The sequence below is a fragment of the Triturus cristatus genome, chromosome 11 (genome assembly GCF_964204655.1).
Source record: "Triturus cristatus chromosome 11, aTriCri1.1, whole genome shotgun sequence".
NCBI lineage: Eukaryota > Metazoa > Chordata > Amphibia > Caudata > Salamandridae > Triturus > Triturus cristatus.
Window position 1 is genome coordinate 1119773580 of NC_140594.1, and position 144179 is coordinate 1119917758.

The 144179-nt window shown below is 45.4% G+C and overlaps 1 protein-coding gene across 1 annotated transcript; it reads right to left on the reverse strand.

Annotated features, from left to right (window-relative positions):
• Nucleotides 1-24469: 24469 nt before the first annotated feature.
• LOC146786150 (cytochrome P450 2J2-like) lies at nucleotides 24470-114558 on the reverse strand. The gene is made up of 8 exons (XM_085633167.1): nucleotides 114450-114558; nucleotides 113900-114049; nucleotides 113044-113057; nucleotides 103082-103258; nucleotides 61673-61814; nucleotides 39246-39433; nucleotides 37129-37270; nucleotides 24470-24663 (listed from the first exon to the last, which is right to left on the reverse strand). Exons 1-8 carry the CDS (start codon nucleotides 114556-114558, stop codon nucleotides 24470-24472), a joined length of 1116 nt encoding a protein of 371 aa, XP_085489293.1.
• Nucleotides 114559-144179: the final 29621 nt, after the last annotated feature.

A 144179-nucleotide genomic window follows, 5' to 3' on the forward strand; every position in this document is an offset into this window, starting at 1 on the left:
ATGGCTGCCAACACTTCTTGGATGAAGTGCTGACAGCCAATCAGATCTCACGATGAGATGTGTGGTTAGGCTCCGCCCAGATATATATGTGATTTTACTTTTGATTTTCTCAGGAACTACTGAACGGATTTGCACCATTTAAGCAAAAGGCACATGCCTGACCTGAGGACTACCTCTTTGCCAAATTTCAAGTAATTCTGTTCAGCCGTACGGGCTGTACCTTCAACTAAAGGTCCTATAGGAAAATGCATGGGGAAAACGTGTTTTGGGACCCCCCTTTTTTCTCAGCCCCCGCTTGATGAATCACCCCGAGACTGTCGGGGTAGGAGCTGAGCAGAGCGCCCCATTAGTTTTCAAAATTTCACGAAGATAAGTGAACCGGCGCCAAAGTTATTCAAAATAGAATTTTCAGATTTCCTATGGGAACTCGGTCCTAACTATAACTATCTACTGGAGACCGCCAGTAGATAATATATATATATATATATATATATAACTGTGTGTGAATGATACTAATATATTATATTCATGTAAAAGCTGAGATCTGACAATATAGCTGTGTCATATAAATAACACAAAGCTGGTGATATCGCTCTTCTGGGACATTGTACTGCGTGATTCTTCACATGTTGGCACTGTTGATGTTTTCCACTTTGGTAGGATGCAGACTTTGGCTGTGGTCAAAGACATTGAAATCTTACTTTTCTTTGGATGGGAATGGTGAAAAGTCATCTAGGAATAAACTAGCAGCAGACCCTCAAAAGAGAGAGGAAGACAGAGGAATAGGCTGGTTGTGTAGAACAAATGTGCTGAATCTGTTCAATCAGGATAATGCTAAGTAGTTGTTTATGAATGGCTCAACAATACCTGTAAAAACACAATACCTGTACCAGATGGGTTCTAGAAGCAGTAGAAGGGTGATGGGGCGGATTTTTGTCTGGGTATGGCTCTCTATACTCCTCTTTCCACCTAACCTCTGATGTGGTTTGCAGCAGGATTACCAATACTGAAGCACTGAGCAGTGGCACTGTCCAATCCAAGACACATCTCTAATGAGACATCCTGATCTGCCCAGTTCTAAGTAAAAAGTATAGCTGGCTTGCTGAGACGTGCGGGTTGTACCCTATTAAAAATATTGCAACCTGCTATGGAGTGCTGCTAATGTCTCAGCGGTAGTATGAAAGCTCTTCTAAAAGGCCTTTGGATTTTTGAACCTGAGGAGCAGCAGGTGTGATAAGGGCAAATATACTGAATAATTCCAGGGGGGGAAGGGACATCTTTCCCCTTGGAGGAGCTTTTGGCTGTTAATGCTTGTAGTGTTTTCCTTACAGCAATGAATGAAGCACCAGGTTACTGCATAACAAATAATGAACACGTTGTTGAAGGTGCAAGGTGCCCTTCCTATTGTAAAGGGCATGTTCAATGACCACGTTCCTTCCCCTGCACCCACTTGAAATATCAAGGATGTTCTTGATCTACAGCCCTCTGTCCAACATAGGGACCATGCTTTACAGTCATCCCAAAATCACTGCAACCTGTGCAGTCCCTAATTGAGTGGTTGCACTGCAGGGGGGAGAGGCAGACTCCCCTTAGACACTGCTTCCAGAACACTCCTCCTCCTGCCTCTGGGTGACCTAGTTTGGGCTTGAAGGGCACACTGTAGCTATCAAAACATAAGCCTGAAGACAGCCTGCTGGAGCTTATATAGGCTTTATATCTTCTTTTATTCCAGAAAATAAGTTATGGCCCAGTTATATGTTCTTCTTAGACACTGCTAGGCCTGATGTGCACCGTGTGTGTGCACGTCTGACCGCGTCAGAGGATAAACTTGTTTTTTTCCTAACAACCAACCACAAGTGACATTAATTCCTGAACGAAGTAGCCTCCTTTGAATTGTTCTTGATCACTATGCCACACAATAAATTAATTGGTACAAAAGGAGACAAGGTGGGAGATTATTATGCTGCATTGAGGAGTGCTCCTAAAGCAATGTGGAGCTACGGTAGTATGGTGCGAGTAACCAACTGTGGAAGAGTTCTGTGAAATGAATGATAAAATGTAATCAGTAAGAAAAGTGCCCCATTGATAGGTCATCCTGCATCGGCTCTCTACAGAACCTTCATCCTAGTTCAAGTTTGCATCACAGCATTTGTACAGAAAGATTCCACACTTTTGCTATAGCAGAAATGCACGCAACTCTGTTTGCAGAAAAGGTCGTAACACCCCGTGTACCTTCTTACCGGCAAAGGGAACTATAACCTACCTAGTGGTCAGTATTCCAACAAGGACTAGGAAATATCAAGGGCTACAACATTGGTTCAGCAGATTTCCCTGTACCTAGATATCTTAGAATAATCATTGTACAGAATCCTTTGCTGGGTGTCTAGACCTTTGGTTGTCGACTGGAAGCATATGAAAGGTGACCGCAGTGGTGGCCGGCTCAGGTAAGCGCGGTGTAGCTGGGCATGGCGCAGCAGGGGGGGAGCCAACAAATTACGGAATAGGTATTATTTATTAATTTAAATATAACTATTCCATTGTCCATCGACTTTCCCCCCCCACCCTGTCCCGCACCGCCCCATCCTACCCTGTTGTGCCAGCCGCCGCTGGGTGATAGCCTCAGCAATACATTTCAATTACAGTGAAACCAATGTAGCTCCACAAAAAGACAGAGGATGGTGTCCCCACCATAAAGGTTTTAGTAACAAAATTTGTCAAGTTATAAATCAATCAATTAATAAGCAAATTAATCCCAAAAACATGTATATCTACGTAGGTTATGAAAATCGAATGTGGGTATTATAAAGAAGAGCAAAATGTCACAATATAGAGAGCACAGAACAAGAAATAAATCAGTTCTCTAAAGGAATTTCCTTAGTCAAAATAAGGCATTGAAATGGCAAAGGGGAAGCTTAAAAGGAGTTTAAAAGACTACGGTGTCAGCATCAGAAGAGAGAAATTACGTTTCAAGGGCAAGACACAGGTGCTCAGCTTGAAGAACTGGGGAAATCAGCAGTTTGAGGAAGGTCTTCTCTCAGGGAACTCAGGGCAGAATTTGCATCATATCTCCAAGTCCCTCTAGACGGTCCAATCTGGAGACTTTGTTCTCTGGGAGCAGGTCGATTCCTCAGGTTTCCTGGGTCAGACAAAGAAACCTTCATCTTCATGGCTTGAAGTTAGCAGCACTCCGGTCTGCGTGGTAGGGCTCTCTCCATCTCCACCCACTGCATGTCCATGGCCAGGTTTAATTAGACTGGATAATCTAACAATTCCTATTAATAAACAAAAGCCTTATTCTAATTTATCAGCACTCCTCGATACTGTAACTGCAGAGGAGAATAAGAACATGAAACCTACAATTCATTTTTATAAAGAATTATTTCAACTGGCTTGGGCCTAGGCTCAAGTCAAGTCAACGTTAAGAGAAAATGGCAGTCGAATGAGCACCGTTAACATAAACTAATATAGTTATTATAGTTTTATTATATAAATGTGGCTCTCATCACAGTTCAATGCAGCCAACTACTATTATTTTGATTATTACAATATACATAGGTTAATATTATTATCACACAATAAGTATATTTGGCGTATAAATATATGGAGCACTAAATGATACTGCTCCAACAGTAACCTGGAAATAAAGGTACAAGTAATTCAAGATTAGTAGTTTGGAAGTAAAGTCTGCTTAGCCATTCTGCCTGGAATAAGCAAATGGATGAAATAGGTGCTCTGCTGCTCAATGCTGCCAGGTATATTGTGCTTAGTGTGGGAAAGTGCTTAGAGAAACTATATAAATACATAAACACCTTTGTTTTGAACCATGATCATAATATTCATTTAAAAGGGATACATTATTTTATAATTTGACATTCCTCTTCCAAGCCATGTTTCCATGCCAGCATCCCCTCATGGCCAAATGATGTGATCCTGGGCATCTCACAATGCTTCTTCCTGCATCCCTGGTCCTTTATCTCACACAATTGAGAACACTTAGACAAAATGCTGGTTCAGTTAATTGGAATTGGCACACCATTTGGACCCCACCACCCAACCATCACACAATCATGCTGGACATTAAAAAATAGAGGTTAACACTACTAACTGCCTGCTTAACGCCCACGTGCATGTCTTGCAGTAGTTAAAGTGTTGGTCGTTAAAGTGTTGGTCGGTGAATGTGCTGACCTACATAAAATCCTAAGAGAAATCTAGTGGTGGAGGAGATGCAAATCTTAGGGGTGTGACCACTCAACGTATAAACAGTGGACAAACCATCAAAAAGAGTGGGGCTCCTCAAATGCCCATCTTGAACAGGAGTTCCCAAAAGGCCCATCTTGATCAGGAGTCCCTAGATATTTTTTAAGAACCCCTCGCCCAGGTACCAGTGGCATGCTTCATTATCAAGTGTGACTGAGTGGGCTGACGTTCCATGGGAAGGGAGCACTTCTAAATGAACTCGAATTCAAGTAGCACACTTTGCATTTGGTATTCTGAGTAACTCAGTGAAGCACATTTCCTATGCAAGTTACAGTTTCCAATGGAAATGATGTACATTTAGAAATTCAGAGGTTAGGTACAAGACTAGATTACCGCAAGAAAGGAGTAACTTGTTGAAATCCTGCTTTGGGAGTTTGTTTTCTCTGAATAAAAAAGTTTGCGAAATGGTACGGTTGTATGGCATTACAACGCATGCCATTACAACGCATACCTTTACCCCGACTTGCTGTACGGGGTGCGCTGGAAGTTGGAATAGTATAATTTGCTATTCTTGCTCCAGTGTGTGCAACAGTAGGGAAGGTGTTGGAGTTAACTCCAACACCCTCTACCCCCTGCAACAAGCCTTTTGCATTGTAACGACATGCATTGTAACGCTTCCGTTGTAAAGGCTGTTTCCCAGATGTACACACTCTGAAAATCTTCAGCACTGTAAAGAGTTGTCGATTCAGAGAATCCCATTACAGTACAGACCGACCAGGCTTGTGGGGATAAGTAGGGTGGATGGACTTCTACCAGGGGAGGTGCCCTACATATTTCAGACATTTAGGCTGTTGAATTGTTGCAGGAAAACTGGCATCAGGTTTTACTTAGGGCTTGGTTGAGAAGTTGGAGGGGAGAATACTCCGCCAGACACGTAAGGGACATCTCATACACCATATTACGACCCCCATAGGATAGAATGAGATCGTAACATGGCGGACGGGATATCCGTCACGTTTGTGATGGAGTGTTCCCCTCCGTCAATTTCTAAATAGGGCCCTGAGTCATCCTAAGGAACCTCTTCTTCTGATGCATTTTGTGGATATCCATCAAGCTGTAGCACATAGAATATAGTTTTAAGATTTGCATCCAATTAGTTGTTGAAGGAAGAATGATGTCATCCAAACTTTAGGAAAAACTAAGGGGCATATTAGCAAGGACATGCGGTATTTTCCGCAAAACGCGCTTAGCGCGTATTTTTCTATCGCCGCCAATCGCCGGATATTATCTCAGAGATAACACGCTATTAGCAATGTTTATCTCTGATGCGATAAAATATCCATCGATAGCGGCTAAATGCGGGAATATCGCTGGAAATCCAGCGATATTCACGCATTAACGCCAATGAGGACCTAACCTAACAATCCACCTCCCGTTGATTACACAGGTAAGTAATGTTTTGAGCAGGTGTTAGATTCTGGCGATAATCGTGCGTAGCGCAACTTTTTTTATCGCACAGCCTGTGATGCTAATAGGCGATAGCTGTGTTAGCGACTGCTTTCAGTTTGGGTACGCCCACTTTGCATGTCATTAGCGATAAATATCGCTGACATGCAAAGCGGGCCCCAAACCGGTCGCTATCGCCTGAAAGCTGTCACTAACTGCTGTTAGCGACACCTTGCTAATAGGACGATTAAAAAATTGCCGCTTTACCAGCAAAAAGTGCCGCTAAAGCGGCGATGAGGCCCTTGCTAATATGCCCCTAAATCTATTCCAGAGATCAGTTTGTGGTCCTGGATGCTCAAAATAAGGGACATAAATTTGAAAACTTGCTTAATATATCATAGAGAGATGACATTTATTCATTTTGAAGTAATTCCAGTTTTCTGAAAGCCTGAATAGTTCCCACACTCATGTTGAGGGAGTTACCATTAAATACACTCAGAGAACTCTGCTGGGGCTGTACATGCAGTCCATAAATGACACACAACATGAAAACGTTTCGGGCATTTCAATTGAATACACAAAAGAAGAAATCCAATAACTCATTTCAAAAAACCTGCAGCCCTCCCCAGAAGGAATATATAATCTCCTTTAATGGAGGGATGTCATGCATATGTTTACACATTATCACAAACTATATGTGTTTCATACAATAGATAGCAAGTAACATTATGACAACGTTGTTGGCTTAAAATAAACTATGTTCATTATTTATTGAAATGTATGTACCAGTTTAATATATTACCCTACTGAATTGTATTTAAACTATGTTTTGTGTAAAGCTAAGTCTGGATGTCTCAAGTAGGGGCCTTGCTATTGCAATGTAGGATACTGTGATACAGTCGCATTTGTTTTTGTCACCCAGGATGTGGCCAACGACTAAAGCTGGAATGTCAGTCCAAGCTTTCCCTTCACCCTGGGGGTGCTAGGTATGGCAGGGGGGGGCGCTTGTTTTTGCAGCTGTGAGTGCTGTTGTTACATGAATGTCCTACATGCAGTGATTACAAGAGTGACTGAGTACTTGGCAGGTCAAACATGTATAATTGGCCCTTGCATGCACTATGGGCGCAATTGCTTCACTTTTAATCCCCTACCACCACAGTACCCAAGAGCAAAAGCAGAATAGAACAAGCATTGGAAAATGCATTATGTTTCGCCTGAGTGATTAACAATTGTTTTGCTGTTATAAGTTTCAGCTTGGTAAGCAGGTGTGCAGTATAAATTACAACAACTTCATAAAAGTGTTACAACTTGCTTATTGCAAAAGTCAATACATTCTGCAGTAACTGGTGGTGATGTAATGCAGGAGATTAGGTAATTACTTTTTGATGAAATCCTTTGGGCCAATGCCACTGAGCTGGAAACTTGCCAGTTTAGCGTGAGGGCACTTGAAGCACACACCTCGAGGGTGAGGGTGCTTGTACACTGACCTTCGAAGTATGGTGGTGTGTGGAGAACCTGGGGCTAGGGGGGCACGGGGAGGTCATGGAGTTTAGGGCCCGCGAAGAGCTCCCACTGTTTAGGACAGAGGGCGTGGGCATAGTGACACTTTTTTTGTTTTTGTGTGTGCATCTTTTATATGGCGCAAACTCGACACGAAAGTATTGGAGCGCTTTACATGAGCACCGTATTTACAATACACATTCAGGCACGGGGAGATTAAGTGATTTCATTTGCCCAGAATCACAGGATGTGGACGCGACCTCGAGGCTCGAACTCTGGTTTCCAGCACCAAGGTCAGCAGTTTAGCAGTGAGACCACATCTTCTCCCCGAATCCGACATTACCCCGGGGGTGGGGGGAGGAGGGATTCTCAATTCAGAAGGCCCCGAGGACGGAGCTGCTGTCGGGGTATATGGGTCCTGTACCTCGCAGATGAACCTGTCTCACTGAATATCCGGTAAGAGAGGCCCGGGAGAGAGCACTCTGAGGATGGGCGTGGCGCCCCTCACCTGCTTGAAGGAGGGAGGCCCGGGAGAGAGCACTCTGAGGGTGGGCACGGCTCCCCTCACCTGCTTGAAGGAGTGAGGCCCGGGAGAGAGCACTCTGAGGATGGGCACGGCTCCCCTCACCTGCTTGAAGGAGTGAGGCCCGGGAGAGAGCACTTGGAGGATGGGCGTGGCTCCCCTCACCTGCTTGAAGGAGTGAGGCCCGGGAGAGAGCCCTCTGAGGATGGGCACGGCTCCCCTCACCTGCTTGAAGGAGTGAGGCCCGGGAGAGAGCACTCTGAGGATGGGCACGGCTCCCCTCACCTGCTTGAAGGAGGGAGGCCTGGGAGAGAGCACTCTGAGGATGGGCGTGGCTCCCCTCACCTGCTTGAAGGAGTGAGGCCCGGGAGAGAGCACTCTGAGGGTGGGCGTGGCTCCCCTCACCTGCTTGAAGGAGTGAGGCCCGGGAGAGAGCACTTTGAGGGTGGGCGTGGCTCCCCTCACCTGCTTGAAGGAGGGAGGCCCGGGAGAGAGCACTCTGAGGATGGGCATGGCTCCCCTCACCTGCTTGAAGGAGTGAGGCCCAGGAGAGAGCACTCTGAGGGTGGGCGTGGCTCCCCTCACCTGCTTGAAGGAGTGAGGCCTGGGAGAGAGCACTTTGAGGGTGGGCGTGGCTCCCCTCACCTGCTTGAAGGAGGGAGGCCCAGGAGAGAGCACTCTGAGGATGGGCGTGGCTCCCCTCACCTGCTTGAAGGAGTGAGGCCCGGGAGAGAGCCCTCTGAGGATGGGCGTGGCTCCCCTCACCTGCTTGAAGGAGGGAGGCCCAGGAGAGAGCACTCTGAGGGTGGGTGTGGCTCCCCTCACCTGCTTGAAGGAGTGAGGCAGGTATCCCAGGAGGCCCCGGCCTGTCCCGTCAGTGGCCATACACAGGCTGGCAGAGAGCCTAGGTTACCTGGGACCCCGTAGCAGCCTATAGGACCACAATTACCGAAGTGAATCCGGCCCATAGAGAAGTGACGCTAAGTGAAGCAGCCCATAGACAGGAGACGCTCCTGCAATAGGCAATGAAGTCCCACTTCCGGCCTAAACTTTGTAGCACATGACAAAAGTATGCATCAGTTCGTCTGCCTATAGAGTAGACATTTCTGCAATTGGCTGGTATCTTTCTTCCTGCCTGCAGCCTAAAGCTTCCGTTACATGACAGATGTGTGGCCATAAGCGAAAAGGCGCTTCTGCAGGGACACAGGAATATTTGGCTGGCTGCCTGTCTGCTTGTGCCCTGGGGGCCTGAAGAGTGCACCTGATGAGGAACGCACTCAAATGGGTCCTTGGTTGTGCTCTGTGGGCAGCCGCGGTCCGTGCAGGTGACAGCGGTGGGGCCGGTGAGGGGTGATGCAGAGGGAAAATTAATTATGTATTTAATTTCCCCTCTGCATCGTCCCTCGAAATCCTCCCTCACCCGGCCCCACCGCTGCTACCTGCACGGACCGCGGCTGCCTGCGGGCATTACGTAGTGGATGCTGTCTCCGGAGCACAGAGAAGAAATTAAAGGCAGGTTGGAGTTTCACCACCACAGAGATAATAACAGACGCTGTGCCCATGGCACTCGGACAGTGCTGTAACTTAAAAACAAGGGTGCAGCTCTTGTTAGGTTTTATTATGTATTCACAGTTGCTTGAGATGCTGAAAAGAAGTTCCACAAAAGCGGATTAACACAGTACTTTGCAGATGGGAAAATAGAAAGAAAAGCACACAGGGAAGGACAGGAAATAGGAGCAACCAACCAACAGAAACAAGGGAAAAGTAAAGTGACAAGCAGACGGACCAATAAAAAGTCCTTTTTAAAATATATTTAATGCAATATCAACAAGTCCTCATGCACTTAAGTGATTGCCATAAGTAGATAAGCATTTGAGAAACCGTTAGGGTACATTTAAACCATCAAAAGGTTTAAACATACAATGCCAACTTTTGAACAAAGTACTGAACTTAGAAGTTAGTTGTTTAGGTTAAATATTTGCTCGCTGGACCTTTATGCAGCCTGCAAGTTATTTTGAATCATAGCCAGCATCCAGAGCTAGAAACATGCTGTTTGGTATATTTGCAGCAGTATGACAAACTATATACATTCAAAAACACATGGGCTCCACACTGTGTGGAGGAGGGAACAAGAGGCACGGGGTTTTAGGAGCTAGCAGCCTCCAACTATGAATGTTCTAAAGCTGCCTCCGCCATTTGTCCTTCCACCCGTGGCGTCCCCCAGGGCTCAATTCTTAGCCCTTTATTATTTAATATTTATGTTAAACCCTTGGCAACCATAGTCGAACAAGCTGGGCTAACCCTGTTTTCCTACGCAGATGACACCCAGATTGTCTTCTCCTTGTCAGGGAGAGACGTAAACAACATCTCCGCACTCAAGTCGGGCCTCACTCTTGTGGCCGACTGGATGCGGAGAAATTGTCTCAAGCTGAATGGGGAGAAGACCGAGGTGGTCATTCTGGGACAGAACAAACATCTTTGGGGTCCTCGCCATTGGCCCATCGAACTGGGAAATGCGCCTACACCATCTACGGCAGTTCGCAACCTGGGCGTCATTACTGACGACAGGCTAACTATGAGACAACAGGCTACTAAGGTCTCAGCCATCTGCTTTTCAACCTTGCGATGGCTTCACAAGATTTTGTGGATGCTCCCCCTCTCCTCTCGCAGAACTGTAGTCCAGGCACTTGTAACATCACGCCTGGACTATGGCAACATTCTCTATTTGGGCGCAGATAAAGCTACTATACATGTGCTGCAGGTGGTGCAAAATGCGGCCGCGCGCCTGCTAAAGAATGTCCCCAGACGCACCTCAGCCACTGCCGCTTTGCGTGACCTCCATTGGTTGAGCATCCCAGAACGCGTTAAATTCAAGGCACTCTGCTATATGTTCAAGGCTAAGCAGGGTAGCGCCCCAGTATATGTTCAGGGGCTGGTAAAACCCTATAGACCCCTGCGCTCATTAAGGTCATCGGACATTGGCAATTTCACAGTACCAAGATGGAAGCTGGCAAAAATGGGAGGCCGCTCCTTTTCCACTCTTGGTCCTAAATACTGGAACTCCCTCCCATTGGCATTAAAATCTGAGACCAACTTACTCCGCTTCCGTAAGGCTTTGAAGACCCTGCTCTTTACTAAGCGTGACCAATAGTCGGCAGAGGCCTTAAGTCAAGGTGACATTCTCTTTTCTTCTACAGTCTATCCCTGGCGCCGGGAAACCCATTGTGGGTAGCTGTGCGCGGTACAAGCTTAAATAAATAAAAATAAATAAAAAGAGCTGCTCCTAAAGTGATAACCACTATAAGGTTTGAGTTATATTGTGAGTGGGGACATCTCACAAAAAGTAACGGACTAGTCTCACACACCACCTGGTGTCATGCTTCATCATTGACCAGTCCTCGCCCTCTAAAACCTTGGTTTGATAGAGGGCGGGCATACACCTGACGACAGGGATGCACTTCTAAACTAAGTGGGGGCCCGTGTATGAGTGAGTGAGATTAAAAATCATTATAGTTATCCTCATTGTGTTTTTTAATGTGAAAGGTAACTATACGATGTTTAAAAGCAGGTGACGGTATGTGGGGGAATTAGTGTCCTCTAACCGTTGTGTTTAGAGGTCGACATGTTTCTGCCGTCTTGGCCCAGGAGGGTCCAGGGCATTCATCAGGACCTAAATATGTAAATGGTGGCTCTGTTCTTACCAAAAGTGGCAAGAGTGTACCACTGTGTGGGCGTGATCACTGTCACACTCCACATTTGGATGGCTCCTAGATTCAAGTCCTAAAAACCAAAGCTACTGGCCCCATGGGAGGAGAGGAGGTGAAACCCCTGTTTGTCAGAACTGCCTCAAGGAAAGTTTCCTGCGTGGATCCTAGGCGACTGCTCTCGTTCCTCCCCGGTCCCCGGAAAGAAGAAAAACTTGAAAAAAATACAATGTAGTACATTATATTAGTGAAATATAATGTAGTACCGTGTATTTATAATTTTTTTCCAAATTATGTATTTTTTATTTTTAAGTAGTGTGGTAATTTGTAGGTCCTACTGTAGTACTCCATGGACTTTTTTCTGCAAAATATCTCGCATGGCATTCGGCCTAATCATTTGTCTAACTTGCCTTAGCGGCCTGAAAGTCTTGGGCACCTCACTTTTGCCACCCAAAGGATGTTGTGACACAGCCATGGGATCATAATAAAAAACATTGTGACAGCGACTTTCATGCTTTGCAGAGGCCAGTTCGATTAACATCTTGCACCTAGCAAGTCCGACACTGACAAGTACACACAGCATCACTAGAGATGGCAGAGGCAGTCACCAGTGACCACTAACTGTAGCAGCAAGGACACTGACATCCAGCTATGCTCTCAGAGAGCCATGTATCCAGGTGGTCTCAGACTCACAGTTAACTGAATCATGCACGGACTTTATAGAAAAGACAAGAACTAAGGTTTTCTTAGTGCACCCAGCTGGGGCCCTGTCCCTGACTCGTGAAATGTTGAAATACACCATAGTGTTCAACACTAGGGTTTCTTGCCACCCATGTTTACCAGAAGAAATAGCGGCATTTGTATTAAGTTTTACCATTCTGCATCCACACAACACACAATTCCAAAAACATATACATCTAACTAAACTCCACACACCCATAAACTACCAAACACACATCTCAACTGATGCTCATTAAAGCACATTGTGCTGCCTACCAAGCACCAGACATTGCAGACCTTATCACAAGCCACAATTTCAATGCATTCTTTATCATGGAAACCTGGCCCCATTCTCACACTTCCTAGGCATCTTCTTACTCAGAGGCTAAAATATTCAACATGCCGATCATTCACACTACACAGGAGGAGGCCTTGTGGACATCAACAAATGCTGCCTGGCCTTGCATCCTTGGTAACAAAATTAAATACTTAATACTCTTAGCACATCACTTCCCACTTTATACTACCAATCCAGCACCTTCTATCTTGCCTACAGATCTTCCAGATAGAGCAAAGAACCTGACCTTCTCACTACCTCATCCAATCAACACACCATGCCATCCTCTTCAAAGACTTCAAACTCCCAGACAACTAAATCACATAGAAATCATTTGACACCCTCTTGAACCCCTTTGGAAAATTCATCGTTATTCAGTTTTGCCCTGAACAAAGCCATTCCAAAGGCCACATCCTGAACACAAACCAACTTATACCACTCAACTGGAACAATAATTTCCCCATCTTTATCAGCTTGCTCCACATTAAATGGACATATCGACATCGGCCCTAATGAGAACAGCTAACCTTCAGATCTTTCCAGGACACTTCCATTGATAATCTACAGCTTGAGCATATCACCTGCTCTATTAACCCCAACATATCCCCGAGCTCTCTGAAGGTGGTATTCTTCTTGACAACATCAATACATTCCTGAAAATACATGCAACCACCCATACACCAACGAAAACATGTGAGATTAGAGCTTTATGTAGGATGAAAATGGTGGAGCGTGTATAGATGGGGCCTGGCCAAAGAGAGCTAACTAGCAATCCTTTGCAAGAGTTGTAGCCTATGTAATCAATGATGGTATGTAAAACATGTGAACTAGAATCTTGCCTCTCTCTCCTCTCCGAAAGATCTCTTCAAGATTGTTGATACACTCATCTCATTGAAGACGCCTGATCCTGTGGTTAGTTCACAGCAGCTTTGCAATGATGTTGCACAATTCTTTAATTCTAAGATTGTGGACATACATTCTGCATTAGAGCACCAAAAGTTAACTCTATCCACCCCCCTGTGTACCTCTGTTACTTCGGTAACATTACCGGAGGAAGTATCTTTAGGGGGCCTGTTTAGTTTTCCACCCCTTTCCTTACAGGAACTTGAAGTTCTTTTGACTAAGATCAGGTCGGGGTCCCCATTAGACCCTTGCCCTTTGAAACGTCTCAAACAATGTAAGGAGTGTTTCCTCCCCCCCTTACTAGATATCATGAATAGGGCAATGAGGGATGGGATTTTCCCCCCTCAATGGAAGAAAGCGGTAGTAAAACCTCTGTTAAAGAATGCTACGCTAGACCCAGGGGTTCTTAAAAACTTCCGCCCTATTTCGCTGCTCCCAGCTCCTGCAAAGATGTTGGAAATTCATCTCAACCATCACCTTGCAGCATTTCTGGAAACCTCTGGTAGGCTAGATCACTCGCAGCACGGATTTAGGAGAGAACATAGTACGGAGTCTGCCCTGACTATTGTGCTTGATAACATCCACACCAGAGTAGACAAGGGTCAGACTACTCTCCTTATGCTGCTGGATCTTTCGGCTGCGTTTGACACCCTGTCTCCCTCAGTCTTAACATCCAGGCTGAGAGAGATAGGGGTCGAGGGGCCCGCACTTAGTTTGCTGGCCTCTTTCCTTAACCAGAGGGAGCAGAGAGTAAAGTTGGGGGAGTTTTTGTCTCCATCCCATCCTGTGATTTGTGGGGTTCCTCAGGGGTCGGCATTAAGTCCGACCCTTTTTAACATCTATATGACCCCACTTGCCAGGCTTATTAGATCGTATGGGATGGAGGTAATCTCCTATGCCGACGACACACAGATTCTTCTGTCTTTCGCCCAACCTGACAGTCTTGTGGCTTCCAAACTTAGAAATTGCATGGAAGCCATTGCTCAATGGATGACCTGTAATTCCCTGAAGCTCAATGGCGAAAAGACAGAGATTCTTGTGTTTGGAGGAAAGGAGAACTTTTGGTCGGCGGAGTGGTGGCCTATCTCGTTGGGGATGTGCCCGACTCCTACGACCCTGGCTAGAAATTTAGGAGTCATGATTGACCCTACTTTGGGGATGGACCAACAAGTTAAGAGAACTATTTCCACTTGCTGGGGCCTAATAAATATCCTACGGAGGATTAGACATTATCTATCTCCTCAAGCCAGAAAACAGATCGTCTTGGCAATGATAGGCTCCAGATTGGATTATTGTAATGCCCTCTACTTAGGCATTAACAAGGGCTTGCTAACACGATTACAAATGGTGCAGAATGCTGCGGCCAAGTTTGTATTGGACTTGCCCAAACGGGGTTCTGCTCAGGCTGCCAGAAGGTCCTTGCATTGGCTCCCAATTGAGGCCAGGATCTCTTTTAAGTCCCTGAGTCTGACATATGGGGCTCTGGCCACAAATATGTCTGGAGGCTTAAGGGATTTGTTGGCCCCTTATACACCTTCTAGAAATCTTCGTTCGGCCAACAAATTTCTGCTATCAGTTCCCCGAGTTCGTAAAGCCAAATGGGGTGGCAGAGCTTTTTCATCTTTAGCCCCCAGGCTGTGGAACATGCTGCCAGTGGAAATTAAATCTCTTCCCTCCACGCAAGCCTTTAGGAAGGCCCTTAAGACGTGGCTATTTGCCAGGGCCTACCGTTAGTTGTGATCAGTCTTCTTATGAACTCTTTTGGTTAGGCGCCTTGATGCCTTCGGGCTTAGTAGCGCGTTTACAAATTCTTTTTCATTCATTCATTCATTGTGCTTCATATAGCAGGCAATCTAATCTTTATTTTGGGCCTCTGTTAGTTTTTGGTCATTGCATCCAGACATATCACACAACAGCAAACATATGCCTAACACAAACCAGACCTATTTGCTTTTCCAAGGAATGTTAACAGTATCAAAAAAATAATTAACAAAAATTCTTTTGGGGTTAAATATTAAAATTGAAAATATTTCTATTCTGTAAATATGAGACAGTGAATTAAACTGAACATTAGTGAGAGTGATTGAAAATGTAGTGGTCTTCAGAGTGTCTCATTCACTCCTGTTACCTCTGCACACCACTTTCCTCTATAGTCTTTTCCTTGCCACATCTTTCTGAAATCATCCATCTGCATATTTTACACGTATGTCCTTCCACTTTTATTTACTCTTTTAATTCTGTCCTTCTGCATGTACTTTCTTGTGTCACCTTTCCTTTACTATACCCTCTCTCTCACACACACACACAATCTCTCTTCCTTCTTACCTAAAAACATAACATTTTATTCTCCTTTGGTACTGCCAATATTTCAACAGGAGTGTACCTTCTATGCATATTTTCATTCAAACTGGTAATTACACTTTCCACATAAGTAACCATCAATCTGTGAGTTGTGCAGGGAGGCCAAGGATCGGACGAGCATGTATTCTGAACCATTTATGACTTAGTGACATGTAATGTGAGAAATTCTCACTGCCTTCATCCTCAACTCCACAGCTCTCAATCATAACCTGTGATGAGCTGCAGCCCTCAACCAGTATTCGCCCAGACACATAAAGGCAACTATGTTCATAGTTTGCACTAGGCAAGAGTTCTATGTTGCAAGAAAATAACCTATAAAAACACAATATCTAGGACAAGAAAATACTGTTAGGGAATGTACACGTGAATTGTAAACAGGGACTGCATCGCTGACATTGATTACCTTTCGGGTTTTAAAGTCATTGCTGGAAAACCAATCAGTGTTATTTTCCTGGAAAATTAAGGACATGAATATAGGGCCTGGTAGGTGCCCATTTCAATGTCTGTTTTTAATAATGATTTATTTCTGGATGTGAGACTTTGTAGAACCTACCCCACCAAAAGCCATTTACACTATATTACCAAACCACTGACACCCTGGTATGGTGTAGACCTTGATGACATCAATCGCTCCCTTCTTCAATAAGAAATACCATGGAAGGAAAGCAAATCCACTGATGACTTCATACTTCTAAAACCCATGCGTGCAACACAAACACCACCAATGAGGTAGCTCAACGAAAGTGGAATGCTATTCAAAACAAATCAAGACTGACTAACCCCACACTCAGCATGCAAGTGCAACACCATCATCAACGCTTTACTGCAACACAAACAACACCAATGAGGTAGCTCAACAAAAGTGGAATGCTATTCAAAACAAATCAAGACTGACTAACCCCACACTCAGCATGCAAGTGCAACACCATCATCAATTCCTTACTGTAACATTACAAACGACCTGACCGCTGATAGACAGCACTGCATCGCACTACCCTTAGAAAGTCCCCTTCCCTTCTCTGAACCCAGATGTTCACCCTATAACCTCTGATTATATTCTTTCCCTTTGGCCTCGTACTTCCCAGCGTTGCCACTGGCTAGCTGTGTGATATATAAAAATACACATATACAGTTCTGATGTTATTAAAAATCGTATCTCAGCACATCTGGTTTCTTTTTGCGTTCTAGTGTTTTTACTTCTGCATTTGTAACTGGAAAAGCACAGCTACAGTTTGCAGAATACAAATAATAAAACCATAATTTGAGAGACTACTTAGAGGTGTGTGCACTGCAGCTTCTCTGATACCCTTGGTTGGAAGTGAACCTCTCACCAACTTCAGCATGGACACTGTTTTTATAACAAAATGGAAAGCTTAACACACCACTGTGCCAAAGGTGCAGAACAACCTCTTTAATTAGTCCGAGGTGAAATAAGATGCAGATTGAAGTGGATGGGATCCAGGAGCAATCCACACAACTTGAAAAAATCGTAATCCTTCTACCTAATTCAAATCTGCATTAAAATATAGTGAAATATTTTGATCACCACACTTAAATGCCAAAAAGAATTGGGAAGCAGGCTTCATTTTTATCTACACTCTAAAAGACTGTATTTATAATGTTGATTATATGAGAGTCCATAGTGTGAACTTCTTGGAAGCCTGATTCTTAAGCGTGGAACAATTGTCCTTATATATTGGTTAACATTTTGGGCTCCACATTTCACAAAAGAATTGGATATAAAAAGGAGGTAGAGGCCTTCTCAGACTGGGTCTCACAGTACCTTTTTTCAGACATGTGTTTATATCTCTTTGCTCAATATCATTCGACTGTTGTTTTAAACTTTTGTTTGTTAACACCCTACCCTATATCCCTCTAAAACATTTGGGCCATATCCATGCCATATAAGCCGGCATAGTTGAATAAATAAAAGACTCACTTGGGTACAAGGAATTAGCACGAGAACTTTTCGAAACTTGAAAGTACAGGATCCAAAAGAGCGTTTGGGTTTACAGGAATGAATAATTAATTGTATTAAATCAAGGATGGGGGCGTATAAAGGAGGTCCAGGTATTTATTGGCAGTTTGGGATTGAAATTGCTGCCATCAGAGAGTGGTAACAGAGTGGTAGTCATATTTTTTCCTATTATGTCATGTATTTTGTCACTTTCCATGTTTTGTACTTTCATTTGATAGTGATGGATTGTTGAGACTGATGGGTGTTTTTAAAACAGTTTTATTTTTCTGTCAATGGCTGATTTATTTTGATCCTCTTATTTTAAGTTCTTAAACAGGGATGCTTTCTTCAATTATGCTCCAGGTAATATATGGTTAGCCGCTTTGAGGATAATTCTTTATCTCTTTCTCCTTAAATTAATTTCTCTTCTGGGAAGCAAGGTCATCCATATTTGCAAGATTGAGGAGTGTAGAGACCAATTCATTAAGGTATACATGCATGTTCAGTGATAGCAAGTATTGACGCTCTAACTATCATGTTCAAGGAGTGATGATTTGGGAGTTCCTAACTTGAGCATATTTTGGTTTACATTGAATTTGGGTAAAATGTTGAGGTGAGGATGGAAAATTGAATTTGAAGGTGATCAGACCTGTCTGTTGAGATGGGTTTTGTGAGATGATACAGTTAGGTGCAGAACTAACATGCTTATACTCCTTTTAATTGGTTCAGATTGATTTCTATGCAGGAAGAGGCTAGGGTACAATTTTGATTAAATTGTCAGTCATGTTGTTCGAATGAAGTATTAAGCCTCTTATTACTAGGGTCCAGTTTGATGTCAACAATTGTTTATTCATGTATTCAAGCAAATACTCAGCAAATACTTTATTGTTTGAGATTGGTGGAGATGGTGGTAAACATCTGTACATTAATGTGGAAGGGTGTACCATTCCTTTACTATTGTTATTTTTTTCCATTGTTATAAAATGAAGTTTATATTACTTGGAATTAGATAACTTGAAGCTTTCTGCTTTGTTGTAGTTTTATATCATTTGGACCTTGAAAATAGTTTCATACAAAGGAACTTCATGAAGCAGCATGGGTGGTGTACAATGGAAGGTCAACTTTAACCATTTGATTTGTTAAGTAGATGCTTCAGATATTGCTGTTAGAGCATGGCATTTATGAAGATGGCATTTTTTTAATAGACCAGCATTAGTGGATAGTAATTTACATTTTATATCGCTGAAATAACAAAGTGAACTCTAAAGTAACTGACACAATTATAAAGTAACTATGACGTATGTTTTACAATGGTTTAACGTTCTTGTATTATCTGGCAATATTGTGAAGGTGTTTATTAACTTATGACAATAAATTTGAATTGAATTGAATAGACCAGGATGTTGGACATAGCCAGGTCTCTGTGGGGAAATGAAAACTGACAGATTTCATACTATTACTTACAGGCTGTACAAATTTCGAAGAGCAGCATTTGGAAGATATCAGACCTGCCAGATAACTAACATGGGATATGAAGTGCCTACAGAGTTACAGACTTAACAAATCAATACACACAACAGGCAATTTTATTAGTGGGAGTTTATTATACTCTAAGCTATTGTAGAAAATGTAGAATAGAATTGTCATGTTTGTGATGCAAATATCAGCAAATGCAAACAAAATGGAAGTTGAAAACACCAGACAGTGTGCTGGGTATGGTGGTTGCCTGTTAAGGGCGGAACAGCAAACAGTTGTGTGGTGCAGTTGCCTAGTAACTAATTGCTGGGTGCCACAAGTTCACATTAATTTTTTAGGCTCGGGGATATTAAGTGATTTGCACAGAATCACAGGATGTTGAGGTGACAAAGAGACTCGAACCTGGAGCCCAATCTGCAGCTCTAGCTGTCACACCACATGCTCTTCCCATTACATCATCATGACCATATCCACACAACAAATACTCTTAAGACATGGGGCATATCAACAACTATTAGAGATAAACATCGCTAAGCGCGTTTAGCGATGTTTATCCTATCGCTGGATTTCATCGCCGTGATAGCGCTGTATCAACAGCGCTTTTCACAACGGTGATAAGCAATCCAGCAATAGCGGGGACATCGCCGTTTTGCAGGTAACATCGCTGGTTTTCCAGTGATGTTCCCTGCAAAACGGCGATAACCTTCCTGATACGACCCTGTGGTCATATCAGCATAATCCACCGCCTATGTTAAGCATAGGTAAGTCAGGAGTTTAGCAGACATTAGTTTTTGGCGAAAATGGCGAAAATCTAACGTGTGCTAAAATCCTGTGGGCTGCCTTGTTAATATCGTGACCACTTGCGTTGGGATAGCCTCGCACCTACCGCTACTCCGCTGCTGGCGGCTGCTGTATTCTATTTTAAAAATCGTCCCGTTTTTGTCATTTATTTTTAATTTACTTTTCTGGTCTTCCCCTGCTTTTAATTTCCAGCCACCCGCATACCCGCATTGCTGCCACCTCACTTTCATTTTAACTTGGACATTCACCGCGTTTTAGCGGGTCCCTGCCCACTGTCTCGTGTTGGTGGCCATCTTGGGAGGGGGAACATTGCGTGAGGCGCAGGTAGCGCGCTAGTGTTCCTAGTAGCCCGCGCTCGGCGAGCATAAAGCCAGGCAATCCGCAGGTGAGCACCCTTAACATCTTGACCACTTGCGTTGGGATAGCCTCGCACCTACCGCTACTCCGCTGCTGGCGGCTGCTGTATTCTATTTTAAAAATCGTCCCGTTTTTGTCATTTATTTTTAATTTACTTTTCTGGTCTTCCCCTGCTTTTAATTTCCAGCCACCCGCATACCCGCATTGCTGCCACCTCACTTTCATTTTAACTTGGACATTCACCGCGTTTTAGCGGGTCCCTGCCCACTGTCTCGTGTTGGTGGCCATCTTGGGAGGGGGAACATTGCGTGAGGCGCAGGTAGCGCGCTAGTGTTCCTAGTAGCCCGCGCTCGGCGAGCATAAAGCCAGCCACGCTGACGCGCAGCGTCATCACGCAGCGTCATCACCGGAATATCGCCGCCGGGCCCAGACGGGCCTAGGGCCTGTCACCATGCCCGACTCTGTGGCGCCACCTATAACTAGGCTTCGATATGGGAGGGAAGCGCTTTTGACGTTGCGTCTGCCCCACCCCATTAGGTGTGCCTTTGCACAGAGGGGAACTACTCCGTTTTTACCATGTAGAGCCTGCCCCTCCGGCCATAATTCAGCGGCTGTCAAATCTATTCTTTCCATGGCTTTGTTAAATTGCCGGTCCTTGCCGAGCCACGCCATTGAAATTAACTCACTTATCTTAGACCACGAGCTGGATGTGTTGTTTCTTACAGAGACCTGGCTCTCCCCCAGCTCAGGTCCTGACATGGTCAGAGCACTCCCCCTGGGCTTTCACATAGTCCATCTTGATAGACCTAAGGGGAGGGGAGGAGGAATTGCAGTTCTCTATAGAGACGCTCTTGCCTGTAAGATTCAGAATGGAGGGGTGGCTGACTGTGAGAGCTTACAGTTCTCCCTTCGGTTGTCACCTACAGTGTCTCTGGTAGGTTTGTTGATTTACCGTCCTCCTGGACCCTTGGGTAGCTTCTCTACTTCTCTCCTTGAAACTACTGCACTCCTTGCCTCTTCAACTGCCAACTTTGTTGTCCTCGGGGACTTCAATATACATCTTGAGGACCCCACCAATGCCGCGGGAGTCGATCTGCTCGATGATTTTAAATCCTTTGGAATTAACTTGGCCAACTCGGGCATGACACATGAGAAGGGCCACTTGCTTGATCCCATACTTTCCAACCTGGACCATCTTATTTCATCCCCGGCTCTTGCCTTGCCTTGGACAGACCACTTTCTGGTGTCCGCGACATGGCAATTCAATAGCCCAACTGCAGTGGTCTCACGGGTGCACACTCTGGAGAGAGCCTGGTCGAGGCTCCCAGTTGACACCTGGGTGGCACACCTGGAGGCCACGCAGCCCCCTCCGGGAGCTAACCCAATAGTTGCTGATGCTAATTTCCACACTTGGCTCGTGGACTCTTTGGACACTCTCTTACCCAAAAAGAAACAACTTACGAAGGGGAAGAGAATGGGCTCTGCACCCTGGTATTCGCCTGAACTCAGGACCCTGAGGAAGGGATGCAAGAGGCTTGAGCGATCCTGGAGGAGAGACTGGAGTGAAGCAAGTCGTACAGAATACCGTGCGGCCCTGAGCAGGTATAAAGCCGCTATCCGGGTGGCTAAATCAAGATTCTTTGAAGAGCGTATAGGCTCGGCGGCCAACTCGTCTAAAGAGTCATTCAGGGTTATTAAGGACCTACTGAATGAGGTGAGGTCTCGTCCTTGGGGGATAATTCTACCTCCCAACTTAGGTTGCAATCGGTGGAGCTGGCCTCCCTGGGTCCAGTCACCAAGGAGGAAGTCTTGGCGGCTCTGGGGTCTATGAAGAGCGGCTCCCCGAAAGATCCAGTACCTATTAAATATCTTAAACTGGTGTCATCTATAATTGGTGGCCCTGTGACGGACCTGATAAACCTGTCTCTCGTCCAGGGGGTAGTTCCCCCCAGTTGGAAAGGGGCGGTGGTCAAGGCCCTTTTGAAAAAACCTAACCTTGATCCCGCCGACCTCGCCAGCTTTCGGCCTATCTCCTTGCTGCCGGGTATCAGTAAGGTGGCTGAGAAGCTGGTGAACAGCCGCCTCTCGGACTTCTTGGAAACCAACTCCCTTCTGGGTGACTCCCAAACGGGTTTTCGCCCCGGACAGGGGACTGACACCGCCCTGCTGGCGGTCGTGGAGAATGCGAGGAGCATGCTGGATTCGGGAGGCTCAGTGGCAGTGATCCTCCTGGATCTCAGCGCTGCTTTTGACACCGTGGACCATCAGGTGCTTCTCCAACGGCTCTCGGGGGTGGGGATCACGGGTCTGGCCCTCAAATGGTTCGCCTCCTTTTTGGAAGGTCGCTCATTTGAGGTATGGGAAGGCCAGGAAAAATCATCTTCATCCCCTCTCCAGTGCGGTGTGCCACAGGGCTCTTCATTGAGCCCTACCTTATTTAACGTTTACATGGCCCCCCTGGAGAGTGTGGTACTGCCGCTGGGTATTAAACTCATCAGCTATGCTGATGATACTCAGCTGGTGGTTGGCCTTTCCCAGACGGCGCACCATCCCGACCGGCTGCACACGTGTCTTGGAAAGATCTACACGTGGATGTGCAGCTCAGCCCTAAAGTTAAATGGTTCCAAGACGGAATTGATGCTGCTGGGGAACTCTTCTCCATCTTTGTCCCCCAGCAGCTGGCCTGACTGTCTTGGACCGGTACCCCCCCCCCCAAGCAGGAGATCAAGAGCCTGGGGGTATGGCTGGAGCAGGACCTATCGTTTAAAACCCATGCCAAAAAAACTGCCGGCGTGTGCTTTGGCCTGCTCCGCTCTGCCCAGAAGATTCTGCCTTTGCTCCCAGTAGCCACTCGTAGGCTTCTCATCCAGGGACTTATCATCTCGCGACTGGATTTCAGCAATGCGCTCTTCTTGGGCGCTCCCGAGGCTACCCTGAACAAACTTCAGCAAGTGCAGAACGCGGCTGCTAGGCTCCTGACGGGTCTCCCTAGGCGTCAATCTGCCCGCCCGGCGTTGAGGGCATTGCACTGGCTCCCGGTGAGGGACAGGGTGAAATTTAAGTCACTCTGTATCGCCCACAAAGTTTTGCATGGGGTAGGTCCACCTATTCTGGAGGAATTGGTCCAGCCCTACAAGGCCTCTCGTTCTCTCCGCTCTGATTATCAACATCTCCTTCAGGTTGGCAGGGTGAAAAAGGCAAGAACCGGTGGTAGAAGATTCTCAATAAATGTGGCCTCTCTGTGGAATTCATTGCCCTTACATCTGCGCTCGGAAGCTAGTCTCCTTCGGTTCCGTAAACTCTTAAAAACTTTTTTGTTTGCCGTTTAATCCCCTCATCCTTGCAGTAGCGGTATGTGCCGGCAAGCGCTGGGATGCCTATTGGTAACCAGGCGCTATATAAAACTCAGAATAATAATAATATAATAATAATGTGAACATCAGCGATATTTTACAAGGTAGTCCATCCGGGGTACGCCCAGGGACGCCCACTTTGCATCTCATTAGAGATGCAAAGGGAGGCGTCAGGAAAAAGGGTGCTAACATGCGATTATGCATGTTAGCACCCTCTTGTAAATAGGGCGCTGGTTTTATCTCCGCTTTCTTGGCTTTTTAAGCCAAAAAGCGGAGATAAAACCCTTGTTAATATGCCCCTTAGAGGCTTATACCTACTAGGTAGGTAGTAAGACACTATACAGTACAACATGAGTAATAATGCGTCTTGTAGGGTTGGTGTAATGAGGACAGAAATCCCTCCCAGTGGTGGAGTGAAAACAAACCACAGGGAGGGTCTAGTTCTTCTGTCTGTTGATTGTGTTTATTAATTTCATTGGTATCAGGACTTTATTTATTCAACGTATGCCATAGTAGAACTACTCAGAGAGAATGCGTCTATGGGACAAGGTGGCGTAAATACTGTTGAAAGTTTAAAAAGCCTACACAATTATGTAAAAAATCTGTCATTTATTGCGCTTATGAAAAAAAATATGGAAGCAATGCTATCCATTTCTACAATAGAGGTATTACATACAACCCTCTGGCCAGGAGGTATAGAACTTTAGAACCTCGGATCATATCCATACAGTTATTTGCTTATTTTACTCACAGGGAAAATGGGCATACAGTTAACAGGGGTGCACACAGTAAGTTCTTCCAACACCTGCATCCTCTTCCATCACTCCCCTCCTTTTATGTTGTTGTTTTCAGGCGTGAAACAGCGCACAACTTGTATGGGTGAGGATGCATTAAAGATCCATAAACACAGTCGAGTCTGGCAGCTTTCACCCCCTCAGGAAGCTGAAACTTAAAAGTCCGGAGCAGGTTAGTGAAGAAGATGAAGAGTTCCATCCTTGCAAGCTTTTCCCCCAAACACATGCGATGCCCTGTGAGAGGGAAGAAGAGGTACAGAGTTAGTTTGATCCCCAGTTCAAACAAGCATTGGCAAAGCAAATAGGTCTGGTGTTGGCCGCCAGGCTTCTGGCAATTCATGTTTTGTTATGGTTTTTGCTGAACTTTATTGTTTGGGAATATGCTAGGTCCTCATCAGTCTAAACAAAAATCATTTGCTACAGTCAAAGTTTTTTTGTTCTCAAGAAAACCACACATTACCATAGTACTCCCTGGCACTGAAGGGAACTATTTAAAAAGTCAATAATTCTGGCATTGGCTGCAAGCCGCTTGCCTATGAGAGAGGAGGGAAAAAGAGATAAAAAGAAAGAAAGAAGGCAGGTAAGAACGAAAAATCGAAGGATAGAAAAAAGATGAAAAGAAAGAAAGAAAGAAGGAAAGAAAGAAAGAGAACAAAAGAGAGAAGGAAAGAAAAGCTTGTACACAGCTTTTTACTGAGAAACAGCATTTACAACGCTGTAAATACAACGCGGTAACTTTAAAGGCAGTCGTTACAACGACCGCGTTCTTACCACGCATGCCATTACATTGCAAGTCATATCAACGACTTACTGTAGGGGGCGTGCAACACCAGGGAATGTGTTGGATTTTAAATCCAACACCTTCCCTGCTGTTGCACAAACTAGAGTGGAATAGTAATTAATACTATTCCTAAGTCCAGGGCCCCCCCCTACAGCAAGTCATTGAAACGACTAGCGATGCAATGTCAAGCGTGGTAACAACGCGGTTGTTGTAACGACCGCGTTTTAAAGCCATGCATGGTGAATGTATGCGATGTAACATCATACATTCCTTTTTTCTCTCTAGCCGAATGTGCTGGTGCCTGCCCACAAACCTTTGACCATTGATGCTCGCCGACGCTTCGACACACCGCCGATGAAGCCAGAAGTCTTTGTCTCCCATCCTAGAATAAAGAAAGGAAGGAAGGAAGCCAAGCACCGCTGCACGGCGCTCAACTTGGCTACTGGTGGTTGGTGCACTGGATTGAGCCCCGCCCAGGTTTTTAATATTTGGGACTTCAGGCAACCGGCTGGGATAAATACCAGTGGGTCTCCCCACTAAGGGACCTGCAGCAGAGGCACCGAAGAGAGGCAATCCATGGTGCACTTGATTCATGATGAGCACCAGGGGCCATCCGTTTGCCCACCAGTGCCGACTGGTGTCTGACTGGAACCCCTTCAAGGTGTCTTAGGTAGGATCCCGAAACTCTGCTGGATTTATTTAAAAATTTTAATCTAGTAAAACCCCCAACTCTTGGATATAAACTTTTTTCTGGTTTGTGGATGGGGGCAAAGATCACTGGAGAAGTGATTTCCATGTGCATCTTTTAACTTTTTTTGTCCTGTGATTTGAATACATTTTGACTTCCCTTCCCCACATAGGAAGGTTGTGTGTCAGACGCATTCACTCATACAGAAGTAAAACTTGAGGAATATCAGCAGTCATCATCAGTTACACTTTCAGCCACATTCAGTCAAATTTTGCCCCTGGGCCACTTGTCACAGAGTAATGACGTTACAACCGAGATCGTTACAAAGGTATTTATGGCACCCCAAAGGCATCCAATTCTAAGCAGCATTTCTCAAACCCAATAATGGGATAAGAGGGGGATGACTTGCCCCCCGACCCATCCAGTCCTAGATGCTATGAGCACTATAATCAATATAATCAACAGTCCGCCAAAATGGCCAACCAAACCTTATTGCTAAAAGAGATTCTTTCATTTCTACAAGCGCAGACAGAAACCTACAGAGATCGCTTAATGCATGGGATTTTTACAGAAGAGATAATGACTAAAAGACAGGAATTGTTGCCTATTTCTGATATTACACTTATTATGATTGTTGCTTTCCAAATGTAAAGAAATGTTAAGGGGCACTCCCATAATGCAATATGCAAGCTGCAGCATAACAGCCACTAATAAAACTATTTGTAAAAAACAACCTAAATCCGCGGTGTTGTAGAGCATTAGTTCTGACACTGGGAAGACACTAAAGAGTCATCTTATTGATGATGCTGTCGGGGGATCGACACCCTCACAGCACAATATCATGGCTACTTCTAGGCAACTAATTTCTTGTGGCTTAGAAAAAAGACAGTAGTAAGTCCACTAAAGGGATTTCCTTTTACTTTTAAAATGATTGAAAAAAGGATGGAACTGTGGTACATCGTTTCACCACTGAATTTAAGTAGCCTTGTGTACTAAAGCCAGTCCAACTGCTCAGCTTGAGCTTGGTCACTCTCGAGCTGAGTGGTTGGACTGGCATTAGTACCTAAGGCTACCTGCCAGGGACAGATGTGGTAGTATACCTGACTTTTGCAGGTCTTACTGGTGAATCTGCTGAACTGGCGGATCACTGGTTTAAGTACCTTTAATATACACATATACGCATTTATTTTTATCACCAATCTTCACCAACGTAGCAGTAGCTTAACTAAGAGATCCTGGCAAAAGCCATGACATTTGTGTAGGTCAATAGACTGAAACATGTCGATCACTTTATAGTGCAACAGCCTCTAATGTCGGCAGTTGCACTACTCACTATTTGTTTTTAATCCTAGCACCAGGTAGCAAAAATAAACTGTGTCAGGCTAACCTCGTAGCTAGTTTTAACCACTGTTTATCTAGCACTGCCCTTTCTCCACCACACACTATGCTCACATTGGGTTTTAGGACCACTCCTCGTATCAAAAAAGATCCCTGAGCTCCTCCCTCGCAGCGAGGGAGTTGTAGCCCGCTTCACGACTAGGCTTGTGACGCAAGGAGGTATCCCGATGATGAAGCATGACACTGTCGGTGTTTGAGGGAAACCTTCCTTAAAAAGGACTCCCCCCACCTCACTCCTTCTAGCATAGTTGTTTCCACCCACACACTCACCTTGTGCGACCCTGGTCCTGAGGCCTATTTGTTTGTTTCTGAGTCTTGTATTGGGGAGTTTGCCCTCCCTCGTCCTTTAAACCTCCTCAGACCCCCCTTTTGTGTTTTTTGTACAAGAAGATACTAGCAACTAACCTGAAAGATGTCGAAGCTATACTAGGTTTAATACCAAATTCTAAGATTGTGCTGACAGGTGACTTTACAATAATTTACTCCAACCAGGTCAGCAAAGACCAACAATAATCTACCCCGGCTCCATTCTTTAAAGTCAAAAAGTTTACCTGTCTGGGTATATTGGTTAGTTGCAACCTGATGTACCTGGGGATTCATCCTTTAAATGGTAAACATATTAATGATCAACCGACCAAACCAACGTTCAAAACAACAGGCAAAGAATTAGTCACTGATTATACATTTTTGCACATTAACTATTTTGACTTTTTACAGGATTTCAAATCAAACCCAGGCCAAGGAGTGATAACAATCAACAACACATTATTCTAACTATTGACAGTGGAATTTAAATCAAAATCACGCAGGGCCAGATGTGTGACCCGTTTTGCATGCGCAAACGGGTTTGAGACCCATTTGCGCATGCAAAAACCTACAGGGCCATGTACAAACCCTATGAAGCGAGTCACAATTTATTTGCGACTCTCTAAATAGGATTTGCGACTCGCTGGTAGAAAGGGGCATTCCCTTCCTAATAGCGACCCCAAATGCCATGTATGACTGTTTTGATACCGCAATTGCAGTAGCAAAACAGTCGCAGTTTACCACCCTTTACAGTAGGGTGGTAAGCCATTCGCAAACGGGAAGTGGTCCCCTGGAGACCCCTTCCCCTTTGTGACTGACTCTAAAAATATTTTTTAGGGGCAGGCAGTGGTCCCACGGACCGCAACCTGCCCTTAAAAAATTAAATTAAAACGTTTCCTTTTTCTTTTTTTAAATGCATCCTGTTTTCCTTTAGGGAAAACGTGCTGCATTAAAAAAAACTGCTTTATTTAAAAGCAGTCCCAGACATGGAAGTCTGCTAAGCCCAGCAGGCCACCATACCTGGAAGGGCCAGCATTCCTAATGGGATCGTAAATTGTGAGTGCCTCATGAATATTCATAAGGCATGCAATTTGGGACCCTATTGGGAATCGCAAACAGTGTCTCTGACACTGTTGTACATTTGCATTAGCGACTCGCAAATTGCGAGTTGCAATTTTTCGCAATTTGCGAGTCGCTAATGCCAATGGTCGTACATCTGGCACGCAATGTTTTAAGTAAGGAAGATTTCACGGTGATGAAAAGATAAGATCTGTGTTTAACCATTTTTTACTAGCTTCGTGTCAATTTTAAAGATCCAATCAGAAGGATTCAGAAGTGATACTGATTTCTTCACTGTTTTTCATGCCCACATTTTTGAGTTCCTAATTGCAGCTGCCGCAACAAACACCTATAAGGAAAAACGCAAAAGCCCAACTGAGCTTAAAATAAAACTTAAAAAGGCATGGTATAGAAAGGATCAACTGCTGAAGGTAGAAGAGAGCTAGTGTAACATAGCCACCATTAAAAAATGTAATTGTACGCTAAGAACCAAAATATTTTAAAAAGATCATGAACGTGAATGGACAGAGTTGCATTATGTTACACTCAGGAGTTTTGGTCCATTGTTGGTAAGGGCTCTAAGACCTATAAAGCTTGGCGTGACTATCACGTAGCAAATGACCAATGGGAACAGCATCTGATGGTACTTTATGAGGCTTTGGAAACAGACCTGTGACCCTATTCTACATTGGGTGCTCTTTCCCTGTTTGCACACAGTGCACCTTAAAACAGGTGCACCGGGCGCAAACAGGGAAAGTGTGCCCTATTACATCGAATGCACTGCCCCCGGGGCAGCCCCGAACTTGCGCTACACTGGGGGCAGTGCATTCAAGTGAAAAACGGAGCAGCTTTGAAGCAGCCGCTCCGTGTTTCACTATGCAGGCGGCAGTCTGCCTGCACTTTTAAAGAGGATTCAAAATCCCCTTGCAAGTAGGTGCAGTGAGTTTCTGCACCCGCCTGCAAGGGGATGTCTGGGGGTTCCCCCCACCAGAGGGCTGGTATCAAGGGGCGCACTGATAGTGTGCTTACTGACATCTTCTTTGCCTCAGTGCCCGCATCTAAAATACGACGCAGGCGTAGAGGCAAAGGGATTTCTTCATTTTCATGAGTCCAAACCTCATGCAAATGAGGGAACACCCTCTGAGGATTGCACTGGTGCTTTGTGTGCCAGTGCTATCTGTATTACAGAAAGGGCTGTTCCAGCATCTGCAGCCCCTTCTGTAATACCAAAGTGCCCCGGGGAATGCAAAGCAGGCGCACATACACATTGCGCCCCCTGGGGCACTTTCCATAATTAAGCCCCTGACATTTAAGATGGGCACGGAAGACAGGTTACAATATAGAACCAGCCATGCAGCTGTTTTGAAACTAATTAGGTCCTGCAAACTTCATGTGCATCTGGCCCTAAAGAGCTCCTGATTGCCTAAAGAAGCCCAACCCAGATAGTTGGGAACTTATTCTAACTCCAAAGATTAACCCCTTAACTGCTGGCCATTACATCCACCCTCCCCCGCCCCCTCCAAACCCACCCAGTGCTGAGACCTTTTTTTGGATATTTAGGGTAGTTTGTACTTAGGGCTCTTTAACTTTTTTTCACATAAGGTATCAACGCCAAATTTGTATCCTTTTTTTCCAAACAAAAGGGGACTGAGAAAATAGGCAAAATATGGCAACATTTTGAGTTTTTGGGGGAAAAATGGGAAAAAAGTGCTCTGAATAAAAGTGTTGGGTTATTTTTCCTAAAAATGGCATACATGAATGGTTTGCTGTGCTAAAGTCATCATCTTCCCAGCTTTAAAGAACATGCAGTTTTGGCATTTTTCAAAGAGGTAGCCCATTTTTCCTATTTTTTCTGTGCTCTCAACCTACGCCCAGATTTTGGTGGAAATCACTGGGAAACCCACGGAAAGCTATTAATTTCTGAAAAGTAGACAACAATCCAAATTCAGCAAAGGGTCATATGTGTAAATCCCTCAAGGTTTTACCAAAGAAAAGAACTGTTGAAATAAACAAGTATTGAAAAGGAGTAGAAAAAATGGCCATTTGTGATAAAGTTTTTCATCTGTAGGTTTTTGTCACAATGGCCAATTTACAAAAGCAATATATGATTACATTCGCTAGACCCTTTTGGTTACGGGGATATATAGAGTTTGTAGATTCTTCAAGAACCAGAAGTACCCAGAGCCAGCAAATGAGCTGCACCATACAATGTTTTTTCTTTGAGTATAAACCAATTCATATGGAGAAAGGTTTCGAGTGAAAAATGAGTATAAAGGAAACCTAAGTATTTCTGAAATGGGCACAAGATATGGAGTTTAGGGGCTGTAATAATTTTTGTACAGTTCTAAATTTGTGGGTACCCGTTTTAGCATATGATTTAGAGGGTATTTTTCAACATGTCTTCTTTCTTATACTCTGCCTTACAATTGGAAGGCACAAATTCTGAGAAATCCAATTGGTAATATCAAATGTTCTATGCTGCCACGTGTCTTCTGATAAAAATGGTACCCCACTTGTGGGGGTAGGCCCAGTGCTTGCGACAGCAAACAGGCCAAAACACAACATGGACGCATCTTATTTTTTCACTGAAAACTAACCTTTTTCCCCAATGTAGGTAGCTATACATTTTGGGCCCTAGCTCAGCCGGCACCTAGGGAAACCTAGCAATCCTGCACAATTGTTACACCTAGGCAACCAGGAGAGTATAGCAGTGTGTGACTTGCATGGCTCTCGAAAGGTAGTGTTACCCAAAAGCCCTTGCAAATGTCAACTTTGATAAATACCACACATATTTTCTCACATTTATGTGAAGGAAAGTTCTGGAATCTGTGGGGAGTCACATGTTTCCTACCATCCTAAGTTGCCACGTGTCCCCTGATAAGAACGGCACCCCACTTGTGTGGGTGGGCCACGAGACAATGACACAAAAAGCCCTAAATCACTAAGATGAGAGAAAAGCAAATCAGGTTAGCTGCTGTGTTTGGGACCATGCTGTGACACCACCCATGCAAACCTACAAACCACAGACATTTTCTAAAACTAGACAACCAGAGGATTCCAGGGTGGTGTGCCTTGCATGGATCCCATCAGGTTTTCACACCCACATTGCCCTGCATACCTCGTAGTTTAACTGAACTCGCACATTTTCCCTACAGTTCTGTAATGGAAGCTTACAGAATCTGCAGGAACCCACAAAATCTCTATCACCCAGTGTTACCCCACTTGTGCCAATAAAATGATTGGAGGTGAATACCCCTATCCACCCACCCAGGGGTGGAGAGCATAGGCCCATGGCTACAGGGCTGCTCGCCCCACCCAAAAAATCTGCATAAAATACTGCATAAATGCTCTCCCTGGGGGTCTAACTGGCTTTGTACCCCAGGGGGGAAAATTGGGGTAACTGCTCCAATCCGCTACCTAGGGGGGAAGTCTATGCCCTTTTGCGGTGAAGGCATGGCCATGCCCATGGTGAGCAGGCCCTATCTCATGTTTATTGTTATAATATGCCCTGTTGTCTAGCAGGCTTTCTGCCCCATCAAGGGGCAGGTTGGGTGTATTCACCCTTAGACCCCACCGAGGGGCAGAAAGACTGTCAAGCTTCTTGTTGGGGTGCAGACATACACAAGGTGGGCAGCCTACACCCCTAAATTTGTTTTTAGAAAACACATTCCCTGGTGTCTAGGGGGATTTCTGCCCCCCTCCCCCGGGCAGATTGGGGGTAATCACCCCTATCTGCCCTCAAGGGAGGACAGAAAGACTTACCAGTTTTTTGGGTGATGAGGGCATGGCTAAACCCATAGTGGGCTGCCCCAACCCTATACTATTTTATATTAGACCCTGGTGTCTGGTCTGCTGTTTTAATCAGCCCCATATGCCAAAGCATCAGAGGAGCCTTTTTAACTCTTCCCAGTGTCAGCCAATTGCCGACAGATGCAATGGTGAAGGGTTGAGAGTGTCAGCCATTGGCCGACGCTAACACCAAAAGGGTAAACACAGTTACACAGATGAACCTGATATTACCTTCATTGAAAGAAGCAATGTTGCACCCTGTCTATACCACAGGCCTGAAAAATTCTGCCTTATAGATTTACTGGATGCAGACGGGAAACTATTTGCTAAACATCTCTTATTACATCGCAAGAATGGGTTGATCAATAAAATAGATTAACTCTACATCAGTCAGAATTTCACCACAAAAGTAGTACAACAGATATCATTGCTTTAACCATGGTCAGATGGAAATCCTGTATCCAGAAAGTAAATCTTTTTGGTTGTTTTATAGATTTTTCATCAGCCTTTGATAGACTGAATTGAAACCAGCTTTGGGGGAAGCTTCATGAATGGGGTATCCCCCCTCATTCTTTTACCTGTTGTATGATGGTAATAGCCCATCTCCGAAAATCCTGACTCACAATGGTCTGAAGTAGGGGTGCATTCTGGCCACTTCCTTTTAACTTGCACATATCGGACCTTGCAGATTTATTAGAAAATAAGTTAGACGACGCCTCAAAATCAGGGGGGACTAAAGTCCCCCTCTTAGCTTACGCTGATGATTTGGTCATTTTGGCCAATACACAGATTGACCTACAAAGGCAACATAATCTAATACAATGATACAACATGGAAAATTATACACATTCTTGGGTATAACAATCAAGAGAAATTTGAATTGGAAACGTCATGTCAAGAAATTGGGGTGCAGAATGACTAGTACTACGGGAGCAATAAAAAGATTTTCAAAAGATTACGGGGGTGGAGTGATAGTACTTTGTTGGATGTCATAAAAGCAAGATTATTCCTGTTCTTAGTACTGCTCCATAACTTGGACTTTTTCAACTACCCAATAGCTAGACTCAATCTTTTCAAATTGTGTTCAAAATGTTTTAGTCTAAGGCTACCTACCGCACTTGGACTTTTAAGACTAGAACTACGCTTGAGTCCCTTGCCTGCTATGATTGATATCAACGAAATTGTCTACATTATAGATTCTAAGGAGGCAGGAATTAATACCTTAATAGCACTTGCTAATTAAGTTTTAATTACATCTGGGAGAAGCAGTGCTTAATTTGAGCCGGTGGTTTCCGGTGCTTGGTATAGGCACTTAGTTGTCGGAACCTGCTCTTATGACAGCTGCCACATGGTTGTGGTTTGCGCAATTTAAATATGAGCAGAAAAACAGTTGTTTGCTAAATCAATATACATCAAAAACAACTAATACCTTCCACCCAAGCCATTCTTGAAGCAGTGATGGCCTCGAACAGTCTGAGCTGTCACACTTGTAGCAGAGTGATGGTTAGTAGTTGTGGTAGTACAGTGGCAATGTGTGGTGCAAGCTACTGTGGCCTCCTGAAGAGGGCCCCGGCACTTTTTTTTTTTTTTTTTACAAATTAAGCACTGTGGAGTAGTATATTTTTTCAGAAAGTCAGTGGCAAAGTTGCAGGTAGACTACAATCTTGCCCCATGGCGATATTAGCAAGCATGTCTAGAATGACCTGAAGCTAGTTATGAAAAAGGGAGTCAAAGCCTCCAGTCTGCTTAGGGATATGGAAGCAGCAGCAAAATATAAACCCAATAAGTGCATCACCAAAACTTTAACTTTTTCAAGGCAACCACGCCTCGATTTTAATATGCAGTTTTGCGAGAAGATTGCCATTTTGAGTTTTAGTTTTGTTCTCTTCCTTTCTAAGTTTTTGATGGGGTTTTTGGAAATCAAATGGCCATAGAAACAGTAGTCAATATTTACAATGGAGCGCGGTGCCGCAAGCCATTTGGCTGTGCCCTGCTGCGTTACTTTTGAAGCAAAGGGATCCGTAATATTTACAACAATATGACGTCTCCATCAGCTCTCCCTTTCGCTGGTGCACAATTGGCTGCCATGCATCAATGCAGGCACTGTTGCACAATGGTACATGGGTGTCTGCGTTGTGGGGATGATTGTTTTTGTGTAGGAAGGGACAACTTCCTGCACAAAAACAATCACAAGAGGTGTTTTCCTCTTCCTATGCGTGCCGCAGAATGCAGCACACACAGAAAGAGGAAAAAACAAGGAGAAAAAAAAGTATTTCTCCTCGTTGCAGCTCCTCACGCCTCCCCTGGGGAGGCGTAGGACTCTGACGCATTCCCAGGTTTACGAAATGTTGTAAATCTGTGAATGCAGCAGAATTCATGGGTGTTACATGGGAACACCTACAGCAAAACCAATGGAACTCCCCTTTCACGCTAAGTGCTTCATGAAAAGGGGCCACATTTACAAGGACACAAAAAGCCTCGCAGGGTGGCTTTATGTGTCCTTGTAAATATGGAGCAGCACAATGTGCCACTGATGTGTCACAAATAGTGACGCACTGGCAGCGCAAGGGGCTTGTTAATATGCCTGAGCATATACAGGATGTGTAAATCAGCTCAGGAGACCATCAAACACATAATGTGCTTGTGCCCAGAACTACTTGATGCTCAGAAGAAATATTTAAAGCCAATGTTTGATGCAGAGCCCATAAGAACATGGTCAGAGAGAATATTATTTTGCTCTAAGGACTCTACACCAAAATCCATGGCAAATGCTACAAACTTTTAGATTCTGGCCCTTAAGCTTAGGGAGGAAAACAGTCAGCTCAATTGAGTGATATCAACTCGATGTAGATGTACCAGTATCAATATAAACCCTATTCCTAACATTAACTGTGCTTGTTTTCTTTTTTATGTAAATGTAAGCAACAAACTATTTTTCACTTCAAAAGAGAAGTAAACAAAGAGAGAAGGATAGTGAGAAGGAAAGAAAAAGGAAAGCAAGAATGAAAGAAGGAGGAAAGAAGGAAAGATGGACGAAGGAAAAAGGGAAGAAAGAGAAGGAAAGAAAGGGAAAAGTTAAGTGAAAGAAGGAATGAAAGAAGGCAAGAGTGAAAGAAGGCAAGAGAAAGCAAGCAAGAAAGAAAAAAGTAAGAAAGAATGAGAAGGAAAGAAAAAGGAAGAGAAAGAAGCAGAAGCAAGATAAGAATGATATCAACCTGATGTACCAATATCAATATAAACCCCTATTTCTAAAATTAACTGTACTTGTTTTCTTTTTTATGTAAATGTAAACAAACTATTTTTCACTTCAAAAGAGAAGTAAACAAAGAGGGAAGGATAGCAAGAAGGAGAGAAGGAAAGAAAAAGGAAAGCAAGAATGAAAGAAGAAGGAAAGATGGACGAAGCAAAAAGGGAAGAAAGAAAGGGAAAAATTAAGTGAAAGAAGGAATAAAAGAAGGCAAGAGTGAAAGAAGGCAAGAGAAAGCAAGCAAGAAAGAAAAAAGGAAGAAAGCATGAGAAGGAAAGAAAAGGGAAGAGAAAGAAGCAGAAGCAAGATAAGAATGAGGAAAGGAAAGAAAAGAGAAGGAAAGAAAACAAGGGAGAAGAGAAAAAAGGAAAAAAGAGAATGAGTAGGAAAGATGAGGAAAGAGAAAGAAAAGGAGGAAAGAAGGAAAAAGGGATGGAAAGAGTAAATGGAAAGAGAATGAAAGGCAAGAAAGAAAGAGAAGATAAGGAAAGAGAAAAGTAAATAAAAAAGATGGACAAAAGAAAGAAAGACGAAAGAAAGAAAAAGCGCAGCAAGCAATAGGAAGAGAAGGTAAGAGAGAAAGAATAAGAATGGAAAGAAAAAAGAGAGAGAGAAGGAAAGAGAAAAAACAAGGAGAGAAGAAAGGAAAGAAAGAGAGAAAGAAAGAGAGAACATTTGGAAAGAAAGGAAGAGAAGGAAAGAAAGCGAGAAGGAAAGAAAGAAGAAAAGAAAGAGTAGGAAAAAGAGGGAAAAACAAGTAAGAAAGAGAAGGATGATAGAGAAAGAAAAAAGAAGGAAAGAAAGAAAAGTAAAGAATGAAAGATTGAAGAAAAGAGAGAAAGAAAAAAATTAAAGAAGAAAAGAGAAAGAAAGAAAAAAGCGAAGAAAGAAGGAAAGTGAAAGGAAGAAGGAAGGAATGAGAGAAATTAGGAAAGAAAGAAGCAGAGAAAGAAAAAAGTAATGAGGATAACCTAATTCAGAAATGTTTTAAATGGACACACTGTGGTATGCTGTGAAATAGCACAAGTCAGAAAAAACACCCCAAAACGAATTAACAACAGCACTGGCAGGAGATGGGATCCTACAAAGATAGAATATGCATCAGAAGTCTCCTGCTGTCACATCAGGCTATAAACACAAAGGCTACACTAAAGGAATTTAACATAAAACAAAACACTGGCACTGAAGGTAACTAGCTTGTGTGCGGATATGCTCCTTGTAACCAGTGGCTTAAGTAGGCTGACCCACTGCCTCATGCCATATGCTCTTGTGGGCAGAAGCAAAATGTGAATGACACAACACAGACCAGTGGATGAAGAGAGGTGGCTGAAGGCCCCTAAATATAAGTATATTAAAATATGTTAATAAAATCAAAAGGTCTTGGATCATGCCAGACCTAAAACAGTGAACTTTTTGCAACCAAATTGATACCTGCTGAAAAAGGTAAGAATGCCTCCCTGGTGACAAAGTTCCCTTCCTGGTCGAGGAAATGGCTTGGGTTGAATTGCCGGGGAGTCTCCCAGTATTCAGGGTCATACAGAACAGAGGTTAGATTGGTCAAAACCATCGTGCCCTGCAAAGAAAGAGATATATCTGTCAACTGATTCCCACTCCTAACCAGTTTCATAACATCATCCAGATTATTCAGTTGCAAGAAAGGCTGTACCCAGCTCTGCCCCCCATTGTGCCACTTAATGGCCCATCCAGGCACACCTAATCCCTCTGTTGTGTGGCTGTCTGGGAGGAATATGCAAAGACCGGCTGCACCTACACCTGGTTATGTGACCCAGGATAGAGGCAGCATAAACCAAATGGTTGAGAATAAGAAAATATGCCTTCTTTTCAAAAGTAGCATTTTTAGAATCGTGACTTAAAATCTGACTTTAAAAGGGGCTTTAAATTAAAATTCTTTAGACAGCAACCTTAACATTCCTACCTGCTCAGAATTGAAAGTTATCACATATTAAATGCAATAAGTTAACACAATGTTATCCTATGGGAGAGGTAGGCCTTGCAGAAGTAAAAAAGGAATGTAAGACTTTTTCACCACCAGACACGTCAGCGTTCAAAGTACATGTCCATCTGTTTAAATACACTGCACCCTGCCCTCGGTGCCTTTTTAGGGCCTACCCTAGGAGTGAATTATATGTACTAAAATGGAAGGTTTAGGCATGGTAAACTGTTTATTTTGCCAGGTCGAATTGGCAAGTTAAAGTGCACACACAGGCTGCAATGGCAGGCCCGACACATATTTAAAAAGCCTCTTAAATGGGTGGCACACGTAGTGTAGCAGGCCCACTAGTAGCATTCAATTTGCAGGCCTGTGGTGCATGTAGTACCACTTTACCAGGGACTTAAAAGTAAAGGAAATGTGCCAATTGGGTGTGAGCCAATTTTACCATGTGTAAAGGAGAGAGCAAAAACACTCTAGTGCTAGTTAGCAGTGGTAAAGTGCGCAGAGTCCTAAAGCGCCAAAAAACGGGGTTTGAAAACTGGAGGATGAAGGCAAAAGGTTTGGGTATGACCCTGCAGAAAGGGTCAAGTCCAACAATGTGCATGAAGGTAGATCATGTGTAGAAGTTTTTTGTGTGCATGCTTAACAACAAGCAGAAAATGGATCTACACTCGAATTTACATGTGTACACTTATATGATGCTACTGCCTTTGAACCTATTTTGTAATGGCCTGGTAATGTGCCATTCCTTGGGTTATGCTAGCTGGGCCTCAGCTTGGCCTCAGTGCCATGTTGTTGTCACCCTTCAAATTCACTGTTTATCATTCCTGCTGTATGTATTCAAGGAAGTCATGGTTATCTCTTTCTGAATTATGTGTTTTTGAAGAAGTGTCTCTATCATGGGCTCAGTAATGTTTCGACCTTCAAGGTTTCTTTTGCCTGCATGCTGTATTGCAATCATTCACAATAGTTCACTGTAGTTTTGTAGCTAGTTTGTTTCACCATCTCCAGATGGCATTAGCATAGAGTGGGCTGCTCCGATATTCATGTAGAAGGAGAGTGCTTAGGTTGTAAATCTATGAGACACATTATGCTGCTCTATAATTTCATACACTGATTTGTGGACATCTCAATTTTTTTGTTCACACCATGACCAATCTGGAGTCTTCATTATGTTCTATGAGAAACAATTCCTATACAAACCCTTAACTTTAGAGGTGAGCCAGAACTCTGGGAGACCTTTCCATGCAACTAGGGATACTGTCGGATTTCCTATTGGTTTTGCTGCTCATTTGGGACTTAGAATAACTCCTGGTGCTGCCTATTATTTGGTATTGACCTATTAACAAGAGCCTTCGTGGCAATGACTTTGTTTCTGAACTCACAATTTCTGTATTGCACCTTCTGAATGTTGTAATACATCTTTCTACATTTTCTAATTCTAGAACTCACTTGAGTCTGTCTTCCCTTAATTGATGGTATTTTTATGTTGTTTTGCACCTTCTCTTGGGCCACATTCCACACACCAACAACATGCATTGCAGTTACAGTGCTATTTGTGTCACATGTTGGCCACCTTTTACATTTACTCAACCTTTTCAATGTGGTAGCCTTGCACAGGTGCCTGCTTCACCCACACTCGCGGTACGCCCACAGCTGAAATACTGCTGAGGCGTTGAATCTCATGGATCACAGCATTGGTGTACGGAAGCTTTTCCCGATCTGCATAGGAGATCACCAAGGAGGATCCAAAAACAGCATCAAGTTCCTTCTGGACTCTGTCTGAAAAGAAAATGTCATGTTACATGCGATACAGTAAGCAAAGGTTTTCAATAAAACACAAAAAGAGGGTATCAGATCACACAGGGCCCTGAGGGAAGTCAATAGTAAATTCCTGTCCATTTAGACCATCTAGAATGGAGATTTTGTGAACAGTGCCTAGTCGCCCTGATCAAACCTTCTGCAATCCATAAGGAAGAATTGAGCAACTGAGGGAAACCATTTTGTGAAGAAGGTCATTGTTGTTTGATACAGAGTTGGGTGGGAAGGGAAAATTCTTCACCCTTTGACTGGAAATGCTAAATACGGAGGTGATTTCATGAGTGAACATCTTCCACCATAAAGTTACGATAGCTGTCAATTATTCAGCTTGATCATGTGTGACATTTTCATGTTTTCTGTGTGCTTATGTGTGACATTTCAGTGTCATGTGTGACAGACACTTTGAGTGACACTTCTTTGCATGTGGAACAAGCTGTTAAGACCATGGAACTAGATAAATGTTACAAAGAACCCCCATTTGGGAAATTTAATGGTTCTACAACAATTCAGGGGCATATTTACAAGCCCCTCTGCCTCGTTTTGCATCATGCAACATGGAACAAGAGCAACGCAAACTAAAAATAAGATTTATGAAGCCACACAAATTTATCCCAACGTTGCATTACTCTTCGCTAGGGAGGCATTTCCATGCGCATTGCATGGGTGTTCCCACGCAACATCCTTGAATTTTGATGCATTCTCACATTTACTAGAAGTGGTAGACCTGGGAATGCGCCAAAAGCCTAAGCTTTCCTAGATGAGGCGTAACTAGGAGAAATATGTTTATTTCTTCTTGTTTTTTGCTGCATGCTGCACTGCGTGACTTGGCCATAAACATGGCCCACAGAATGCAGAGTGGCCTTATTTATGAATGTGGAATTGGTAACAGTAGTCGCGTGAGAATTTGGCAGCTCTGTGATGGATGTATTGCTTTGTTTTTCACACACTCCTTTTCCACAAACACCAATTTTAAATCTATCTTTTTTTTGTAAAAAGCAATTATTTTCTTGGTCTTGGATGGATGAAAATCAGTGTAGGCCCTGCCAGGATTGTAGTTTGAGACACTGAGTATGGACAACGCTTCACAGCAAGGGCTCAAACAACTGAGCCACATTTTCATAAATGGATATCATGTCAATCAATATGTCAAACAAAATATTATCTCCACAAACCTTACTCAAGGAGTCAGCTGCAGGACAAATCTCCTTGAAATAGACACTAATAGATTGAATAACAGCCACTGATGAAGAGAATTCAAGTAACAATCCAGCAAACGGAACAAACTTTGAAAGCTAAAGTAAGAGCATACCTGCTAGTTTGTCCTGGAGTAAAATAATTGATGCCAAGTAATCCCATGTTAGATCAGTTGTAGAGAGCCCATAGTTAATGTAGTGCATTTGACAGCACTAGAGGCTTGCCAGGGTGTGTCTTACTTGTACAGCAGGCAGGCGCTTAACACATAAAGAAATACATTGATACCCTTTACTTTAGCTAAAACTACTATGTTAGCAGTGGCAAGCCTGAAACTCGATCTCTTTCTACTGGCCTCATATGTAAGAGGTCCATCTTTTTTTCCATAATCCAAACAGAATTTTTTTTTTTTTTTAATTTGATAAATGTGCATACTGTTCATATTTTACCTTCTGTGCATTTTTCCTGAAATTGTCTTTTGGAATTTCTTAGGTAAGCCAATTTTACTTTCGAAAGGTGTCTTGAGGTTGGAATGGAGATAGATAAAACAACAGTTTGCCACAAGGATCATAAACGTCTCTTGGGGGCGTGGCCAACGGGTGAACATGGCGGACGCATTCGGAAAGGGCTCCGGAGTCCCCGCTGCCTTTGCCTCGGAATCCTTCCAGCATGCGCGACAAATTGGTGGGGGAAAGGGACCCATAGGTGGGGACAGAGGGTCCTACACCTGCCCTCTTCGCTCTCAGGATCCCCAGCAGGCGGTGGTGCGGGTCATGGCAGAGTGGTTCCGGACTCATACAGACAGCAGGGTGACCCCAAAAACAAACCTCACCACCATGGCAGGGGGTAAAGAAGGGAAAGAACAGTGCAGAGCAGAATGGAACGGTATGTGCTCCCAACACCGGGCATGCTGACAGTGGGGTCAAACCGAACACACAACAGCCAGCTGAAGAAACCCGGTAGCCTTCGCTCAGAGAGATCATGTCAGCCATTCAAAGCATAAAAGGCACTTTGGAACCTAAACTCGATTCTGTAGTGGCCGAGATGACACTGATGAGAGCAGAACTAAATAAAGAAAAAGACTGACTCTGCGATACACAACAATTGGTCACGGACATCAGCAGCTCCAGAAACAGGTGACGGACTAACTTAAATACAACGCTACCATACAGGCTCGTGGGAGGTAGGTCCAGGCGCAACAATATCTGCCTGCCTAGTGGGTGTTCCAAAAAAAACAGCAAATGAGCCCTACACTGATATTTTTGTGGAACATTTCTTTACTACTGTGCTCCAACCCAAGGGCCTCTCAACAAACCTTCTCAGTTAAGAAAGCGCATAGAGTACTAGCTACCCCCCCCGGACCGGGCATGCCCCCTCGCACCATCATAGCTCGCATCTTCAATCACAGAGACAGAGTTGCAATTCTACAAGCAGCTAGATTCACCACGGACCAGAAATTTGAAGGAGCTATATCCGGGCTTCACTCTTAAAGTTCAACAGTTGCAGAGGAGCTTAATGGAGTAAAGCGTGAGCTGCGAAATTGCGAAATCAAATATATGATGGTCTTCCTGGCCAAACTTAGAGTGATCGCAGAAGGGAAAACTTGGTTTTTTCGACTCCCCTGAACTAGCTATGGAATGGCTGGAGGCCTGGTGTACCGCGACTAGCGAAAAAAGACCAACGAATCCATGACTAAAGCATAGTAATGGAAAAGCCAACCTGCCAGCGGTCACTCACAGTGAAGTGATGGTGACAACATTGAGGACAGTGAGAGATGAACAGATGAAGACGCGCACCCATCGGACCTCTGAGACGGGCCAGAGAGAGAGACATGCACATCTACTGGTTTTAATTATTGTGGCCTATAAATATTATGTGATCTGTAACATCCTGCGATATGCATGGAGGAGGTCTTGTGTTTTCTCCTGGCGTGTAGTTCCTATATATTCCTATACAGAATCTGTGCATTCCGGATAACATAAACTGCGGGTTTGGTGGCAGACTGGCTCTGAGCACCCCCACCAAAAATGTTAGCCTGTTTGCATTAGCTAGCTCACAGTGCCACTAGAATATCCTCTTAATGGGGAAAGAATAGTTTCTGGCAACCTTAGAACATGACAACCCTGATCCCTCAGAATTGTGGAAACAAAGTACTACTTTTTTTGTTCAGTCACTCGTGCTCACTTATTCGGTCTCAGAGAGTTACACAGAAGAAACAGTTGGGGTGTTACAATAAGAATTTATTGCACAGTTGTTCTTCTAGTGTAAAATATATGTGCTGCCACAACCGTTAGACAGTAGCAGAGATATATGATCAGCAGTACAGTGAATATAAAAGGATAGTACAGTTCTACCATTTTGCAATGATCATGAATACATACATGAATATAAAATGCATGATAAAAGAAACCACATACTCCTACGGTGCCTATCTAGATGTACCTAAGTGTACATAGCATGTGAGTAGGTGTGATGCCAAGAATCCCTCTAGGTTTAGTTTAACCCCATTACATGAAGCAATAGAGTGTGGGACCACGTCCTGATCTCGAGTTGCACACTCTGCAAGGGATATGTCAGACCACTATCAGCTGTAGAGGCTGCATACAGGATCCTCAGCGTCTCTGGTCAGTGTGTCGGCCTGGAAGTCTCGGTTCCCTCTAACTAACACTAGCAAGAGGTGCTGTATTTATACAGAAAGTATCTAGGGTTCCTTTGTCCCTTGTTTTTTGTATTAGCCATTGTTGGATTTGAGGATGAAGTATGGGATGAACCTTGTATGTAGATATTATGCAGGTGGATGTAGCCCCTGACTGGTTTCTAAGAACCTTTATGAATATTCATTCATACTGTGTTAGTCTAATGATGAAGTCATAGAACGCTATTGTTCAGGGAAAACCCTCCTTCTGCGCCCAGGACTAGACCTAGGTAAAGGTTCAATCCTAAAAGGCTTGTTACAGTGTAGTGTAGGGGAGGTAATGTAGGTGGAGGGGTATGATGTTACCCAAGCCTATATTAGGGTACCTATATGGAACATAACACTCCTGGGAGGGGAGAGTCGGCCCATTGCAATATCGCAGGACAGGACTGTGCTGTAGCAACTGGTGCCGATACTCATTACCTCCGGAGAACCAAAAATAAATAATCCCCCCAACATCTAGTTATTTGGGTGGTGCGAAGATGACATGGCCACTCTACCCCCCCAGTTGTAATTTAACTAACATGTTTCCTTCTTTCAGGGGCGACAGGTGCCTAGCCAGTTGGGGTTGGGAGGGCTGTTTAGTTTCCACCGGGCAGGGTAGCAGGGTGGGGGGTTTCTCTAGTTCATGTGGGTTATTTAAAATTACATTACTGAGCAGCAATGAAGTATTATTCAGCATCACCATTTGGGGTCCCTCTCTCCTTTGTGGGGCTAGCACATTGCCTCCCAACACACACCACGTAAACAGTCTTGGCAATAAGATCAAGCGAGGTATGGTCCACTTCCCGGTGTGGCTAGAGATATGTAGGCATGCCAATACAACCCACTGTCCACGACTAATACCTGCCATCTTAAGGATGCCAAACTCATTGGGGACTTAAGCCATGCCACAACTTCCTATTTTGAGCTCAATGAGGGGTCAGTTCAATCTTACTTGACGCTCTGGAAGGCCTATAAGTTGGTCATTTGGGGCCAAGCATACTCCTCAATAGTGGGGCGAAGATGGGACAAGCAAGCACAACTTCTTACACTGGAGAGCGAAATGAGAATCTTAGAGAGGGCGGGATTTCACTAGACAAATGAAGATAGCGTGCATACCCTCCGCCTCGAATTGAAAGAATATAGGGTCAGATGTATGACCATTCACTTCTGCAAGTCGCAAATTGTGGTGGAATTGCGACTCGCAATTTGCGACTCGCAAAAGTGAATGTACAACAGTGTCTCAGACACTGTCTGCGATTCCTAATGGGGTCACATATTGCATGTCTCATCAATATTCATGAGGCAAGCGCAATTTGCCACCCCATTGGGATTGGCTAGCACTCCCAGGAATGGTGGCTTGCTGAGGTCAGCAGACCACCATGTCTGTGACAGTTTTTTTAATAAAGCAGTTTTTTTTTAATGCAGCCCGTTTTCCTTAATGGAAAACGGGATGCATTTAAAAAAGAAAAATTAAACTTTTCAGTTTCATTTTTTAAGGGCAGGCAATGGTCCCTGGGACCACTGCCTGCTCCCCAAAAATATTTTCGCACCCACTCTAAAAGGGGAAGGGTGCCCTGGGGAGTGTTTTGCGACCAATCATACATTGCTGTTAGACTCACTATACGCCCTTGGCACTCCCCTTCCTAATAGCGAGTCACAAACCATATAGTGCGAGTCGGTAATAGGTTACCGAGTCGCAAAATTTGGTTTGTGCATGGTGCAGACCAATTTTGCGGTCGAAAACGGGCCGAATTCCCATTTGCACCCGCAAACAAAGGTCGTACATCTGCCCCTTAGAGACCTATTGGAGGACAGGGCAAGAATGTTCCATACCTTGTCTCAACGACTTCTATATAAGGTGGGCAACAAAATGGGGAAACTACTCAAAAGGCTTGAAAAGACAGACCAAGCAAGGGGATGGATATCATATATTACCACTGATTTGGGCGAGACCATTTCTGATCCCGAGGGTATAGCGGAAATATTTGCACGATACTATGCATGTATCTACACACCCAAAACACATTGCTCACCCTCGGATATTGGAGATTTCCTGAGGGATATAAAACTCCCCACTCTTAAAGAAGAACACCGAACCTTCTTGGAAGCAGACTTCGAACCGCAGGATGTGGACCAGGCATTGCGATCACTGAGCTCTGGTAAGGCAATGGGACCCAATGGCTCCCTATCGAACTCTATATATTTCTCGCCTCCAAATTGACACCTTAGATACTTAGAATGTGGAGGGAAGCACGGGAGGTGCACGTGCTCCCTGAGGATCAACGACTTGCGACAAAAGTCGTAATACATAAGGCCGGAAAGCCACCGGAACACTGCAGCTCATATTGTCCCATTTCCCTCCTCAACATTGAAATCAAAGTCCTTGCCAAGTTTCATGCAAGTGGGCTTCGTCAGGTGAACACCTCATTGATCCATCCTGACCAATCCGGCTTCATGCCAAAAGAGGGACGCGCCTCAACCTGCGCAGGTTGTACGGGGCAAAGGCTGGTTCAAGAAACGACGAGATATCCACAATGGTACTGTGTATGGATGCCTCCATGGCATTTGACACTATGGAATGGACCTACATGTTTGGAGTGCTCGAACGCATAGGATTTGGACCCAACTTTCTGGGCTGGAAGCGCTTATTATATAAAGACCCGATAGCCCATTTCAAAGTCAATTGCATTGTGTCCCGTAATTTCACACTGGGCAGAGGGACCAGACAGGGGTGCCCACTCTCCCCGTTGATATTTGCACTTGCTCTAGAGCCTCTGGCAGCATGGGTCTGACAAGACCCACTTGTGAGAGGCATTATCTGGGGGGAATCGTGGGAAGAACGTATATCCCTATACGCAGATGATATTTTATTTTATGTAACCAACTCCCTCGCAACAATTACCCGACTGACCCTTATCTTGCAAACCTTTGGTCAATGCTCCAGGTACACTGTTAATTGGAATACATCTCTTATGCCTTTAATAACTGGCCCATGCCTGCACTGCCTGGAGGCATCCGACTCCCCTGTCTACTGGGTGTTTCAAATATCTAGGTATCCACGTTACAAAGGATCCCCTCCTTTTCTATTGATTAAACTTAGTCCCCATCCTTGAGCATTTCAAATAGGATTTACAACACTGGAGGACTCTCCCACTTTCCCTTTTAGGGTGAGCAGCAATAGCCAAAATGATGACATTGCTCCGTATGCTTTATGCACTCCAAAACACAAACCACCAAATACCTGACAAGTTCTTTTGCACTATAGAATCCCTTCTCCCCCTGCTTTTGTGGAACACAGCCCCACCACAGATAAACCTCTCCAAGCTAATGCATGGGGTGTATGATGGAGGTATTGGTCTCCCTGACATAAAAAAATATTACTGGGCATCGCACTTAGCAGTGGTAAACGACTGGGCATATGCCCCCTGGGACAATTCCGCATTCAGACTAGAGGGGTTCTTGATGGGACCTGAAAGATACCATTGTATACTCAATAGCTCAACTAAGGCCGATAATCTCCTACCTCATACACACACGGTGGCTCGAATTTGAAGATCTGCTACATTGTTTATGGGCTGGAGGGAGAAACCTACCGACATGAGCCCATTGTGGTGTATGATTTACTTAGTACAAGTACAAAGTCTCCAGGGCTTCAAGCCTGGAACCTCATGGGGATATCCTTGCTGGGTGCTGTATTAAGCAATGGCAACATACTTACTTGGGTGGAGTTGCTGGCCCAATATGATCAGGCACCTACTGAAGCTTTCAGTTATTTACAGCTCCAACACACCCTTAAGGCCCACATTCCTAATGGCATTTCTATTTCAGTTTCCTCTCCCCTAGAACAACAGAGTCCTCACTGAACCACTACCCAAAAAAACTGTCTCCCTAATCTACAAAACTAATAAACAACTCACCCAATACCCTTACGGCACTCAGGACTAAATGGGAGGGAGATTTTGGAGACTGAGATAATGAGGAATGGGAAGAGGCACTGGAAAATTTTCATGAAGTGGCCATACATGCAGGGTTTTGACTGATCTATTTATGTATATTACACCGCTCTTACTACTCACGCACCGCAAGCATGGAAATGGGCCGCTCTCAAATGGATCTCTGTCTCCGGGGCTGTAGTGAAAAAGGAACTTCCACATTATATGGTCATGAACGAATGAAAAAACCTTTTGGACAGAACAACAGAGAATCTGGAGAGGCAACACCCCAGACACAGCAATAATATGTCTCTTACACATTTGGGGAGATGACCCACCACCAAAACACACTAAGAGATGTTTGTCATTGGGTCTTATGGTTGGCAAACAAAATATTTCACGCTTTTGGGGGGCTGTGTGGGCCTCAACAGTGGTGAAGTGGGGCATGGATTGGTGCATGACAAATGAGAAATCAATGTATTTGGGGAGAGTTTGTCCGCACAAGTGGGAGAGAGTCTGGGCAGGATGGCGCTCATACAGAGGTTTAATCATAGAAATCCACTTTGATCCATGTAGATCCAGAGCAGGGCTCACCCTGACTTTGAGAGACAATTCTGTAAAGCCTGAGCCTCCACCACAACTTATATAACTATTTTATTCTACTTGTATTACTTGGATGGGGTCCCCTCCTTAAAGTGGTGTCTGCAAATGTACTATGATGCTCTGCTGCTAATTCTTTATTATTTTGCTTTATTGTTCTTTTCTTCTTTTTGAAAATAAAAACATTGTTAAAAAAAAAATAAACATCTCTTGCATACAGCGGTGGGTGCGGGGGTCACATGCAGTTACTTACCTGCTACAAGCTGTTTAGAGAGTGAATTGATTCAAAGGGGCAGCATGTGACCCTGAGCTTGACATCCCACTCTAACATATAGCTCCGTCATCATCAGGGGTCGGTGTGACTGCAAGCTGTGGGTGTCTAAGAAGTCTAAAGTTATAGTTGATTTAAAGTTGGGCACTCATTTGATGAAAACAAAGTTGGTTCTGCATGCTGCAGACTGACAAGAATGTATTTTTGCCTCCAGGCGCACTCCTCTTAGGCTTACTTTAGTTCACCGTCCTAGCACCAGGAACTTTTACAACAACGCCCCCTTCACTTTTGGGTTTTGGAACACACTGCTTGCTTGCACTTGGCCTGGCTGATGAGGGTTATGAACCCAAAACCGGTCCCAGGATGCTTGTTTCCGGTCCAGAGAAGACATAGCTTGGCAGTTCGGGCTGGACTGTTCCCGTGAGGCACAGGGTAAGACTGATTTGCATATGGCCATGTCTGAACTAGGGTGGTGGAGTGAGCTAAAGAATGATGATGGATTAAACCCAGATCAGTTGACTGGGGGTGAGTGTTTGATTTGCTCAAACGCCCCGTCCATCATCCCCTTTGGTATCGCTTTGTTCGCCCTAAGTTGGCAGGGTATGCCCAGACGTGGGTCCCTTGCTCACTTTGCCACTGGATTTAAGATAGTCTGGCTGATGAGGGTTATGAACCCGAAACCGGTCCCAGGATGCTTGTTTCCGGCCAAGAGAAGACATGGCTTGGCAGTTCGGGATGGACTGTTCCCATGAGGCACAGGGTCAGACTGATTTGCATATGGCCATGTCTGAACTGGGGTGGTGGAGTGAGCTAAAGAATGATGATGGATTAAACCCAGATCAGTAGACTGGGGGTGAGTGTTTGATTTGCTCAAACACCCCGTCCATCATCCCCTTTGGTATCGCTTTGCTTGCACTTGGGCACATGACTAATCAAAGGAAAACAGGGGTGGTTAGCATGAGATAAAGACTGCCCGAATAATTATCAGCAGTGGTTCCTCCATATGAGCAGAGGAACGTCGCCCACCACACTGCTGCGCAGAAAGATATAATAATAAAATGGCAATAAAAGGATTTTATTACCTTTTTATTTTTACGGCTTTCTGCCGAACGGGGAGGGCAGGACGAGGCAAGTGCATCATTACTGCTTATTGGCAGCAATGACGAATGGCTCCTTCAGTATGAATTGCACATGTCTGTTTGGCCGGCTACCTTGCCATGGCCAAACCGACATGCGCAATTCAAACTTTCCAACCCAGTTGTCCTAGACAACTGGGTTGGAAAGCAAGCATAGACCCCCAGTGCTCTTTGGAGCGCTGAGGCAGCATGCTCCAGCCAATCCAGACGCTTCATTCATACTGCTTAACAGCATGAGAGCAGCATCTAGATTGGATAAGGAACTGTGGGACCTTGCGCTTGGAGGATTCTGGAGCTGGGATGTGGATGTGCGGCAGGCTAAGGTAAGTTTATTTTCTTTTTTGTTTGTTTATTTGGATGTGTTTTTATTGTAATCTGTTTATTTCGCTCACCATTTTTACCGGTCACCAACCACCACTCATAATTAGGCATTGCTATAGATATAGAATGCAGTTTGAATTTCATTGCGTGCCACTTAACATTTTACTGTTTACAAGCCCCAAGCCCAGCTCTTCTGTGCTGCTGCACGCTCTGCTTCCTCCCCATTTCTCTGAGCGCTTTCTCCTGCTTTTGCCTTGTTTTTCACTCCTTTCTCCTTCCTTTCCCATGTTTTTTGAGTGCTTTCTCCAGCTCTTGCTTAGTTTTACTGCTTGCTCTCTCCTTTCCCCTCCTTTTTCTGTGTGCTTTCTCCTGCTTTTCCCTCATTTTTACTGTTTTCTTGTTCCTCTCCCCCCATTTTTAGGTCAAGTCAAGAGTCAGCGCACATGCGCTGCTCTGCAAGACTTGTTGTACTGGAGTATGGAATAGAAGCACAGCCCACTCTCTATCCATATTTGCCATTGGCTTCTGTCATTGTCCTTCATAAATACTTGCTTCTGTTCATAAATAGGCTTGTTAGTCCCTCCTTAGTACTGCCTTGTCTTCATTTGTAACCTGCCATGGCTAATGGCCCTTTTACTTCGGTTGTTACACAGTACATGTTATTTAGTCTTGTAAGTGCTATTTTCTTTATTGAGTTTCTCTTACTGCAGGCACAAAATGCATTTGCAGATTTACAAGGACTTGTAAACCTAGGAATGCATCAAAACCTTACACTTCCAGAGATGAGGTGTAACGAGGAGATATAGCTCTATTTCTCCTCTTTTTTTCCTCTTTCTATGTGTGCTGCAGCAGCACACATAGAAAGAGGAAAAATACCCTTGCGGATTGAGGTCCCCCCCATGCTGCACGGGTTGCAGGGGTCTGTGTTAGTCCCCTTATTTTCATACAACAATGAGGACATTGACTCCTTGACTTTTCTTGTTCTCTTTTGTTGCCTTAAGTACTGGATGCAGGCCTGGATTTTCCGTGTCTAGCAGTAGGCATCCATGTTACAGGAAGGAGTGTTGCATGTTTCGGCACACCCACTTTTGTCAACGTGTGGAAAGATCTCTGAAATTGTTTAATGATGAGGTATCTTACATTTATCTAGTTCAGGAGGGCCTGGAAATGTCTAGTTTTTTGGTGTACATTCCTAATTTAGTTGTGAGTGAATTAAAGTACTTTTTCTTTTTAGAAGTTAAAGCACTGCTTAACTTTGATTTAAGACGTATTATTAGGTGCTTTGTTAAATTCCGAGCTCCTAACCCATACCATCTCTGCGAGTAAGCCATGGACCTCTCAGCCTTACTACTTTTATGTTCAAGTACCAAGGGTGTGCACTTGATGCTCAGTTTGAGTTTGGTTGTTCAGGGCTAAGATGGCCCTAGGACACCAGAGATGAAAGTCTCCAGTTGTCACAACTGCAGTGTGGTTAACCCTCCTCTTGGACCTCTTCCAGCATTTCCACTTTAGCTGTAGTAGATGTGCACTGCTATTTTCCACTGCCCCAGAAGAAACCTGCCCTGCTTCTGTCCACTTCCCTTTACCCCATGATCTCTTACAAGCCTCAACATCTGCACTGGAGGTTGCCATAGAGAAAAGAGGAATACTGCATCATGCTGGATGTGCCAGCAGCAGCACGACTGGCATAAAGAGCCACAATGTGCTTTGGATGCCCTACTCTAAGGATAGCCACGTATACTAAAATAATTATGCGGTGGCAGCTGAAGTAGGTTTGTAGGCATGGCTCATTGAGTGACCAAACAGACAGTTGATTTGCTGTGGTTTGCACCCTGCATTTTCCCACAGGTGATCATGTTATGTATTGTTTTCTTCTGCTTCCGGGCTTCCAACCAGAGATGTCATCCTTTCATCCCAGCGCTCAATGACAGCATTGAGTGGGGTCTGCGGTCTGTTATTCTGGTTTATCTAGTCGGTTAGTATGGCAATTTTATTACAAGACCGGAGGATCATACTATGACGTCTTTTCTTGCTTTTCATTAACAGCAGTCACGTAAAATTAAAAAACTACATAACCCAGAAAACCTGTAAAAAGAACTACAGTAACATCATAATAGAACGAAAAATGGCATGTCAAGTAACCCAATAATTATCTTGACTGAGGGCAACAATTCCTCTTTTCTTGCTGCTCACAGTCAAGATAAATATTATTATTCACTTTTCCTTCATATGGTTAAACATTTCTAGGTATATGCTTGTTATATTTGTGGTTATTTCTTCTCTTACTGTATTTCTTCAGTCTCTGCATGCGCTCACAACGTTCTGTGTCCCCGAGCGCTTGCCATTATTCTTACTTTGACCTCAGTGCATCTTTAGTCGCCTCCTCATCGCCCCTTGCCGAAATGAAGGCAACGTTTGCTGTGACATTTTTCCTTCTGAACTGCTTTGCTGTAACTCCCTTACCTTCTTTGCTCCTCCCGTCTGGCAGACCTTCTCGTCAGGGCAACTCCTCCCCTTCTACTCGCCCCTTCGCCACAGAGTCGTGCCCCTTAAAAACTCTTTTACCTTTAATTCCTCATGCATTAACCATATCCTCTCCATTTTAAGTCAAATTTAAACATTTATACACGTTTTAATAAACTTATTTGTTTACCTTGGTTTGTGTTCTTCATGTCTGAGGAGGAAGATGCTCAAGTTTTTAAGGATAATTTATTAAGGATTCTGTTCAGCAGCCTGCATCAGTCTCTATACCTAATCAAAGGAGAGTGAACCACAAACATTTCACAGGTTCTCCAAGAGGATTGGCTCAAAGACCCTCAACCACGTCTTCACAGCCAAAGCTGTATGTCATCACCCTAGGTGTGATATAGTTGATAGAAACACCATCGGGTCTAATCGCTTGAGTGCCCTGTTCTCCAAGTGATAACGTCATATACCAAGAGGGAGACTATCCTTGTGGTGACAGTGTCAAGATGTGGGTAGGTGATCCTAAATGTATCTACTGTCCCTGAAAAAAGTGTTTAATAAAATGTAGGGACAGGGATAAGTTTAAAAACGGAGTGGTGTGATCCTGTCAAATGTTTATAGTTCACTCTCCTTTGATCAAGGATATTGCAATGAGAACCTGAGTGGACTTCTGCTTCATTCTCCCCCCTTTGATTATGAGTGTATCAGTCTTTATGCTGGATGTGTCCAAAACTTTATAGCTTCGCTTTCTAAAATGTTTTCTTCCCCCTCTGAAGGTCCCTCAAAAGAGGGCAAGAAACGTGCAGCAACCTGTGCTGGGGCTTCTAAAGGCGTTTCATTAAATATTGGTTCTACCTCCAGACATGTTTCACTTTCAGGGCTCACCTCTTCCCCCTTTCAAGTTATCCATTTAAAAGACACTAACGATGATGATGTCTTGGATGACACATACAATTTTCATGGATCTTCTGATCCTATGAATTAGGGGCCTTCGGAGGAAAGGTGAAACATTTTTCCTAATGATGGTGGTGTTTCTCACCCAGTGTCTAATGAATTAGTAGACCATCTTGGGAAACCTATGTTTGCTCCCTCCCTAATTCATCATCCTAACTCATTGGCCCAAACATTTTAATGTCTTTTGCCAAATATGGAAAAAACTCAGAGGAGTTAACAAGCCCTGGTCCAACTGTGAGGATAGGATATTAGATTTGGTTGGCCCTCTGACCAGGATTTTGGGCTTGGCAGAAGAGGCAAAAATCTAAGGCACACAGGTAGATCCAGATACCCTTTCTTGTTGAGCCCAAAAGGCTATATGTATATTGGGCAATACCAACGCCCACATTTCTCAAGAAAGGCAGAAGAGTTTGTTACTAAAAATAGACCCTAAGCTGAGTAGTCTCGTCACTAAGGAGGAAGGTCCTATTGGCAATGGTCTTGTATTTGGAGACTCTTTCATTAAAGAACTTGGGAAATATGTGACCACCTTTGCCCAAATCTCCCTGAAGAAATGTTTCTCTTCTCTGGGTTTTGCCAGGGTCGGCAAAGGTAGGAGTAACTTTGCCTGACGTTATCCCACAAGGGAACAATCCCTCAACAGAGGCTCCTTCGACCAACAGTCCCAGGTCGATGTCTACACTGGCTAAAAACCTCAGTTCTATCCCCGGTGTTCCAGAGGTTATCGGTCCAGGGGATATAAGAACAAAGGAGAACGGTTCTAAGGTAAGACTTTATAATTTTGGCCTTCCTCCCGTAGGAGGCAGACTAGCTCTTTGTTTAAATGCATGATTTTCTCTCAGCACATATCCTTGGATAATACAAATGGTTCAAGGAGATCAGATAGAACTCTATCAACCCCTTCAACAGTTGCATCTTCCTGGTCCTCTTTTTTTCTCAGAAGCAATCCCTCTTGATTCAGGATGAAATCCAATCTCTTCTGACAATACAAGCTATGGAACAAACATAATTTGATCCCACAGGTTTTCTCAGCACCATCTGCTTGGTGCAGAAAAAGAACCCAAAATGTCGCCTCTTTTAAACCTAATAGTTTTCAACAATTTCGAAGTATACCATCACTTCAAGATGGAAACTATTCTCCACCTCAGGGATATTTTGCTTCCAGATCATTGGTTGGTCAGACTGGATCTTCAAGATGCTTATCTTTCAATTCCGGTGCATCCCTCTCACAGAACATATCCTCAATTCCTACGGGGGGTTTCCTTCTTCCACTACAAAACTCTTCCTTTCAGCCTTTCTTCAGCCCCTTGGTGTTTCACCAAGATTCTAAAACCTGTTGTAGCCTTCGTCACAGCACAAAGAATCAGACTGATCGTATACCTTGACGACTTTCTGATTATGGCTAAGGACAAGAATGTTCTTCTTTCTCATTTACTTCTTTGCCAAGACCCACTTCTTCAACTTGGTTTTCTTACCAATGTTCAAAAGTCAGCTCTGGTCCCTTCTTGTCAAATGGAATATCTAGGTTTCCTGATAGATACCTCTTAGTCTATCCTGCAACTTACTCAACACAAGGTCGCTCTCATAAAAAAGGAGATACGCCATTACCTAACTCTTACTCATTTTCTCTCAAAACTTAGCTTGTCTTGTGCGGACCCTGGCTTCTTCGATTCAGGTGATTTTTCCAGGCCCACTTCACTATCGGGTCCTGCAAAGATGAAAAATCTAGCATCTCTGCAGAGGTCTTGCTTATTCAGACCCCTTTATTTTAGATCCAGAGTCCAAAGAAGAACTCCTTTAGTGGTTGACTCACTTAGATCCCTGGAACAGGAGAACATTTTTCTCTGCCGCCCCAGATCTTGTATTAGAATCTGATTCAAGTTGGACAGGTTGAGGTGCAAGATGCAGTCAATACTTGACTGGAGGTACATGGTCTCGTCAGGAGTTATTCTTGCATATCAACAATTTAGAGATGCTTGCAAGTTCCTTTGCCACTCAATCTTTTACAAAAGACAAAGCAAAATGCACCATTCTGTTATGAATGGACAACCTAACTCCTTTAAAGAAAAGAGGAATTGTTGTTCTCAGTCAAAATAACTATTGGGTTACTCAACAAGCCATTGGTGTTTCTATTCTGATGTTGCTGTTTGTATTTCTTTTTCCAGGTTTTCTGGGTATTGTTGTTTTTCCATTTAACTTGGCTGCTGTTAATAAAAAGCAAGAAAAGACATATTAATATTCGCCTCCGTGTCTTTCATAAAATCTAGCCTTTCTGACACCAAGGCTAGGAAAATCTAAATTTTTGGGTCATGCGTGAGCACTTGCACTTCAGCATCTGAGGATTACGTTGATACTGCTAGGTGGTGAACAAGCTGCTCCCCTTAAGCTGAACTTTGCTGCACACGTGCACTAAGTGTGCGCCCATGCAGGTGAGCTGGAGTGGCACTTGGGTTGTGCACTGGGATCAATGTCAATCAGGGAGAGTGGCTGCTGGAAACTGCATTGGAGCTGATCATGTGAGGCTGCAGACAGCGTCCCAGAGTAGGAGGTTAGGGTCTGCGAGCACTAAGGATTTGGAGAGGGTAGCTGTTCACTTGTGTAACAGGTGCTTGGTGATGATAGTAAACACAACCGGTGGCACACATGAAGTCGGATTCATTTATCTGTGCGGAGGTGCCAGTGGGCTCTGAGCAAGGATTTTCAAAAGTAAGTAAATAGATATCCTAGTAAATTAATGCCATATTCAATCTTTGGGTCACCTCATTATGAAAATTAAGACTCATGCATTGTTAAATAAGTAAGCAGTGTGTCATCTGCCATGACCTCAGTGAACATATGAGGAGTACTGTTAAAACCATTAGGAGTGAAAAACTAAACATCATAGTTCTCAACAGCCCTTCCACACCGCTCAGAGAACAGCAGTCACACAATACCTGAAGCACTCTCACATCCATCCCAAACCAGCAGAACAGGTGGTTTATCGAATAACGTAAAGTGCCAGATTGGTGAGTTTGAGTGTGTGGTATTGTGGAGAAGCAAATGAAAGATTGAATAAATGAGAGGATGAATAGATGCAGAAGTAGAAGGATGAGTGCAAGTGAGTGAGTGGTTGCATGATAAATAACTGTGTGAATTAATGTATGGTTGAGTAACTGCATCAATGAAAGCATCCAGGGTCTTTCAGTACCAGACTGCGAGAAATTGAGTTTTTGGTGACTCAAGCAACAACCACAATTCTTGGCAGAGTGAAACACAAGCAAACCCCAAATTAACATGTGCTTAGCCCTCAGGTAGCTTGGAACAAAGCAGTCAAATCAAACTTATTTTAACCAATCAATCAATCAATTAGTAGATTTGTAGAGTGGTGTTTGTCACCCATGAGGGCATCCGGGCACTGTCAGGATCCAGTCGATTCGCCAAATAGGCAGGTCTTCAGGGAGTTTTGGAACTGTAGAAGAGATGGGGAGGTCCGTAGATTAAAGGGTAGCTTGCACTTAGTCTTCCCTGCTAGGCAGGAGAAGGAGTGACATCTGCATCTCCTACGTTAGATGCAGGGGGTGAGGGTTAGCAAAATGGATGTGGAGAACAGGTGTCAGGTGGGCTGATGGAAGTTCACGTAGTGGTTCACATAGGTGGAGCTGCATTTGTGTAGGGCCTTGCAGGCATGGGTCATGAGCATGAGATGACATCTTTTCTGTACAGGGAGCCAATGGAGTTCCATGAGGTAGGGGGTGATGTGGGTTCATCTAGGGAGATCGAAGAGGAGTCTGGCTTTGGCGTTCTGTAGTCATGAGAGGAGGTGAGCTACAATCCCTGCTTGGAAAGCATTGCAGTAGTCCAGTCGGCTGGAGATGAGGGCCTTGGTGATGGTGCGTCTTGAGCTTTGGGTAGCCATTTGAATATCTTATGAACCATGTGGAGGATGAAGAAGAGGAGGAGATGGAGTTGACCTGAGCCGTCATAGTTAGCTTGCACTTCAGAATGATGCCTAAGTTCCTAGTGTGGGCAGTGGAGGTAGGAGTAGGTCTGAGTTCTGAGGGCCATCAGGATGCGTCCCATGGGGAGCTTCTGTTTCTAAAATACAGTGCCTTTGACCGTGTTGAGCTTCAGGAAGTTGTCCTTCTTCCAGTTGGCAATGTCTGTCATTCAGTTGTGTAAGGTGGTGTTGGTGCTGTTGCCCCAGACCAGTACAAAGTCACAGGTTCAGGCCGACCACAATGGAACATAGACTGGAAAGAGGGACGAGTTTAGGCCTGCTGTGGGGCATTGCACCGTGCAGCGCTATTTCCAAGGAGCCATGCGGGCCCTACATCAAGATGAGCGGATTAGGTTTAAATGAGCGAAACGAGGTCTGCATCAAACTGTCACACTGCGTCTGAAGAGGAGCTGCGAGGGTTGCATCATGCTGCTTCAGTTCTGACACCTGGGCTGGCAGAGAACCTTTATTTCCGCTTCCAAAGGTACAGGATTGGGGAGGCACCACTTGGGCTGCTAGAAGTCACTGCAGGCAGAGTCCAGGTGCTGGGTTTAACTGTGATGGAGCTTGTTGTGTCCCTGCAGCTCAGAACAGGAGACCAGCCAACTAGCACTTGGAGTCACTTTGGTGGTCCTGGGTTCAAGGTGCAGATCCAGTCCTTCTTTCTCAGGTAAGCAAAAGACACACAATTGACGGAAGGAATGCAGAACAAATCAAAACATTCACCCCCAGTCAAAAGATCTGGGTTAAATCCATCATTCTTTTGCTCACCATGCCACCCCAGTTTAGACCTGGCTATATGCAAATCAGTCTTGACCCTGTGCCTCATGGGCACAGTCCAGCCCGAACTGCCAAGCCAGGTCCTCCCTGGACTGGAAACAAGCATCCTAGGACCGGTTTCGGGGTTTCACCCATCTTCAGCCAGGATAGCTTGAATCCAGTGGCACAGTGAGCCCAGGACTCACGTCTGAGCATACCTGAGTCACTTAGGGCGAGAAAGCAAAAGACACACAATTGATGGACGGAATGCAGAACAAATCAAAACATTCACCCCAGTCAAGAGATCTGGGTTAAATCCGTCATTCTTTTGCTCACCATGCCACCCCAGTTTAGACCTGGCTATATGCAAATCAGTCTTGACCCTGTGCCTCATGGGAACAGTCCAGCCCGAACTGCCAAGCCAGGTCCTTCCTGGACTGGAAACAAGCATCCTAGGACCGGTTTCGGGGTTTCACCCCTCTTCAGCCAGGATAGCTTGATTCCAGTGGCACAGTGAGCCCAGAGTTCACGTCTGAGCATACCTGGCGCACTTAGGGCGAGAAAGCAAAAGACACACAATTGATGGACGGAATGCAGAACAAATCAAAACATTCACCCCGAGTCAAGAGATCTGGGTTAAATCCATCATTGTTTTGCTCACCATGCCACCCCAGTTTAGACCTGGCTATATGCAAATCAGTCTTGACCCTGTGCCTCATGGGAACAGTCCAGCCCGAACTGCAAAGCCAGGTCCTCCCTGGATTGGAAACAAGCATCCTAGGACCGGTTTCGGGGTTTCACCCCTCTTTAGCCAGGATAGCTTGATTCCAGTGGCCCAGTGAGCCCAGGGCTCACGTCTGAGCATACCTGGCACACTTAGGGCGAGAAACCAAAAGACACACAATTGATGGACGGAATGCAGAACAAATCAAACATTCACCCCCAGTCAAGAGATCTGGGTTAAATCCATCATTCTTTTGCTCACCATGCCACCCCAGTTTAGACCTGGCTATATGCAAATCAGTCTTGACCCTGTGCCTCATGGGAACAGTTCAGTCCGAACTGCCAAGCCAGGTCCTCCCTGGACTGGAAACAAGCATCCTAGGACCGGTTTCGGGGTTTCACCCCTCTTCAGCCAGGATAGCTTGATTCCAGTGGCACAGTGAGCCCAGGACTCACATCTGAGCATACCTGGCGCACTTAGGGCGAGAAAGCAAACGACATACAATTGATGGACGGAATGCAGAACAAATCAAAACATTCACCCGCAGTCAAGAGACCTGGGTTAAATCCATCATTCTTTTGCTCACCATGCCACCCCAGTTTAGACCTGGTTATATGCAAATCAGTCTTGACCCTGTGCCTCATGGGAACAGGCCAGCCCAAACTGCCAAGCCAAGTCCTCCCTGGACTGGAAACAAGCATCCTAGGACCGGTTTCGGCGTTTCACCCCTCTTCAGCCAGGATAGCTTGATTCCAGTGGCACAGTGAGCCCAGGACTCACGTCTGAGCATACCTGGCGCACTTAGGGCGCGAAAGCAAAAGACACACAATTGATGGACGAAATGCAGAACAAATCAAAACTTTCAACCCCAGTCAAGAGATCTGGGTTAAATCCATCATTCTTTTGCTCACCATGCCACCCCAGTTTAGACCTGGCTATATGCAAATCAGTCTTGACCCTGTGCCTCATGGGAACAGTCCAGCCCGAACTGCCAAGCCAGGTCCTCCCTGGACTGGAAACAAGCATCCTAGGACCGGTTTCGGGGTTTCACCCCTCTTCAGCCAGGATAGCTTGATTCCAGTGGCATTCAAACTGGAATGGCATGGTGAGCAAAAAAACGATGGATTTAGGCCCAGATCTCTGTACTGGGATGAATGTATAACTTTTTTCTGCATTCGGTCCATCAATTGTCGTTTTTGCATTTGTCACCCCGAGTGGGACGGGTATGCTCAGACGTGAGTCCCGTGCTCTACCTGCCATTGAAATCAAGCTTTCCTGGCTGAAGAGGGGTGAAACCCCGAAACCGGTCCTAGGATGCTTGTTTCCAGTCCAGGGAGGACCTGGCTTGGCAGTTCGGGCTGGACTGTTCCCCTGAGGAACAGGGTCAAGACTGATTTGCATATAGCTGGGTTCAAACTGGAATGGCATGGTGAGCAAAAAAACAATGGATTTAGGCCCAGATCTCTGTACTGGGGTGAATGTATGACATTGTTCTGCATTCTGTCTATCAATTGTTGTTTTTGCATTTGTCACCCCGAGTGGGACGGGTATGCTCAGACGTGAGTCCCGTGCTCACCATGCCACTGGAATCAAGCTATCCTGGCTGAAGAGGGGTGAAACCCCGAAACCGGTCCTAGGATGCTTGTTTCCAGTCCAGGGAGGACCTGGCTTGGAAGTTCAGGCTGGACTGTTCCCATGAGGCACAGGGTCAAGACTGATTTGCATATGGCTGGGTTCAAACTGGAATGGCATGGTGAGCAAAAAAACGATGGATTTAGGCCCAGATCTCTGTACTGGAGTGAATGTATGACATTGTTCTGCATTCTGTCCATCAATTGTTTTTGCACTTCTTTCTCAGGTAGCAGAGCAGTCCTTCTTGCAGGGTGGGCAGCAGAGCAGTTGGGCAGTCCTTCTTGCAACAGGGCAGCAGAGCAGTCCTTCTTCTGAGTCTTCCACAGGTCCAAAAGTGATCTGAAAAGTTGGTACTGAAGTTTTCATATTTATACTTGGTGTACACTTGGAAATGGGACACGCTTCTAGAGCTTCTCCCTACAGAGGTGTGTGAGCTAAGCCAGTGCCCTTGAAGTGTAACTGTGGTAGATGATAACTCCGTCTCTCACATCCTACCAAAGATGCCACATCCTGCCAGCACACAGACCCTCTGTTGGGATGCTGTCTAGGAGGCATATACAAAGTTATATATTCACAAAGGAAGAGTAAAAGGATCTAACTTCAAACACAACCTCCTATAACATCACTTCACAAAAGGTGCTTGAATCTTTAAAGTCACTCTAAATTTATTTGTAATACTCGCTGTAGACTTGAGATATCCAAAGAATATAGACTCAACCACATTGGGAGTTCTTATATAATTGTTTATCTGAACAGAAGCAGGGATCCAGTGTCAAAAATATCTAAGGGTAAACCCAAAACATATTTTTATGAGGAGGGTACCCTTGATGTGATTAAAAATAATTCATAGAAGGATTGATGGTGAAGTACAATGATTCACTCATCCTATTAAATTGACAACATGTTTTGACCAGGTTTTTCAAGCCTAACTGGTTTACAGTCTACTTCAGGGCCTTCCTATTCACTGCCTACCTACTGCATGCACTCCATGCAAAAAAGAGGCATAAATCTTTCCCACCTGTCTTGTGTTATCGTTCAGGACACCCAACAGAAAGAAGAACATATTTGTTTATTAATTAAACCAATTACTAGTGTTCAAGAAAAAAAACATCTGTGCTTAATAAGGTGTTTTACCTATGCCACACTTGTTATAAACACCACCATGCGTGGTCACTGCAAATAAACAAAGTGCGTATATGGAGATTATTTCGAAAAACCGCAAGACATAAACTTCATGCCAGGCCAGACAAATCCTTTCACACACATACCTTTGGTTGTAAATGACTTACCCTATTCTGGGATGGTATCAAATGCCTTCATCATAGCAGGGGTGCAGCAGAATAAAACAACTTTATTGTTTTAGAAGATGTTTCCTGGGGTTTCAACACTATTATCAGTTATTCCTTCTTACCATTATTATCATAGGAGCTTTTTGCCATTTTCTCTGTAAAGGATGTATTTCCTCTAAATTGTTTGTTCTGTGCAGCGCACTACCACCCGTTCCCTGACAGAGTTGGAGTATAAAAAAGGAAAATAAAGAAAAAATAAAGCATCTCACCTTGGATGTCAGGGTAGGCCACCATGTAGAGTAGGGCCCAAAGAAGAGCAGTTGCGGTGGTTTCTGATCCTGCCAAGAAGAGGTCACCTACGACCTGGACTATGCTCTCCTCATCAAAAGTAGACTGGGGGTCCCCAGTGGTCTGGAAGGAGAAACAGTAAACATACATTTTGGTGAGTCTCATGTAAAGGATCATATGCGGATGACAACATTTTGATTTGATGGCAATTTCTGTATTGCTAAATACAATGAGTATCCTCCCATACGTGCTATGTTTCATGTTACATAACATACACATATTACACTGGATTTATTGATATTTATCAAGACTAGACTTTCACCATGGAAAGTTGCATATGTAAGCATAAAGGGCCAATTTTACAGAGTTTAAAATTGCACACCAACTTTTTGTTAATAGATTCTGGTTTTGCAACCTACTTAAGTGTTAGTAGGCTGGTTTGCAAAATCACCATTTGGAGTGATAGACAATGCAACCTACCTCCAATATTCATGAGGTAGGTCGCAAATTGCAACTCATTCCGATTAAATGCCATCACAGGAATAGGGGCCAGCTGGGTTCAGTAGGCCAACATGTTTGTGATTGGATTTTAATAGAGTACCTTTTTTTATTCATCTCATTTTTTTTTTTAAAGGAAATGAGTCTGCAATATTTGTATAACTTTATTTACTTTAAAGTTAAAAATACATCAAAAAGAAAAGAAGGGTATTGAAGGAGTTCTAAAATTAGTTTTGCAGAGATACAGCAGATAAGAAGGGAAGCTCCTGTTGTCCTGACCTGAAATATGACGTTGTGCGAACAGAATCAGAGCAGAAGAAAAAAGTCACTGGAGTTCAGGGATTGAATGAAGGGAATCAAATATTGCAAATTTAAAATGATAAGACAAAACAAGACAATGATATTACAATTGGTTGATACAGCAATAGGTAGGACTTATCCTACAGTATGGGGATAATTCATGACAATGATTTCATGAATTGAGCTGTGGGAAGGTTCAGGGGGAGGTGGAAAATTCCTACAGGAGACCTTATTCAAAGATCCCCAACCTGGTGTTAAGCAATAAAGATTGTGACCTAGAACCTGAATTCAGAAAGCTTGGTTCTGTAAAAACATTTATGGACAAACCACATTTTGATAAGCCATTATTATTGTTTTTTGTATACCAATTAGTACATTACACATCATATGATAACACAACTCATAGGTTTGTGAAATACAACACATCACCTCCATCTAATACACCTTTAGCCATCATTTCCCTGCCCGTAAAATACCCATCATTTGCCCCAAATCTTTATGCGCTTTTGTGGACATCCCTGGCTTGATATACAGGTTGTTCCATTTTGGCACAATGATTGACCCCCTATCGCCATTCCAAGAGGGAAGGGGTAGAGGGGCTCTCCATCTGCGTGCTATATCCCATTTAGTCACTTCTGTGGTCACCCACACCTTAATTCACTCACAAAGGGGATGCCCTAGGTCTTCCAGGATACCCAGTAGCCCCACTCTCAGGTTCAGGAGCACAGGTCTATCTAGGATGCAAGAGGACAAACCTCATTTATACATGATTTGTTGATGGTGGCCCATAATGACTATGCATTGATCAGGTTTATGACCGGGCAGACAGTAGTGGACAATCTACTCTGCACTATAAAAGCATTTACGTTTCCTCTCTTTCAGACATAGGCATGAATTCACATGGTGTACTGCAACAGTCTTTTGAACAAGAACCACAGGGGCATACCTACCACTCCAGGTATATCACTAGCTCCCACAGCATGCTTTCTATTGGGATGCCAGAAGCTGTCATTTTGTCTTTACAACTGCTAAGATCTGTAGATCAATTAGCCGGTGAAGAGAGCATGGTGTTATCTGTATAGCATGCAAACAAACATCTGTGGCCTATTTGCTGCTTGATCAGAGACCTGAACAGACAGTGTTTCCTGTTCTCACTTCCTTCTGCATTTAAAGTTCTCAACACTGGTAATTAAATGTGTTCCTCTAACATGAAAGAAAGCACCTTAACACATGTTTTTATTTCTATGGGAAATCTAATGATACATTTTATAGTTGTTAACAGTTCTATTTAGTTTTCTTTTGAGATGGCTTTCTTTTGGATGCTTATATATTGTGAGCAAGCATTTCATTGATCTCTTTGAATGTGCTTGCCACTAAGTACAACACTTTGAGAAAAGACAGATAACTCAGTCACTTGTCAATTATTACTCATGCCCTAAGGTAACTATATCTCTCACCCCCGCCATGCACAGTTTTCTCATCAATAATTTAGCTGCCCTACCCCAAGTGATGAAAGTGGATGGGAAAGATCTGCTCATCCCTAAATATATAGGGGTAGCCACGGTCAGGTTTATGACAATGTACAATGAAAAAGTACATGGTGTGAGGAGGATATTAAATAAACATTGGCAAATCCTTTCACCTGAACCTAGTTTGGCCGGCATAGTGGAAATACACCGACACATTACCTTTAGTTGTTGTCCCTTGTTTGTTTTCGATAACCAAGGTTTAATGGGAAGCACATAGTGTGCCTCTCGCACCCTTGATTAAGGAGGCTGAAACTTGTGATACCGATTGGAAGATATAGATATAGACATATACCCAAGCAGTCACTCCCATACTATATTTTAGAAATAGTATCACTCATTAGTAGTACACAAACTATACTAATTTGACTTTTATGGTACCTTGGTATATATTTGTAATACTCATATACTTTTAAAAAACACTCTCAATCACTGGATGATGTCATTAGTGAGCTTGTCATGAGTGATGTGATATGTGAGGTCATAACCAGTGCATTGGGGGGGCATAAGTTCTAGTTAGCTCAAGTAACTATAACTGATGAATTTCTATGGTTTTGCACTTGTGAAATACAAGCCTAACTATAACGTCCCTGTAATCTTTGTTTTTTTCATTGAATTTCAAAGGTTTTTAAATTCTATTTCCAAACTATAGTGTGCCTGTGACCTTTGTTTTTTTTCAGTTAATTTCTAAGGTTTTTAAAATTGTATTTTCTAACTGTAACCTGTAACCATTGAGAGTGGGTATATGAGTGACTGTATTCACAAATATACATATGTATCAAAACAAAATCTATTCAGGCTTAAAGTGCTGCATGAGGGTCTGAGTGGGTCAGTGACTGGGTGTATGAGTCTCTGAGTGGGTTTGTGAGTGAGTGGTTCAGTGAGTGGTTGTGTGAGTTTCTAAGTGGGTATGTGACTGCATGCATGAGTGTCTGAGTGGGTGCATGAGTTTCTGATTGGGTCTGTGAGTGGATGTGTGAGTGTCTTAGTGGGTCTTAGAGTGGATGTGTGACCATCTGAGTGGATGCATGAGTTTCTGATTGGATCTGTGAGTGGGTGTGTGAGTGCCTGAGTGGGTTTGTGAGTATGAGTGTCTCAGTGGGCCTGTGAGTGAGTGCATGAGTCCCTCAGTGGGTCTGCGAGGATCTGAGTGGGTATGTGAGTGGGTGCCTGAGTCTAAGTGGGTCTGTGAGTGGGTGACTGTCTGAGTGGGTCTGTGAGAGCAGGCATTTCTGTGCGAGTGAATGTGTGAATATATTTTTTTTCCAGCAAGGTTTGTGACTCCATTGTGACATTACACAGGGGCTGTGCTGAGCTTCGCGACGGGTCCGTGACTCCAACTATGTGTTAAAATAACGATTTTCAAAACTCATAAGGGGGTCCCTCAGAGACCCCTACAATGCACCCATTGGGTCAGGGTACCCCTACCCTGACCCCTTATATACTTTTTTAACCCTTTTTTCCCCATCCCTGGGACCACTTCCTGCTTCATAAAATGGCAGCTGCAACTTTCAACGAAGGTGGCGTCCAGCACTGCTCCTGGCATGTGGGGTCACGTAGCTCCAGATAGGCATTGTGATGCGTCTCTGTCCCTAGATATACAAATTTCAATTTCTTTCAATAACTCAAAAACTTTTGAACAGATTTTTTTTAACCAAAGGCTATTTTTTCCCCAAATTTGGTATAATGGCGTCTAGCGGTTGGAGCTGTAGTCGTGTTCTAAATTCCCAAGGACATTAACATGGGAAACACACTTTTTTTGACCCCCCCCCCCCCCTTTTCTCAGCCCTCACTTTATGGATCACCCGGAAACTTTCCATGCTCAACTTGAATCACCAGCACCATATATATAGCCAAGTCAAAACAATGCTTTTCCTATGGAATGACGGTCCTAACTATGACTACCTACCGGTGACCGCCAGTAGGTAATATATGGATTATGTTACTTACCCATTAAGCATCTGTTCTTGGCATGTAGTGCTGTAGATTCACATGCTTTGCATAAATCCGCCATCTAGTGTTGGGCTTGGATGATTACAAGTTGTTTTTCTTCAAATCATTTTTGGGAATCACAAGGCTAGGTGACTCCTCCTTTCGGTAACACTGCGCATTGACTCCATTGTTAAGATTATTTTCTCGTAGGTGGGTGAGAATGGAGTGAGAAAAAGTGTAAGTTAAGTGATGTCCATACAACTAATTTATATGAATTACCAACCACACAGTAATCCAGCGAGAAGGGAGGGCTCATGTGAAACTACAGTACTACATGCCAAGAACAGATGCTTTACTGGGTAAGTAACAATCTGTTCAAAGCATGTGTGGCTGTAGATACACATGCTTTGCATAGACTGTAAAGCAGTCCCTCCCCCAAAGTAGTGGCTATCATGTGGGGGGTTGGAGTTGCTTGAAAGAGGGTTTTAGCACTGCCTGTCCTACATTAGCTTAGTGGCGTGCTAACACATTCACACAATAATGTTTAGTAAATGTGTGTGGTGTACACCATGTAGCTGCTTCACAGATGTCAGCTATAGGAACGTTCCCTAAAAATGCCATAAAAGCTCCTATTTTTCAAGTGGAGTAGGCTTCAGGAGTAACTGTTAGTTGTCCTTTGGCTTTAGCATAACATGTTTGGATGCATTTAACTAACCATCTGTCAATACAATATTTTTAAATTGGTCTCCTAGTGTGTGGGGCTGAAAAAGCAACAAATAGTTGCTTTGTTTTTCTGAAACCTTTAGCCCTGTCAATATAATACATTAAAACTCTTTTGACATCTAAAGTATGAAGAGATCTTTCTGCCACAGAACCTGGGATTGGAGAGAAAACAGGTAGTTCAATTGATTAGTTCATATGAAAAGAAGAGACAACCTTAGGGAGGTACTTTTGATTTTTCCTTAAGACCTCCTTATTTTTATGAAGTTGGAAGAATAGTTCTCCTAAGGTTAATGCTTGGAGGTCACCAACTCGTCAAAGTGAAGTAATTGCTATAAAAAATGCAACCTTCCAAGATGAGTGCTGGAGATGACATGAACGCAAAGGATCAAATGGAGGCACCATGAGAGGTGTTAATACAACATTAAGATTCCAATCTGGTGCTGGTGGCAGCTTAGTGGGAATAATTCTTTTATGTCCCTCTATCAAAGCCTTAATGACAGGTATCTTAAATAAAGATTCCTGTTGTCTATTTTGTAGATAGGCTGCTAATGCACCTAAATATAGTCTTACAGAAGTGTATGCAAGACCTGAGGTTGTATTATAGAATTGTCCAGGGCACAACTGGCTTTTGCGCCTGCCTTGAGTGTCCCCAGGGCACTTTGGTATTACAGAAGGGGCCACAGATGCTTGTGCATCCTCTTCTGTAATACCAATAACACTGGTGCACATAAAGCACCAGCGCTATCTTCAGATGGAGTACCCTCATTTGAATGGGGGTGTCACCCCATGCAGTGGGAGGGACTCCCTTTGCCTCTGAGCCCACGTCGTATTATAGGTGTAGACGCAGAGGCAAAAAAGCTCTCAGGAGGCACTCTGGCAGCGTGCCACCTAAAAGGTGGCACACTGTCAGTGTGCTCCCTGGCTGTAGCCCTCCGGCGGAGAGAAAGGGGATCCCCTGGACCCCCCTGACATCCCCTTGCAGGCAGGTGAAGTCACTCACTGCACCTGCTTGCAAGGGGATCTCTATTCCCCCTTCAAAGTGAAGGCGGTTTGCCACCTGCACTGTGAAAACACGGAGCGGCTTCAAAGCAGCTGCTCTATTTTTCACAGGAATGTGCCGACCCAGGACAGCTCTAGTTTGAGGCTGCCCTGGGGGCAGCGCATTCACCATAATCTGGCGTATTTTCATTGTTTGCATCAGGCAAACCTTTTAAAGGTGAGCCTGGTGCAAACAATGAAAATGCGCCGTTTGCATTATACAGGCCCTGAAGTTTGTAGATGTCAAAAATAACAATTAATGGTTTGTGCTTGTTCATCAAAAGGATTAGAATTTTGGCTTTGACAATGAATAACAAACCTTTTCAATTTGGCAGCGTAACACTTTCTGGTTGTAGGTTTACGCACACCCTTAATAATATCCATACAAGATTGTGGTACGTTAAGGTACCCAAATTCTATGACTTCAGGAGCCATATTACAAGGTTCATGTCCTTGGAATTGAGATGTCTCATTTGTCCAGCTGGAGAGGAAGTTTCTCATGTGGTACCTGAGAGAGCTCTAGTAGAGCGGTGAACCATGGTTGACGAGCCCATGTGGCCACCACTAGTATTGGTGTAAGTGAGGCTTGTCGTAGCTTACTGACCACAAATGGTAGTAGTGGGAGAGGGGAAAAAGCATATGTAAATACCTATGACCAATTAATTCATAGACCATTGCCCTTGAATAGTGGTTGTGGGAATCTGGCTGTAAAGTTTTGGCATTTTGTGTTTTCTGGGGTTGTGAACAGGTCTATTTGTGGAAACTCCCACTTGCAAAAGTTCCCATTCATGGACTTGTTGCTGCGTCCTGCTGAGGAGGGCTGCAACTTGATTGCATGTGCCTGGGACATGTTCTGCTAGAAGATGAATGTTGCGATGCGAAGCTAAACGTCATGTTGTCTGTGCTAAGCGCAAATGCTGAAGAGAGTGTGCCCCCCCCGTTTTTGTAAATAATACATTGTTGTCATATTGTCTGTTCATATAAGAAAAACTTTGTTCTGTAGATGAGTTAGGAATGCTTTCAATGCTAGGTGAACAGCTTGAAGCTCTAGGTAAATGATATGGAGACTCTGGTGTAGTACATTCCATATCCCCTGGATGGTTAGATGTTGCAGTTGAGCTCCCCAACCTGTAACAGAGACATCCGCTGTGAGAATGACTTGGGGAACTGGGACTAGAAACAGCTGCCCTTTGGATAGGTTTTGAAGGCTCCACCAAGGCAGAGACTGATGTGTACGGCTGTCTATCAAAACTAGATCTTGTAGCTGACCCTGTGATTGAGTCCATTGACGTGAGGCATTCTTGCAGAGGTCTCATATGTAGTCGGGCATGGTTTTACAAGATGCCACCATGCCCAGCAGTCTAAGTACCAATTTGACTGGAATCTGTATACCTGTCTGAAATTGTTGAACCAAAGATAGAATGTTTTGAATTCTGAATGCCTTTTGAATTGCTAACGCTAGTTGAGTATTGAAAATGGCTCCTATGTATGGTTGTATTTGTGCTAGTTGCAAATGAGATTTTTTCAGGTTGACTGTGAACCCTAACTGGTGTAAGAGAATTTGAGTTTTGAGAGTATATTGTGCGCATAGGTTTGAGCTGTTTGCTTTTAGAAGCCAATCGTCTATGTAAAGGAAAGACATGAATGTTTTCCTTACGCAGATGTGCTGCTTCCACCGAAAAGTGTTACAGCAAACAAATGATGGACAGAATGCTGACATTGCAAACATTCTCCCCCAGCCACCGAAAGACATTTTGTGCAGACCCTTGGAGCTGTGGTGACTCTGAAGGGAAGCACTTTGAAGTGATAATCTTTCCTTGGAATTGAAAACATAGGTACTTTCGATGCGCTGGGTGAATTGTTACATAAACGTAGACATAGTTGAGGTGTAGTGTGGACATGAAATCTCCCTGCTGAAGTAATGGCATGACTTCCTGAAGCCTGATCATGTGAAAGTGTTCTGAATGTATTGATTTAATGCTCTGAGGTCTAGAATAGGTCTAAGTGATCCATCCTTTTTGGGAATTAGGAAATATAGAGAAAATGCTTCTGTTCCCTGTTGCTCTATTGAAACGGACTCTATTGCTCCCTTTGTTAAAAGAGCTGCTATCTCTTGTTTTAGTAGAGTTTGGTGCTGAACAGAGAAGTTGTGCTTGTCTGGTGGAATATTTGGAGGAGTGGTGATGAGCTTCAGACAGTAACTATACTGGATAATATCCAACAACCATTGATCGGTGGTAATGTCATTCCATTACAGTAAAAAAAATTGAAGACGTCCCACTACAGGTATTGAATGTTAGGTGAGAAAGCGAATGAAGTTGTTGTTTGGTGTTGATATTGGCTGTGCATGTGGAATTTCCATACACCACACCTTTTGAAGTTGTTCCCTCTACCAGATCCTCTATAGAAACCTCTAGAAGGTGAGGATTAGGTCTCATTTTTAGGTTGAGCATTCGAGACCTCTTGTATATACTTTAGTATATACTTATATGTGTATGTACTTTGTGGGCTCTGGAGATCAGCCCTAGGACTTGTCTGCTTCCGCTTAGGGACTTTTTCTGTTCAACTACCTCAATTTAACAGTCTTGATAGAAAACGACCACTAGAGGTCAGTAAAATACCAGAATTGCTTTCTGCTTAGGGACTTTATTTTTTTTATTTTTCTGGCAACTGCCTCTATTTAACTTTCTTGATAGAAAACGACCAGCAGAGGTCAGTAAAATACCAGAATCACTTTAGCATTCTCTGGATTCCAGTCCATAGAAATTGTCTTCCACGAGCACCCATAGACAATAATATTTTTGTCAAATCTTATATTTTCAGTGATATGACCACCAAAGGCCCTGATTTTATATTAAAAACAGAGCTTTGGACTATACCATTTCCAGATTATTAGCAATACTTTTCGCCATGTGTTCCCATACCTGGCGTGTCACACAGTTTGGTGCTTACTTTTCCTCCATGTTAAAGAACAGTAGATCTTTCAGCACCCAGGTTAATGTGCTACATAGCTAAATACATATAAGGTCCCAAAGGCGAGACCAATTGCATTGCAAATGCTTGTTGCATGAGGCTGCTGATGTGTCCCAGGATGCTTGTTTCTGGTCCAGGAAGGACCTTGCTTGGCACTTCGGGCTGAACTGTTCCCATGAGGGGCAGGGTCAAGACTGATTTGTCTATGGCTGGGTCCAAACTGGGGTGGCGTTGTGAGCAAATGAACAATTGATTAAACCCAGATCCTTGTGACTGGGGGTGAATGTTTGCATTGTTCAGCATTCCGTCCTTCATTTGTTCCTTTTGCATGTGTCAGTTATGGAAGACGTAGCACCTTATCTAAATGATAGGCGGTGAAAAGAAACACAAAATGTGGTTGTTTGGAGCACCCCCATAGATTTTGCCACAAATGTGACCTTTTTCATTTTTTGAGGGCTGTGTCGACTTGAGGCCCAAAGTGCTGTTCCTTATCAAAAAGTAAATTAAGAACAGCTTGTTGAACTTCTGGTTTAAAACCAAACACCCTAAGGCAAGCATGTCTATGAATTAAAATGCTGGTATTTATACTTCTAGCCACAGTATCGGCTGCATCAAGGGCACATTTAATGGAATTATTTGAAATTAGTTTTCACACTGTAATTAATTCCTGTCCTCTTTTTCTAAATTCATGTGGGAGATGTTGGAGTAGCCTCTCTATTTCATCCCAGTGTGCCCTATCATAGCGAGCTAATAGAGCTTGGTTATTAGCTATTCTCCATTGGTTTGCTGATTGTGCTGTAAACCTTATCCAAGTATTCTATTAATTCTGACTACTTGTCTGGTGGAGGAGCATCCCCAGCTGTTTGTGAATTTGCTCTTTTTCTAGCATTTGCTACAACTAAAGAGTCTGGTGTTAATTGGCCTTTAATGTATATAGGATCCGAAGGGCTGCTTTGTACTTCTTGTCTATTCTCATGTGATAATGCGAGCTTTAACTGCGTCTTTAAATATGTCATCAGCATGACTTATAACCTCAATTAATATTGGCAAATATTGTGTTCCTCTTTGAGCATTAGTAAGAATTTAAAAGAGAAAATGATCATCAATGGGATCCTTATGTAAAGGGGCCTGATGGAAGGCTGCTGCCCTAGCAATTAAATACTGAAAGGCTTAGGCATCCTGATGGGCACCACCCCCCAACTAGGGGGCGTGGTGCCTTTAGTGGCAACAAGGGGCAGAACGGGTCAGGAACTCTTCCGGGTCAAGCTACCCTGAAGAGTTTGCGGGCTGCGGGGACCCCCGGAAATGCATAACGCGGAGGGAGCCCCCAGAAACAAGGAACTGGCGGGGGGTTTAAAAGCTCAGGGGGGAAGGTGGAACCCCCTCTTTGTCCTCTCGCCGCATGGACGGCAACATCGGAGCGTCGCAAAGTGAATGTCTTGATGGACAGAGGTCAGGATCAGTATTGTCCTGTGGTTCTATATCATAATCATCCCAAGAGTCTTGAGGTTGTGAATGATCAGACAAATGGATCATCTCCTTCCTCGCCGGAAGAACACAGAGAGTCCGCCTCCCCCCGTTCAGATCCGAGGCCACCAAAGTCATCTGCGGCGTACCACAAGGATCATCACTCAGCCCCACCCTCTTCAACGTCTACATGAGCCCCCTCGCAGCCATCGCACGCCAACACAACCTCAACATTATCTCCTACGCAGACGACACCCAGCTGATCCTCTCCCTCACCAACGACCCCGCCACCGCCAGAACCAACCTACACGAAGGGATGAAAGACGTAGCCGAGTGGATGACGAACAGCCACCTGAAACTGAACTCAGATAAGACGGAAGTCCTCATCCTGGGATCATCACCCTCCGCCTGGGACGACTCCTGGTGGCCCCCTGCCCTTGGCAGCACACCCAAACCAACAGACCACGCACGCAACCTGGGCTTCGTCCTGGACTCCTCCCTCTCCATGACCAGACAAGTCAACGCCGTCTCCGCATCATGCTTCAACATCCTACGCATGCTACGTAAGATCTTCCGGTGGATCCCCACCGAAACCAGGAAGACGGTCACCCAGGCCCTCGTCACCAGCCGACTGGACTACGGCAACTCCCTCTACGCCGGAACCACAGCCAAACTCCAGAAACAACTCCAGCGCATCCAGAACGCCTCAGCACGCCTCATCCTGGACATTCCCCGACACAGCCACATCTCCGTACACCTGAGAAACCTGCACTGGCTCCCCGTCAGCAAGAGAATCACGTTCCGACTCCTCACCCACGCACACAAAGCTCTCCACAACCAAGGCCCAAGATACCTCAATGACCGCTTGACCTTCTACACTCCCACCCGCCAGCTTCGATCAACCAGCCACGCCCTCGCCGCCGTCCCCCGCATCCGAAGAGCCACAACAGGAGGAAGATCCTTCTCCTACCTGGCTGCCAAGACGTGAAACTCCCTCCCCATCCACCTCCGCCTGACCCAAGACCACCTCTCCTTCAGGAAGCAACTCAAGACCTGGCTGTTCGAGCAGTAGCGGACCCCCCTCCCCCAAGCGCCTTGAGACCCTCTGGGTGAGTAGCGCGCTATACAAATGCTTGATTGATTGATTGATTGATTGATAAATCCTCATCTGCATCCTCTATATGTGAAGGGGATTGATGAGGTGAAACGTCTTCCTCGTGTGATTGTGGTGGAAAATGAGGAGGTGGAGTTGCAGGTTGCGGTGGAGACATATGTAAGCATGGCTGTGCATGGCTAGTTTCTTTGCCCTTTTGTTTTTTAAGAGGGGGTGGTGAAGTGTCCAAAGCTTCTTGAAAAGACAAAGGCCTTGTGGAAACTTGAGTCCTTGCTGGCTGTGCAATAATTTTCTTTGTACCAGGTTGTATTTGCAATGTTTTCTATTTCGGATTGAGTTTTTTAGACAGTGCCTCGAGAATTGGTTGAGGGTGCGATTTCAATCCGACGGCAAAAGTCTTGGGCCCGAAAGTAAAGCATTTTGAATTGGGAATTGTTTTTGGTTTAGATGCTTGCCCACTCAGTTCCAAATCAATACGGTTTTATTTCGGTCTGAAGACTCCAGACTTGGTGACCGAGTCTGATTTGGATATGGAGGCTCCTGCTAAAAGCCTTTCTTTCGGTGCCAAGCTCGAGGGCAGGCATTCCAAAGTTGATTTTGGGTGCAATGGCGGCCTGTGAGCAGATTTGTTGATAGGAAGTGATTTTTTAACTTTCGGATCAGGGCCACGGTACTCACGATCCGAAGTTCTTGCAAGGATTCCACCATTTCTTAGTCTTGTTCCTGTTTGGAGTTAAAACTGGAACTGTGTATGGAGACGGATCGTTCTTAGGCTGCAAACACTTCCTCATCATAGAGATCTGTCAGAGAATGATCGAGCCAGGTGTGGCCCATAGGCCGAGAGGTAATCTAATGATCCTGATCTGTCAAAATCTCTCGAGACAGAGTATAAACTCCCAGGTGAAAACAATACCATAGAACGTTGAAGACTAGCTAACGGGACAGAGGCCGAAAACGATCTCGAACCGGAGCAAGCGAGAGTACATCCAAACCTGTCAATGGAAAAAAACAATCTCACAATGGAGTCATTGCCCATCGCAGTGTTAACAAAAGGAGGAGTCACGCTGCCTTGTGACACGAAAGAATTCTTCAAAGAAAAACAACTTGTAATCATCCGAACCCAATACTAGATGACAGACTTAATTCCAATAGGGATTTTGAACATGACAATAGCCCCAATCTCCTAGACAGAATTACACCAAATTTGGTAGAAAGCTAGCTCTTGGCACACAAAAAGTGCTTTTTGTTATTTGGTTTAAATCCGTTCAGTAGTTTGAGATATTAAAGGAAAATCAAATGTGTATATATAGAGACACTGATCCTCTGAAGATCCGACAGTCCCCTTGCTGATGTCCGATTGGCTGCCACCACTTCAATCAGAAAGTGTTGGCAGCCATCTTGGGACTAGGCTTCGGACAAGTCCCCCCAAAAAGTTTTTTAAAAAAAGAAAAGGGGCAGGGTAAAAATTCCCTGACCACTAGCCCTGGTCCTGGGGTCCCCCTGGGACTCTGCCAGTGGCAACAATTTTAAAAAACACAAACCCAATCTCCTGCGCTTGTTTTAAAATAAGCACCAGGGTGGATCAGTTCCCGGGGACATACACCAACATTTAAAAAATAATGGAGGGGGCACACGTGCCCCCCCTCCTAGGTTCGTTTTTAGCCCTGGGGTCCACCACCTCCCCAAGGATTTATTTAAATTTGGAGGAGGAGCCGCATATGCCCCCCCTCCATTGGTCTTATTGAGCCCCGGGGAACGTCAATCCTCCGGGGCTTTTTAAACACATTGGAGGATGGCTGCGCAGACTCCCCCTTCAGAAGTTAAAACATGCAGGTTTATATACAGGAAGGAGTTAAAAAGACGGAAAGTCACTCTGCAGGGGGAAGCATGGGCGGCCCTGAGGGAGGCTTCTGAAAACAGGAACATCACAGAATTTTGGAGACTAATAAACTCCCCTGGTTTTCAAGATAATAATGCCCCGGAGGTTGCATCAAATATTCTCCCAGAACAGTGGATTGCTCACTTCGAGGGTTTGTATAATCATGGGGAGGTGGATTCCCCAAAAGAGAGGGAGACGCATCTAGTGTGCAATCAGGTTGTATTTTCCCTGCAAGAGATCAGAATGGGCATTGAGGGACTCACCAAAAATAAAGCTCCGGGCCCAGATGGGATCCCCCCAGACCTGTTTCTGAGTCAAGTGGATCTCTGGGCGCCCATTATTACTCGAGTATAAAATGCAACTATAATGGCCGGTTTACCACGGTCTTGGTCTACGGCCATCATAGTACCCATTTTTAAAAAGGGCAATAAAGACGACCCCCAATGTTACCGGCCCATTTCCTTGATAGACGTTACTGCCAAAATCCTGGGAAGAGCGATTCTGAACCGATTGACCGAGTGGGCTGAGAATAAAAATATCATTTCAGACGCCCAGTATGGTTTTCGAACCGGTAGATCGACCAGCGACCAATGTCTGAACCTATACATGCTGATAGCAAAATATACCAAAACCAGCAATGAAACTATGTACCTGGGGTTCATGGACCTGGCCGCTGCGTTTGACCACGTCAACAGGAACAAGTTATGGGTAATGATGACCCAACTCGGAATCGACCCTGGGATAATCCACATATTGAGGGAATTGCATAGAGAAACCTCTGCACGGGTTCGTTATAACAAAGATGGGGGATTGACAGAATCTTTTAGCTGCACAAGTGGGGTGAGACAGGGATGTATTTTAGCTCCTTTTTTGTTCTCGTTGTATATTAACAGCTTGGAACAATCTCTTATTAATTTAAATGCAGATTGCCCAAGGGTAGGCTCACGTAACATCCCAGTGTTATTGTACGCAGATGATGCGGTGCTTCTGGCACCCAGAAAAGCTTGCAGATTCTCATTGATGGGTTCGTCAAATTTATGGAGGCAATAGACTTGTCTGTCAACTTAAAAAAATCATATGTAATGACAGCAGGCAATAAGCCAAGGACTGGCTTCACCTACAGAATTGGCTCCCATATTCTTGAAAGGGTGCAAACATTTTCTTATCTAGGGGTGCTCTTTGACGAGTCTTTAAAATTTACACCCCTCGTACAAGAAAGATCTGGGAAATTGGTGGCATCCTTTGGCGCAATTTCTGGTTATGGGAGAAAAGTCGGCCGCTGGGCCCCTGAACAAACCATGAATTTGTATGACTCAATGTGTTGCCCAAAAACCATGTACGGCTCAGAAGTATGGGGATTCACAAATATGGACGGCTTGCAAATTGAAGAAAATAAGATATTTCGGTCAATACTGAAAGTCCCCAACAGCACATCAGCCTTCATTGTCCATAAAGAACTTGGAAGACCCTATCTAGAGGACTTGATCAATCTTCGACCAATTCTAGCCTGGATCAGAATTTGGTCGAACCCTGATGCTGCATTGAGCAGGATGATCATACAAGACTGTTTGGGCAGAGACAAACACTTGAAAATCTCATGGATCCATTATGTAAAGACTACTCTAGAAAGTTTGGGTCACCAAGAGTTGTATTTAAATCCTTTACTGATCAATGCCCAGGATAAGTTTAAATTAAAGAGAATCTTTTTGGAATCAAAAGCAATAGCCAGGAGTACCCTAGAAGGAAGTAAACCTACTGTGAGCATATATAGAAGGCTTGAAACCACCGTTGGGATAGAACCGTACCTTTGTGTTCTTTTTAATGCTCAAGAGAGGTTTTTAATGACACGTTTTAGGCTCAATCTTTTACCATATTTATTAGCTGAACCAGCAGGTTTTAGTAAATCAATTGAGCAGAAGGGTGCCTGCGGCTGCGACAATAAGTCTCCGCAGGACACCCTTCATTTTGTACTCTTATGTCCCCTTCATACCATCCCTAGACGTAGATTTATAAAAGATATTTTGAAAAAGGCAAGATTTACTCGAGCCACAGAGGCACTGACCTTTTTACAAAGGGCTAGCGATCTGCTAACATTATGTGCAGTGATTAGCTTTTTGAAATTCGCATTTCTAGAGGTCGGTATTAATCATGTAGACTCTAGACTTGCTAAATTGTCAGACCCAGGAAGTGACCCACGAGGACTGTTTAGAAATAATGAACTATCCGTTTGTACATAGAATTATTCAATGTTCTGTATATTGATTTAATATTGTCTTAACTGTATATATGTGTACTCTTTTATGATGATTTTTAACCATCGAATAAAGAACAATTGAATTGAATTGAGACTCCCCCTTCCAGGGGCTTTAATATGCTCGGGCCCTGGGGACCACAACCTCCCTGAAGCCTGCCCATGCATTCTAAAGAAGGAGGGGGCCATGCAACACCCTCTTGGAGCCATTAATGGCCCCGGGGTCTGCCACTCCCCAAGGCCTGCTCCTGCTATGCCCCGTGGTGCTCACCCCTGAGACATAGCACTGTGCTTTCACTTGGCAGGAGCTCTCAGCTCCCAGCAAGGGGGAGCTGTCAAACTGCTCCTGCTTGCTGGAAGCAGAGTTTTCATCTGTTTCCCTACCCGCTGTCCAGCACGCACGGAAACTGATTAAAAGATTGCTACTGCACACAGGGAGCTGCATGTTTAGGAGCTCCCTGTGCATGGGAAAAATTCCAGGGACCACAGGGGCATTGAGACTCAGCCCGTGATCCCTAAAAGTGCACACTGGGTGCCCATGGTGGGCTCCTGGGCACACAGGAGGAAGAAACGGGCGCCACAGTCGGATGCAGAGATTCATGCACAAACTCAAAGATGCACTGAGACACTCATACACCCACTCACAGACCTACTCAGAGACTCACGCACCTGATCACAGACCCACTCAGACACTCATGCACTCATAGACTGACTCACACACTCATGGAGGAACTCGCAAACCTACTCTGACACCCACTCACAGATCCACTCAGACACTCACTCAGACACCCACTCACTCAAGCACTCACTCACGGACCTACTTAGACACTCATGAACTCACCCACACACCCAGTGAGACACTCACACACCCACTCACAGACCCACTCAGACACTCATGCACTCACTCTCAAAGGTTACAGGTTACATGTTACAGTTAGGAAATAAAATTAAAACATCTTAAAAATTCACTTTAAAAAACTTAAGGTTACAGTGGTGTTCTAGTTAGAAAATAGAAGTAAAAAAAAAACCTTATAAATTCACTGAAAACCCAATGGTTACAGGGGCGTTATAGGTAGGCTCAGATTTCACTCATACACACCCAGTGAAATTCAGCAGTTATAGTTACCTGAGCTAAATATAAATCACGCCCCACAATACACTGCTTATAACCTCATACATTACATCACTCATGACATAGTCACAGTGATGATATCACTGCTTACATCTTCCACTATACCACTCAAACCCCCACTCACACCCCTACTCAACCTATCATACACCCAATCAATCAATCAATCAATCAATCAGGGAATTGTAAGCGCACTACTCACCCATGAGGGTCACAAGGCGCTGAGGGGGGTCCGCAGATCTGTTTAGCCGAAGAGCCTGGTCTTTAGGGTCTTCCTGAAGGTGTTCAGGGAGGGGACGCATCTGATGTCTGCTGGTAGCTCGTTCCAGGTCTTGGCTGCAATGTGAGAGACGGATCTTCCGCCTGCTCTGGCTCTGTGTATGCATGGGGTTTCGGCCAGTGCAAGGTTGGAAGTCCGGAGGTTTATTTTGGGAACGTGGAAGTTGATTCTGTCTTTGAGGTATTTGGGTCCAATGTTGTGCAGGCATTTGTAGGCGTAAGTGAGGATTTTGAAAGTGACTCTTTTCTCCACGGGGAGCCAGTGGAGACTTTGTAGGTGTTGGCTGATGTTTTCGTGTCAGGGGATGCCGAGGGCGAGTCTTGCGTCGATGTTCTGTATTGTCTGGAGTTTGCGGAGTAGGAACATGTTGATGCCGGCGTAGAGTGCAGTTCCCTAGTCCAGTCTGCTGGTGATGAGTGCGTGGGTGACTGTCTTCCTTGACTCAGGGGTGATCCACTTGAAGGTCTTGTGGAGGATGAGGAGTCTGTGTTGAAGCAGCTGGAGGTGACGGCGTTGACCTTTCCGTTCATGGTGAGTGATGAGCCGAGTACGATGCCGAGATTCTTAGTGTGGTCTGAGGGGGTATGGGGGCTTCCGAGGGTGGTCAGCCACCAGGTGCTGTCCCATGCAGAAGGAGTGGTACCGAGGACAAGGACTTCTGTCTTCTCGGCGTTGAGCTTTAGACACCTGTTGGTCATCCAGACTGCGACGTCTTGCATTCCTTTCTGGAAGTTGAGTTTGGCAGTCTTTGGTGAGGGAGAGGATGAGCTGGTTGTCGTTGGCGTAGGATACGATGTTGAATGCCAGATTGGGCAAGGTTCGGTAACCTACCTGGGGCACCAGGTCGGAAGCGGGCAGGTCGCCCCTCTACAGCCCAAAATCGACGCCATCCTAGCCTGGGAACCTCCCACTACCCAAACAGAGGTCCGAGCCTTTCTGGGCCTCACGGGCTACTATCGGCGATTCATCCGGAATTACGGCAGCCTGGTCGGTCCACTCACGGGGCTCACGTCCAAGAAGCAGCCCAAGAAGGTACAATGGTCCCCTGCCTGCCAAGAGGCGTTCAATGCCCTGAAAACGGCCATGTGTACGGCCCCCGTCCTCCAGGCCCCTGACTACTCCAAAGAGTTTGTGGTACAAACTGATGCCTCCGAGCATGGCATCGGGGCCGTCCTCTCCCAAGTAAATGACCAGGGTCTGGACCAGCCCGTGGCCTTCCTCAGCCGAAGGCTGTTGCCCCGGGAACAGAGATGGAGTACCATCGAGCGCGAGGCGTTCGCAGTAGTCTGGGCCCTCAAGAAACTACGCCCTTACCTGTTCGGCACCCATTTCAGGGTCCAGACCGACCATCGCCCCTTGCGATGGCTCATGCAGATGCGAGGAGAAAACCCCAAGCTTCTGCGGTGGTCAATCTCCCTCCAGGGGATGGATTTCACCGTGGAACATCGCCCTGGTACGGACCACGCCAACGCCGATGGCCTCTCCCGATTCTTCCGCCTCAGCGAAGAGAACCCCCAAGAAGATGGGTAGTTCTCTCCGGCTTTCAGCTGGGGGGGACGCGTGTTGGACCCGGCCCTCGTAACATAGTCAGACCTGACCCCTGCACCTCACACCGGCCCCTGGCCCGGCCGATCCTTCCCACCAGAACACACACACCCGACCCTGACTTCCCCCGTCCGTAGGCCTTCCTCCTTCGGCCACCCCGGGCCCGCATGCCCACTTCATGCACCAAGATGGCCGCCCGGCCCCAGCGCGACCCTAGCCTACAGGCGCCACTCCGGCTGGAGGACATCGCGCTCCCCTTGGGATGAGAGAGGGAGGAGCAATTTTCATCACACCTCTGCGCTTCCCTGGGAAGGTGGGTTTCGATCGACCCGCCGGCCTCCCCGAGGGCTGGCTCCACGCCTGCTGGGTGTCTGGGGCTCCTCCCGACCCGGCCCTGAAAGGATCAAAGGACAATAGCAGGAAACCCCCAACAAGCGACCCCCAGGTGACAAGACCCCTGCCTGCACAGACTCCGGACATCAAAGAGGAGTCGCCCTATAACAAGGGGTGCCCTGGGACTGTCCGGCAGATTCGCCTTGGAAACACCTGAGCCCTGCTGAGTGACTCGCGGCTCCCTGAAGATCGTAAGACCTCCGAACTTGTGCTTGAGCCCTGCTGAGTGACTCGCGGCTCCCTGAAGATCGTAAGACCTCCGAACTTGTGCTTGAGCCCTGCTGAGTGACTCGCGGCTCCCTGAAGATCGTAAGACCTCCGAACTTGTGCTTGAGCCCTGCTGAGTGACTCGCGGCTCCCTGAAGATCGTAAGACCTCCGAACTTGTCCTCGAGCCTGCTGAGTATCTCGCAGCGCCCCCAGACTCCCTTGGTCCCGCCGGACCCCACGACGACAAGCGTAACCCCCAGCTCGAGGATTGTGAGCTGTGCGCCGGATACGCTCCTGCATTTGATCCATTCCCCCAAAGACTGTCCCGCTACCTCCTAACCCCGCTCCAAGACTCTGTGAGCCCGCGCTCGACTTGTATATATATTGCCTTGCTGATTATAAAGATCTTACCACTCCGATCTGATAAAGATTTGCTCTTGAGAACTCTCGGTGTGGTGTCTCTTTGTCGTGTGGTGCCGAGTGTACGATCCAAGATACGAGATTCCTCCCCTGAGGAGTCTCCCGCCAGTGCCCGGCTACGATACCTCGAGGGTTGGTCTCAGGACAGTCAGGGCCCCCCCCGGGCCCCTCTGAGGTCGCCTTCTAACATTGGTGGCAAGCGACGGGATTCTGGCCCATAATCTAGAGATCGTACCGTGAACGGCTGACGCACTACCGACAAAGATGGCAGAAGGAAACACCGTGGTTCTCGTAGAAGACGACGCCAGTACCATGTTCCAGGTGGAACAGCTGGAAGAGTACACTCACAGGGAACTAAAGCAATTCTGTAAGGAACTCAGAATCGCTACCACTGGTCTCAACACCAAAGAAGATATGCAAAAGGCACTGAAAGCTTGGGTGGATTCGGGAGCCCCCCGCCCAGAAGGAGCGGTGGAGCCCCACGACGAAGCAGGACCCTCCCAAGGAGAACGCAGCAGCAACCAGGTGCGAGGCTTCGTACCAGACGGGGGCCTATCCCCGGAGGAACTCGCAGACAGAGAAAAAAGTCGCCATCACAAGCTCGAATTAGCCAAACTCAAAATTGAGGGCGAGTTGAAATTAGCCGAGAAAAAGCTAGCAGTAGAACAGTTGCGAGTGCAAGGAGAACTGGAAGTGAAGAAACTCCAACGAGAACACGAGGGAAGGAGACTTCAACTAGAACATGAACGCAGTTTGAAGGAAATAGAACTGAAAGCAAGAAGCGAAGATGCGCGGCCCCGGGGAACCGGGAGGCGGCCGCCCCGACGGAACAGAAGGTCCACATCCCCAAGGATGTGGTCAAGGAATATTACAAGAATGATGACATTCAGCAATGGTTTCGGGCCTACGAGGTCGCCATGACCTCCCACCGGGTCCCGCAGAAGGATTGGGGGGCTGGGTTATGGGGACGGTTCCTGAGCGAAGGAAGAGACACCCTGCTCGACCTACCCACCTCCATGCAGACCTCATATGAACACATGAAAGCGGCCCTCCTCACAAGGTACGGCCTCACCCCGGAGATGTACCGCCAGCGGTTCCGGGACTGCCGGAAGATCCCGGGTACCACCTGGGTGGAATATGTGAATTTCTTCAGGCGTGCCTTCGATGGGTGGATCAAGGGCAGCAAGGTAACCACCCTGGAAGAACTAACTGACCTTATGTTATGGGAACACCTGGCTGCCAACTGCTTTGTGGAACTACGCCAGCATCTGCTCACGGACCCGAGAAAGCTGGCTGTCGAGGCGGATCGCTGGACCAACACCCGGGTCTCCCGGGGCCCTGTAGGAGAGTACCCCCGAGCCAGTCAGGGACCACCCCGCCAGAGAGGGGGGGGGAAACCAGGGAGGGCAGAGAGAGCCCCAGACTAGCCCCCCGAAGTCCCAACCTCCGCCTTTCCCGGCACCCCCACCAGCTGTATCCGGCCCCCCCCTGAGACGGGGGCACCGGGTAACCATCACTTGTTTCCGTTGCCAGAAGCCCGGGCATTACGCCAACGACCCTGAATGCCCCATGGCCCCACGCACCAACCAGGCAGCCCCCCCCGCTAGACAGATAGCCAATGTAGCCCTGGGGGAGGAGGTTGAGGAGGCCGAGGAGTGGGAACCCGCCGCTATGGCCCTAGTGTCCTTAGGAGATAGAGAGATGGTCCCTGGGAGCCTCCTGCCCTCTAACACAAAGAAATATGGGCAGCTCGTCACGATCAATGGCCACCAAGTAGAAGCCCTCCGTGACACCGGGGCCAGTATCACCGGTGTCCTCAGCCATTTAGTCCACGAGGACCAGGTCCTCCCCAACGTATTTTGCCCTGTCATTTCAGCCGACAACACAGAAAGCCTATGTAAGGTAGCCCTGGTGCCTTTCGAGTGGGGAGGGGTGGTCGGTAAACTGAAGGTCGCAGTGAGAACATCCCAGCCCGTCGACTGTCTCCTGGGGAACGACCTGGAAAGTTCCCCCTGGGGGCAAGTTGAGCGCAAGACCCACCTAGGGATGATGGGCCTCCCTGAGTGGGTGTGCGCCACCACTCGATCCATGACGGCTCGACTGTCCCCCCTGAGGGACGTCGACGACGCCCCGACCCCTGAAGATGGGATGGCCCCGGCCGAGGGCCCCCACATCCCCCCACCAGAAGAGTCGCTCGCCAGTGACGAACCACCGCCTTCCGACTCCACCCCAGACACCGAGTTAGGCGATCTGCCCGAATTAGCACAGTGGCGCCACGAAGGGGGCCCCTCCCGAGAGGAGTTCTGCCGAGAGCAGGCTACCTGTCCCTCCCTGGTCGGGCCCCGGCAACAGGCAGAGGCCCAGGCCGCAGGCGACCAGACGGGGACGCACCGGGTCTATTGAAAGAATGACCTTCTGTACAGCGAACAGAAGTCGGTGGAGCTAGGGTCCGGCCGAGTGCTGGTGGTACCCCTACGCTTCCGAGACCTCCTCCTGGGCTTGGCCCACGACGTCCCCCTCGCAGGCCACTTGGGTCAGGACAAAACATACAGTCGCCTCGTGACTCACTTCTACTGGCCCAGAATGAAAGCGGATGTAGAAGCCCACTGCAAGTCCTGTCCCACATGCCAGGCCAGTGGGAAGAGTGGAGGAAAGCGCAAGGCTCCCCTCCAGCCCTTCCCTGTCGTCAGTACCCCTTTTGAGCGGGTCGGGATCGACATTGTAGGACCTCTGGACCCCCCAACTTCCCAGGGGCACCGGTTCATCCTCGTCTTGGTGGACCATGCCACTCGTTACCCTGAGGCCATCCCCCTGCGCACCGTCATGGCCCCCGTGGTGGGCCGGGCGCTGATGGGGATCTTCTCCCGCATGGGTTTTCCCCGCGAGGTCGTGAGCGATCGCGGTACCAACTTTATCTCCCGATACATGAGGTCCTTATGGCAACAGTGCGGGGTGTCCTATAAGTTCACCACCCCGTACCACCCCCAAGGAAACGGCCTGGTAGAGCGGTTTAACCGGACTCTGAAGGGGATGATCGCGGGCCTGGAAGAGCCCCTCCGGCGTAAGTGGGACCTCCTGCTCCCCTGCCTCCTATTCGCATACCGCGAAGTTCCCCAGAAATCCTTGGGTTTCAGCCCCTTCGAGCTACTCTACGGGCACCCCGTCAGGGGGCCCCTCAGCCTGGTCAAAGAAGAGTGGGAGGCGGCGCCCCGAGGCACCCCCCGAGACGTGTTCCGTTACGTCCTGACCCTCCGCAATCAGACTAGGAGGTTCCGGGAAATGGCAGAGGCCAATCTGGAGGCGAGTCAGGAGGAGATGAAGCGCTGGTACGACCAGAATGCCGCGCTAGTCGAGTTTCAGCCGGGCCAGCTGGTGTGGGTCATGGCCCCCGTGAAACCCTGCGCTCTCCAGGATAAATGGACCGGGCCCTTCAAAGTAGTTGAGCGAAAGAGCCCGGTCACGTACTTGGTAGACGTCCAGTCACCCCGGGACCCCATCTGGGTCCTCCACGTGAACCGCCTCAAGCCCCACTTTGTGCGGACAGAGCTGAGCCTCCTACTGGCCACTGACGACGGGTCCGAAGAAGAGTCGGACCCTCTCCCCGATCTTCTATGCACCAAGGAGAAGGACGGCTCCGTAGAAGGAGTGAACCTCTCCCCGTCTCTCACTCCCCAGCAACGTGAGGATTGCCGCCAGCTCCTAGGGCAGTTTCCGGACCTTTTCTCCCTGGTCCCCAAGGTCACCGACTGGTGTGTCCATGATGTGGATACCGGGGACAGCCCACCAGTGAGACACCGAGCCTACCGAGTCCCCGATCGGGTTCGGTCCTGTATCCAAGCCGAAGTCTCGAAAATGTTGACCCTAGGCGTGATCGAACCCTCAGACAGCCCCTGGGCCAGCCCCGTGGTCCTGGTCCCAAAAGCAGCCGCCCCCGGGGTCGCCCCGGAACTCCGCTTTTGCGTGGACTACCGGGGACTCAATGAGGTCACCCGAGCCGATGCCCACCCCATTCCCCGAACCGACGAGCTCATTGACCGGCTCGGAGCTGCACGGTTCCTCAGCACCTTCGATCTCACCTGCGGCTACTGGCTAATTGCGCTCACAGAGGGAGCCAAGGAGCGGTCCGCCTTCTCCACCCCGGATGGGCACTATCGCTTTCGCGTAATGCCCTTCGGGATGAAAAATGCCCCGGCCACCTTCCAGCGACTGGTAAATAGAGTCCTGACCGGGCTGGAAAAATTCAGCGCTGCATATCTCGACGATATCGCAGTTTTTAGTTACGAATGGAGTGAGCACCTCCAACACCTCCGGAGGGTGCTAACCGCCCTACGCCAGGCGGGCCTCACCGTGAAAGCCAGCAAATGCCAGATTGGGCAAGGTTCGGTAACCTACCTGGGGCACCAGGTCGGAAGCGGGCAGGTCGCCCCTCTACAGCCCAAAATCGACGCCATCCTAGCCTGGGAACCTCCCACTACCCAAACAGAGGTCCGAGCCTTTCTGGGCCTCACGGGCTACTATCGGCGATTCATCCGGAATTACGGCAGCCTGGTCGGTCCCCTCACGGGGCTCACGTCCAAGAAGCAGCCCAAGAAGGTACAATGGTCCCCTGCCTGCCAAGAGGCGTTCAATGCCCTGAAAACGGCCATGTGTACGGCCCCCGTCCTCCAGGCCCCCGACTACTCCAAAGAGTTTGTGGTACAAACTGATGCCTCCGAGCATGGCATCGGGGCCGTCCTCTCCCAAGTAAATGACCAGGGTCTGGACCAGCCCCTAGCCTTCCTCAGCCGAAGGCTGTTGCCCCGGGAACAGAGATGGAGTACCATCGAGCGCGAGGCGTTCGCAGTAGTCTGGGCCCTCAAGAAACTACGCCCTTACCTGTTCGGCACCCATTTCAGGGTCCAGACCGACCATCGCCCCTTGCGATGGCTCATGCAGATGCGAGGAGAAAACCCCAAGCTTCTGCGGTGGTCAATCTCCCTCCAGGGGATGGATTTCACCGTGGAACATCGCCCTGGTACGGACCACGCTAACGCCGATGGCCTCTCCCGATTCTTCCGCCTCAGCGAAGAGAACCCCCAAGAAGATGGGTAGTTCTCTCCGGCTTTCAGCTGGGGGGGACGCGTGTTGGACCCGGCCCTCGTAACATAGTCAGACCTGACCCCTGCACCTCACACCGGCCCCTGGCCCGGCCGATCCTTCCCACCAGAACACACACACCCGACCCTGACTTCCCCCGTCCATAGGCCTTCCTCCTTCGGCCACCCCGGGCCCGCGTGCCCACTTCATGCACCAAGATGGCCGCCCGGCCCCAGCGCGACCCTAGCCTACAGGCGCCACTCCGGCTGGAGGACATCACGCTCCCCTTGGGATGAGAGAGGGAGGAGCAATTTTCATCACACCTCTGCGCTTCCCTGGGAAGGTGGGTTTCGATCGACCCGCCGGCCTCCCCGAGGGCTGGCTCCACGCCTGCTGGGTGTCTGGGGCTCCTCCCGACCCGGCCCTGAAAGGATCAAAGGACAATAGCAGGAAACCCCCAACAAGCGACCCCCCGGTGACAAGACCCCTGCCTGCACAGACTCCGGACATCAAAGAGGAGTCGCCCTATAACAAGGGGTGCCCTGGGACTGTCCGGCAGATTCGCCTTGGAAACACCTGAGCCCTGCTGAGTGACTCGCGGCTCCCTGAAGATCGTAAGACCTCCGAACTTGTGCTTGAGCCCTGCTGAGTGACTCGCAGCTCCCTGAAGATCGTAAGACCTCCGAACTTGTGCTTGAGCCCTGCTGGGTGACTCGCGGCTCCCTGAAGATCGTAAGACCTCTGAACTTGTGCTTGAGCCCTGCTGAGTGACTCGCGGCTCCCTGAAGATCGTAAGACCTCCGAACTTGTACTCGAGCCTGCTGAGTATCTCGCAGCGCCCCCAGACTCCCTTGGTCCCGCCGGACCCCACGACGACAAGCGTAACCCCCAGCTCGAGGATTGTGAGCTGTGCGCCGGATACGCTCCTGCATTTGATCCATTCCCCCAAAGACTGTCCCGCTACCTCCTAACCCCCCCTCCAAGACTCTGTGAGCCCGCGCTCGACTTGTATATATATTGCCTTGCTGATTATAAAGATCTTACCACTGCGATCTGATAAAGATTTGCTCTTAAGAACTCTCGGTGTGGTGTCTCTTTGTCGTGTGGTGCCGAGTGTACGATCCTAGATACGAGATTCCTCCCCTGAGGAGTCTCCCGCCAGTGCCCGGCTACGATACCTCGAGGGTTGGTCTCAGGACAGTCAGGGCCCCCCCCGGGCCCCTCTGAGGTCGCCTTCTAACAACTGTTTCTTCTGCAACTTTGGCTGCGAAGGGGAGGCTTCTTAAGCAGGGGTCTGACTTCTGTGCGCTTCTAGTCATCTGGGAAGGGGCCTGTTTTGAAGGTGGTGTTGATGGTGCGTTGTAGTTTGGGTGCGATGGCAGCCATGGCTCTGTGGTAGATGTGAGGAGGGCTGGGGTTGGTGGGGGCCCCAAGTGGATGCTTTTCATGGTCAGGAGGTGTCTTCGGCCGTGATCGGTGTCCAGTTGGAGATGGTGGGCTGGCTGGTGTTTCTGGGGGGCGGGGGCCATCTGTGGCACCTGGTGGATGGTTGATAAAGTTGTCGTCAAGGTTTTTGATCTTGAGGTGGAAATAGGTTCCAAGCTTGTTGCAGAGGGCTTGGGATGGGGTGATGTCTGTGGCTTTGCTCCATGGGTTGGTGAATTCTTGAATGACACTGAAAAGTTCCTTGGAGCTGGTGGAGTTGTCCAGGATTTTGTTGTGGATAAATTTCCTCTTGGTGGCTCTGATCTGGTTGTGGTAGTCTGTCATGGTGTCCTTGTAGGTGGTGTGGTTTTCGGTTGTCTTGGTGTTTCTCCAGTTCTTCTCCAGGCGTCTGCAGGTCCGTCTGGCTTCTTGGAGAGTGGTGGTGAACCAGGTGACTTTCCTGGGGCATTGTCTGTCGGGGTTGTGTAGCGGGGCGCGCTTGTCTGTGCAGTTGAAGATCCAGGTGTGGAGTTCTCTGGCTGCGTCATTAGCGTAGTTTGCGTCGGGTGCCCAGGTGTGGTTATCTCGGGTGAGGGTGTATTTAAGTTGCTCGTCTGTAACCTTGCTCAAGTTCCTTCGTGGTGGGCGTGGGGCTGATTTGAGTGCCTTGGGTTTGTTGATGGCGAAGTGTATACAGTGGTGGTTGTTCCATGGTGGCTGCGTTGTGTGGCTGAATTGGACGCTGTTTCCTGCCGCAAAGATGGGGTCGAGGGTGTGTCCTGCTCTGTGGGTCAGTGTGTTGTTTAAGTCTGATGCTGGCAAGGTTGTCACGAAGGATAGTGGAGTTGGGGTCGATGGGGTTGTCGAGGTGGAAGTTCTGGTCCCCAATGAGTATGTAGTTTGTTGAGGAGCTGGCGTGGGGTGCGATGAAGTCGGTGATGGTGGTGGCAAAGGGTGTTCGGGGGCCGGGGGGTCTGTAGATGAGGGTTCCTCAGAGTGTGGTTTTGGGGGTCGTCTGGATCTGGAATTGCAGGTGTTCAGCGAAGGGGAAGGTTGCACTGGAAGTGGTGAGGCGGAGGGTGCTCTTGTGGGCGATGGCGAGGCCCCCTCCTGGGTGGTTGGGGCAGTCTTTCCTCTGTGTCTTGTATCCATCTGGGATGACGGTGCTGATGGGGGAGGAGGATGCGTTGGTCCAGGTCTCTGTGAAGAAGGCGATGTCAGGTGAGAGAGAGTCGAGTGGGCTCCAGATTTCCTTGGCGTGTTTGTGTATGGAGCTTCCGTTGAGGAGGATACATTTTAGGGTGTCGCCGGTGCTGGTGTTGGAGGCCGGGGTAGCTGTGTGGGTCTGGCAGCAGTGGAGGCAGGAGAACTGGCCATAGGTCGTGTTCGGCGAGGCCTGTTGGCATTCTCTAAGTCTTCCAGGGTTGAATGCGAGGAGGGTGGTGTCATTGCGATGGGTAGTGGGAGGTCCAGGGTTCCTGGTGCAGGCCGCGGTCAGGTCACGGACGGGCGCAGACGGGCTTGCCTATGGCCTGCCTTCGGTGCGCCAGCGGGGCTCCCGCTGCGTGCATCCGCCATTAAGTAGAGGAGGTGGGAGGGAGGAGAGGCTGGGAGGCAGGAGCGGGGGAATTCCGGGGGGAATTCCCGGGGGGGGGGAATTCCAGGGGAAGGGGCCACAGGGGCAGCTGCGACAAAAGGCGAAAGGAACAGGCAGGCACGAGAAAATAAAAACAGTGGTCGAATTAGAGCAAGACACAGATGGGCACAATAACAGTGGGATAACAGGGAAAAATTAAGCGGGCAGCAGCCTCGAACCTCCCAAGGAGGTGGTCGGGGTCTGGAGGCAAGACACAGCACAGCGGAGCTGCGGGGAGAGAGTGGACCTAGACCAAGAGTTACCCACTCACACAACCACTCACATACCCATTCACAGACCCATACCAACCACTCATTCATTCATAGAGCCACTCACTCACTCATGCAGCCAATCACACAACCACTCACTCACCCATACAGCTACTCATACAACCAGGCACTCACCCATACAGCCTCTTACACAGCCACACATTCACCCACACAGCTACTAACACACACTTAATCACTTATACACCTACTCACTCACCCATATAGCCTCTCAACATTGCCACTCACTCACCCATACAAGCACTCACGCAGCCACACCACCATTTATATACACATTCACACATCCATACAAGACCTCCCACACTTGCTCATTCACCCACACAGCCATTCACACACTCACTCTCCAATACAGGCTCTCACACACCACCTTCCTCAACCAAACAGCCACTCACTCACCCATACAGCCATGTATACACCCACTCATACAGCCATTAAGATACCCACTTACTCATACAGTCCCTGACACATCCACTCGCTCACCAATACTGTCATTTACTCTGCCACTCACTCACCCACACAGCCACTCACACACCCATTCACACACGGATAAACACAGTCATACAGACGCTCACATAATATATTTTAGAAGCAGTATCACTCATACTAATTAAACTCTTTCAGATGCCTGGTATGAGAATTTAGCAATACTGCTGTGTGGGACTTACTGGAGGTAATAAGAGGGGTAGTACAACCTGGGGGCTAACTACCCCTGCTGTTACCTCCAGTAAGTCCCACACAGTGGGATTGCTAATAAGTCTAAGGAGGCCATACTCTCCATTCTGCACCACTCTGCAAACATGCCTCCTGGCACAGTGCTGGTTGGGGGATGAAGTCCACTTTACTCCTGAGGGACTTTAGCAGCCCAGTAGCCCTCCTGGTACCTCCTGTAAGTCCTACACAGTTGAATTCCTGAGCGCTGGTCGGAGGCCCAGACCTCTTTCTGCGCCACTCTGCAAATACGACTACTATGTTATAGTTACAAATTAGCAATTAAAAAACCTTAGAAATTCACAGAAAAACCATAGGTTTCAGGGATGTTAAAGTTAGAAATTAGCATTTAAAAAACCTTTGAAATTCACTTAAAAAACTATAGGTTTCAGGGACGTTATAGTTAGATGAATGACCGTGTATGAGTGACTGTATGGGTTAGTGAGTGGATGTGTGTTTAGATGTATGAATAACTGAGCGGGTATGTACTAACTGCTAAACAAAATGGTCGCACACTGCTCCACCCACTAGCGTGTTACCCCGAAGAACTGTGGTCCCTGTAGTCAGCGTCGGCGGGTACGCCTATGCTCAGTGGTGCGTGCAAGTCAGAGTAGCGTTAGCCATCCCTGGACACGTGTTTCGCGGTAGTTGCCGCTCGTCAGCAGGGAGTAGGAAGAGTGCAGGGTTGCTTGTGTAGGCTGCTAAAATCATATCAGGTCTGTACCTCTCGTAGCGACGCAGGTGCGTAACCTACAGCCCATCGGCTGTCGGGGCTCAGGGAGCCACTAAATAACTAAACACAATGGTCGCACACTGCTCCACCCACTAGCGTGTTACCCCGAAGAACTGTGGTCCCTGTAGTCAGCGTCGGCGGGTACGCCTATGCTCAGTGGTGCGTGCAAGTCAGAGTAGCATTAGCCATCCCTGGACACGTGTTTCGCGGTAGTTGCCGCTCGTCAGCAGGGAGTAGGAAGAGTGCAGGGTTGCTTGTGTAGGCTGCTAAAATCATATCAGGTCTGTACCCCTCGTAGCGACGCAGGTGCGTAACCTACAGCCCGTCGGCTGTCGGGGCTCAGGGAGCCACTAAATAACTAAACAAAATGGTCGCACACTGCTCCACCCACTAGCGTGTTACCCCGAAGAACTGTGGTCCCTGTAGTCAGCGTCGGCGGGTACGCCTATGCTCAGTGGTGCGTGCAAGTCAGAGTAGCGTTAGCCATCCCTGGACACGTGTTTCGCGGTAGTTGCCGCTCGTCAGCAGGGAGTAGGAAGAGTGCAGGGTTGCTTGTGTAGGCTGCTAAAATCATATCAGGTCTGTACCTCTCGTAGCGACGCAGGTGCGTAACCTACAACCCGTCGGCTGTCGGGGCTCAGGGAGCCACTAAATAACTAAACAAAATGGTCGCACACTGCTCCACCCACTAGCGTGTTACCCCGAAGAACTGTGGTCCCTGTAGTCAGCGTTGGCGGGTACGCCTATGCTCAGTGGTGCGTGCAAGTCAGAGTAGCGTTAGCCATCCCTGGACACGTGTTTCGCGGTAGTTGCCGCTCGTCAGCAGGGAGTAGGAAGAGTGCAGGGTTGCTTGTGTAGGCTGCTAAAATCATATCAGGTCTGTACCCCTCGTAGCGACGCAGGTGCGTAACCTACAGCCCGTCGGCTGTCGGGGCTCAGGGAGCCACTAAATAACTATACAAAATGGTCGCACACTGCTCCACCCACTAGCGTGTTACCCCGAAGAACTGTGGTCCCTGTAGTCAGCGTCGGCGGGTACGCCTATGCTCAGTGGTGCGTGCAAGTCAGAGTAGCGTTAGCCATCCCTGGACACGTGTTTCGCGGTAGTTGCCGCTCGTCAGCAGGGAGTAGGAAGAGTGCAGGGTTGCTTGTGTAGGCTGCTAAAATCATATCAGGTCTGTACCTCTCGTAGCGAACGCAGGTGCGTAACCATGAGCCCGTCGACTCCGGGGCTCAGAGAGCCACTAAATATATATCACCAAGTTGGTCGCACACTGCTCCACCCACTAGCGTGTTACCCCGAAGAATTGTGGTCCCTGTAGTCAGCGTCGGCGGGTACGCCTATGCTCAGTGGTGCGTGCAAGTCAGAGTAGCGTTAGCCATCCCTGGACACGTGTTTCGCGGTAGTTGCCGCACGTCAGCAGGGAGTAGGAAGAGTGCACTTGCCCACTAGAACTTTAAAACTTTAAAACTTTAAAACTTAAAAACCATTATGTTTATAATTATATTTATAATTGTCTGTATTCACACATCTATTCCTGCAATTACAAAAAATATATATTGGATTAGATGTGTACACATAACAGCGACTATGCAACAAGAAAACTCGAGAGTTTTTAGTCTGTTATCTCTATTTACTCCTGGGAGGGGCTAATGTTCAATTACACCTGTATTTAAACACGTAGGTGATCGGGGCATGTCATGTGATCAAGACCGGGTTCCCCGGTCGAAACGCGTCATGCTGGCTGAAAATATGGAATAAAGCACTGCAATTTGAAAAAATACTTGGCTGTGTGGTGGTCCGTTCCTGCTCTTTCGTTCAATGGATTAATGCTGGATCGTGCTCGATATATATATATATATATATATATATACATATATATATATATATATTACCTACTGGCGGTCGCCAGTAGGTAGTTATAGTTAGGACCACGTTTCCATAGGAAATCCGCAACATTCTATTTTGAATAACTTTTGCGCCGGTCGACGAATCCTTGCGAATTTTTCAAAATAGGTGGGGCGCTACGCTCCGCTCCTACCCTGAAAGTCTCGGGGGCATTCGTCAAGCGGGGGCTGAGATAAAAGGGGGGTCCCAAAACGCGTTTTTCCCATGCATTTTTCCATAGGACCTTTAGACACAGCTACAGCCCGAACGGCTGAACAGAAGTGCGTGCACGGTACTAACTGCGTAAAGTGGGCGCGCGGTGCGCGAAGCGCACCGCGTGCTCACTGTGCGCGCACGGTGCGCAAAGCGCACCGTGCGTGCACGGAACGAACTGCGTTAAGTGGGCGCGCACGCCACGAATGGCGTAAAGTAACTTAGCATTTAAAAAACCGTACAAATTCACTGAAAAAACCATAGGTTTCACACACGTTATAGTTAGGAATTAGCATTTAAAAAACCTTGCAAATTCACTGAAAAAACCATAGGTTTCACACATGTTATAGTTAGCGGAAATTTTACTGATAAAAAACCAATGAAATTCCCCCGTTATAGTTAGTGCAGGAAACTATAACTCACGCGACCGCAATCTTCTGCTGATGACATATGTGTCTTTATGAAAAAAAAATATTTGTAATATATGTATAGCTAAAAATTTATGGAAGAAGACATGGGCAAATAAGTGTCTAAATACAGTATTAGCATCAGCAGAGGATTGCGGTCGCGTGAGTTATAGTTTCCTGCACTAACTATAACGGGGGAATTTCATTGGTTTTTTATCAGTAAAATTTCCGCTAACTATAACATGTGTGAAACCTATGGTTTTTTCAGTGAATTTGCAAGGTTTTTTAAATGCTAATTCCTAACTATAACGTGTGTGAAACCTATGGTTTTTTCAGTGAATTTGTACGTTTTTTTAAATGCTAAGTTACTTTACGCCATTCGTGGCGTGCGCGCCCACTTAACGCAGTTTGTTCTCATGTCATCCTCATGTCAAGGCCCATTGAGGGCTTAGATTTTTGCCAGCGTAAATTTAAAACCTGGGGAAAAATGGTGACACTACAACACCCACAATTCTCAGTGTGAAGGAGTAACTGAGAAGTCCAATCAGGACGTGCAATTAGGCATTTGAATATAAGGGAGTGTCACACCACATCCAGGAAACTGCCGGAGCCTCTGAGGAAGGGGTGGAACTCACCTTGAAACGCGTCAGGCACTCATCACGGCGGAGCTGTATTGCAATTGACATTTGCTATGTGCGCATACTGGGAATAAAGCATGATGCTTGGAGCTCGTGTTCGAGTGCTTCTTATCCGGAGGGCAAGCGTAGAGGACTATGTTTAGGCGGTCGCCCAACCGCCGAGGAGCACCACCCCATGAAGCAGGGGGCCACGGAGATCTGATATGCAATGGGGTCTCGCTAAGTGGAACATGAGCGGGGGATGAGCGCACATCCTCATGTCAAGGCCCATTGAGGGCTTAGATTTTTGCCAGCGTAAATTTAAAACCTGGGGAAAAATGGTGACACTACAACACCCACAATTCTCAGTGTGAAGGAGTAACTGAGAAGTCCAATCAGGACGTGCAATTAGGCATTTGAATATAAGGGAGTGTCACACCACATCCAGGAAACTGCCGGAGCCTCTGAGGAAGGGGTGGAACTCACCTTGAAACGCGTCAGGCACTCATCACGGCGGAGCTGTATTGCAATTGACATTTGCTATGTGCGCATACTGGGAATAAAGCATGATGCTTGGAGCTCGTGTTCGAGTGCTTCTTATCCGGAGGGCAAGCGTAGAGGACTATGTTTAGGCGGTCGCCCAACCGCCGAGGAGCACCACCCCATGAAGCAGGGGGCCACGGAGATCTGATATGCAATGGGGTCTCGCTAAGTGGAACATGAGCGGGGGATGAGCGCACATCCTCATGTCAAGGCCCATTGAGGGCTTAGATTTTTGCCAGCGTAAATTTAAAACCTGGGGAAAAATGGTGACCCTACAACACCCACAATTCTCAGTGTGAAGGAGTAACTGAGAAGTCCAATCAGGACGTGCAATTAGGCATTTGAATATAAGGGAGTGTCACACCACATCCAGGAAACTGCCGGAGCCTCTGAGGAAGGGGTGGAACTCACCTTGAAACGCGTCAGGCACTCATCACGGCGGAGCTGTATTGCAATTGACATTTGCTATGTGCGCATACTGGGAATAAAGCATGATGCTTGGAGCTCGTGTTCGAGTGCTTCTTATCCGGAGGGCAAGCGTAGAGGACTATGTTTAGGCGGTCGCCCAACCGCCGAGGAGCACCACCCCATGAAGCAGGGGGCCACGGAGATCTGATATGCAATGGGGTCTCGCTAAGTGGAACATGAGCGGGGGATGAGCGCACATCCTCATGTCAAGGCCCATTGAGGGCTTAGATTTTTGCCAGCGTAAATTTAAAACCTGGGGAAAAATGGTGACACTACAACACCCACAATTCTCAGTGTGAAGGAGTAACTGAGAAGTCCAATCAGGACGTGCAATTAGGCATTTGAATATAAGGGAGTGTCACACCACATCCAGGAAACTGCCGGAGCCTCTGAGGAAGGGGTGGAACTCACCTTGAAACGCGTCAGGCACTCATCACGGCGGAGCTGTATTGCAATTGACATTTGCTATGTGCGCATACTGGGAATAAAGCATGATGCTTGGAGCTCGTGTTCGAGTGCTTCTTATCCGGAGGGCAAGCGTAGAGGAATATATATATATATATATATATATATTACCTACTGGCGGTTGCCAGTAGGTAGTTATAGTTACAATCAGTTTCTATAGGAAAAGCCTTTTTTGATTTGGTTATAACTTTGGCGTTGTTGCACTTTTTAGGTAAGCTCCTATCTTGAAAGTTTGGGGGTGATTCGTCAAGCAGGGGCTATGAAAAAAGGGGGGTCCCAAAACGCATTTCCCCATGTTAATTTCCATAGGAAATTTTGCGACGAGCTACAGTCCGAACTGCTGAACGGAATTACCCGAAATCTGGCAGAAAGGTAGAGCTTGGTTCAGAAAGCGACCTTTTTTTTAAATGGTGAAAATCCGTTCAGTAGTTGCTGAGAAATTAGAAAAATAAAAGTTTCGATATCTGGGTGGAGCCTAAGTCCCGTGCACAAGCGTAAACTGTGATTGCCTGCCAACACTCCAAACCAGGAATTGTTGGCAGCCATCTTGTGGCTCGGTAGGAGCGAGTCGGTAGAAAACAGAGAAACAAAGGTAGAAAACAAGAGAAGGGGGCAGAGTAGAAACACACTGACCCCCTAGGCCTGGTCAGGGGGTCCCAGAAGGACGTAAATCGGCGTAATTCACGCTGGGGTCACGGGTTCCCATGCCCCGGGGACTGCAACCTCCCTGGGACTTCTTTGAATAAAATGCATGGAGGGGCTCCTGCCCCTGGGACCGTCACCTCCAAGCAATGCCGGCTCCCACAGGAGGCAGGGAGCTGGCAGGGACCGTGGGGGCATTGGGGCTCCCCCCACGGCCCCCCACTTGAGGGCCGGCCCCCGGGGGATGGGATCCCCAGGGCCAGAAGTGGCCCGGAAGGGGTGCCACTCAGCCCCCTCCCCTTTTTTATAAAAAAATGAAAAAGATAAGGCCGCCTCTGGGGGATGGGGTCCCCGGGGCCATAATTGGCCTTAGGAGGGGGCCACACATTCCCCCTCTAAAATTGGAAATAAAGGTTGGGCAGGCCCTGGGGGATGGGGTCTCTGGGGCCAGAAGTGGCCTAGGGAAGGGGGGCCATGCACCCTCTCCTGCAATTAAAGCAACAACGACCCCAGGCCCTGGGGAGTGGGGTCTCCAGGGCCAATAGTGGCCCAGGGTAGGGGGGCCACATACCCCCTTGGCCACGCGGCCCCCCTTCCATAATAATAATTTAAAATAATAATAATAAACGAGGCCATGACCTGGGGGATGGGGTCCCCAGGCCAAAATACAAGCACACACTGTAGTTACTCATACATGTACCACTGAGACATCCATCCACTCACCAACACACACATACACACACTCACCCACCCATACAGCCCTTCACAGATGCGCTCTTGAACCCATACACCCAGTGAATCACCCACTCACACATCTATGCACAGAGTCACACACACCCCAATTACCCACACAGACACTCAGGCACCCATACAGATACTCAGATAACCAATCAATAACCCATATAGACACTCATGTAGCTACTCACCAACCCATGCAACCATTTACATACCAACTGACAGACTGATACAGACATTCACGCAGTTTAGTTACTAACCCATGCATTCAGTAAGACACGTTTTTATCACTCACTTATACAGTCAGTCATGTACCTACTAAATCATTCATTCAGACACTTATACACCCACTCATTCTTCAATACACCTTGGCATATATATATATATATACAAAACATATTTAAACTTTACAGAAACACAGTCACTGGATGATGTTATCAGTGATGTCACTGACCATTTCATGAATGATGTAATATGTGACGTCATCAGCAGTGCATTGCGGGGGCGCTAGTTATAGTTAGCTCAACTAACTATAACAGCCAAATTTCTCTGGTTTTGTACGAGTGAAATATCCAACTAACTATAACGTCTCTGAAACGTGTTTTTTTTTCAGTGAATATATTTATATATATTTTGGCAGACGGCAGTAGGTAGTTATAGTTAGGACCTAATTTCCATAGGAAAAGCATTTTTTGACTTGGCCATAACTTTGGCGTCGTTTGACCAATCTGCATGAAATTTTGCCAAAAAAGTGTCACGGTGAGTACTATTTAATGGGAAAGTTTGTGGGTGATCTGTGCAGTGCGGAATGAGAATTTGAGGTGTAAAATAAGGTTATGTTTTTAATCTTGATTCCCATAGGAACTTTTAGCCACACCTACAGCCCAAACCACTGAACGAACTTACACCAAATATGGCAGGGAGGTAGATGTCGGTTCTAGGAAGTGCCACTTGCTTATTTGGTGTAAATCCGTTCAGTAGTTTTTGAGTAAATAAAACCAAAATGTATAGTGATATCTCCGACCGCGGAGCCTTCGCGAACAAAGACGAGCTTGTGCAGAGAAATGCACTGCTCTAATTGGCTGCCAACACTCCAACCAGGAAGTGTTGGCAGCCATCTTGGGACTTGAAGCAGAGTCCCAGAAAAAAAGTTAAAAATAAAGAAAAGGGGACAGGGTAGGAGATATGTTGGGGGAGTTCCACAGGGACCCACTACATTTTAAATGTATTTTTTTTTTGCTTTGCTGCAGATTTGTGATGTATCTGCGAATCTACGGCAAAAAATTTAAAAAAATGTGCGGGCTCCGATGCGTCTTTTTTCAAAGAATCCCCGGCTGGGCCAAATCCCTGTGGCATGAAGGATGGGTCTCATGGAGCCCCCCTCTTGGGCTTATTAGAAGCGCCGGGGAATGCCACCTCCTTTGGGCTGTAGCAATAAAAATGCAGGTGGTCCGCTCGGCCCCCCACAGCTCAGGGGACCACCACCTAGCCGGGGCACACTGTATTGTTTTGTTAAATGTGGGGAAGGCCCTTTGGCCTCAACAGCTGCCCCTGGGACCGCCACCTCCCTGAGGCACTTTTAATTACACATGTTTCCCTGTCCATGCTGGTGCGGGCAGGGAAACTGTTGTGTCCCAGGGGTGGGTTCCCCAGGTCACAGCAAGAGAGCTGACCTAAGCGAATAGGGTTGCCGGGGCCAATAAATGCTCATGAGAGGGGGGACACACTCCCTTTTAAAAAGTTACTCACCCCAAAGGATGGGGTCCCTGGGGCCTTTGAAAGCTTGGGGAGGGAGGGGCAACGCAGCCCCCTCTTCATGTTGGCTTATTTGGGCCCCCAGGGTGGGCTTCTCTAGGTCTATAATGGCTCAGGAGGGGGGCCTGTGGTCCCCCTCCCCTAATCTATTAGATTGGGCCCCAGGGTATCGGGTCTCTGGGGGCAAAAGTGACCTTGGGAGGGGGGCATGCACCCCCTCCCATAAAATACTTCAGGCCCTTGGGGATGAGGGTCCCTGGAGGATGTGGGCCCTGGGGCCAAAACAGCGTTGGGAGGGTTGCCACCTTCCCCCCTCCCCTATGTAATGCAGCCCCTAGGGGTCTCCCTGGGAACTCTAATGGCTTGGGCAGGGGGGTTATGCTCCCGCTCTCCTCAACTGAATAATGCAGCCTCAGGGTGGACACCCTGGGGCCTATAATTGAAGAATGCACCCCTGCCTGCCATTTTTTGATTTTTTTGTCTTGCTGGATTGCTGCACAAATTTAATTATTTGTAATTTGGCCCCAGAGGGGTCTCTCTGTGCCTCCCCCATGGGGCCTAGGGGGGCAGAGAATCCCTATCCTGTACCCTTATATCAATATTGGTTTACTTCCAGACAAGGGACTAAGAACCCTGAGTTCTGTAATGCCTGCCAGCAACATGTTGCTGGCAGCCAATTAGAGTGCTCACTCTTGCTGGAGTCTAACTCCCACGAGAGCAATTAGCCCAAGAAAATAATGGTCCCAGGGACAATCAGAATGCTTTATTTTTAATTGGCGCTCCCACAAAAGCCTGTTGAGCCTCTAGCGAACCCAACCATCCAACTATACAAATATATATGAACCTTAATTTGTCAAAAACTACTAAGCAGATTTACACCAAATGAAAGAAGGCAAAATCAGTGGACCAAGATCTAGCTTCCTGACAAATTTGGTGTAATTTAGTTCAGCAGTTTTTGAGGTAGTGCTTCTTTAAAAAAATGCATACGGATTGAACTTTTTGGGACCTCCTTCTTTCTCAGCCCCTGCTTGACAGATCACCCAGAACCTTGGTGATTCATCACACGGTGCCACAAAATATGCATTTCTTATGGAAAAGCTGACCTAATTATACCTACCCAGTGGTGACCGCTACTGGGTAATATACACACACAATGTATTTATTTGGGACCTATTGTACACTAACATGAAATAGAGTAATGTGGTGAAAAGTATAAATCATAATCTGCCAATTAAAAAATAAACTGAACCCTTGATGTGAGTTTGGCCAGTAGAGATTCAGTAGATTTACTGTGGTGTACCGCAGACGCTATAATCACCTGCAAGAACCACTAAGGGGACAGCCACATCACATGCAAAGCTGTACATGTTTCAGTAAAACAGTGAGTGAATGTTTTATGCTGGTCAACATGGATAATAACTTGGCCTGAGAAGCATTTTAGTTTCTACTACTAACTAAGCTTCTCAATTGTTGCACTTCTTGAAATAAAATCTGTCTACACCTGGCCTTTCTGTGTATTTTGTTACCCACATGAAAAGGGTATTTTTAGGTTAGGCCTGCCATACAGCACATGTTGTCTGGTTGCAGCAGAACATACAGGGACTTGCAGCCCACCCATTGCTTATCATTAGTTATTTCCTGTGACTCTCATTTGCCTGCTTCTTATTAGATGTACTTTTTGTCAGTCTAGTAATTGTCCCTGCCATGAAGCAAAGCCTATTTAGTGATACATTTATTGTCTGGCTTCTGTGTGACCTGTGCTCACTTTTAGGGAGCTATTTTTTATTTTGTTTAAGCTCTCCATGAGAGTGAAGGTGATCTCCAACTGAACTGACTCCCTCCTGCGCTTTTATACCCCCCCCCTCGCTCCCACCATGTTGCTTCACCCTGGCCACTCCTGCAACCAGCTCATCCATTTTTTTTTTTAAAACGCGCTTCATGCTTCCTTTTAAAACTTTCTGCTTTCCCCTACTTTTTTTAATCTACTGATTCATCTCATATCAGTAACTAAAACGACAAAACAGTGCTCTTTGTAAGAGTGCGCATCTGTGTTGAACGCATGGGTGTGCCTACAAAATGGCGTATCTATTTCATCATTAGGACTTTTCGTTTCACACTCGTGCACAGCAGCCGCGATGTTGTGCAAATGGCTAAAAACATTAACAAAGGCAGATAGTTCACATAGGTGAGACCTATTGCCTTTGTCACTGCTTGTCGGGCTAGAAGTTCCTAATTACAAATCATACAATTTAATGTCCTATAGAAAGAGCTGATGGCTGTGATGTACCTATCTTTTGTGCTGCTGCTGAGAGAAGATTTCATTCCTCATAAATGGTTGCCACATATCAGGGTGGCGGGTAAATAATGCAGTGGGGACGCTGCATTTCAAGGCAGGTCCACGTGCTCCATGTGAGCTCTCTTCCATAAGGCTCTTCTGGCCTCAGCATGCATCAAAGTGAACTCATTACTATAGCGGAGTATGGCTACTGACTATTCACCAAGTTGTGTAGAATGACATGTATGGGCAAGTATGTGGCAAGTACTGGTGTATGTGTGGTGTACATTGTGGTTGAATGTTACATAGCCGGGTGCCCTTGTGATGTGTGGCTAGTGTCTCCTTCATAAGGTATGAATGGTACAGGTACAAGATGGAGGCTCTTTTATGTGTTGTCTTTCCAGGTGAAACATCCTTTATGTAACTTACACAGCTGAGGCACACAGACTCTCTGGAAGGTTTAGACCTGGCCTGGGCCCTGATTGAGGTTAAAGGACTGACCAAACCAGTTTCAGTGCTTTTAGAGCCTTCTCCTGTCTTCTTGAATTCTGCAAGAAGCTGAAGACCTGCCTTTTCAATTAACCAACCTACCATAGGCAGTGCTAGACACACACACCTGCTCAGTGCCAGGATATTCTCACGGGTGACAGTGCACTTTACAAATATGCATAACATAATGGTTCTACCTGCAGACCCGACTAGAGGGTAACTTACTCCCTTGCAATGTGTGGCCATCCCACATCACTGTGGCCATATAAGGGTTCACCCTTTTTGTCTAGCATTTGGGACGGTCCTAAAAAATTCATAGAACCCAGACCAGAAGTGCCTTTCTACCTTTGGAACACACATTCCTTTGACCACTCTATTCATTGAAAGGCCACCATGATTAGAGACTGGAAATAATTTCCAGCAAAGTTTTGACAAGGGCATCCCACGTTTGGGAAGAAAGCTTGGAAAAAAAGATGGCCACCTATGTTTAACCACATTTATGAACTGTGAACATGGTACACTTTGCACCTAGCTTCACTGATCTTCTCAGCTGGCCTGTAGAAGAACTGTCTCTTTATGACCAGTTTCTGGTATTTGTCTGGATTTCGGAAGCTGCTCTACACACTAGCTTGAAGAGACATCTGACAAAGATACTCCATGTGGCTCCTTTGACCTCCAGCCTATGTCATTAGATGACCCCTGCTCCCTGAAAAGAAAGCAGGAGAGGCGCTGCATGATCATGTCAAAATAGGCTACCCACTATGCACACATGGGTTGCATAGAAGACGACTCAAGGAAATGTAATGAGCGATCCTGTACCTCAGAGAGTCTACAGTCATTTGTTTATTACTGACAAAAGTTGACAATTGCTTCATCTAAGAGACAAGTATATTCTTGTTTCTTGAATGGACTGCACCTGCTGCCTTACACTTGTGAGAGTCAAAATCAACCTTATACGAGTCCAAAAGGGACACAGGAGATTCCTTCCATGTACTTGGATCATTGACAGCATGTTTCTAAGCCCCAGTGAAGCACTTGCTAGTGGGAACCAGTGGCATTACCACTCACAGTATAAATAAAACTGGGAAAAATGCAGACAGCTCTTGACACTAACAGCAAATCTATAAGGACGAGAACAAAATCTTTATTGCTATCACCATACATGGTTTACCGTAAAGGTGAACTTACCTGCTATTCCCGTTACTGGTAGAACAAATGAGGGAAACACACTGTAAAGATGATAATTTAGTGGTATTGCTGCTAACAGAGAACCAAACAGGATATTTCTGTTTTTACAAGTAGAAATGACTCCTATCAGGTGAGGAAGGTGAAGAAGAGCAGAAGTCCTTACCTTGGATGGCTGCGTCAGGTACATGTCGATGAAATCACGGGGTGCATCCCCCACCATGCTCTCCTGATGCATCTTGATTTCCTGACGAATATACTTGTGTGCCTGCATCCAAGACTTAAATGCCGTCTGATGAAGACCTGGTACATGGCGCATCAACCCTGGTGCAAAGTCATAGAGCTACAAGGACAGGGGAAGATGTATTGGTGCATTTGATTAGGAACCAGGTGTTGTGTCTTTAGAATTATGAGCGCTATGGAATGATTTTTCAACACTACAAATACATAGGACTGTACAACAAAGTATCTGGGGAGGCACAAGGAGCCTTTGCATCTGCTTTTCAACCCCATGGGCACTTGGATATTACAGAATTAACAATCAAATTGACTCAGTAAGTGCACAAGCCTGATACAAAAGGGGTGTTTTCTTTTTTCTATGGGGGTGTGGCCCCTTGTGATATGTAGAAAGCCTCTGCCCCTGTGGCATACTAAAAAAAGAGGGTAGAGGCAAACAAGTTGCAGGGAGACGCACTGATTGTGCACCACTTGTGAAGTAGAAGGCAGTGCGGCATCCCATTTGGGTGCTTCCTGAGGAGGGGCATTCCCTCATTGGTGGGTGTAGACACATGCTGAACCGCCTTCAGGTTCCCTCTTGAAACCTAATCTGGTCTGCACCAGTGCACCAAATTAATGGCGTGCGGAGCGCAGATCAAGAATGCAAGCCCAATATGTACCATGGCCCCTAGTCCTTTATGCCATTAGTAGTATAAGAGACAAACAAATGTCATGAATTCATTCAACAGAAGAAAAATATTTTGGGCATAAACTTTTGTGTAAGTTTACTACTTTTAGATATTCACAAACTACGTGTGGAGATTTACAACTTCACACTCTCTATACTTACATGTGCGGATCCATCCACACCTGGAGATTCGGCAATTGGGATGGAGAACACCGCACACAAAAGTGTAGGGAATGTGGAGTCGTAAAACTCTGCATGTAGTTTGTGGATTGCATTTCGGAGTAGAAGTGCAGTTTGTGAATCATGCCCTTGCTTTCTCAATAAAAGTACAACATTTCTACCTCACACCATCACTAATAAAAAAGGAAACCTAGGCTCAAGCAACCGTCCAGTTCTCGGGCTACAAGAACACCAAAGACCAGCAATCAAAGTCAGCAGCAATGGACACCCTATGGCGGCCTGACAATTTACATTTCTTCAATCCTACAGTTTGCGATGGAAGAGATCCACCTGAAAGAACCATGGGTGCAAGCTCTGAAACTCCTCAAATGTTACCATGCTGAGAAGCATTCCCTCCTGATGATAAACACTGATATACATCCCAGCAGATCTGAAAAGTGGGCAGAATTGATAAGCCATTTTAAAATTCTAACAGACTTAAAAATAAAATACCTGCTAGTCAATACCCTTTTAACAGGCAATTTTAACACAAACTTGTCTGTGGTATCCTGCTAGTCAATACCCTTTTAACAGGCAATTTTAACACAAACTTGTCTGTGGTATCAAGAGTAAGGATGCCAATGACCTGGACTTAATTTGCGACGTCCTGACGCAAAGGGTGCCATTCAAAACTCATCGGATCAAAATCGTGACTCCTTACTGTCAGATTGCAAAACTTTGGGCCTTAGGTTGCTAAATGGCTGGTTAACCGGGGATTACCTCCAGATGGACGCGTGCAACAGACGTCCATTTGATATATTAACCTCACTATGAGTTCCACCACCCTGTTTAGGTACATTACTATTTCTCCCTCGGGGACCGCCTCGAAAGTGGCCATAGACAGCAACAAATGCATATGTCTATTTGTACCACCAAATTGGATGCTGTGCCAGTTACCAGCACTGGCATGCACATTGAAAACCTCAAACGATTGAAATGGGACAATAGGATAGATACTGATGCAATGAATTGGATTCAAATTCAACAAAGTAATCTTGTCAACTCCCAGTTGGCCCATTGTGCAATGGGCTGTTTTTGTAGACCTCTTACTGCGGGAAATTTCAATCCGTTAACCATGGATGTATAATAACATCAAAGCCCAATGCCAAATTCCAATTATCTAGGAGCCAGAAAGCTTTGAAAGGTGAAGTGAACTACAATATGCGCCACCTTTAAAAAAAGTTTTCATGGCGAAACTAAAATTAAAACCTCAAGGGACAAATTCAGGTCAATCTGGCTGTTAAAGTAAAAAAAGATTGATTACTTTTGGGCCCGTCTTCCATTTGTGAGCAAGAAGAGGAATACTAAACCTTTCTCATCCATGGTCAACCAAATATCAATTGGCGGTAAGAGAACCACAAACACTAATATCCGTAAATCAGCCTGGATCTCCTACAAGTCATTACACTTCCTGATAACTAATCCACTGATCACGCTAATCTTGATGCATTACAATCATCTCAACCACAGCAAGGGCACCCTCTTGTCATTAAGGAATTCTCCAACAATCCTGCAATAGACTTGTCAGAGTAACACACCAGATTTAAACTTGACACAGTGAGGAAAGATAGGGTACCTGGCCCTACCAGCCTATTGCCAGCTCTTTTCCCAGTACATCCCTTTCTGGTCCATATGTCCCCACTGTTTGGGCTTGGCTCAGCATCAAATTGGATCCCTGAATCCCGGGGGGTAGGGGGGTTGATTATTCAACCAATCTTCAAGAATGATCCAAAATCAACCTAGCCACTATCATCTCATAGCCTTTATAGACAATGATGCTAAAATCTAAAAGCATGGGCAAATGATGGGCAGGTTGTCCCCAGAAGCCAGTGCAGCTTCAGAGAAAATTACTGTACTACCAAAAAACCTAATGGCGTTGGCTATGATGCGTGACAAGGCAACCAGGAGCAGCTCAGTGCTCTATTTTTGTTTTATAGACTTCAGAGTCGCTTTTGATTGCATTCCTAGAGGTCCCCTGAGGTGCAAACTGCAGGGTTGGTGCCTCCCATCACACTTAATAAGAACTATTGAATAGCTGTACTCCAACACTTAGGTGAAGGTTAAATTAGGGAAGGGGGCAAATATCTCACGGACAATTCCTACAAACTCCGGGCTGAAGCAAGGCTCAGTATTAGCACCTCTACTAGTCAATTTTTACATTACAGATTTGTCGGAGGCCCTAGATGAAGTTAACTGCCATTCCGCTAAAATAGGAGGACAGTGCATGACACACCAACTTTATGCAGATGATCTTGTATTGCTAAGCCAAACCAAAATTGGTTTTCAGCGACTGCTAACAACATTGTACCTCTACATTAGCAAGAAAAGAATAGCCTTGAAATAAATCACACAAAAAACAAGATGCTCATTTTTGGAAAGAAAACCACAAACCATGGAAAGTGGCACCTTAATGGGGAGTGGCTGCCACAAAGAGCAGAGTATAAATATCTGGATATTCATCTTAACAGCCAAGGTACTTTTAACACTTTTAACCTTCTTCAAAACTAAAGGCAAAAGCCTCATGTTTCACCTTGTAACTTTATTTCAGAGTCTACGGGGTCCAAGCCTAGAGAGCTAACTTCAGGAGATGAAGCTAAGGTATCTCCAATGCTAACTTATGGGAGCAGAATTTACCATGGGCAAGGAGGTCACCCTGGTAGATAAGATCATTACTTGGATTTATAAAGAAGTTTTCCATCCGCCATTGAGCGTGTCGCCTACACAAATAAGGCTCAAATTCAATCTCATAAGGCAGAACTGGGCCAGAAGCAGTTCCTTTTTAGGTCAAGTCTAGCCAGTGCGCATGCACTGTCTGGAAGACCTGTTGTATTCAATAAACATATTTTAACTATCAGCGCAGTTTACGTCTAAGGTAACGTCATGTTTCCTGTATTGAACAGGATAATATGTAATATCGGCTTCATTAATTCACCTGTACAAAAATGTATGTAATCTGGCCCCCTGTTTGGTTGCGACATTCAGGGTAAATTGCCATTGTGTTGGTTGTAGGGTGTGCAGCGTGGGCGTGAGGAACCACCAGCATCGTGCTATATCAATAAGAACAGGGTCCCTGATCACAGGGGCACTTTTGACTCCCCCACCCCAACGCCACCCCATGAAAGGGATTATACACTGTGTTATGTGTCACTACGCAAGTAGCGATATAGACGCCACCAGCAAGCTAACCATGTCTTAACATGAAGTCCATTTTCTTGAAAGCAAGAAGGTTTATACTGTGTAAGACAAAAGCACCCAGGCAGGTAGTAATGCCTTTGAACAAATAGACTCTGCAAAACGTCAACCAAGGAGGACATATGAGCCTTCTTTTCTAACAGTGTTATTAAGCAGAAGGCAAAGCTGCTAATTGCGGATGATACAAATACCTCCAAACATGCACGCCCCACACCTTGCTTTTAGCCAGAGTAGACTTGCATCATAGGGTGAAGTAAAAGAACATGGGTCCGTCCCTTGTACAGTGCAAGCTGTCTTCCTTCCACCATCCTTGATGTGTTTATTCCACCCGCTTCTCACAGCTTCAAGGATCAGTCTCCAAGATTAAAGATCTTTGCTTTCAGTAAGAATTTAGGTCCTCCATGTTTAGACTGCTTCTGTGTTTTTTATCTCTGCCTTTCCAAAGATTTGCCAAAGAGCGGGCCACTTTTGAAGTGTCAAGCACTTCTAAACATGCACTGTCGAAGCCAATAGGTCTGATGTTTGTATAGAGCATGCACAAAGATGATATCCAGATGCACATTTGCATAGATCATACTTTCATGCACATATAAAGCCAGTGTGACAAAGGCATTCACCCACATTGATGTATTCGGAATGATGCCACAGCAAAGGATACGGGTTCTCGCACAACAGCTCATCAAACAGAAGTGTGAAGTTGAGGTTAAACAAACTATTTAGACTGTGGATAGGTAAAATGACAAACACATAGAATTATCACAAACCATTTTATGTCAGAGTCAAAGCTTATAGTGCCCAAGCCACAACAGAGGGTCCGATTCCGATCCGGGTTGGAAAGCTCTCCGACCGAGCCAGATCCGGAGTGTTTTACGACCGAGCTGGAGTCCTGCTGTTCGATAGAGCGAGTACGAAGCTGCCGTATGCTGCCGGACTCGGTTCGGTCGGACTCCCATAGAAGTCAATGGGAGCCGGTCGTATGACATGGACTGCGGGTGACAGGGGGTCTGACGCGGACCCCCAAAGGCAACTTCCTGAACGTTTTGCAAGCTGGACACTCCGGCTCGCACTGGCTGTCCGATGCGTGCATCGTACTGGCTCGGTCGTAAATCGCCTCCATTGCATGCCACGGTTAGCTTACGGCCGAGGCGTATGGAGCAGTTCGTCCCCGAAACGACTCGGTCGGTGAATTTCACGTAGCTCGCATCGTACTTGCTCGCTCGTACAGCTGTACGAGTCGGGCGGAAAACACGCGTACGGCTCGTAGTTTTTCCGGCAGGATCGCGTTCGGTGCCCTTCCGACCCTGATCGGAATCGGCCCCAGAGTGTAAAATGTTTAAGATTGGTAGACGCATCGATGGACTGTTGGAGAGAACATAATCACATAGGCATGGGATAATACTCCTCTCTTAAAATGATTATAAACTAGAATTGTGCAAGATTATACATCTGGATTTTTATTCGAGGGGACCCCAGGTTACAGTAATGATTAATTAGGGGTCCTCAGAACTCAGAGGTTTAAGAACTAGTGTCACAGTTGACACAGAAGAAGCACAAGCAAAAGTTAAAAGTGGCAGAAGCAGCAAGACACAATACTTTGGGCAACGGGATGGCGGCAAGACACCACGCCAGATCTTTAAGAATGCTGAAAAAGTTGCATCAAGCCAAGAAAGGGCTGCATTTAGCACCATAGTGTGCTGGTGTAGAGGCATGCACAGCAAAACTATGTCACAGAGTTATACATGCATAGTGAAAAAGTGCCAGCGCCAAGAAATGGAAACAAAAAAAAGACAACATGTTAGAGAGTTTCTAGACTAAATAAAGTAAGAGAGGGACAGCCTCATAGGAAGCAGGATTGGGCAGTGAGTCAATTATGAGGTCCAGCTTCCAGAGCTACATTGATATTGGCGGTATCTAACTTCCCTGCAGCAGCTTGAAGGAACTTGGCAACTTTGATATTTAACATGGTGTGCTCAGTATGAAGGCCTGATGGCTGGCTCAAACCCCTAAGCGGTTAAAGTCTTTGCAAAGTAGGTCTTTCCTTAACTGTAGCAAGGAGGGAGAAGTCCAGAAGATATAGAAGATAGTATCCTTGGTCTGACGGCAGTCGCCACATTTCACCTTTTGTTGAGGGGTTCCACGATGCCGGGAGATGACTCTGTGGTTCACTGACAAAAACAGGTAAGTACAAAAATAACCGGAAAAAAAATGTTGATGTAAAAAATATAGTTGTACAAAAAATCGAATTTTAGATATATATAAAATAAAATAATAAATATTAAATATGTTAAATAATTAAATTAACATAAACAATAAAGTTTTAACTATTTAAAAATCTTCAAACTTAAATCTCCCACTCCAGTGAGTGCAACAGTAGGGAAAGTGTTGGATAGCAGAGCGGTAGAAATTACTATTCCCACCCCAGTGAGTGCAACAGTAGGGAAAGTGTTGGATAGCGGAGGGGTAAAATATTACTATTCCCACTCCAGTGAGTGCAACAGTAGGGAAAGTGTTGGATAGTGGAGCGGTAAAAATTGCTATTCCCATTCCAGTGGGTGCAATAGTAGAGAAAGTGTTGGATAGCAGAATGGTAAAAAATATTATTTCCACTCCAGAGAGTGCAACAGTAGGGAAAGTGATGGATAGCGAGGGGTAAAAATTACTATTCCCACTCAAGTGAGTGCAACAATAAAGAAAGTGTTGGATAGTGGCGGGATAAAATTTATTATTCCCACTGCAATAATTGTAAAAGTAGGGAAAGTGTTGGATAGCAGAGGGGTAAAAATTACTATTCCCACTCCAGTGAGTGCAACAGTAGGGAAAGTGCTGGACTGCAGAGAAGTAACAATTAATATTCTCACTCCAGTTGGTTCAAAATTAAAAATAAACACATTTTAACAATAAAAATGTTTAAAAAACAAACTAAAAAATATATAAATATGTTAAAAATTCAAATAAAATATATTCAATATTAAATTTTAAAAAACATATAATAAAGTTAAATACATATAACAAATACCTACAAATATTATATTAAATAAAATAAAAAATAATTTCTGTACAAATCAATATTTTTAATTAAAAATTATTTAGAAACAAAAACATTAATTATTACATACATTTACTTTTTTTTATTTCCTACCCTTCAATATCACACAATTCAGAAGCCACATCTAAAAAAAGTACTCCCTCAACTAACATAATTAATTACCAATTAAAGAAATATTATTAATTAAAAAACAAATAAAACTCATAAAATGTATATAACTTCCCACACTTTACCCCTGTAATCCCCACAACCCACAGCTAAAATTAAACTGTAAACAAAAGAATTACACAATTACAACTTATTTTCAATTAAAAAACGAACAGTATTTAACAACTAATTATAAAGTAATTAAAATTAATTTACTCCCCACACTGTACCAATAACAATAAAACCCACACACAAAAAATATAAACAAATACACTAATTAAATATAAATTCAACTAATTCTTAATAACTTTCCACCCTTTACCCCTATAAACCCCACAACCCACACCTAAAAGTTATTACACAAATTCCATATTTAAATTTTCAATTAATGAATATTAATTAACAGCTAATTATTGATTACCTAAACATAAATTACTTCTCATGCTTTACCCCATAAACCCCACAACCCACACCTAAACTTGATCATTAAGGGAAAAGCGGTGCCCAAAGGTGACAGTGAGGACAATTGGAGAGAGCGGGTCCTGGGGGTTCCCTGTGATAAACAAGATGGGAAAAAGTCATGTGAAGTAAGAATGAAAATCGCCATTACTAAAAGTGGTTGTCATAAACAAGTACAATCAATGCTAAAATAAATCACAACATTCTTATACTATGACTAATCAAGGACACTAAAGCAGTCTTCAGTGCATATATCATCAGAAAACAGAAAGTAATTAACATATTAATATGTTGTTTAACCTGTTAATTTATGTCACTGAATATCTCAATAAATAAATAGCTGTACAAACAGAAACCAAATGCATAATGATCACAAAATATTGGACATCGATGGGTTACTAGCCCGGTATGAAAACATGAGCCATTTATTTAGGGCTTGAGTTAGAGTTTGGCGGACAACTGTATGTCTGTCAGGGCAATAGAGTAAAATACTTCATCATCTTGATGGACAGGCTGTATCCAAATTGAAAGATTCTCTCTGGCCCTGCAGACATCCCTTAAGATTGGCAGGAACCATTGTCAGGGTAGTTCCTCTCAATGTTATAAAAGTTTCATGGACACCTCCGTCACACTCAATCACACACAACTACACAGTCCCCCGGAGATCGGGGCTCTGGTGTTTCGTAGGCATTTCCCTGTGTCCCACTCCCTCCTCACTCTAGCAATCTTGTTAATTTCTCATTCACTTTAAGCAACATTCAGGGTAAGCTCTACTAGTAATCCAAGTCGCAAAAGTCTGCTTCAACTCTCTGGTAAAGTCAAAATTGTTTCAGGGTCAAAGTGCTAACAAGAAGCAAAATTCTCCTGGGCCCGGATTCAGTCTTAGCCGCATCTGCAGTATCGGAGCATCCGGAGTTCCTGGGTGCACCCCCTCTGCAGGCAACGGAGCTGCAGTGGCTGGTTCAGTTGATTTCACAGCATGAGGCCCAGATGGGGTGAACTTGGTGATTCCGAGCTCCTAACACAGTTGCATTCCCGCAGCAACTGGAGGTTTATTTGGCGCCTCATGGCAGGGTAAGTCCTTGAGTCTGTCCTCGATACGGAGATGGTGATGCGAACCGTTCGGTGCAGCATCCATTGCTCACACAGAGAGTCCACTCAACACAATTCCCCCTTGGACCTCGCTTCCTCAGCTCTCCTCTTCCTCACGGGGTACACTGGTCTTGGCACACAGGCAGTGGCTGGTACTCTAGGCTCCAGGGTAGGTGGTCTTGGATTCCCTGGGTGACGTCCCTTCACCCAGCGGGGAGACTAGCAGGCCTTGGACCCCAGTCCTTGTCACAGGCAGAAGTGCTGCAGAGCTTTTCATTCTGACGCAGTCCGACTGGCTTCTTACAGGTGACAATTTTTGAAGTCTAAAGCTCCACGTGTTGTAGTCCATTTCCGTACGCCAAATGTGATTTAGTGTCTGAGTCTTTTAAGTTTATGCTGCGGGTCTGCTTCTTTTTGATTTGCCCATTCCCCTGCCCTCTCTTCCTCTTGAAAGCAGCCTGTCTCTGCAGGAGCAACTCCGAAGCTGCTAGCCCCACAACACAGGCTATGAGTGTATTATCGAAAGGTTCGCACTGGGCCTCAGCCCTACTCTTTATCCTTCCCATATGAGCGCAGTCTCCTTCCAGAGATGTTCCCGGCCTCTTCCTTGTAACCTCTCTCTGGATCAAAGAGCACCTTTTGAAGTGTACGGGAAAAGCATGGCTTTTCCCTCTCCAGTACGACCCACCCAGCTTTCAGAATGCAGCAATACAAAGATCTGTCTGGGGGGATTCCTCTACCTCCTCATGTTTCACCATGCAGGCCAGCTCTCCCAAAATGAAACCCACATGATCCATGCTTTCCTATTACAGCATAAATCAGCATTAGGGATCCAGAAATCAGCTCAGTTGGGGCACATTCCCATGCGGAGGACTTTTCCATCCCAACAGTGAGATTCTGCAAATGCTGAAGCAGATGTCTTTTGATAATCACCCTTAACGTTTGGCTCACTGTATTAATAACTAGAGCAAAGTGGGATCCATTTTGGATGCTCCTGGTTGTGGCATGGTACACAGTGGATACACGATGGGCGTGAGGCTCGCTTCCCCAAAATGTGGAAGTGTATTACCTGAATTACAGTGGCTGAAAGGTGGAAACCCAGACATTTTAGTTATTTTATCAGTTCCATGACGCTTGTTAGCAAGTAGCTGTTGACTTTGAGTAGCTGCCCTGTGCAATGCTATTTAACATCCGGAACTCATGCATAGTGCGCATGCGCCTGCTTTGTACCCACCCGGAGAACTATTCTATTATAGTAGGGGCCTCAGACGCGTGTGCAGCCCCTTTCACGTAGCTCAATCTTGGTAGCGCTTTTGCATGGTGTCTTGGACACATGCAAATGAGGGAATCATTTTGCCCCATGCCTCTGACGTATTAGGGATTTCTGTTAGACATTTTTCCACAAACCGTGTGCCATTGTTTCCGAGTGTTTTTTGGATCGGATGAAATATAAATGATTTTTCAGTCACATGCTGGGTTGAACAGTACTCTTATCTAATCATCAATATATCTTTTTGCACCTAAATTCAAACTTGATTACCAGGCAGGGCTGTTTCTGTGCCTGAGCCTATGTTCTGGATTTCTCATCCCGAGTTCTTGGGCACTGAATCATGTTTGCTAATATTTTGAAGAAAACGTGAAACTTGGCTTTTTATTCAGTATTTTCCTCCAGCTCCCAGCTGTCACCTTTTTTCAGTGCCATGAAACTTCAGTATTCATTCATTTTATAATTATTTTTCACAACGTAGCATAACATTTTAATTACAGGATACAAATGAATAGAGTCCTCACTGTGTGTTGATCTAAATTCTGTTTATTTTAAGGGCCTATTATTAAGTACTGACTCACTACAGATGCTATATTAACCACCATAATGAGCACATGAACACACACAGACATACTGCACATACATATTTGGAGTTTACCTTCTGAGGCAGCAATTAAACCCAGAAGATGTTGGGCTTCTTCTTGTATACGCTCTTCCAGGCTTCTCTTGCCCATTCCCAGACCCCTCAGGGCGAAGATGCTGAAACGCCTCTGCTCCTTCCAGATGAGTCCATTAGATGAGATGATCCCTGAAATCATTACACAGACAGTAGGTTATAACATGTCTATGTCAAGATATATGTATGTGCACCAAGTGCTATTCATGCTATCGCTTGTTTCTAGGCACAAGAGTGTTTTGCATCGAAAGATGTCAACTCACTGATCATTGTCTTCCTAAATAATTCTGCAGTTTCCTTGTAAAAGAGCAATGATTCCCTTCCTGTTGGATGTAGAGCACAGTTATACATTCCATAGCTTTGTGTGCTGAACTTCTAATGTTCTTCCCCTGCTCTGATGTTCAGAGGGATGACTGGCTCCTAAACCGCTCATCTCAGCGATCTGCCTGGACTATCTCTTCTAACATCTAATCTTAGTCAATGAGTTTCTTTATCTGGCAAAGCCTGATGGACCGTAGGACCAGACAAATACCTTCATTTGTCTCTGAGTCCTTGCACTTCACCATGCATTCAACGCTGAAATCTTCCCAGGTGTAAGCCTTCAGAGAAATTAAATAGAGACAAGACACTGCCAGCCACATGCAGGCTTAACCCTGTAAGACACCAAAAGGAGTGCAGTCTAAACCGGCAGACATGGGTTTGTCAAAATGTTCACAGACCTGCCAACTCCCACGGTGCCACAGTGTGTCACACGATATCGGCTCCCTCCACACGGTTACCTGGTGAGCAGCCTATACCACATGGTGAAAGGAAAAAAGAGCTGGAAGCCACAGCAAAGAGTAGATTTCCAGCTCTGCTTTTTTTGATTTTGGAGGCTAGTAAAAGCCGACATCCATTACAGAGTACGGAAACACACCAGGACATCGGCACCAGTCTCAACTGGCTTGTTTTGCAGAGGAGAGGGTTTAGTGGGTGAAGGTGCAGAAGTGCCTCATAGGTAGTTCTGGTCACAAAACCCCCACCCCCTCAACGGCCACGCCCACTCCTCCCAGCAAATTGTTTCTTAAGGTTGCAGGTCCACCTTCATGACTGTGGAAGGAGGCTGCACCTTCCAAATGTCTGAACAGTGAGGTTCATAGGAGTCCACCAATGCAGCATCACAAAGACTGAATGCAAATCTGTCACTCTGGGCTCATATAAATGTAATAAACTATTTAGTGTCTCCTGTGTTTTGCCCATGCTCAAATCTGCTGAGGCTTAAATCATTCAAGATACGATGTATCAAAGTGGACCAAGGATATGCTTAAATGATTGCCCATTGAAGATATATCTTAGTACAAGATCACTAGAATGCATGTCCTGCAATGCCGCAATCTCAGTGAGACTGGAGTCTGGAATAATTTAGAACAGCTTACACTTTAGAACAAGCCTAGCCAAAGACAGTAGGTCTGCGCTTAGCAAGTTGTGCATGTCATATTTTAAAAATTATTATTGCAAACACCTGCATGAAAATATACCTAAACGTGACTGCTACATAATTGCAACACGAATTTTCCAAAATATTCACTGATGTGACCATTGTATTAGTAAAGTTGTTTTTTTTCAATAGCAAACCTTTCTGTTATGCCATGCAATTTATGATGACTATTGTTAATTGTGAAGGAGGCAAGAATAAATCACCTCATAACGAAGCATTCAAATCCCAGGCAGCTACAATGTTACTTAAACACTTTAGGCCTAATTTAGATCTTGGCGTACGGGTTACTCTGTCACAAAGGTGAAGGATATCCCATCCGCTGAACTTTAAATCCCATTATATTCTATGGGATTCATATTTCAGCGGACAGGATATCTGTCACTGGGGATTTATATTTCAGCGGATGGGTTATCCGTCACTGGGGATTTATATTTCAGCGGATATCGGAATTTATATTTCAGCGGATGGGATATCCGTCACTGGGGATTTATATTTCAGCGGACGGGATATCCGTCACTGGGGATTTACATTTCAGCGGATATCGGAATTTATATTTCAGCGGATGGGATATCCGTCACTGGGGATATATATTTCAGCGGACGGGATATCCATTCACCATTGTGAGAGAGTAACCTGTTCGCTATGATCTAAATCTGGCCCTTTATAACTTAACAAGTAGACAGAAAATAAATTACTATCTAAATGGCCAAAGTGCAGTCAAAATATGTAGCTGGAATTTAAAGTTAATATACAAAATAAAACAAAAAGCACACTTTAAAGCAGCTTTGTCACTGAAGGAAAAGGAGCCATTTAAGAGAGCAGATGTTTGTTATCTAAGCTCCCAGGATCTGGAGCCTCAGGGCCTCCCCAGCTCTGATTTAATTGAGGAAATAACTGAAAGCTCACCTCTTTACAGAACACTATATCACAATGCATTAACCATCCACAACGCGGCTTTCTCTTCTATCACTCAATGACTTTATGCCTATATTTGAACACGTACAGCTATCCACAGCCTTTTGGCTAGGGTCACACCATAGAAATACCATACACATACATACAGAAGTGAAGACTATGCGCAGACTTTGTGTAGTCGCTCAAAGTGAAGGGAGCCGGTGAGTAAATTGGCCTGGTGAGACAGATAAAGATGTCTCAAAGGCCAGACCAAAAATTGGTATTTGGGAGAAAAGCACGAGCTGATGAACAGAATGTCACAAACTCTTTGTAAAGAATTTTAAAGAGGGAGAGCTAAAGGTGAAGACCTTGCTCTAGAGTTGGTGCAAGCTGGCCTATTGTTGTTGAAATAGGACCATAGAAATAGTGGAGACAGGTGGGAGTCATCTACGATGAATCTAAGCTACCATCATTTAAAGGTTGGTGGAGAGTAAGACCCACTGTAAATCCCTGTGGCCCAAGTCTTGTCAAGTTCTCAGTTGTCATTTCTCAGAATGAGGCGGGAGAACTTGTAGAGTGCAGATAGTGGAGCCTCAGCTGGCTACGCTATCAGAGCCTACTCACCCAATGGCCCCTTTTCGGAAAGAGTACAAGAACAGAGCATCAGAAGGCATGCCCAATTGAGAGCAGGCCTTCTGACATTCATGTTTACTTGTCTGGGTGCACCATGCTTGACATGGCTGTAACTGAAATTTTAGGTTTGACAAAAGAGCTGCTGCCACTTCTGTAGGAATGGAACACTTTTAACAAAATGATCCTGCAGATAAGATTGCCTGGCGGACCCGGAAAACATACCTAGAATGGTGGTGATGCCTAGCAGGCACCGTCCGACATATTAGGATGCTTCATCTCCGCCAGCCATGGATGGCGGTTCAAACACCATTCACAGGCTGGCAGGGATCGCATTTGGGGGCCCGTTGCAGGCCCCCCTTGAGTTGGGGGGAGGTGGGTGTGCACTGGGAGGATACCAAATTTCCCTACACCAGGTGTCAGGCACCGCGTGGTGCCTGCCACGGAGTGTAGGGAAATGCAAACAGTGCATTTTGAACATTGCGACGGGTGCTGCAGCCAGCAGCATCCACTGCAATGTTAGAAATACACAATGCGACCCCCACGTAATCTCATGTGCGGGACCACCGCCTTACAAGCGGCCGGTCCCAAGCCCCGCAACAATGGCGGTCGGACGAAAGTGCGACCGTCATCGTAATGACCCCCTAAGATAGACCCTAAAGGCTCATTGATCAGGGTTCAGGGTATTTAAAAAGTAGGACATGCATATGTAGTATTGTGCATGCCCTGGCAGTGAAAAACTCTTTTTTCACTGTGGAGAGACTGGCCTCCAATAGACTAACACTGGTTTATCCTATTACATTTAATAGGTAATGTTGAAAGCCTCTAATAATTGTCGTAAATAAAATATTACGCTCTATGTATTTCAGAATATCAATAGGATCATGCATAAAGCAAGAGGCTGAGTCTGTGGTATCAGGTTCAAAAAGGGCTTTATTCCAATAACTCGAGTCAAAGGGAGAATATTACCATCACCACAAGGGATCTGGAAGGGTCTCAAAAGTATTCTCAAAACATTATTCACAGAGTACAGTATATATACATCGGAAACGAAAAGAGCAAAAGAGAGTGAGATAAGAGCATGTGGGCGTGTAAGTAGGTGTGAAGGTGGGCGTCCATGTGGGCGTCCACTTGATGATAATGGGTAATTTGTCATAGGTGGGTGGATACCTGGAGGGGGTTGCGTGATCTGCTGGAATTGTACTGGAACTTTGCCTTACTTGTGCTCAACTCGAGCATGACGTGTAACTGACGTGGGGAAGGGTTGCTATGCAACCGGAAAGTCTGGAAGTGATGCCTTCAGTGAGTGAGGCCTTCAGTGTCAGGACGACCAGCACATCTTGTTTTATCTGATATATGATGTCTGGAGCAGGGACTGATTTGTGGCATAGGTTGCTCATCACCAAGAGCCGATGTGGCATCTATTTCTTCATTTACTTCATTTACTGCAGAGGCCTTACATGGGGGCTATGGGCTTTTTACTGACGTGAGCTTTGCAATCTCACAAACAGAGACAGAAAGGCTGTGCTTTCTCCTGTGCTGATGGGCTATGTTGATCCCTCCTTTTCCAGGCAGGAATGCGGCTCTGTAGGAGTAAGCAGATAACCGTGCTCAATACTGTCTCGGCACCTTGTGACAGGGCCCCTTTGGCTGAGGCCCAAGTGTGTAAGGCCAAGGAAAAGCAGCTACAGCTTTCTGAACGTCTGAGGCCTGAAACCTCTGTTCGGGTCTAGCTGAGCCACAAACACGGGTTTTTATGTGGTGCAGGAAAACATGATGCAAAACATGTAGGCCTCAATACAGATTTGTCGTTTCTCTCATGGGGGTCTGGATGATGGCAGGCCACGTTATAGCATAAGTCTCATGATAGGAAAGGCCATGGAGGGGAAATGCATAGGTTACATGCATGTGCACATAAGCGTTGGGGGGGGCACATGGGGACATATAGGCCTCATAGATTTTTATTTTCCTCATTCCCTCCTTGTACCCTAGTGAACCCCCTATGTAACGTCTATTCTCATGAGACAGTCGACCTGTTCTTGCAGCATTATTTTTCCATTTTCAATGCTCTGTAAATGGGGATGTGAAACACATGCAGTAGCACACAGGCCACAAATGGCCGGGCCACACTGCAGACATAGGCAACAACTGAATATCATTAATAGTATCAAACCACAGACGGTCAACACTTTCCATCCCCAAGCCGATATTAATCCCCAGAGCCAACCGGACCATGTCCACGTGCCTGGGTCTTGATGTATGCTATGGGCAATCTTGTGGAGCCTTGTTATTGCTTTGTATACAGACGGTGCGTTATTAGGTATGAAAACGCAACAGCTAGAACCGATGACCCTACAAGCCCCGCCCCTATCCGCCAAGATGACGTCAAGAACAAGACGATTCTGAAGAACGACCAGTCTCATAGCATACTGTTCCTGGGTCAGATTCCCCAGGGCCGATGCAGTCACATTAGCAACTGTTTCTAGAATCCTTGTTAGCCTTCGGATAAGTTTACTATTCTGGACGGGACCTATGAAGAAAAAAAATCCTTTATTGAAATCTGTATATTGCTCCCAAGCTGTCTCAGTCTGGTCAATGCCAGAGGCATCGAGCCCTCGTCTGTGTCTGACAAGTGTGAGCCGTAGATCTTGATGATAGCTCGATGGGGCCAAGAAAACGGGTGGTAGGAGAAATGATATGTAGCACGTCCCACCCCAGTCCAAGGGCAGCTGTACATAGGCTGTCTGGCCACAAATAAAGTAGGTGTGTCGTGATGCTCTGAAATAGGACTTTCCTTTGTCTTTGAATACTATTATAGTATCACACTCACTGTGCCCCAAATGTACTGAGCCTTCTTTTCTGACACACAAGTTCCCTTTCACTGGTAGAACAGTAATTGAAGACGGACCTGACATGTGTTGGGGCTTTATGTTCAATACTATGAAATCGAGGGTCGCATTTCCTTGCAGATACTCTTCATTTTCTAGATCTGTACCTTTCATTTGGGGAAGACCCTCTTCATCTGGGAAACATGCTTTGTTCATGACTTTATTCAAGTTACCCCATACCCACTCGCCCCTACAATCCTCCTCTTGACATTCTTTGGCATCACCGTTGATGGATGTCATTAAGGCAAACCATGCTCCGCAAGAACCATTATGGGAGAACGGAAAAGGGAAAAGAGGCAACACTCCCTTCACCTTCTGATACGGGGGAAGTCGGCCACAGACCCAGCAGTCTGTAGCATTGCTAGTCTGATGTGAATGGTGCAGCATCTGAATAAAGGTATTGTTGCGCAGAGCAAGTCGATACGATAACTCATGGGATGGTAGATCACTAAATGTGTGTATTGTGGTATCATTAGTGGAGGAGTGTAAAGGTGAAGCAATAGGAGGAAAAATAGCATGTAGTATTAAGCTGATACATATTATCGTGATACATAGGAGAGATAGAAAAATCAAAGTAACTATACATCTACCACGTAATAGTTTACAGTATTTGCTCTTCATCCTGCTCTTTCTTTCGTTCGCTTTGTTCGAGATCTCATGCAAGCCAGAATACATGTTCAACCGCTTCACCACCTAGTGGACTTAATTGATCAAACGGGTTCTGACTTATGGGATCTAAGTTTCGCTTTATATTTCTGCTGCGGAGTCTCTTCTAGCAAAGGGGGCTCAAAGTCCGAGCAGTCAGTGTTCTTTTTAAAAGTACAGTCGTTCCCGAAGTAGCGTTTGCAGTGGTGAAGGTGTATCCAACCTTTCCGTCCCTCGACTTTTACGGCGGTCCTTGTTGTTAGCAACACCAGTTTCGGCGTTTTCCACCTCGGCTCAAGAGGACTTGATCTATCAAAGTTCCGGATTAGGACATAGTCGCCAGGAGCGATTGAGTATTCTTTGACCTGGGTGTTGTCAGGGAAAGCGGCGGCAACCTGCGAACGACAAGAGAGTAGTGCAGACATCAAGGAAGCCAGGTAATCTGCCAGCATGTTACTATCAACATCAGTAATCTTTTTCGGTATTGGAGTGCCCCACATATTCGGTGGTCTACCGAAGACCACTTCATAGGGAGATAAGCCTGTTCTAGAATGGGCTACCATTCGCATGTAAAAGAGGGCAACCGGTAGAGCTACCATCCAATCCACGCCTTTGTCTGCGCAAATCTTTGCCAGTTTTATTTTTAAAGTCTGATTATGTCTTTCTACAAGGCCTGCTGCTTCAGGATGTCGCACACAATGGAACTTCCAGGTATACCCTAACAGAAGGGACACTTGTTTCATGAGTTCAGAGGAGAAAGGCTGACCGTTGTCGGAATATACGACACGCGGTAATCCATAACGTGGGAAAAACTCTCGCACCAGTTGTCTGGCGGTAGTTACAGCAGTATAATCAGGGACTGGATAGGCTTCGGTCCACCTGGATAATGAACATACTACTACCAGGACATATTTGTAACCTCTACATCTATCCATTTGGATATAATCCATTTGGAGGACCTCAAAAGGATGGTCAGGTGGATGGAATCCACCTTGTTCCATCGGAATGCCTTTACCTGGATTGAATTGGCAACAGATCATACATGTTCTAACCTTTTGTTTCGCTGCTGCACGCAGGTGCTTGTTGAACCATATATTCTGTAAGCTGTCTAGCATTGCTTTCTCTCCTAAGTGTGCAGGACTATGTGCGGTATTTATGATTACTTGTACCATCGAATCAGGAAGAAACCAAGTGGATTTGCCCTTAGTCATCCAACCCTGATCAGTCAGTACCCCTCCTTGTTCCGACCATTTCTTTAATTCGTCTATAGTAGCATGTGTCTGTATGTCTTGTACATTCTTGGAAGGATCCCTAACTGTCATGGCTTTGGACACTGATGGTACCTGTGACTTTGTTATGTCTAGTGGGGTCTGAGCTGTCTGTTTAGCAGTTCGGTCTGCCAGATCATTGCCTTGGGAAATGGTATCTGTGGCTCTGGTATGTGCTTTGCATTTTAGGATAGCTATGGCTGTTGGTAAATGTATTGCTTCCAGTAGGGCGTGAATAAGGGGGCCATGCTGTATCTTGGCCCCATGAGAGGTCAAGAAACCTCTTTCTCGCCAGAGCACCCCGAAATCATGAACTACCCCATATGCATATTGGGAGTCGGTGTAAATGTTTACTTTCAGGTGCTCAGCTCTTATGCATGCTTGTGTGAGGGTGATGAGCTCTGCTGCTTGTGCTGACAATATGTCTATTCTTTTAGTCTCTATTATTTCAGTATCAGTAGTCACTGCATATGCTGCCACTAATTCTCCCGCCCCTGTCCTCATGCATGAGCCGTCAACATATAGTGTTAGGTCGGAGTCTGGAAGTGCAACATCTGTCAAGTCTTGTCTTGGTTTAGTCACGGTATGTATTACTTCAACACAGTCGTGTAGTGAAAGGCTTTCTGTATTGGAGGGCAATAGGGTAGCGGGATTTAGTATGTTGCATCGTCTGATCTCTATGCGTGGTTGAAATAACGTCAGCTCATAGCCTGTCAGTCTAGCTACAGTCAGGTGTTGGGTTTGTGTCCGGTTCAAGAGAACCTCTACTGCATGCGGTACTTGTACTGTCAGAGGGTGGCCCAGCACTATCGAGTCACTTTGTCTTATGGCTAAGGCCGTTGCTGCAACAGATTTTAGGCACGCAGGCAAAGCCTGTGCTACTGGGTCCAATGTACTAGAAAAATAAGCACAGGGCTTGTGTTTTCCTGCATGATCTTGTGTGAGGACAGATAGTGCTGTTCCATCTCGCTCTGTCACAAAAAGCATAAACGATTTGTTGTAATCAGGGATTGCTAAAACTGGTGCTTGACATAAAGCTCTCTTTAATTCTTCAAATGCCACAGTGTGTTCTTGTGTCCAAGGGAGGACTTTAGTAGAGGCTGCCTCCTGTGTCGTCAACTGTATTAGGGGCTTGGCTATGTAAGCATACTGGGGAATCCACTGCCTGCAATATGAAGTGAGGCCAATGAATGCACGTACCTCCTTTTGTGTTGTGGGCTGTGAAAGACCTGAAATTAATTGTATACACTCAGGTGTCAGTCTCCTACCCTCCTTGGATAGCAAGTGCCCAAGGTACGCCACTTGCTGTTCACAGAATTGCAACTTCGAAGGGGACACTTTGTGCCCCTTGTCAGCCAGGAAATGTAAAACCATCAGGGAAGCATCTTCACAATCATGGTCCGATCGTGCAGTGATGAGAATGTCATCGACATACTGTATCAGTGCTGTAGAGCTAGGCATATGAATACTATCAAGTTGTCGTTTCAGAGCCTGACTATAAATGCTAGGACTTTCCGTGAAGCCCTGTGGTGCTCTTGTGAATCTGAAGCTGCGACCTTTTAAACTGAAACCGAAAAGATATTGGCTGTCCGGATGTATTGGAATACTGAAAAATGCGTTCTTCAGATCTATTACTGTAAAGAACGTAGCATTCGCATCAATGGCAGTCAATATCGAAGAGATGTCCGGGACCACAGGGTACTGTGGTACCACACATTTGTTTAATTCTCGCAGGTCCACAACTAATCTATATACAGGTGGTATATTGGGGTCAGTTCTTTTAAGAATAGGAAGGACCGGTGAATTACATATGTTTGAATCAGTCTCAATCACCACCCCTTGTGCAATCAGGTCGTCTATTATTTTTAGTAAACCTACTTCAGCCTCAGGTGGTATTTTGTATTGTCTGATCCGTGGTAGCACTACACCTTCCTTGAGGGTGACCTGGTGTGGCGTAATGTTCATGTAACCTACGTCAGTTGGGCCATGTGCCCATAGGTGCTGTGGTACATCTCGGAGCCTGATGTCAATTTCTTTCATTACAAAATGTCCTTTGAAATCACGTAAATACAGTCGCACTCCTTCTGGTGAGCAACAGATTACTGCTCCTAGTTCTTTCAATGTCTTTATACCGAGCAAGTTTTCCGGACATGATTTAGTAAGTAGTAAGTCCGTAGTATGTATCAGTGGACCAACTCCTAAGGAGACTGGTTCTGAAACCTCATTAACGATAGGTCTACCCGAAAATCCCAGGGATACACTCTTTGAGCCCGAGAGGGGTGCCCCGGGCACCTCGGAATGACTAATGGTAGTTCTACTAGCCCCAGTGTCAATCAAAAACCTTTTATTTTGTCCCAGTAACCGTGCATGCACATAGGGACCCGCTTGGTCCACAGGAACTGGAATGAGGGGCAGGTCGAATTCCCTCTCTGGGCAGCTTCATGAATATGCCTGGTATTCTGGATAGTTGTTTTGAGCGTGCTCATACATTTGAGTTGTAGCTCGGGCTGGTGCAGGTGCATGGACAGGCGGTGGCGGCGGTGGAAACGTATCTGATGTCTGATGTGTGTTACTGTCCTTGGGAGGATATTGACGAGGCTTTGTTTTACCTAGCGCTATATTGTTTTTCAGCACTGCACACTCATTTACGAAGTGGCCTGGCTTCTTGCAATAATTACAAGTCCCACCATTTTGTTTTGTGCTACTCTTGTTCGTGTTGGTATTTGTGTTTGCCGGTGTCGATTGGGCAACCAGCATCTTCATCTTTGTGTCTTTCATGCGTCTCTTTTCTTGGTCATGTTCCTCTCTAATTCTGTTCTGGTGGTACTGTAACATCTGTAACATTTGGGAAGGGCTGTTTGCTTGCCAAGTACTCTCAACCTTCAGTACTCTATACTTTACTTCTGGTATGGAATTTTCCACTAATTTGCTCACAAATAGATGGGGATATGAATCACTACCGGGCTTAAGGCCACTGTTGATAGTAAAACATTTCTCAAACCTAGAATAAAAATCACTAGTGTCCTCGTCTGGCTTTTGTTTACAAGCTGAAATAGCATCCCAGTCTTCTTTCTTGGTAATTAATAATCTTGGCAAAACTTGTACAAGGAGTTCAGGTAATTCTTTAGCTCGGGGACCCAGACCAACCCCTGGGCCTCTTGCATTTTCTTCTCTTTGTAACACATCCCAGCTTATCTTGCTCTCTCCCACCTCCCAGTCTTTTTCTTTAAGTTTCTCGTAAATACCAGCAGGCAATAGTACTTTTAATAACTTTAGAACGTCCGCATATGTATATTCCCCTAAGCGGAGAATGTCTTTTAATTCCCTGTGAAAACCCCCCGGGTCTTTGTCATGGGAGGGCAACATTTTTTTCATTTCCAGTATCTCTAATTTGGACAGAGGGGTGTAGACATACACCCGTTGTAGTTCATTGTTTGCATCCTTTACAGGATGTACCTCACGTAGGGGGTTCAGTTTGTCGTATGTCTGTCCTTTAACCTGCGGTGGAACGGGAAGCAGGGATCTAGTTACATATATTATATATTTGTGTCGCTGATCCAAGATGACATTAATCAGTTCAGTACCCAAGTTCATCCATCTGTCTAGTATTATGTCGTCCAGCAACCTATACAATATACCAGGACCAGAGTACTGACTTTCATACAACGTTATTAAATGTTGGACCATGTAAACACCAGCTATGCGCTGTTCATTCGGTGGAAGGCTCAAAAACGTCTGTGCTACGACATCGTTATTATATAAATCGTATTGGGATACCCACAGGGTGGCTGATCGTGCTAATTCGAGTTCGGTCGGGGTTAAGGGCTGTTCATTACCTAACCATTCATTCACCGCTTTGTCGGTGATTTGGAACAAATTTTCAAGGGAAAATCTCTTTTTTATAGCCGTACCCTGTTTACGGTAATTCAGGCCTTTGGGTTTCTCGAATCGTCGGGCATGGCCCACGTATTGTATTTTATCTTGGTCCCCTGCTTCATCATCAGACGATAAAGCAGCTTTATCGTGCGATCCTGCTTCGTGTGATGCTATTATTGCTTTTCGGATTTTGGTCAACATGTGGTCTGTCTGTCCTGATTTATCATGCTGACCGGCATCTATGCGATCACTCCAACCAGTATAACGATGGTCTACATCCCCGTTTCCTTCGTCTTTTTCTCTGATCAGACAATTAATTAGGAAGCGAAGGATGTAATTCTTAACAACCACTTTTCTATTTTGTATAGCATCTGCTATGCGCTCAGGACCTTCCCCTGTTCTTATGAATGTGTACATTTTCTTTAGATGTTTATCCATATCTGGTAGTTTTTCCAGATCTGTGACTGCTCTTCTAAGCCGTAGTGAAAACACAAGCATCCTGCCCTTTCCTGGGTCTGGATCATATATACATTCGGGGATGTCTACTTTTACTGTCGACACCCCTCCTGACGCTGTCCCGGATCCCCCCTCCTCGCCGTCATCGAGCTCCTGGAGCTGTTCTGGCGTTGGTGGTGCAGGGAAAGATCCGTCCACGTAGGCTGGTGGGGATTCCTCTAGATAGGTGTCAATAAACCTGTCGGATGCTGTTTTTAATTTTCGGGGTACTGGCGAAGGCACTCTAATGGGTCTTTCTACTGGAGTCACTTTTGCTAGTTCCTCTGAAAGGACGGGGTAAATACCAGCAACGACAGTATTCATTTTTCTTTCAGTCTGCTCTCTTTTTACTCGTTCCCCTTCCTCTCGTAAGTTCTGTTCTTTGGCTTTTTCTGATTCTTGCTTACTTCTCTCTATTTTGTGGAACTCTTTTTCTGTTCTTCTATGTGACTCCTTGCGCCACAACTCAATGGCATCTTTCTGAGCAGGTCTAGATTTTCTCTTCCATATTTCTTCCTCTACTTTCATAATGCTTTCCGCATCCCACGTTCCCGTGATAGGCCATCTATATTTTGTCTCTAAATCCTTCGTGTAATCTACCCATAGTTCCAAGAACAACACGGCATCTAAACCATGCTTACAGTACATGAAATGTCCAGGTGTGTCCCTAGGAGGAATGTTAACTGGTTCCTCTAGTACACCTTTTCTGGTACATATTTTACATAGTTTCGAAAACAACGGCATGTTGGAATGTAGCCAAAATCAAAAAAATCACAATAGCGCTGTAAAAACAAAACTATAATAAAACAAACTTACATAAAACCTGACACATTCAAACCTAACTGAACCTGACTAGGACAATAACACTCATACAGGTATATCGGTGCACCTTGAAAACTTTGAGATCTCTATTTCCTATTACTCTGACTGCATGTACTTGATTGCAACCCCCATGAGAAAACTCACCGGGAAGCGGAACTTGAACTTGAACTTGAACTAGAACTTGAACTTGAACTTGAAGTCGAAGGCCTCCGAAACTTGACGCTGCGCGGGGAATGGCGTAACCTAGGTGGATCTCCAGAAACCTCGGACACAGCTCTCTCGCAGGTGGGCTCTGGGTAGGACAATCTGCGTTCCTCACCGCCTCGTATGGATGCCTGGTCGCAGTCCGTCTCCTTCGTTGGCCTGAGGGAGTTGGCGGGAAAACCCGCGACGTGCGCACTTGAAGTCCGTCACGGCTGTGGAAGGGGGCAAAACTGGACCCTCATCTCCGGCGTGTGGGGAAAGAGAATAGTCCCTGTTCGGGCGCCATTATGTCGTAAATAAAATATTACGCTCTATGTATTTCAGAATATCAATAGGATCATGCATAAAGCAAGAGGCTGAGTCTGTGGTATCAGGTTCAAAAAGGGCTTTATTCCAATAACTCGAGTCAAAGGGAGAATATTACCATCACCACAAGGGATCTGGAAGGGTCTCAAAAGTATTCTCAAAACATTATTCACAGAGTACAGTATATATACATCGGAAACGAAAAGAGCAAAAGAGAGTGAGATAAGAGCATGTGGGCGTGTAAGTAGGTGTGAAGGTGGGCGTCCATGTGGGCGTCCACTTGATGATAATGGGTAATTTGTCATAGGTGGGTCGATACCTGGAGGGGGTTGCGTGATCTGCTGGAATTGTACTGGAACTTTGCCTTACTTGTGCTCAACTCGAGCATGACGTGTAACTGACGTGGGGAAGGGTTGCTATGCAACCGGAAAGTCTGGAAGTGAGGCCTTCAGTGAGTGAGGCCTTCAGTGTCAGGACGACCAGCACATCTTGTTTTATCTGATATCTGATGTCTGGAGCAGGGACTGATTTGTGGCATAGGTTGCTCATCACCAAGAGCCGATGTGGCATCTCTTTCTTCATTTACTTCATTTACTGCAGAGGCCTTACATGGGGGCTATGGGCTTTTTACTGACGTGAGCTTTGCAATCTCACAAACAGAGACAGAAAGGCTGTGCTTTCTCCTGTGCTGATGGGCTATGTTGATCCCTCCTTTTCCAGGCAGGAATGCGGCTCCGTAGGAGTAAGCAGATAACCGTGCTCAATACTGTCTCGGCACCTTGTGACAGGGCCCCTTTGGCTGAGGCCCAAGTGTGTAAGGCCAAGGATACGCAGCTACAGCTTTCTGAACGTCTGAGGCCTGAAACCTCTGTTCGGGTCTAGCTGAGCCACAAACACGGGTTTTTATGTGGTGCAGGAAAACATGATGCAAAACATGTAGGCCTCAATACAGATTTGTCGTTTCTCTCATGGGGGTCTGGATGATGGCAGGCCACGTTATAGCATAAGTCTCATGATAGGAAAGGCCATGGAGGGGAAATGCATAGGTTACATGCATGTGCACATAAGCGTTGGGGGGGGGCACATGGGGACATATAGGCCTCATAGATTTTTATTTTCCTCATAATCCCAGGAAGATCTTTAAAATAGTAAAAACTTCCTGGCACCTTCTTTACCGATAAGATCCGGACAATTGACAGCCAGTTTAAGCTGGTGTGTAAGTCCTACAAGGCAGCAACAGCAGGTGTTTGCCCCATAAACGTTGCTTTCCCCCTTTCTTCTTTTGCCCCTTTTACTGTGGACGAAACAGCAAACCTCTTGGCCAGGTACAACTTGGGTTTGCCTGTGGATCCATGTCCTGCCCAATTTTTCAAAACCCTAGGGCCTGTGATTAGCCAGGTACTAAAGAGTTCTCTGGCTTCAGTCTCAGCGCCTGCGGATGGAAGAAGGCTTGGGTACTCCCACTGCTAAATGACTTTGGGGCACACCTGTCAACCCCCCTCCAACAACTGGCCCTGCTTCCAGTGTTCTCTAAACTCTGAGAAAAACAAGTGAATAAGGAGTTTTCGGCCTATTTGGAGGCGAATGACAGACTTCCAGCCACAGTCTGGCTTGAAGCAAGGTTTCAGGACTGAAGTGGCTCTTCTGGAGGTCACAGAATTCATCAGGACCATCTCTGACCAGGGCAATGAAGCACTGGTGATACCATTGGATCTATCAGCTCCCTTTGACACTTTCTCACCAGACTATTTTAGGTCATCTGGAGGACATAAGAGTGAGGGGTGAGGCATGGCGCTGGTTAAAGTACTTTTTGGCTAATAAACATCAGGCTGCCTGCCCGTCTCTTTTCCTCTTCTCCTTTTGGCAGCTGGAGCACGGTGTCCGGCAAGGCTCGGCCCCGAATCCATCACTGGATAACATCTACATGACTCCATTGGCAGGAGTGGTGGAAACATGGGGTTTCAAGGTTGTCTCTAATGCGGATCACACCCAGCTGATGCTTTCCTTTAATCAGACAGAGGCTCGGTCACTGAAAAATTCCAGGGCTGCCTCAAAGGAGTAGAAGACTAGATGAAGAAAGGTTGTCTCAAACTTAATGGGCAGAAATTAGATTCTCTTCTTCTGGAACTCTATCCCCCAGGACCTGCGGAACTGGTGGCCTTCAGAACTGGGTAACCACCCGGCTCCATCTGCAGTAGTAAAGAACCTGGCAGTTAAGTTCAATCAAGACCTGTCCTTCGAATTACAGCTTCAAGCAGTGGTAGACACATGGTTCGGTAAGATGAAATCATTAAGATCTTTCATAAAATATCCCCCAAAGGACTCCAGGTAGACCATTGTGCACACTCTGGTTACCTCCAGGTTGGATTTTTCGAACGCTCTTTACCCTGGGGCTCCAACCAGATTGATTATAAGATTGCAGCGGGTGCAGAATGCCGTGGCAAGGCTCAGTTTCAATCTGGCACATAGACACTCGCTGAGCCAGATGTTGAGGAATCTTCACTGGCTCTCTTCGAGAAGAGAATTCTTTATAAGTCCCTCCTTTACACCTTCAGGGTCTTACATACTAAGAGACCAGCCTACCTTTATGTGCGTTTTAAGGTATACACCCTCACATGCGTACTGCGCTCGGCCACCTTAGTCTGCAAATTCCCAAGGTCATCAGGGTTAGGAAGGGAGGTCGCTCATTTTCTTTTTGGCGGCCAAGGCATAGAACACCTCACCACCTTCCTGAAGACAGGCACCTACTATGTGCATATGTAATAAAAAGTTAAAAACACATCTTTTCAATCTTTAAGCCACTTGCTACCTCCCCCAGCACACAGACCTGGGACACTCCTTCGGGAGCAACTGTTGCGCTTCACATGACTGCTTCATCAATCAAAACAGCTAAATTCAGTTAGGAAATTACTAGAGCAATACTTATTCCACTCATTGTGATTTAAATTCCTCTTTAATGGTGAAGTCAGATTTTAAATTACTTTTTTTTAAATTCCACGTATAGGAAGTTGCCATTTTCTTTGCCTAACCCAAATGTGCCTTTTTCCCATTGCCCAGTATCCGCTGACTGTTAGTGGCTCTCCTGTGATGTGATGTCTATTGCCCCCAGACAGTGGACAAAAGGACCTGGGTGTGGAGAGGTGTTTGTCTTCCTAACAGGACCCCCTGACCTGTTTTCACTTCAAAAGGTAGCCTGCGGGCTGTAACCAGGCCTTCCTGACTTTAGAAGAAGCCTACCCTCTCACTGGCAGACGCAGCTCACACCTGGGCCTGTCTGTGCTTTATTTCACTAACCAGGCTGGATCCAAACCCAGGGAAGAAACAGTTTTAGAGTTAGATATAGGAATGTTCCCCAACCACAGCACCACAAATGAAAACATTCCTGGACCTGTGAAGATCAGATGAAGGACTGCCCTGTTGTCTGTGAATCCTGAAGGAAGACTGGACCTGCTTGCCTTGAACCCAGGCCCAAGTAGTGACTCCAAGGGTTAGTTGTTTGACCTCATTTTTGAGCCATACTGACACAATAACCTTTTAGAGGCCTTTACTGCCTCCCAGCTGAGCAGACCCAACTGAAACTAACTCAATCTCCCTGCCGGCCTCTTAGGGAAGGAATCCTTACCCCAAAGTGCTATCCCAAGGTTCTGGACCCTTGGCTGGTGTCAGAAAGCATTCGCCCCTGCCCATCCGAAGGCTTCAAAGAACCAACATCGAGCAATGCTGAGCAGCACCCAGCTGAACAACACCCGACTGATAACTTGGACCGGCTCTGATGCCAAGCAGCACCCGATCTATGGCATCACTGACTCCAAAGTCAATGATTGACTGCTTTGACTGACTCCAGCACCACTCATCATCAGAACCGCCTCAGAGTGGCTTCAACACTTCGTATATGGGGGCTCCTTGTCGACGCCGAACCCACTTCTGGATCCAACCCATCACTGGACTGCATTTAAGACTTGCTTTGAAGTCAAAAGGTAGAACTTCCAGCTGGATGATCCAGGTCCTAGTATCTGACTTGCGTTGCATTAGGGTCAGCCTAAACTATTGATTTTTACCCATTCTAGCACAACCAAATAACTGCAGTTGGCGCTTTTTTTCTTTTTGCCACAATTTTTTCCTAAAACGTTAAAAACTCATAACTTCCATTCTACTAACTGGAGTTTTGTTATTTTTGTGTTATTTTATTTATTAGAATATGCTCTACATTTCTAAATTGGTTTGGCATCTTTCTTGTGTTGAGTTTTCACGTTATTACTGTTTTAGTACTGCATAAATATTTTAAACATTAACTCTAATTCAAGCCTGACTGCTTGTGTGCCCAAGCTACCATAGGGTTAAGCACTGGTTTATTTAGTGACTTTTGTAGATCACCCTGCTAAGGAGGGTAATTATTTCTTGATGCAGACTAATTCCTTTAAAAGCATATCAATTTGGGTGCTTAAAAAGCTCTTCCAAACAGAACTGTTGATTGTGTAATTTTAGGCAGGAATCATTTATGTATGTTGTTTGCATTGGCCCCTAATTAAAAAGCTTAAGGTGCTACTGGTTAAAGCAGATATTTTAATACTTGGGCATAACCTAATGTAACTGCATGTCTGAGTGGAGCTGACGAACAGCTTTCAGCTAGGTGCGTGAAATTCCTCAGGGAACACCTTAGGTTACTGAACTCGGGCGCTGCGGGCAGGTAAAGGTGGTAGTCTTCCTGCTTTACCTTAATCCTAAACACTGCTGCCCAATGCAATCCCACAATCCACTCCTAGTCATGGCATGCAGCCCTGCTGCTTTAATCTTGCTAAGACCAGCGGGGACTAGGCACAGCCGGCCTGTTACTATCACAAAGGTACTCGCTGGACTGAATGGGAATAATCCTGGCTCTTAAAGTCAAATGAAATGGTTTTAGACATATTATCAATGGGTTTATAAATTGGCTGCTTTAGGACGGCCAGGATTAGCGTGAGCCAAAACCAATAGGCCACATGATATTGCAAAATGCACTTTATTAACTAGATTTGCTTCACAAGTTTGATGAACTTGCATAGTGCTCATCATTTATCTGGCCGACATCATCAGCCTTCTCTAACCCGATGTGATTGCACTTTGTACTTTATTCATTGACCTGTGACTCCCTACATCTCTGATGGGATCCCCCGTGGTCCCTGTCGCCTAACAAATCTATTAGGAGCACTACATCCATTGGTTTATGTACTAGCCCACTCAGCCTGAGAGACTGTACCGTGCTGTTTAATAACCAGCCCCATGTCTTTTGGTCACATCTTGGCCAGGTCTAGCAAGGACTAGGTAAGGCAGCTTTCTTACCATCAATAAAGCATTTCAGGAATTTGAGGGGAATCCTCCTGGCTTTGAAGCCCAATGAAATTGCCTACATATGTCTCTAATCAGCTTATGATTCTGTTACCTTAGTGTAAAAATTATTCGCTGACACATCTGTGTTTCTTCTTTTTTATTCTTTAATCTGTGGTAATGGCTTCCCAGCACAACGGTCGACTCTCCACCACCAAGTTCAACCTTCTTCTGTCCCAGAATCCTCACCCACATTCCAAGTTCTATTCAATAAACTCTACACATCTCCTTTGCAACACAATTATTACAATGAAGTTCAAACACAAACTAGAACATGAAAAGAAAAAAATACATTCAAATCAAATTTACTGAAATAAACATGAATTACAACGTCAATGTAAATATCATACCATAGGATAATAAAAATGCAACGTAATCACACACTGGTGGATAAAGGTTGATTCACCTTACAAATATTAGCATAACTCAATTTAGACCGATCAAAAAGAACAACCACATTGAGTTTCACTTCCTTTATTCTCTGTGGACCAGAACATTTACTCTCTCCTTTGCACACGATCCCACCTTTCCTTACCACCACCCAATCGCCTTCCTTTAACCATTGTCTCTTTACTCTTCTGGTTCGATCATAGTACATTTTAGTTTTGTCTTGAAAATCTGAAACTCTATTTTTGATGATTTTGCGATCCACACACACCTCACGGGAATCACACAACCACACTGGACACTCTTTCCTCCCAGGTTCTCTCCCTTTCAGTGAAACAAAATGAGACACACCAGTTACAGAATGTGGTGTTATCCTATGTGCCCAGATCATTTTCCTTAGTTCCCTCCTCCATGGAAGTTGATTACACAATTAAAGTTGAATACACTCCATCACCATTCTATTGACCCTTTCAACTAATCCATTGGCCTGTGGTCTAAACAATGCAACCCTCTCATGAGTAATGCCCATCCGTCCAAGATAACCAGTCATTTCTCGGGAAACAAATTGGACTCCACTATCTGAAACAAGAGTCTTAGGAATTCCTTTATCCATAAAAACTCTTTCTAAGAAATCAATCACGTTAGCAGTAGTAGTCTGTTCAAAAGTTTCCAAAACAAATCATTTGGTATGGTAATCCACAACAATCAAGATAAATCTATTCTTTACCCCCAGTTTATCCACAGGACCAATAAATTCAATGGCGACTCTTTCCCATGGCCTCATGGGAAATTCCGAACATACCAGCGGTGATTGCCTGACAACTTTGGTTTTATCACTATTCGCACATGCAACTGTCAAGGCTCACCTTCAGCTTCTCGCTGGTTACCGTTGTCTTGCACAGGAACAGAAGCTGCTAGCTTCCCGACTCCCACTACTAATCACTCAGCCCCAAGAAATGTCTTTGGCTCTAACAGATCAGCAAGGGGGAAGGGGGAAATTGGATAAAATAACAAACGAGAGAAGAGACTGGTTCTGGACCTTCTGGTTTTCCTATCTGGAATTCTTCTTCAGCTATCACTCTGCTACTGAAGACTCCTGAGGTAACTAAGCACACAACATTATTATTATTCCTCCTCTACTCTATTCTGTCTCTTTTCTTCTCTTCTCTAATGGTGTTTTCTACCTACCCAGTATCCTAAACTCTGTGCCTCTCTTCTTGTTCAACTCTGCCTTTTCTTCTTTCTTGTTATTGATGTCACTAATTATCTGTAAAACATATATTCGTTTTTATTATACCTATTTATCTTGTAGTCTTAATATCTTTTAACTCTTTCTCTTTTGACCTACCATCTATCTTTCTTCTCGTGGTTTCTCTTCATTCTTTTCTTTCTTCTAGCTATACTAATAACTGTTGTCTTCTAGATGATTCTTTTGTGCTTTAACTTCTCCAGTTGCTTCCTCTCCTTTGGTTACTGCGAACTGTTATAGCTCAGGTAAGTCTTTCTCCTTACTTTCCTAGTTGCCTGTTCTTATTGCCTTTTATATTTTTTCCCTTAGTAACCTCTTCAGTATATACTACAATATGCTTCTTTTCTTTTCAGGACTCGGTATGCTGATCTCTGCTGTCCCTGGTAAGTCTTTACTTATTGCGTCACCCAACACTACTTATCATTTTAATGTGACCTTAAAAATCTATCTGTAATTCACTTAGCTTTCTTCTGTCTTCTCTTCAGGTACTGCAGAAGTCGTATCTTGTTTCCTGGAGCGACGAGGAAAACTCCGAACTCGACTCTCAGTAAGTTGCCTCTACGGACTCTGCGGCTTTTTCTGTTCTCTTCGGTAAGTATCAACACAACTCTCTTGCGTCACTCTGGGAAACTTCTTAGACAAGGTATTCTCTTCAGAACTGGGAACTCTCTCTCGAACACGTCTTCTCTGAGGAAAAGTCTTGGTGAAGTGCGCACTACCTCAGGCGCGCGCGCGTCACATCGTCTCCCTTTAGATCTGTTAGCAACTAGACCGCCGACCCCAGCGTCTGCGCGGCCATCTTGGAAATGCGGGCATGCCACAAACTCGACCATTGAAACCCATTCAAGACTGAAGCGCCCATAGAACTTAATTCCTTGCGCTTCGTTTTGGAACTCACATTAGGGATTCTGACAGTACCCCCCACCAAGGATGGTCCTTCCACTCTGGGCTTGGTTGGATTGCGCTGATAAAAAAGTTTTATTAGCCTAGGAGCATGAACATCTGAATCTGATTCCCAAGACCGCTCCTCTGGACCGTAGCCTTTCCAATCTACCAAATAGTACAGTTTACCTCTGACTAATTTTGAGTCCAGAATTTCTTTCACCTCAAACTCTACTCCTGCATCTAGCTGAATTGGTTTTGGAATTGGTTCTTTTCTCAAATCAGAAACTGCCTTCTTCAAAAGGGAAACATGAAATACTGGGTGAATTTTGAATTGGGAGGGTAAGGTCAATTTATAGGTCACTGGACCGATCTGCTCTGCAATTGGGTAAGGGCCGATAAATCGTGGCTGAAATTTTCGGTTCCCTTTTAGCCTTAAATTTTTTGTATTCAACCAGACTTTATCTCCAATTCCTAGTGGAGGGGGTTTCTTTCTTTTCTTATCTGCGTATTTCTTATACTTTTCCTTAGCCTGTACTAGATTCTTTGATGCTTCTTCATGCACTGACTTTAAATGAGCTACCAAATCCTTGGCTGCTGGGACTGTGAGCTCCACATCTTGTACTGCGGAATTTGGATGTCTACCATAGTTTAAGTAGAACGGGGAATATCCAGTGGACACATTCTTCGCGTTATTATGAGCGAATTCTGCTCTCCACAAGTAGTCCGGACATTCTCCCTCCTGTTTCAGCAAGAACAATCGTAAATATTGCTCCAATTCCTGGTTCACCCTTTCCGTTTGTCCATCCGTCTCCGGATGGAAACTGGTGGAAAAACGAGTTTCTACTCCTAACCCTTTCATAAAAGCCTTCCAGAAATGTGAAACAAATTGGGTTCCCCGGTCTGATATTACGATCTTGGGTATTCCTTGTAATCTGACAATCTGTGTACTAAAGTGTCTTGCTAACTGTTTTGCTGTAGGGATTCCCTTTAAGGCCAAGAAGTGTGTCATTTTCGTGTATGCATCTACTATTACTAGTATTGTATTTGTCCCTTGACAGGATGGTAAGTCTGTAATTAAGTCTAGGGTGATTGTATGCCAAGGATAAGGAGGAATGGGAAGGGGTTGCAACAGCCCTTGTGGAGCGTGCCGTTCTGATTTTCCCTGAGCGCATATCTCAGAAGTCTTTACAAATTGTTCTATGTCTTTACTCATCTGTGGCCACCAATATTTTCTTTTAATTAGATCGGCGGTCTTGAACTCTCCCTTGTGGCCAGCCAACAGATGATCATGGCATTCCTGCAAGGCTTGCTTCTGCAATGCTGTAGTCGGCAAATACAATGCACCTTCTTTAAATGGTAATTCATCGCGAACTTCTCTTCCAGGTTCTAGTTGCGCCCATTTCTGCATTTCTTCTGGGGTTAGAGCTTGGATTACTTTTTCCTTAAAGTTCAATATATCAGTGGCGCCTATAATCTTGGTATCAAGTATGATCACTTGAGCGCTTAGTGGACTTCTTTCTTCTCCGGTTCCCAACCTAGACAAAGCATCCGCCTTTCCATTCTGTGCCCCCGGCCGATAGGTTATCACGAAATCGTAATCGGCAAAGTACAGAGACCAACGGAGTTGGCGAGGTGTCAAGGTTCTGGCTGACTTCAGGAATTTTAAGTTCCGATGGTCCGTGTAGACTGTTACCACGTGGTGGGCCCCCATTAGATAATGTCTCCACTCCTTGAAGGCGTCTTTTATCGCCAGCAACTCTTTTTCCGTAATCGTATAATTGATTTCTGCTGGTGTCAACTTCCTGGACCGATAAGCCACCGGGTGTAACCGGCCTGTTTCCTTATTCCTTTGAGATAGAACTCCACCAATCGCAAGGTCCGAAGCATCTGTCTAGACATAAAAGGGCTCCATCGGATCGGCATGAAGGAGGATAGGCGCAGTGGTGAACTCTATCTTCAAATCTTTAAAGGCTTGCTCTGCTTCCTCTGACCATTCGAATCGTGTTCCCTTCTTCAGTAGTCGCGTCAAGGGTAGTATTCGTCGGGAAAATTCTCCAATAAATCTCCGATAGAAATTTGCGAACCCAATAAACGCTTGGACTTCTTTCACACAAGTGGGTGACTTCCATTCTTGTACGGCCTGAATCTTTCGTTGGTCCATATGAATGCCTGCTGGCGAGATCACAAAGCCCAAGAACTCTACCTGTGGAACTCCAAAAGCACATTTCTCCAACTTGACAAATAGTTTGTTCTCTCGCAGTTTCTGCAAAACTCCTCGAACCTGTGTTTGATGCTCCTGCGTATTCGTTGAGTAGATTAGTATATCGTCAATATACACAATTACACATTGATCAATGAATTCACTGAGCACATCATTTATGAAGTGTTGGAACGCTGCAGGCGCATTACACAACCCATAGGGCATCACCTGGTATTCAAATAGCCCCAAGCGTGTTCTGAAGGCCGTCTTCCACTCGTCCCCCTCTCTAACTCGAATAAGGTGATAAGCTCCCCTTAAATCCAACTTCATGAACATCTGTGCTCCTTTGATCTGGTCCAACAAGACGGAGATAAGGGGAAGAGGATACCTGTTCTTCTTTGTTATTCGATTTATGGCTCTATAATCAATGCACGTTCTCAACTCGCCCTGCTCCTTCTTAGGCACAAAAAATAGTGGCGAGGACACCGGCGATTGGGAAGGACGTATAAATCCATTGGCCAGGTACTTGTCGATATACTCCCTTAGGTGATGATTCTCTTGTTCCGTCAAGGTGTACACTCGACTGCAAGGCAAATTCGCCCCTGGCTCCAAGTCTATTTTGCAGTCGTAAACACGATGAGGCGGCAGTTGCTCTGCTTCCTGTTCGTTGAAAACGTCCTCGAAATCTTGATATTCTTGTGGAATTGTTTGCGTATTTATTACGCACACAGAGACTTCCGCTGAACATAAGGCATGAGCCGGGTTCTGTTTACTCGTTGCCTCGTAGGCCCCAAAACAGTTCTCTCTACAATATGTCGAGTTCATTTCAATTGTTCTGTTGCTCCAATTGATTGAAGGATTGTGCTCTGTGAGCCAAGGAAGCCCCAATATAAGTTGAAATTGGGGGGCATCAATTAAGTTAAAGTGTATAGCTTCTCTATGCCCATCTTCTTGAATCAGCTCTATCAACTCTGTGTGACTCGTGATTGGCCCTGAGGATAGATTGGTACCATCGATTGCTCGAACTGGTTCACTTTTAGCCTTGGCAATTGCTTGCAGCCCAATCTTAGTCGCGAATTTCAGATCGCAGAAATTACCTGTGGCTCCTGAGTCCACCATCACAGTCACTCCTTTCATTATTTTTTCACGAAAACGGATTGTCAAAGATAAAATCAAATGTGGCGAAGACGACTGTAATGTATTCGCCAGCCGATGTTCCTGAGGAGTTGATTTCTGATTCGCATCCACCTGCACAACTCCTTCTACAGGTGGGGCTGCGAGTTTTCCTTCGGCTTAAATGAACCCTTTGGCTTTTTTGGACAATTTCGCACAAAATGTCCACTAGATCCACAATACATACATAAGTTGTTGGCTCGTCTTTTCTCCTTCTCCTCTTTTGTGAGCGGTCCTCGAATTGTTCCTATTTGCATAGGTTCAGATCCTGTGGTTCCTTCTGTACTTCTTCCTGTTTCAGCCTTAGCTCGGTCGAATCGCGGAACCGTACTTCTGTACTCTCGTCTTCTCTCTCCTCTTCTCTCTCCCTGCCGGAAATCCAGTTCTAGCACTAGGTCTATCAGGGCGGAAATTTCAGTTGGACGATTCGGTATTTGAGCCAAGCCATCTTTTAGTTCATCTCGCAGGCCTCGATAAAATATTGCTGTCCTCTTGTTCTCTGGCCAATCAGTCTCCATTACAAGTTTGTTAAATTGAGCTAGATAAGCCACTAAGTCTCTATTTCCCTGCTTCAATTCCAAGAGCTCGTTATCTACTGCTTGAGAGATCCGTCTTCGGTCAAAGATTCTCAAAAATTCTTTCTTGAACTCATCAAAATTCTGCAATAATGGATCATCTCGTGAGACTATCGGCATCGACCATGCTGCTGCATCTCCACTTAAATATGACAAAATGAAGGCTACTTTCGACTGCGCATCAGGAAAGATAGAAGGGCGACACAAGAAATGAAGTGAACATTGTGTAATAAACACCTGCGCTTTTTGTGGGTCCCCACTAAATCTCTCTGGCGCTGCCAACGGTATTACTGGCGACAAGGAATGTATTACTTGCGTTGTTAGCTTATTTGTGTCTCTCATTGAAGTGGTGGGACCCTCCCTTCCAGTTGAATACGGTTGTCTTATCCTCTGTGCTAATTCTGCCATCTCTTTCCTAGAATTCATGACCTCCTGCCTTAGACTTTGATTCTCTTCCTTAACTCCTACCAATTCCTTTTGTATCGCCTCTAGGACTGACCCTAAAGTCTGTAAATGTATTCCCTCAACCATTTCTTTTCTGTTCGGGTGCAAGATTAATACGTGGGCACTTCACTCTGTCAAGGCTCACCTTCAGCTTCTCGCTGGTTACCGTTGTCTTGCACAGGAACAGAAGCTGCTAGCTTCCCGACTCCCACTACTAATCACTCAGCCCCAAGAAATGTCTTTGGCTCTAACTGATCAGCAAGGGGGAAGGGGGAAATTGGATAAAATAACAAACGAGAGAAGAGACTGGTTCTGGACCTTCTGGTTTTCCTATCTGGAATTCTTCTTCAGCTATCACTCTGCTACTGAAGACTCCTGAGGTAACTAAGCACACAACATTATTATTATTCCTCCTCTACTCTATTCTGTCTCTTTTCTTCTCTTCTCTAATGGTGTTTTCTACCTACCCAGTATCCTGAACTGTGTGCCTCTCTTCTTGTTCAACTCTGCCTTTTCTTCTTTCTTGTTATTGATGTCACTAATTATCCGTAAAACATATATTCGTTTTTATTATACCTATTTATCTTGTAGTCTTAATATCTTTTAACTCTTTCTCTTTTGACCTACCATCTATCTTTCTTCTCGTGGTTTCTCTTCTTTCTTTTCTTGCTTCTAGCTATACTAATAACTGTTGTCTTCTAGATGATTCTTTTGTGCTTTAACTTCTCCAGTTGCTTCCTCTCCTTTGGTTACTGCGAACTGTTATAGCTCAGGTAAGTCTTACTTTCCTAGTTGCCTGTTCTTATTGCCTTTTATATTTTTTCCCTTAGTAACCTCTTCAGTATATACTACAATATGCTTCTTTTCTTTTCAGGACTCGGTATGCTGATCTCTGCTGTCCCTGGTAAGTCTTTACTTATTGCGTCACCCAACACTACTTATCATTTTAATGTGACCTTAAAAATCTATCTGTAATTCACTTAGCTTTCTTCTGTCTTCTCTTCAGGTACTGCAGAAGTCGTATCTAGTTTCCTGGAGCGACGAGGAAAACTCCGAACTCGACTCTCAGTAAGTTGCCTCTACGGACTCTGCGGCTTTTTCTGTTCTCTTCGGTAAGTATCAACACAACTCTCTTGCGTCACTCTGGAAAACTTCTTAGACAAGGTATTCTCTTCAGAACTGGGAACTCTCTCTCGAACACGTCTTCTCTGAGGAAAAGTCTTGGTGAAGTGCGCACTACCTCAGGCGCGCGCGCGTCACATCGTCTCCCTCTAGATCTGTTAGCAACTAGACTGCCGACCCCAGTGTCTGCGCGGCCATCTTGGGAATGCGGGCATGCCACAAACTCGACCATTGAAACCCATTCAAGACTGAAGCGCCCATAGAACTTAATTCCTTGCGCTTAGTTTTGGAACTCACATTAGGGATTCTGACAGCAACACACGTTCTAAGAACAGCTTCAACATCACAGTCCATTCTAGGCCACCAGTAAGACTGACGCACTCTTCTCTTCATCATATTTCTACCTGGATGTCCCTCATGGACTAAAGCAACAATTCTATTATGAATTCCAACAGGAGGTACAATTTGACTTCTCCTCAACACCTAATTCCCCACAACAGTCAACTCATCCCTCAATTTGTAGAATTCTTTAAAATCACAACTTGAAGCATCATCTTTATGCCAACCATGAACTATCCTACTGCTCACTTCTGTCAATACCTTATGTCACCATTCATGGCTAACTCCCACTCCTTTGAACCTAGGGCCATTCCACTGTCATTACAATCCGCGATCACCTCACCTTCTTCAACTTTACCATCCAGTATCTTGCCCTTCTTATTTTCCCTACCAACCACAGGCAGCCTAGATAAACAATCTGCTACAACGTTGCTACAACCTCTGACATACTCTACCTCAAAATTGAAGTCAAGCACTGACAGTATCTATCTCGAAATCCTTGGTGTGACATTACCTACTAATCCACGGCCACCTTTAAATATATAAGTAAGTAGCTTATGGTCGGTTCTTAACTTAAACAGAATGCTCTATAAATAGAACCTAAAATGTTTGATGCCCCAACAACAGGCGAGGGCCTCCCTCTCTATGACTGAATAGGAGACCTCTGCACCTCTCAGCCTCCTGGATGCAAAACCAATCACCCGTTCCTCACCATTCACGCACTGCATAAATACTGCACCTAACCCAATACCACTGGCATCAGTTGCGATGTAGGTTTTCCCTGACACTTCAAAGTGTCCCAGAGTAGGAGCCAACACTATACACTCCTTAATCTTTCTGAAAGCTCCCCTGCAATTCTCATCCTGCACGAATGATGCATGCTTTGCCATAATCACCCTCAACGGCTCGACAATATAGGTGAAGTCTTTAACATATTTCGAACAGTATTCAGTGAGACCGAGAAAAGATTTCAATTCATCTTTGTTTGTGGGTTCAGGTGTATTTTCAATGACTTTAACAATACTCTCCTTAGGCCTCACACCATTGGCGTCGAGGATATGTCCCAAATATGTTACTTCCCTCCTTCTCAGCTGACATTTTTCTCTCTTAATAGTTAACCCATGAGCCTCCAACCTTCTCAACACATCATGATCTTTTATATCTTTTCCCACTATTAGGATGTCATCCTGGAGACACATGACACGATCAATGTTTCGAAATATGTTTTTCATCACACTCTGAAAGATAGCAGATGCTGATGCTTATCCAAATGGTATCCTCTTATAACGGAACGCCCTCATAGGTGTTAGAAATGAGGCTAAATGGCGTTACCCCTCGTACAAATTCACCTGGTGGTAGGCGGATGACATGTCAAGAACACTAAAGATAGATCCACCCCCCATCACCCCAATGGTCTCAGAGATGTTAGGAAGCAGTTGTATGTCCACTCATATGCTCTTGTTTAAGTCACGCAAGTCCACACACAAGCAAATGTTTCCCCTTTCCTTTGGCGCAACTACAACAGGGGCCAACCATTCTGATGCCTCAATTGGCTCAATTATGTCTTGTTCCAACAGTTTATCCAACTCTTTGTGTAAGGGCTCCCTCATCATATTTGGCACATTTCTCACTCTGTGCACCACAGGTCTAACTCCGTTCTTTAATATTATTTTATTAGAAAATCCTTTCAACAATCCCAACTCATCAGTAAACACTCTAGGGTATCTTGACATGATGAGATCATCATCGGTACTAACGGCGTCAACTTTTTCTTTAAGTTCCACCACCATCACTGGTTCTTTGGCATTGGGATTTATTATAATATTCAAATCTCTCCGATGGCACCAGCCTAAATGGTCTGACCCAAAATTTGTTACATAGACACGGCCAAAAACCCCTTCAGACTTAAATTTGAGAGTCATTCATTTCATTCCCAGAATTTCAATTCTCACACCACCATAACCCACTGCCTTTATATCAGAAATCAACGTGTATAAACTTTCAGAATCTGCCAGTACTTTTAACATTTTTCCATCAACCGAAACTGTACAATGAGGTTTTTCCAACTTATCATCACTCTCCCATTTTACCCAAACCGTTCTCCTCGGTTCCATTTATTTTTCCTTTACGACGATATCGTCTTCACCATCAATAGAGAGGACAATTTCATGGACATTTTCACATACATCATCAACATCCAATCCAACTTCATGTACTTTTTTACTACGAATATTCCAACACATTTTGGCAAAATGTCCCCTCACGCTGCAATTCCTACATATTGCATTTCTTGCGCCACATCTCACACTAGATGCTATATGTCCTGGAGCTCCACATCTAAAACATTTTATTTCTCTGGAACTTCTCTCATATTGCCTAGATGAGCTATCAGGATTACACCAAGGTTCCTTTTGAATATCTACTTTCTTATTCGCAGTGTCTCCTGGAGTTTTCACTTTCATCCTATTCTCATTTAACACTTCAGCAACCACTTTACGTTGATCACTATTTTCCATTTCTTTTATCCATTGTGCAGTATGTTCCATACGTTTTGCAATTTGTATAGTTTCCTCTAAACTATTTTCTCTCATCAAAAGTTTTTCTTTCACGCTTTTACTCTTAGTACATCTGACTATCTGATCATGTATTAATGAATCAGATAATTGTTCAAACTTACAAGATGACGCTAACCCCCTCAAGGCAGCTACATAAGATGCAATGTCTTCATCCAGCCGTTGAACCCTAGTAAAAAAATTGTCGCTCAAGAACTACATTAGTTTTTGATGTAAACTGTAAGTCCAACATTTGTAAAGACATTTCATAGACATTGCACGGCTGTCCATCACCCATCCCCAAGGACACTTCCGGAAGTTCCTCATATATTCTTCTACCTTCCACACCAAGATGATGTAATAAAATCGCTTGTCTACGTAATGGTCCATACTTATCACCACCACTAGTCAAAATATACGTTAAAAACTATTACTTCCATTGTATCCACGGTACTGGGGGATCACCG

Coding starts and splice junctions, on each gene's coding strand:
- LOC146786150 (XM_085633167.1), bottom strand. CDS start 114,558: ATGTGGCTGGCAGTGTCTTGTCTCTATTTAATTTCTCTGAAGGCTTAC. Junction 37,271..39,245: donor AAGGCTACCACATTGAAAAG/GTTGAGTAAATG, acceptor CTTTCTTTGCAG/GGCACGATGGTTTTGACCAA. Junction 24,664..37,128: donor ATTCTTACCTTTTTCAGCAG/GTATCAATTTGG, acceptor TCCCTCTCACAG/GGCATCGCATGTGTTTGGGG.